Below are 144179 nucleotides of genomic sequence, written 5' to 3'. Positions count from 1 at the left end.
AACCACTGATTGTGATTGACCATGGTGGAGATAGACCAATGCTGATGCAACATCAACCATGATATTTACTCTTTGAAGAAGATTCAAGCAGTGATTGTGAGAGTATAACCACCTTTCCAGGCTGCCGTTCGACATGTACTCCATAACCAAAGCTCTAAACTCGAGGTTGGCGAAGGAGCATGTAGTTATGACTTTAACAAGATTCCTATGTCGGATCATCCGTAATGCCTCGCATTCTACATCGAAACTTTTGAGAGCCGCCTCTAATTGCAAATTCAGAACTTTCACAGCAACAATTGTCCCGTCAAAGAGTATTCCTTTGTACACAGAAGCAAAACCACCAGTTCCAATCAAGTTGCTTTCACAAAAATTGTTTGTCCCTTGACAAAGCTCTTGATATGATATCGTTTTAATCTCCGTCGCAAGCTTTGGATAAACTGAAGTTGGAATCTCCATGTTAGGCCGTCGATGTTTTCTTAACATATAAACCAATGATATCAAGATTATTATTGAAGCAATGGTAGGAACAATATATTTCAGCACAAGTTGTTTCACCCGTGATCCTTGGGAGCTTGGACTTGAGCAAGGTGGAACTTCATAAATCGGATTTCCACAAAGTGCTTTATTACCTACAAATGATTTGGCCGTGAAGTTTGCAAAAGGTCCATTGGACGGAATCTCTCCTGATAGCTTGTTGAAAGACAAGTTCAAATACTTCAGATATAAAAGTTTCTCCAGAGACTTTGGAATTGCACCAGAGAGATTATTACTCGAAAGGTTCAATGAATCCAATCCAAACAAATTTCCGAAAGATTCTGAGATGTTCCCTTGAAATGAATTTTTTGACAAGTCAAGATAACGTAGGCTTTCAAAATTTCCAATGGTGTTTGGAATATTTCCAGTAATTTGGTTTCGAGATAAATCCACGTACTCAATAACATCCGATGTTGTCATGTTGGGAGACAAATATCCACTAAGGGAATTCGATGACAAATCCAATTGTTGTAGATTTTTTATGTCCCATACATTTGATGGTATTGATGAATTCAGTCCATTAAAACTCAAGTTTAGAATTTGTAGAAGATTGAGGCTTCCAATGCAATTCGGGATGGATCCAGAGATTTTGTTATCCGCGAGAACTAAACGTCCCAAATTTCTTAGTTGACATAAGTCCTGTGGAATGAATCCTTCAATCTTGTTACCATCAAGATACAAGCTCTGCAACTTCTCCATTCCCCCTATTGTTGATGGTATCTTTCCAATCAAATTGTTTTCACCAAAATGAAAAGTGGTCAAGCCTTTCAAGGAACCAATTCCCATAGGAATATGACCCTTTATTTGGCTTTCAAATGCATAAATCATTCTAAGGGAAAGTGAAAAATTTCCAATGGAATCCGGAATGGAAATATCCAAGGGATTGTTGCTTATAGCTAGTAATTCCAAAAACCTGCAATTAGATAAAGATGAAAGGAAATTGGACTGTTGATCTCCAGGCTCCCCTGTAAGCTGATTATGAGGCACCAAAAGCCGTCGAAGGTATTTTAAGTTTCCAAGACTTTTGGGTATTGGTCCAAAGAGCAAATTCGTACCAAAATCTATCAGGGCAAGCTTGGAACAATTTGAAAGAGATGATGGGATACTACCACTAATTTTGTTCCCACCAAGAACAAGTGTTTCAAGATTAATACAAGAAATCCCAACATCTCTTGGAAGATTTCCAGACATGGAATTATTCTGGAAAGAGATTATCTGTAGAGATGACATGTTGAAAATATCATGGGGTATTTCCCCCGTGAGAAGATTCATTTCAAAATTCAAAAAACTGAGATTTTGAAGGTGCCACAAATCACTCGGAATGCTTCCTTCAATGTTGTTTTCATGAATGGCTAACCTACGTAACATGGACAAATTACTTATTGAAGAAGGTATATTACCAATCAAGTTGTTACCTCCAAGATGAAGAACTTGAAGCTTTTCCAAACTCCCAAAACTTTTTGGAATACTCCCATCAAATTTATTGTTTGGTAGGTACAAGAGCACAAGCTCTGTACAAGAATTCATTTGTGAAGGCAGCCTACCACTGAATTCGTTGTTTGAAAGATAAAGCCCTTGAAGATTCGGACAATGGCTGCAGAGATCCATTGGAAGAGTTCCTGAGATACGATTTTCTGTAAGAGCAATTATGGTTAGAGAAGATATGTTGAGGATGGCAAGAGGAAATGGACCACTGAGGCTGTTGTATTCCAAATTCAAGACCTCTAACGACGACATGTTGTTAAGGATTGATGGGATTGAGCCGGTAAGACGGTTGTTACTAAGATGTATTTCTTCAAGCATTTGACAATCATGCAAAGTTGGAGGAATTTCACCTTCCAATTGGTTGAAAGAAAGCTGGAGAATTCTCAAGCGATGTAGACGAGTGATTTCATGGGGCAGAGAACCGAAGAAGCTATTGTTGCGTAGATTAAGATAAACTAGAAAAGAGAGGTTACCAATATGAGGAGAAATGGTGCCTTGAAGACCCATAAAGCTAAGATTCAAAGCGGTAACTCTTTGCCTGCGCCGGCTGCATGAGACCCCAATCCAATCGCAGAAGTCCGTCTCGGTGGACCAGTTTCCGGCCAAGAAGACAGTTTCATTTGGGCCGGAACGGAGATTAGATTTGAAGGCGATAAGAGCCGATTGATCGGTGGAGTTGCCGGCAGATTGGGAAGCTGCCAGTTGAAGCTTGCACGAGTAGTATTGCACTAACAGAAAAGCCAAGAGCAGGAGAATGGATGGCCTTTCGATTAGCATTATGAACCTGGAAACCAGAGCAAAAGGGTCGCTCAGAATAGAAGAAAGCAAGAAAACAAAGCGCTGATCAACCACCAAGGAATTGAGCGTTCAACCGCGTTCAACCGCCAGATGGAGTAATTTGAAAGACGATGAAGTGTGTTGACTTTTCATGGAAAAGGTTGATGATATATGGGAATTGAAGCTTTGAGAAGTATTGCCAAGATAACGTACACAATTTTTTAATGCATTAACCTTGTCGCTTTCATTTTTTTTTTTGGGTATAAAAGAATACAAGCTAAGAGCATAAATTGCCGATTGGCATTATCAGTGGTGGCACTTGGGTTTCTATTTCTAATGCTTGCTTTCAAGGGACCCTCACCCTCTTTTCTTGTTAATTATGATCATCCATCTTCGCCTGCATATTTAGACCAGGCTATATATTCTTTGTTTTCATATGTCCAAGATATATTATATGAGAACAACATGTACTTTCGGTGATAAAAATGAAAATTTAGGGGGTAAAAAATAAAGAATTCAAATTCTATAGTTTTTAGTATTTAACCCTAATAATAATAATAAGTTATTGATATGATATAAAAAATATAAATATTGAAAAATTAAACTTTTTGAAAAATAGTACAGATCATTAGGGTCTTTTCTTAGATCGCCGAACGGAGTCAAAGGGACAGGACATGCAAGACTTTCATGCATGTCACCTTATTAATACGGCCATTAAGTCATTGGTATTTGGTAGGACGGTGAAAGGGGTAGGTCCCCAAGAGGTAGTTCAATCAGCTAGGACCACGTTTTATGAAGCGGAGGTCACTAGTTCGAATCTCCTTCCCCCCTCTTGTGCAGACATGTCAAAAAAAAAAAAAAAAAAAAAAAGGTAGGTTTCTTTTAAATAAATGAAAGAAAACGATGCACGAAATTAATTGACGTGAAAAAAGTAAAAATATTTGATAAGAAAAAGTGAATAACTAATAATAATATTATTATTAAAAAATTAATTTTTTCTTTTTTGTTTGAAAAAATATATATTTTTAATTTAAAAATAATAATTATATACCACGTGGCAGCTAGTGATTGGTGTTGACGTGGCATTCCGTTAAATTTTGGACCGAATTTTAACGGAAGTACCATTTCCGTCTTTATGAAAACCACAGGTATCTCCGGTGATAAAAATGAAAACTTAGAGGGAAAAAAAAAATAAAGAATTCAAACTCTATAAGGTTTTTAGTATTTAACCCTAATAATAATAATAAGTTATTGACATGATATAAAAAATATAAATATTGAAAAATAGTACGGATCATTAGGGTCTTTTCTTAGATCGTCAGACGGAGTCAGATAGACAGGACATGCAAGAGGCTTTGACTTTCATGCATGTCACCTCATTAATACGGCCATTAAGTCATTGGTACTTGGAAGGACAGGAAAAAGTTTTGGGAAAGTTATTGGGAAAAAGTGGAAAAAGTTTTGTAAAAAAGAGAAAACAGGTGAGAGAAATAATAAAAAATAAAATTTCTCTCTTGAAAAGTGCTACTACATTAAGCTTTTTTTTTTTTTGCTCTTCCAATCAAATATCCATTTTTCATTCTTTTTTTTGCTAATTCAATATAAATTTTTTTTATAAATCTAATTAGTCATTTTAAATAAAAGTACCATTTAGTTCCTCTAGGTTTCGGATGAAAGAAATTCAAGACAAGAGACAACATTGAAAAAAGCTCTTCCATCTATGCTGGCAATTTTTTTTTTTTTTTTTTGGTCTTCTTAAAATTAATTCTTATAAATTCGCTCAAAAAGTTAGTGTCAGATGTGCCAGCTCAAAAGACTAAAATATTATTAACCTACTGAATAAATCGGATTCGGCTTAATGCTGTTATCAAGCGTCGACAGTATGTATATTGTAGTCTAATCAATGGTCAAGATTGAATTTCTCAAAATCTCTCTTTATTTTCTCTCTCCTATTAAAAACTTTTAAAAGTTTAAGATTCAATCTTGACCATTGATTAAACTACAGCATAAAATAACAGCATGTAAGCCGGATCCGAATAAATCAATTGCAGAAAACAATCAAAGTGAAATTCTTATTTTTCATCTTCTTCTAAAAAATAAGTTTTAATTTTTTAATGCATTAACCTTGTCAATTTTATTTTTTATTTTTTATTTATTTATTTATTTATTGGGTATAAAAGAATACAAGCTAAAAGAGCATACATTGCCGATTGGCATTATCCGTGGTGGCACTTGGGTTTCTATTTCTAATGCTTGCTTTCAGGGGACCCTCAACCTCTTTTCTTGTTAATTATGATCATCCACCTTCGCCTGCATATTTAGATCAGGCTATATATTCTTTGTCTTCTTATGTCCAAGATATATTATATGAGAAATGTTACGTTAAAATATTTTAAAATTTTGGTTCTCAAATAATATGTCACAATTTTTCGTGATTTATTGTTTTAATAAATATAGACATAACAAAAAAATAAAAAATAAAACCTTTCGTGCCACTTAAATAGTTACGTTTGCTTAACAACATTAAACATGGGGCCAAGAATCAATGATAGTGTGTTTTATTATTCAGACGACACTATTTAAAGTCCTTTTAGCTCACACGACTCCTCATCAATGGTGTTGTTACTGTTCATACGTCACCTTATGAAAAGTGACGTTTGAATAGGGAAACATCACATTTCATGATGTGACAGTTCACTGTTCAAAACGTCACTTTTGGACATTGACATGAACCTAAAAAATTTGAAAAAACCTACATTTATCATATTATATATATAAGACCATTTTTTCTTAATTAGGAAGAAAGTGTCTTAATACATCTCTCATTGGTTAGGCCTCTTTGGAATCCTCCACAAAATAATGAATTTTCCAATCATTCAATGAAACTTGCAAGATTTGTCATTCTTTTGACTTTATAGTTAGCTAGCTAGGACACTCTCGACGCTTGATTTTGACTAATATTTTAGATTTTAAAATATGTTAAATTATGAAAATAAACATCCACAAAAAAGATTCTTAGTTATCAATTTGACTAAAAATTCACCACAAAAAACAAACAACAATCAGTAGATGAAAGTTCTTTCGTATACAGAAATTCTATCAGCTGTTCTTGCATTCTTGGAGAGACACTAGCACAGTAAAAATAACTCTTTGCTGGATTTGCTTGCAATCCTGAAAGATCAGCAAATTCCTTAGTCACTTTGTTGATGCACAGCACTGACTTCACTGTAGCCTCCAAAAAAACCAGCAAGTTATCAGCAAAAACAAATATGGGTCTTTGTAATTGTAGATGATACAAAAGGAAAAGGATCGTAGAAAGAGAAATAGAAAAACCAAAGCAATTTATACTTTATTATTTATCTCAACATTAATTACAACATACCCGTCAAATGTTTAAAGAGAAAAATTATCGTGATACAATTATAAGTGTGACGCCTTCCTTTTGGTCCGCATTCTGTGAGCACAGAACACAAGCCTGAACAATTAACACTGTATTTTGCCTTTTCTTCATCTATTCCATCACTAGTAATTTTGCTTCCTTCAATAGACCCAAAAACATAAAAACAATAAATTTCAAAGTAAAAAATTGAAGAAAAAAAAATAAAATAAAAACCAAAACCATATATGAGAAATCAATGGGATATATATCCCAACTCCCATAGCTCAAAATGTACATGCCTAGGTGCCGGCCCGACTCTTGGAGAGAACCCAAATTTGAGCGCTAAATGGCCGTCTGGTGGCTTTTTGAACTGCCAATTCCAGCATCACTTACAAGAACAAGATGATCACCATCTCTAATAAGCTCTATATCTTCAATTTCAGCTCCTTCTTTAGTTAAAACTTTGCTTGGTGAGAAGCCAAATTTTTTGGCACCAACATCAAGTAGTTCTTGAAGGGAAAGAGGCAGTAGCACAAGCTTCCCTGTAACTTCACCTTTCTCCGGGCAACTGAGTGTCACTCTAGCTGGGAAGCTGTTCAAACTCCGCACACTTGCAAAACTGCCACCAGAAGCAATAAGGTCTGTGACACCTGAATATCACAAGAGTTCAAAATTTGTCCAATTAACTTTCTGCAGAACATCAGTGCATGCAGGTGTTTTGTTGAGATTTTCACTATCACGTCATCAACAATCGTATAGCAGTCTACTAAATAGCGTTATTCTTTGAATATGTCATAAAAAGGTATAAAACAAATGTAGATCACCCTCACCAGCATTAGCAGCTGACATGACCCCAATAAGTGAATCATGAAAATTGTTAGCCCTTCGCCTTGGACGACTATCTGACCATGTCTCCTCCCGGGCAGGTGGAACGTTTTCGTGGAGATATGGAGGCATTGTTGGTTCACTCTGGTACTTCCCAAGGAATGATACAACTGGATTCTTTTTAAGTACTGGAACAGTTGGTGGTTTCTTGACCTCTTCTTGTTTGGCCTGGAATAAGTCTTTGATATCTTCATGGCCCTGGTGATCTGCCAAAGCCCTAGGTGTCCATCCTGTGACATCTGGTTTATCAATGCCAGCTCCTTGGTTCAGCAGGAACTCAACTATTTCAGTATTTCCTTCACATACTGCTGCATGAAGAGCTGTAGTCCCATTGCTCTTAGGCCGCGTCACGTCTCCACCATATTGGACAATGTTCTTGAGCAATTCTAAGTTGTTTTGCTCAACAGCAATGCATGCAAAATGACCCACATCGCCAGAAGATATCTCTGCTCCATTTTCCTTGAGACATTTAATCACGGATTCATGCCTCCCCTGTATTGCTTCCCATAAGGGAACATTTCCTTCTGAATCTGCAAAAGAAAGAGTAGTTAATGAATAAAGCAAATTGATGCAGCAAATAGGCAATGTTGTCATTCATATGAACTCAACTCAACTCAGCCTTGATTCTGAGTAATCGAGGTCGGCTAAATATGTTCTTTTTATAGTTTCTAATGGAGCCGTATTCTGCATTAATGTAAGCTAATAACATAAATACATCAAATGACAGATTGTAAAATTAACTATGTTGATTGTCTCACCTTTCCAGAAATTTTGGAACAATAAACCAATGGTGAGCCACTTTACAGTACTTGGCTATATCCTACATGCTTGCACTTGATCATCTAGCAGCAAGTTCACTTAGAGGCTGTTCAACAAACACTAAGGTATGTAAAAGGGATGGTATCTCCTAACAAGAAGGGCGTAGCTCGATGAATTTAAGGTATATAAAGGGGACAGTTGGCTACAATCTCTTATACAGCAGAACTATCAACCAGTATTGTCACTAGACTCACTACCAACCAACGGCCAAACTGGAAAGAACATGGAGGTAATGTACAAATAAAGACAAGAAGAGCCGTGGAGACAATTAGGCAGCAGAAGGAAGAAAAAGAGTACAAGAACTTCACACAACTGTATCAGGGGATTCATACTTGTCGCATACTAGAAGATACCTTTGATGTTAGGATCTGCTCCATACTCTAGAAGTAGAACTACACAATTCTCACTTCCTTTTGATGCTGCAATATGCTGTTGCAACAAAAAAGAAAAAGAAGCTCAGAGTCCCTAATTGAAATATTGTTCTTAAGAAGGAAAAAAAAAAAAAAAGTATGCCTAGAAGAAGATGATCTGCGCACCAATGCTGTCCGTCCTCCATTATCCATTTCATTTGGATCAGAACCACGCCTCAGCAACTGCTGCAACAGTTGATCATCATCTCTGGTGGTTGCAAAGCATAAACTAAGAGGCAAACACATTCTGCCCCAAGATAGCAAGTGCTCTGTATCAGTAAGAATTTCTTCCATCAGTGGGTCCCTCAAATCTTTCAAATGCTGCATCAAATGAAAAATGCAGTCTAAGAATAAGACAAATCATCCTCCACTTGAACTATGTAAGTCTCATTTACTTAAACTTATAATCTTGTTTTTGATATGCTGTGAGAAAATCTTATTTTATGGTTGTCTGTTATCATTAAAAACAAATTAGTGCAATGTTATATGTCACATGCATAGAGCACTTGCCTAATGGGAGGAAGAAGGTGTAACATCCTATCCTAAATGATATGATATTGTCTGCTTTGAGCCAAGTCCGCACAGTTTTATTATTGGGTTTACCATTTAGAGAGAGCATATTCCATATAAACACATCATCTTTTTTCACACCCAGACAATGTGAGACGTCACAATCACCCCCTCTTAGGACCCAGCGTCCTCACTAGCGACCCTCATGGGCTTGTGCATGTTCCTCCCATCTCAGGCTGGGCTATGACTTTGATACCATATGTAACACGCCGCCCTTAATAATATGATATTGTCTATTTTAGGCCAAAACCATCCAATCTTGGACAGCGCCCGTTCGCTCCCTCCCCGGTTTTATTATTGGGCTTACCCCAAAAGGCCTTATTCTACTTAGAGATAGCATATTCCCTATAAATACGTCATCTTTTTCCAGACCTATGCAATGTGGGATGTCACACAAGGTGTCTAACTCAGCCTAGTTCCTGGAACTAACATCCCACAAAGAAATCACCTTCATTTCAAATAACTCACCTTCATTTCAAAGAACGGTTTCTATAACTACTAAGTAATGAGTTTCTGCTGCAGTAAACAGATTGGCAAGGACAACTCCCTAGATCAATTTCCAGATAAACTTTCTTTATCTTTTTGAGATACCTAAAGAGATGAATAAGGTGTTCAAGCACACAAGGCTCAGTCTGAAGTACAACTTTACCAAACACAGAAGAAATTAAATGTGGATTTCTATGTATGCTCAGCTCCAATTCAATGAAGCTCTTTGAGCCTCTATATTTTATTAACACCTAGCCGAATATTATCCAATTCTCAGCTATATGACTACAGGTAGGTGATTGCAAACATAAAAACTGTTCATAAAATAAAAATAACTAAACTAGCTAGATGTACTATGTTCCATTTTAAGGTAGAAATTTCTTAAAATGGTTAAAAAAAAATGCTAAATTCTCTATAGGGGAAAAATCAATTCTATCAACAGATAAAGAAAATCTAAAGAACTGAATGGAGCCATAGTTTACAATTCAATTAAACCCCCTCTGGCCCCTCCCATCAAAAAAGTGGAAATGAAGATGATTGGTGACAAAACGTTTACAGACCTGAAGAATATTGTTCATAATTATGGTCCCATCTCCAACATTTGCCTGGACAATATTTAGAAAAGAAGTACGGTTCAAACGCAGCAGCTGACTCAATCGTTTGGTCCGGACTGTAAACAGTTGAGGCCTGTAACAGAGCATGCCTATCTCACCAACAACATCTCCTGTCTTAGCCTCACCAATAGTCTGCCGTCATCCGTTGCAAAGAACATATAAGTTCCTAAACACCCCAGAGAAGGTCAATAGTGGAAAAAAAAAATCAGAAGATTTCTATGATTATACTTGCCTCTTCTGTATTATTCTTTTTCACGATGAATTCCTGAGAGAGAGACAGGGGGACTTCAATGAAAAAGTTAACCAAAGTAGAAACAAAAGGAAAAGAAAAAAAATGGTCTGTTTCAAGAGGAATAATTACACTGTTCAAGGTATATACTCTGCGCCATAATTGAATTCATTAAATTTTAGCGACTCACCACTATTCATACACTTCAACCAGAATCCATTAAAACACACTTGCAAGGAATACATGGACCCTGAGGAAATGAAAGAAATATATCCCTTCAAATTTAACTATGTCTCATTGTCTTCCACCACCACCATTTTCTTTATTCATTTTTTCAGACTTTTAGTTTGTGTTGACCTTTACAGAATAAAAAGAAAAAGAAAAGAAAGATCTAGGAGACTTCATCTTAGGTACATTTTCTCTTTCATGTGTTTGAGTGTACATATTATGGCTATGGAAAGAAAGATGTCTCTTACATTCCCACTCAACACACACATATTTTATTTTATTTTTGGGTGTGGGAAGGATTTTAGTTCTTACCACAGCACCAGTAACCAGGATATACAAGTCTGTGGGTGCTTCATTCTGCAAAATTACATCTTCTTTGGGAGGAAAATATTCAGCCTTCATCTCTGAGACCTTCAATACAGAAATTCAAAGACATGGAAAGTCAAACAAAGCATGCAACATGTAAAGGAGACTTGCTGGTGTTTGGATATGCATACTTTCGATGCCTTGATACAAGATATTTTTTTCTTGTTAAATCTGAAGACATAAAAATATAGGGTTACTTTTACCTTCTTACTACTGTTTAATTCTTGACAGGCATTTTTTGCGTCATAAGATAACAAACAGAACTCATGTTTCTCAACCTTCAACTCTGACAAACATAGAATTCCATGAGCATTTTTCTTAATTTTATTTGCAAAACTGAAAGCCATAAAGCAATTATTTACACCTCATTTGCATCTAACAGAGGAAACACAGAGAAAGGCACCTTGATGCCCCATCCAAACACCATCAAAGATTATGAGATAAAGTTAGCAGTATTACCAGTTGGAAAAGAAAGTCATTTGATACCCCACGGAACAAGTACACGTTGTCAACAAGTGAATAGAAGAGAAAGTGTGAGATACTAGATTGAATGGCTTTAGGTAGGGAATCAAGAAACTCTTGCTGCTGCAGCCCTTCTGAATCAGTTCTGTACTTCAGACACAAATGATCAAGCATCTGCTCTTGCAGGCGAACAGGCAGGCGGTTCCTTTGTCCAAAACTCGAGGCTGCGTGAATAGTGTCTCTCTGGAGTTCCATATAAATAAGACCAAGGAAACAAACTAGATGAAAAATTCGTAAGTGCTAAAGTAATTGAAAAGGCCATAACAGTGACTTATCAATATAAGAAAAGCATACAATGTTCGGATGATTCTAAACAAACATATACAACCCTGCCTGTGTCATAATCAAGTAACAAGACATGGCAATAGGAAGTAGAAACTGCAAATAAATAAATACATAAAAAGTGGTATTTGTTTGGATTTTTTGTATTGAAGTAAGTATATTTTCATTTGTAAATCAAAGCTGGGTGCTATAGGCACAAGCTGAACAGTGGTGTATTCTAAAAAATACATCTCTGAAAGTGAAACTTCTTCAAACATCATCCAGAACCTCCTAGAAAAAATGGCAGCACACAAGGGTTGCCTAAAAGCCAGTCAAACATTATTTGAAGAGAAAAAAAAAAATTGCCACAGAAGATCATTTTAAGGCCAAACACAAGCATTAAGACAGAATCTACTCACAAATTTCCTTGTTCGACTGGTCCCATGGACAACCAAGTTTGTCATATTTCCAATTATATATGATGTTAGGCCAAGAACAAAAAGCATGTAGAAAATGTCGAATATCATCTCCTGGGTATTTGTAGCGTGCAAATCACCATAGCCAGTGGTTGTAAGAGTGGTGATGGACCAGTAAACTGAGGTCACATATCGGATTGACAAACTTTGCTCATGAAAGTTTTGCAAGATAAGTGCAATCCATGTCCTACTTGGGTTAGAATTACGTGCAGCAATAAGATAGAAGCAGCAGGCAGCACAATGAACTGCAAAGAGAGTAACCTAGAGGCAGCACAAGCCTGATAAGAATACATCACTATTGAAAAATCTCCACTCTTCAATGAAAATGAACAAATATTAGTAACAGATACTCACACATATAAGCTTTGCACATCGAACCCAAAAGTAGCTAAAGTTCCTGTCTTTTTCCAATCTGACATGATAAAAGAAAAGCGAAAAATAGAAAAGGAGAGTTTCATGAGCAAGTACAGGAAATAGAAAAACTAGAAGGAAGGTAGAGAAGAGATAGAAGAATATAAAAGAATAACATAAGATTATTTTTGGCTTGGAAAGTAGATGAAAACAAACTGGTTTCTACTATTTTTATTGTGCTGACAATATTTGAGGTTCATGCATAATATGAGATAATGAGAAATACAGAGAATATACCTTCCAAAAGCAACTACAGCCAACTAAATGCATAGATACATAATTACAAAAGAATTTGTGACTGTTCTTACTGGCCATCAAGGAATTTAATGAACTTATACCATCTTTTTAAGAAGTTGGTTCAGAATATACATAAGAAAGAAAAGGTACTAATATTAATTGCAAATGAAAAAATGTAGTCACCAATAAGATAGACTCAATACCAGCTTACTTACTGATGTAGCCAAAAATGACATAAGTATTCTGGTGACAAAAATGATTCCAGAAGAATTCAATGGTCTTGAAATATAATAAATTGGCATCATATCAATATAAATGAAAATTGTTGCAATGGATTAGGAAACTCCCCATCTTTACCTGGCAAACATTTTACTGACCCTTCGGAGACGCCATAGGCGAAGCAAATTGAAGTATCCATAAGTCTGTAGAGAAGTGGGCAATATGCTCCTAGCAAACTCAGAAGGGATTGTAGAGATAACATCAAATGCCAACCAGGTCCTGGTGTACCTCCAAGCAATCTGCTTTGGGTTGTCGATGAGGAGATAAGAAGTTTCATCGAGGTATGCAACAAAGAAAGTCAATGCAATGTCGATGGCAAAAAATCCATTGACAATATTATCGATTACAGCGAGAGGTCCCCTTGGTTTTTCTAGGAATCCAAATTCAAAGAGAGACACCCATGCCGTGTAGAAAACTAGAAATACAAGAAATGTCTCCCAGAGTCTGCAATATCAGTTAGAGCTCCATGTCTCAATCATTTTATTTCCAACAAATAACATGATTATTGAACAACAAACATAATGCAAAATAATCCATAACATATAATACGTAGTTTGACTTACAAAAAGAACCAGCAACATAGCCAGAAAAAAAATATATATATAATAATAATAATAATAATAATAATAATAATAAAAAAATACGGGTGCATAAGAGGAAAAAGTAATCAATGGTGTTTGAACAGGGATTTTCTTACAATGTGTAAGGATGATGGAGCTATAAACCTGTTCCTTTGAATGATGCAAGGATATGAGTAAATGTGAAAGTGAAGATTACAAAAGGGATTTAACTTATCATTGAAAACATTTATTATGATGTCCAGCATTAAAAAAGACAGTTGCTGACTTTTTTTGTTCTTGGCAGAGGGGGATTAATGTGCAAAGGTTATATGCCTCCACAAAAAACCCACCTCGTGATAGATTGAACCTCAAACTTCTTTTTCACAATGCAATGGAAAATATTACTTGCCAGCACAATCCGGTTATAATCTTTGAACAAAACAAGCCGCTGGGTTTATTATGGATGTGTAAAAAAAAAAAAAAAAGAATGTATTTGAATAAATGTTGCACCATTGCGATTAAATTGCCCAAAAGAACTCTTTAAGAGAGAGAAAGAGAGAGAGAGAGAGAGAGAGAGAGAGAAACTTATATCGTCATATATTCGAGAAATGCCAAACAAAAACACATTCAAACAAAACCCCAGAAGAAGAAATGGCATTTAGATCAAAAGGAGAGGAAAGGAATGAACCTGTAGCGGGGATCAAATGGGGAGAAAATGAAGGGGCGGAGCTTTACGCGGCGAGTGGTGAAAGCGGTGATACCAAGAGGAGGAAGAATGCCGGCTGTGAGGCTGTAATGGCTGCCATCGTCTCTCTGCGGTTGCTGATCCTCTGCTCCTCCTACTCCTTCCCCTCGTTGCCCGCATATCGACCCCCTAAACACCCCTCCAAGCTTCTTCCTCTGCGTCAACCTCGACATTATAACGATATTCACGCTCCCTCTCTCTCCCTATCTCCTTCCCTTCTCGATCCGTGCCATTTTGTTGCACCAAACCGACAACCGAGAAATGTGACACTCACACTCTGTCTCTCTCCCTCCCTCCCTCTCTCTCTGTCTCTCTCAATTCAGATGCCTTTTGGTTCGTTCCATCTTCTCTCTGTCTTTCCAAAAGCTGTCACATTTTCAACCGTTAATGACTCGCTTTCTTGTTACAGTTGGAATCTCTGTGACTCCCTCCATAACTCGGGTTGCCCACAAAATATTTTGTAACTTTTCCTTTTTCCTTTGGTAGCCGCTCCCTTTTAAGGTTTGTTTGGTAATGGGGATGGGGATGGGCTAAACACTGTTCATCATTATTTTTTAAAAAAATTAACATCAAAACATTCTAATTTTTTCACTTTTAATATCAAATCATTCATTTTTTATTATTATTCAAATAAAAAAATCACTACAAAATAAAACTTTTTCACTTTTCCATATCACATTTTCATTTTTTTTATACCAAACATTCTTACTTTTTTTTTTCACATCAATCTACATTAACTACAGTGTTTATGCCATCACATTTGCCAAACACCCCCTTAATTTGGGTATCCATGGCCCCTAGCAATTTTTTTTTTTTTTTTTCAATTACTAGTAATTTTTTTTTTCCGTATTAATAGCAATTACTCAAATGTGAGAGAGTCTTTATGTGGCTACCTGTTTAAGCCGGGTCAACCTACTTGAAACCTGCTTGAGCAAACGAAAATTACTGGCAATTTGAACAACAAAATTGCTAAGACCATCTATCCTTAATTGAGAGCCTTATTATGATAATAAATTGTAATTATCTATTTTAGAGTCAATATTGTATTAATCATCTTTGTTTTATTTCCAAGTAGTAGAGTTAGTGTTGTTTTAGACATCTTTGTTTTAGTAGGAGTTATCTCCAAATAGTTTATTTGTATTAAGGGTTTTTCTTGGTAGAGGCAGGAGTTCATCTCATATTCAATGTTTTAGTAATTTTCTTATTTATAGGTGTGAGTGATTAATAAAAAGTAAGCATAATTTAATCACAAATATTGTGTTTAAAAACGTCTAGGTTTCCTTTAATGAATCTAAACGGTATATATTCTCTTAAAACCTAATAATCTATCATGTTCCATGTTTGTGAAATCATTCGCTTACACTTTCCTCCCATTTCTCATTTTTAAATGGAAGAATGCTACTTGTAAAAAATCAAAGATTAGAGTTAGAGACATTGTCGCATCACTCAATTCTAGATCTAAGAAAGGCTAGCTCAATCAAGCTATTAGGTTCTCTTGATAAAACTTTATAGAGGGTAGTTTTTGTTTTTTTGTTAAAAATATATTCGAACGTAACGTAAAAATTAAAGTAGCTTTAAGTGATTTGTGTTTAAAGCTAGTTTTGTTAATTTTTTTCTTCTTTTTTTTTTTGTGCTAAAAGAACAAAACACTCCCTCAAAAAGTTTTATCAAACGAGTCAGATTAAAGTAACTTTAAATGATTTGTGTTTAAAGCTAGTTTTGTTAATATTTTTTTTCTTTTTTTTGTTTTTGCTAAAAGAACAAAAAACTCCCTCAAAAAGCTTTATCAAACGAGTCCACTGCTAAATCCCTCAGCCAAACACATATGTGCATAACTGTACAAGTCTTCAAGGAAAAGGGCCCTCTAGTTACTTTCTTTTCATACCATATAAGACAGAGCGAACCAAATCCCTTTTTATGTGTGATTTTCATGCATGATTGAGATTTTAGGAAAGTGGTTTAGGGATAAAAGGATGTGTGTATGTATTTTACCTCCTTTTATTCAGGATTTGAATTTTTCTCAAGTATCTAGCTTTGTTTGAGACTAATGCTTGGCAAAGCATAAACCTTACACCAATGCAAATTATATGATATATTTTAAACGTGAGACTTAATAGTTTGTTACCTTTAATTGCTTAGTATACACGTGTGAGTGTAAATTATTGTCTCACATTGAAAAGATGTCACCAATATCGATGGTTAATATAGCATAATTGGTCCATTGAACAGATGCAGGTTGAATAGTATTCTACTAAAAACTCATTAAGGTGTTAATCTCTCTAATAAGATCAGATATCAGAACTGATGGTGGTGTGCAGCATGTATGGTGGAGTGGTGTAGGCAAAAACAAGGGTTCTTGGAGTGGGACAAAGGTGCATGGGACAGACAAGAATCCTTTGAATAGGGGTAAAGGTGTAAGTTGAAGTAAAGGGTAAAGGTTTCTTGGCTTGGGCATAATCTAGAGTCCCCGGCATAAGGGCAACAATGTATGGCACAGGAAAACCCATATAACATACAAGTGATCCTAGAGATGACCCATGAGATTGATAAAAGCTTCTATTTGAGGAGAAGTGTAACAGTGTGCATGATGATAGACTCACACACATGGAGAAGATTATTGAGTATACACGTTATGGTAAAAAAAAAAAAATTGGATCTTACATTGGAAAGATGTCACAAATATGAGTGGCTAATGTAGTATAGTTGGCCCAAACTTATAATTAACTTAAGCTTTTGGGTTGAGTGGTATTCCAACACACAATAATATGGTCTCACTTAAAGACTCCCCACTATGTTAATCTTCTTAATATTAAAAAATAAAAAATAAATAAAAAAGTGAGGATTGGAAAACATTGTGTGATTATAAGAAGCAAGGAATGTTTGAATATGAAAGCAACACGTGTCATGCTCACCTTCCCTAGCCTGCTCTTTAATCCTCTTCCAAGCATTTAAAAAAGTACTCAAGATTGATTTTTCCCTAGTGTGAATGCATATAAATTTAACCCTTTTTGCCTTTGCATCATTCTCTCTAAAGTAAACCCAGATCCTCAAAATCTTTCATGGGCCATGCATGCAGCCTGTTGTAAAAAGGAAGTAAGCCCTAGCAGTAGTTCCAGTAGTTCAACAGGTGCACATGCATGCACGGTGCACCATGCAGCAAGCAATGCAATCAGGATGTTTCATCTTGATGATTTCCACTCAAAAATGTTCTTTCCCTTTTCATCAACTGCATATTTGGTCGCATCATCGTCTTTTGATGAACCCCAGCCAAGTGTAAGGTCCCTACTTGTAAGCGAAAGGACAGGCAGGGAAACTACACATTGGACGTTGAAAACCCGCACAAAATAAACCTAGACAGTAGAATCATATGTACTCTTTCAAGTCCGATTGAACCATAGTCTGATCCAACTTCACCGATCCACCAGGACATCAATGAAACTTAAGACGGCTAACACTAATCAGGTTAATGCATGCCAAACCTCTTGAAAATGTGCTAGAAATGTATTAGAACTGATCATAATTCAAAAGTATGAAAGCAAATAATTATAACATCTTGTGAGTGATTGAAGAGACTTTGATTTGATTTGAGAAGCTGCATAATTCACAAAAGACCAACGTAACAATCAGAAACCACCCGCTCTTGCCGACAAGCTTTTTGTTAAGCTTCTTGCTGTCGGCTCCATGGTAATAAGTAACGGCAGACATGGAAAATGAACACTCCATATGATCCATGAAAAGTTATATAAGTAGAGACATTATATGTCTTTATTCTTAGGACCTAAAAGTGTCACATTCTCCTGCATATATGCATGTGACCCTTTTCTTTTTCCTTTCCAATTTTTGCTTAGAACTTGGGAATTTGTTTACCTTTTGTCATCATAAATTACGCCAAGCATCACGTTTGTCTTTTAAAATCTTGGGGTTCCAGCATCTAATATTGCTTGTCTGAGTTCCTCGAATCTTGTCTCTCATCATATCTTTTATTCTGCTAATTTCTTCACAACCTGTAAATTTAACAGTAGAATTGTCCATGTTAAGGGTAGGATATAACTAGGGTTAACAATTTTTTACATGACTCGCAAACGTGATATAAACCCAACACAAAATTAAAGGGTTATGGTCGATGAGTTTGATCGATTTAATTAAATGCATAAGGTTAGGGTTGACCTAAATAGTCTTATACTTATATATGCCTCGACACGATCTAAACCCGACACATGACATAATGTCTAGCAAATTTTAACATGACTTGCGAACTCGACACGAACTCAATACAAAATTAGAGGGTTAGAGTTGAAGAGTTTGACCCGTTTAATTAAATAATTTTATACTCCTGCATTGACACGATCAAATTCAAAACCCAACACAGGATCACGAATTACCACCCCTAAATAAAACTGTCATAATTTTTGTAGATTGTGATATCAAAGAAGTGGTTCAATGGCTCGAAGGTAAAGCCATCTCCTATGAGTTAATTAGCTATATATTATTTAATTTAACTTAAAATAATTCATTAATAGTAATTGCACGGTTTGTTCAGGTTATTCACTTTGTTGGCACCCAATAATTTGGGCCTCACATGCTAACAAAGAAGGCCCAAATTCTTCTTTGTAATCCAAGACTTCTTTATAATTGTTGTATATAATGCCTTGATTGGAGAAAGACTTCTTTGCATGTAATTCAAATTCTTCCAAAAAAAATCCTCTCAAATAATCACTCCGCTTTAGGAGGTTAAACAGTTTTAAAATAATAGCCGGTTAGCAGTTATTGAAACTCATAACTGTACTGCAAAACCACTTTTTAGAAATTGACATTTTGGGCCTACTTTAGTGTTTTGGGCTAGCTGTTTGGCAAGGCATGTGGATTATGGTTTGTAATTTGGTTTATTTAGACACCAATGTGTACGTATGTAATCGTACCCTATTTCTATTTGATTGAATTTTATTCTAATATTATGAATGTACGTGTGTTTATCAAATATGTTCAACTATAATTAACATTGTCTCAAAGGGACAATGCTCAATATTCGAATATTGAGCATGGTCCCCAGCTCAATCAGCTGGGGACCATGCTTCATGAAGTGAAAGTTACTAGTTCGAATTCCTTCTCCCCCTCTTGTGTGGACATGTAAAAAAAAAAAAAAAAAAAAATTATAACTAACATCGTTTTTTGGTCCTTTTTGTTAAGAGAGCCTCTACTATCAGGTCTTAGTGTAAACTAGCCCTTTTACAGCATCCAATTACCATGTGACACATCATCATTTTAAGAAAAATACAAAAAATAAAAGTGAGAACAACCATACTAAAAGAAAAGAAAAAGAAAAAGAAAAAAAAAATCCTAGCGCGAGACCTAGTGACCCACGTTATGGGTCGTGGGTCACGTTTTCCGGCTACTTTTCTGTCAAACCCAATCTCAAAATTCGTTTCTAATGCCTCAAAATTTGTTTCTAATGCCTCAAAACTCGTTTTTTAATTCAAAACTAAAACCTAGAGGGAGAAGATTAACCCTTTAGAGACTCTATCATCCTAAAGGTATTCGCCGAAGAGGGCTGCCGCCTGCTATGACCCAGCCGTGGATGTGGTGGATGAATGGTGAGAGAGAAAGAGAAGAAGAGAAAGTGGGTGTTCCTATTTTATCAGGTGTAACTAGCTTATAAGTACACCTTGTATTAGATACTGCAAAACATCACTTTTGCAGATGAAGGTTTATCCTTTTGTTAATAATTTTTATTGATTATTTTGGGAGCATGACAGATTATCTGATGGCTGAACAATGGAGTTGAGCAAATGAAGCTAGATTTTGTCAAAAAAATTAATTTTCTGTTTTTATTTCCAAAAAACGTTTATGGAAAAAACAGAAACTACAATTGCCAAAAGAGAAAGAATCCTAAAAATACATCTGCAAACTCTTCATATGATTCATAATAACTAAATATAGTTATTATGAGCCACATTATCCTTCCGGCAGATGCTTCAACATAAAAGATTATGAAAAATTTGCCCCTTTCAAGATCTTTTAATTCTTTTTTTCTCCATTCTCTCTCCTCTTGCTTCTCACTCTCTCCATTTGAAAAATAATATTTAAATAAAATAGAGGCTATAGTAGAGAGTTTGTTGAAGTGTATATAGAAAAAGTAATAACTAAAATAAAAAATTTCACCTTTTCACTAGCTATTTTAATTAGTATTGTTGGATATACTCCAGTAACACTAGCTATTTTAGCTACTCAAACTATATTGTCATTGTTTTGGTAGTTTATGAGGTAAATTGTCACAATTGATAGTTTGGAGGGTAGATTGTCGTTAGGGTGGTAGTTTGAGGAGGTTTAGTGGATTTTACCCTATTTTATTTTAACTATTAAATTTTCAATACAAACTCCAATAGATTATTTATTTCACTTTCTACTCTTTAAATATTTATTTTCAAGGGAGAAAAAAATAAAAGAAGGGAGAGGGAGAGAAAGAGATCAAACCCAAAGAAAAAAATGGGCCATAAAAGGCTCAAAATAATTATATATTAGCTACAATTTTGTTTAATATATGTTATCTACTTATCTTGCCCAAAGAAAAAAATGGGCCATGACTTTGTAGAAGTCCCAAATGGAAACAAAACTCTTGGATTATGGGCCTACTTTTGGGGCCTTTCATGGCCCAATAAACTAGTCAAGCCTATTCAATTTTTGTTTTTTTCTTTTTTCTTTTTAAATTATTCTAACAAAATCCGGTTCATTTGGTAAACGATCATTCCAGAAGAAAAATCAGGGAGTAGAGAAGGGACGCACATTTCCCCATCTATCGAAGAGAGCGAGAGTGAACGAGAGGAAGCCAAAATGGCGTCGTTCCTGCAGACGTTTCTGGACCCGAAGAAGAACTGGTTCGCAGCTCAGCACATGAAATCCATGACCAGACGCCTCCGTAGATACGGTCCGCCACTTCTCCCAAACCCTAATTTTCGTCTCTCATATGTGTTTTATGTATGCTGATTTTTTGGTGTGATTTGGAATGAGAAATAGGGCTTCGATACGACGATCTGTACGACCCCTACGAAGATCTGGATATCAAGGAGGCCCTGAATCGGCTGCCCAGGGAGATTGTGGACGCGCGTAACCAGCGTCTCAAGCGCGCCATGGACCTCTCCATGAAGCACGACTACCTCCCCGAAAACCTTCAGGTTTTCCTTCATTCGATCTATTATGATGTTATTTTATTAGGTTCTATCATTTTCTGTTTGGTTGCCGAGAAAACATGCGCGAGAAGAAAATGGAACGTGTGATGTATTTTTCATTTTATATTTATAGAATTGCTTGGATTGATAATTCATGCTAGAGGTTCTCTCAGAACAAGATTACTGGTATTAAGAATTGGTTTGTTCTGAGTGAGAGAAAAGAGGATTTGGATTCAAAGGTTGGGGCCTTGGTATGGGTAAATGCGTGTGTCATACTGATCATTGTTGAGTTGCATTAGATTTTGTTTTTAGTGTTAGTCACTAGATGCAATTGTAGTAAGCGTTCGTTGATATTGCTGGGAAATGAGTCTTACGTTTCACAAAAACTTTTTTTTTTTTGCTAAATTTGCTGTTTCAGGGTTTTCTGAAAAAGCTGTCGTTTTGATGGATAAGTTACAGGCTATGTTATTGTGTTTTTTGTTGCAATTGGTGTTGGTTCTGTATTGGCCAATTTGTGTTGATATTGGCAACAGACACTTGGATATGTATAATTTCAAGTGTGATTAAACAATTCACCTTGGCACTAGGTATTAAATTAGGTCACTGAACTATTTAGTAAATTGTGTACCCATAGTCTTCACTTCTGTTTCTGGAAATACCTAAAAAGGGATAAGTATTATAAGCCGTCTGCTGAGGTTTTCAAATGTGGATCTGTATACAACATGTTTCAACTATGATCTGAATTGCCACTGCCCTTATTAGTCTTTTTACCCCTTGCAGGAAATGCAAACACCCTTCAGGAGCTACCTTCAAGAAATGCTGGCCCTTGTAAGTGGATTCTCTCAAGAAATAATGTTTATCAAATTTACGTACTTACCAATTTTGTGACCCTGTTTTGTTGGGATGATCCTTAATACCCTTATTACACAGTTTTTATTAATGCCTTGATAATGATGCTTCACATGATCTGTGCTGATAATGATGATCCTAGTGATCCATCTGATGAGATTTATTACCCTCTGTTACCTTGCTGTTAAACATAGTGCTCTGGATTCATGTTGTTACTCAATTTACATCTATATCACCAACGATATCTTTATGTTGTTCTTCCTTTATGGGAGTTTTCAATTACTTTATCATTGTTTCTTTCCAGAATAGGTAACCTATTAAGTTGGTTTTTGGTACCTACAAGTGATTAATACAATGTTATATCCTTATTATGTTGCTTATATAATCCCATACTGTGTCAGAGTATGTTAGAGATGAGTTTCATGTTGGTTTAGTCCCTGAATTTGCATGTTGGTTCCAGATTTGAAGGGATGGGTTATGGTTTATTTCCAAATAGTAATTTAAGAGAGAAACATGATTTACTATTTATTCTGATGTGCATAGCTATTCATTGCACGATTGTCTATGTCTATATTATGCTCTCTTTTTCTATGGGAAATAGAATAAGGTATGGGATGAAATATATGCTGTTAGATGGGGATAACTCATTATGATCATAGTGATGATATGGTCTTACTAATAAAGGTGGTGGACAGTATGAGATTAAAGTTTTGGTCATTACTATCTCGTCAGCTTTCTGCCAAAGTTCATGCATTTTTCAACTCAAGTATTTTGAAGTTACATGTACCGGTACATTTGGTGGTGGATCCTTAAACAAGGATACGTTGTCAAGATGGGTTCACCTATGATGAAGGGAGGTTGTAGAACATTAATGATAGTGTATCGTTAGGGGCATTTATGCCACTAGAAGATAATATTTTCCCCCCTTAAATAATGATAATCTATTGGTACACACTGTCGTCTTTCCCCTTATAATTTTGTGCCTCAAAGATGCTGACAAAGAGGACAGTGTGTACCAATACCATGATAGCTCACTTATGGCTGTACTACACTTTCGCCAAAGTATCAAATACGTTGGAAAATCAACTTGTTTGAGCACACATTAGGGAAAATGTAGAATATTCTGTGTGCATTTGGCATCTATAAATCTGTTCAGTGCGAAGTGCCTTATATCCTTTTTACCTGATATCGTCATTACTAGGCATACAAACCAGAATACTTGGGAATTGGCATCATCTTTTTATTATATCAGCATAAATTTTGTGATCAAACTTTGTCAAAATGACATAGGCTTGGTTATATGATGGTCCTGTTGGCTACCCAGGTGGTCCAGAATAACTTGCTCTGCATAAGATTTCATTTGTATGTTATGTTGTCTGCAAGATTGATTGACAATCATTAATTTTACTGTGTAAAACCCAAAAGAAATTAAAAAATTACCAAGGATAATTACTTCTCATCAACGGAAATAGTTTGGTTTAAATTTTGACCATGACATCAAACAATTCAATAAAGGATTATATAAGGTCCAAATATGTGAGCAAATGTCTTGTTGCTTACGTTTTGCAGGTGAAAAGGGAGAGGGCAGAACGTGAGGCTTTGGGAGCTTTGCCTCTCTATCAGCGTACAATTCCCTAAACAACTTCGCCTCTCATTCCATCGAAACTCGAGGGTGGCTGTGCTCGCCCCCGGGTACAACCCATAAATCTTTGTGAAATGGTGAAACTTTTACTTTTCAAAAAAAAAAACTTAAGTCTTAAACATCACTATGTAGGAATGGAGATATAGCCTGAATGAGATTATGTTGGTAGATGTGGAAAATTGTTTTCATATTAGAAGTGGAGATGGATTGTGTCTCCGTTTCAAAGTTTGATTTTCTAATTTTTGGTGTTTGAATGGTATCACTTATTGGTTCTCCTGCACAGGCAGACCCTTTTATTTCTAATAATAAAGTGCTACTTTGGACTTATTTCGTATGATTGAATGCAATAAACTTGTTACCGTCTCCTAGGCATGTTTGTTATGGGGACCGACCAAAAGAAACAGAATGGTTAGTGTTTGAAAGTTTTGCCCTAGATGCTTCTTCTTGAAGATGTTTTGTGTGTGATCTTTTTCCTTTTGTTTCTAATAATTAAGACACTTCTGTGAACGTCTTCAATTTGATGAATGCAATAAACTTGTTTAGACTGAAATATATCCCCCTGACCAAACTAGTTGATTATTTTTAAAAATTGGACCCTATTTAAAAGGAGAAATATTAAACAACTCACTAATAGATTGTAGTTTGGAGTTGGAATTTTATGAGATGGTGACTTATGAGATGGTAATATATTATTTAGATTTTTTTTTTTTTTTGAAAAAAAAAAAAAAAAAAAATTGGAAAGTGTAACATACTTTGTCTAATTGTCAACTCAAACAATGCTGGCTTGGATCAAAACAGTATTTTGCATGTCGACTATTATTTTTAAATTAAACTGTTGAGATATTACCACATTACCATTATCACTTTATTATTTATAATTTTTTATATATATAAGGATTACTACCTTTCATGTTAGTATAGAAAGATAAAAGTAAGATTAAGTAGTGATGTATAGCATTTGTCTATTTACTATAGTAAGTGATAAATAATGAAGTGATAAACCATTTAATTTAAAAATAATTGTTGAGAATTGAAGATAAAATAGCTTAAAAATTCTTAAGTATTCATATCGGACTTTTTTATGTACATGAGTAGCAACACTATACATCACACTTTTATTTTAAAGATAAATGTAAAATTGGTTCTTGTGGTTGGCCTAATTTACAAATCACTCTATGTGATTTAAAAAATAATTTATAGGTCTCTAAGGTAGGCTAAAATAACATTTTACTCACTGAACTCATTTTTCGTTAAATGATTTAACGGAAACCGTTACATTGGCACATTACACCCAATAAAAATAAGACATATATTCTTTTTTATTTATGCTTTTAAAAAATGATAAATAACCATTTCCACGTCATTTTGAAGCTCTAACACACAAAGTTAAATTACATAAACCTAATCCCTCTATATTTTCTGTGTCACCATCGTCTTCATCTTTCCCTATGATTCTTGTCGTCGTCTTCATCTTCCGATGGGTGTGATCTTCGATCTGTGAATTACTCTAAGATTTTTGAGCATCTGCGTGTTTGGATTAGTGCATTTTTTGGCAGTCTTTTTATGAAAATTCGGATTTGTTTTGGGGCATTGAAGTATCTTTAAAAATTGTTTCTGAGCATTGGAAACAATCTATTCCTCTCTCTCTGTGTCCTTTTTTTTATTTTGGAGGAGGGAAGATGAAGATGATGGCGGCAAGAATCATTGGGAAAGTTGAAGACCATGGCATGAAAACGAAGATGAATATGACGACAAGAATCGTTGGGGAAGATGAAGACGATGGCGGCACTGGGGATATAGAGGGATTGGGTTTATTTAATTTGACGTGGAGTATGTGTTAAAGCCTCAAAATGACGTGGAAAAGCTTATTTGTCTTTTTTTAAAAACATAAATAAAAAATAACAAGTGTCTTATTTTTATTGAGTGTAATGTGGCAATGTAACAGTTCCCGTTAAATCATTTAACGGAAAATGAACTCAGAGAGTAAAATGTTATTTTGGCTTACTCTAGGGACCGATAAATTATTTTTTAAACCACAAGGAGTAATTCGTAAATTAGGCCAACCACAAGAACCAATTTTGAATTTATCCCTTTATTTTATAATATTTTGATTTATTTCTTGGTAATAATAATTAGACTATCACATTAGCATTAGCACCCACTGTAAAATAAAAATATAATATCTAAGTATAAGCTAATAACATTGTTTGACGGTGACGGTGAGGTGCAATTATTCAAAGTTGTTATCAAACTCACGGCCACAAACATCTCTCTCAATTATGTGGTGCTATGTTTCCATAAATGAATGCATCTGCCAATGCCTCTGGTTGTCCAATCTATACAACCTACCAACCATGAAGTGATTGATTCATGCTTGTTTTATTTTCATTTTTTTACAAGTAGAGCAATAATTTGACGGTTTGCCTATTTACGGTATTGTTTGAGGTTAAGTTTTTTATAAACTGACGTGACAGTTTATAATTAATAAAATAAAGTTAATTGTTATTTACTGTTAATTATTATATTAATTATTAAATATCACGTCAATTTGTAAAAAAAAAAAATTATAATAAATATTGCAGTAACACAACTACACAAGCATCATTTTTCTTAAAATTGAATAACAAAATCTCATCATTAAAAAAAAAAAAAAAAGCTGGTTGTTTCCATAACTTTGTACATTTTTGTCAATGAGATTCTTGTAAGTTGGAAGGAGAAATGCAGTCCATGTAATTAGGACCTACAAGCATGAAGCTGCCAGAGGGAAAAATAAATGACTGAAAGATGGCCAGAAATTGACATGAAGCATTTTCAGCCTGTAATATCTCCATCCTGATATTGCAGACTTGAGTTGAGGATAAGCAGGCCTCGTGGAATTTTATCTACTGTTGGACATTCCATGTGAATGTGATACCATCAGCCGTGTGTGTTTAATGGAGGAGCCTTCTAGCAATTATTAACCATCCTCCTCTTTGCCTCTTGGGTAGGGCTAGCCAAAATCCGCCTTAATTTGAGCCGATCCGAGCCTCTTGGACGGCTCTCGACTCGGCTCGGCTTTGGGTCGGTGTCTATTTTTGTGAGACTGTTTTCAGCCTGTATTACATTAAACAAGAAGGAACCAAAGATTGCATTTTTGTTGAAATTTGAGATTGTGGGTCAAATTTAGAAGAAACTATATATATATATATATATATATATATATATATATATATCTGAAGTGATGGTTTGAGTTGTTAGGATGTCCATTTTTGTATGATTGAGAGAAGTAGGGTTGCATCACCATGCTAATTGAAAACAACCATCTCAACCTGCAATCTGACTGAAGATTCATTGCATATACGTGTAGTTGCTTTTCTGGAATTAAATGAGGACAGAGAATTTCAATCTCTTGTCAATCATCTTTCTCACAATTTATTTATTGTTTTTGGACATTTGGAGCAATGAGAATGGATATGAGCTTATTTTCTTTTTCTTTTTCTTTTTTCTTTTTTCTTTTTTGGACAAACTTATGCACGAGTCCTGATTCACAGCACACGGCGTGCTGTTTTCATTCACCCAACTACAAATGGATAGGGAATACCATTGGGGCATTTTTACAGCTAATCTTTGGGAGAAGAGCCGGTGTAGGGATGGAACTAGTTTGCGTTCTATGTTTTGTGTGCATAGAATGCAAGGTGGGATTATTACGCCAGTAATTGAAGACGTTTATCATTTTCAGCTTGTATTCTGTATATACAGAACGCAGAATATAAACCAAAACTATGAAGAATAATGCCAAAGTGAAATGTAAAAGGATTTATTGGTTTCTCTCATCACATAATTCGACTACTTGTGTACTTAACAATGGAATCAGTTTTTATAAATTTGGTACAATAAGATTTGTGTAAACCAAAAATATTTTGCAAATTAGAATCAAAAGTTGATAAAATTTAAATGTGGCAATTGTTGGTAGAAACACCCCACAACATGAAAATAATCAGACAGCAATAAGTCCGTTACATGACAAGCATCTGATGGCAGCCTTTCTTTTAAAGTGGTCACTCACTATTACTCTTTCCAAAAACTCTTTTTCCTCTCAACATATTTATTAGAGAAATGTTATTTTGCATTATGTAATCTTAGTTAAAAAGAAGAAGAAGAAAAAAAAAAAAAAAAAAGTCATGAGTGGATTGAGCATGTCACGTCAGTGAAATATGATGGGAGAATGACTGTAGAATGTAAAATATCATTTTTCAATTTATTAACTTGATTATCGTAATGTATCTGATCCAATAGTAATTTTAATTCATGTCTTCTTTTTAGCATTATTCTTTGCAAAAACCCGTCGCCAGTCCGATTGTCCAAAAATCGACCGTGTTGTTAAGAAGTCGGTCTAAATGATGTTCTTATCCATTCTTTTTTCTTTTTTCTTTTTTTTTTTTCCCTAACTAAGGAAATGCATGTTATAGCATGGGACAAGTCCATTTAAAGGTAGCAAGTGGGATAGATGGGTGGCCGTATTAGTCCAAGGTAACCACGTCGGTTGCCTTGTCTCTTTCCATCAAACCCATGAAAATGCCTAAACTAACTTAAACCCTCAACTGTTTCTTCACCTTCGGCCGCTTCTCAACTTGACACTTCAATCACTTTTTCTTTTTAAATTATTATTTATTATTATTTGCTTTTCAATTATTTTAATTTTCTTCCTTAAATTGATGTTTTATTTTATTTTATTGCCCTTAAGAGAATTACAACTTTTATCGTACATTTTTTATAAAGGGACATAATAATACACATGCAATATAAAAATGTAAATCGAATACATAACGGTTTACATGACATTTATCATTTATTTTTTCGATACTTAGAATTTCTGTCGCTTTTTTTTTTTTTTTTTTCTGGTATTTGAGAAGTCACAGTAGTCAACAAAGGTTTTTCTTGGATGCTCATTCCTTTGAATTTAAATTTTTGGGAAAATTATTTGAAGTGTGAAGAGGTGAGAAGGAGAAGAAAGTGTCATAATCATGGTCCATCCCATCAAATACGTCCATTTCACTTCCATACAAATCAACCCTAAAAGTGGATCTCCATCTTCTTGTGCTGAATCCCATCTGGTGTGCCATATTCATTTAACTGAGAAAAATGAACACAAAGAAGAAAACAAAAGATTATAAAAATAAATAAATAAATGGGTGGGGGCAATTCCTCTGTTTAAGTACAAATCCTACACAAATAGCACCCATCCTTCAAATTGTAGTTACTATATTTGAATGTGACAATAGTAACACATATCTGCTGAGAATTGCATATGAAGGGCCTCCTAAACAACGGTAACTGCATGCGCTCTGTCAAGAGCAATTAAATCACAGCCCGACTCAGCTTCACTAAGACATTAGGAAAACCTAAGATAACTAATAATAATCAAACTTGTGTGAGTGATTCTTTATTGCGGAGAGTCAAACTCATGCCCTAATATATGCCCAACTTATAAGGATTTCTTTGAAACTACTGAACCACAGCAACTTGGTGGTAAATCACCCATCTTCTAAAACCAAAAGAGGTGGCTTTAAAATAAATCTATTTCTTCATGAACAACCAACTCAAAACATAAAATATTTTTTTTTATAAATTTGTAGAGGTCACGCGGCCACCATTTTTATTTTTATATTTTTACAAGTATGCCTTTATATTTGTTAGTGTTTCTCAAGATAAACATGTGCATTATAGATAAAACATTTTCTCACATGTAAGCAGTAAGCACCATTAGAAAAGGCTTTTAAAAGCAATTTTTTCAATCAAAAAGTGATACTCGTTTTATAAAATGTAAACTATTACGTAAATTTGGAAGCGATTATAATAAAATTTAGGATTAAATTCACTTTACCCCTTGAAGTTTCAGGGGCTTTTTAATTCGAACTCCAATGTTTAAAAATTGGCAATGTACCCCCTAATGTTTCAAAAAATTTCATAATTTCCGTCTAATTAGATGGAAATTAGTAACGGAGGGTTTGAATTGAAAATTTAGACGAAATTTTTTTTTTAAAAAAAAAAAGCATTGGGGATAATTACGTAATTTCATCAATTTCTGTCCAATTTGACGGAAATTAATAACGGAAGGTCTGAATTGAAATTTTTTGAAATATTAGGGGATACATTACCAATTTTTAAACATTGAGATTCAAATTGAAAAACTCTCGAAATTTCATGAAGTAAAGTGAATTTAACCCTAAAATTTATAGTTTGCAATTATTTTATCATTAATCTACTGTTCTTATCCTAGTACACATGCATATACAAACAAAGCAAGAAAAAATTCCAATTAGGACAAAGGAGTAATTTGGTAGGTAGGTTGATTATAATTTTGGGCCATAGAGATCGAGACTAAAAAAAAAAAAAAAAAAAAAAAAGATACAGGCTCCTTGATATCCGGTAGAAGCTCGGTCGTCCACATGCAGCTGATGGAGGAGGATGTGGGTGAGATTGAAAGTCGGCCCGCCGGATGCAATATTTTGAAAAGAGGCTACAGACCCACATGCGTCTTCCTATGTGAAAGCGGAAAGCCCATGACCGTAGGGCTGCCCTACATGATTAGGTCGGCTAAGATTCTCAGAATCCCCATTGCCCCCTCTTGCAGCTCCTCCGAGCCATCACTGCCCCACATTCCCCGTGATATGTTTCTTGGACTTCTTTTCACTTGCAAATCTTAATAATTGTGTGTGTATATATATATATATATAAAAGATTTGTTTTTTTGATGTCCCATCAATAATCCTATGATTAGTCTTAATCGTGATTAAAGAAAAGGGAATGAATTTTATCAAACTTTGCTTGAGTTCGAAATTGGGAGCTTGATGTCTACCTTTAGCGGCTCCAAATCGAATTCATGTGATTATTTATATTTTGTTTTATTATTTTTAATTGTGTATAAAGTATCGTGTTATTTAAAAATTTTAAATAACGTAAAATATGTTCATTGTCTGGAAAATATGCACTATAAAATTTGTAAAGTTTAATATGAATAATAGAAAGTAAAATGGAGATGATCCCAATCCCAGCAGCTTAGCCGTGTATCTTTCGTATTGCCACCGAATGGTAATTTTGTTAAAATTTTTGTTTTCTTTGGTCTTTTGTTTCTATTTAAAAAAAAAAAAAAAAAAAAAAACCCCACAAAACACAAAATACTCCTAAAAATATAAAAATTATTTTCACGTTTATGTCAAGTCATAACATTTTTTAAAAAAACTTATATATATATCTTCAAAACACGTTAACAAACAAACTCTAAATATGTCAAATTGTACTATTTAAAAGATGAAAGTAAATATATAAAGAAAAGGTCGTTTGAATTTGGGATCTATTCTCTGAAAAATTTCATAATAAAATAAGAAAATAGAGATAATAGCATAATAATAAAAGCGACATAGTAATTTTACGTGATTCAGTCTATTACTTATATGCATAGATAAAGTCCTAAGACTACACTTACTCTTATTCACTTCAATGATTTTACAATACAAATGTATGATTAATAAGGATGTAGAGATAATAAAATGTATGATTAATAAAATCAAATCAAATATATTCAATTTTGATTTGATGTTATTAATTACAATCAATACTAATATATTCTCATAATATCAAATCTCACACAATATATTCTAATTGTAGCTCTGAAGTCTATCCTAATTCTCGTTTTTACTAATTAAAAAGATGAAATCAATAAAGAAATTCAAAATATCCTGTTTTTATTGATAAAAATCATAGACTTTTGTTTTTGTGCGAACAAAAAGAACTAACTCCTAGTTGTGGGATTTCCACTAACATTTCATACATGTGATTTTCATATAAGATTAATTCTTGTAAATCTTGTAAATTTTTGTGGTGACAAATCCATTTTTGTACTTTGAAAACCTACTAATCTGGTAAATGACAAACTTCAAGAGATAACTCAATTAGTTGTGAATTATATCTAATGAAACGAAAGTTACTAGTTCAAATTTTCTTTAAGATTAATTATTGTAAATCATGTAAATTTTTGTGGTGACAAATCCATTTTTCTACTTTGAAAACCTACTAATATGATAAACAGCAGTCTCCGAGAGATAGCTCAATCAGTTGTGAATTATACCTCATAAAATGAAAATTACTAGTTCGAATTTTCTTTAAGATTAATTCTTGTAAATCATGTAAATTTTGGTGGTGACAAATCCATTTTTGTATTTTGAAAACCTACTAATCTGGTAAACGACAGTTTCCGAGAAATAGCTCAATCAATTATAAACTATAACTCATGAAATAAAAGTAACTAGTTTGAACTTTCTTTCACCTCCCCATTTGCTTTCCCTTCCTTTCTCATGGGTGAAAAAAAAAAAAAAATAATAAAATAACTATTATAATAAAGTAGGAAATATGCACCGAATTTAATTGAATTGAAAAATATATTTTTTCCATAAATATATTAAAAAAAAGAAGGGAAATGAATTTTATATTATAGCTGTGCATAGGAATTAGGATGACTGCATACTGGAGTGACTCATGTCTCACCCATCTGCGCGTCTGGCTTTTTGTTCATATGCACTCACCTGACACCAGGGAATGGAGGCACCTTGGATGGAGAAATGGTATCTTCTACAAATTCTCATAAATTATTATTTTATTCTAAATATTTATGTTTATAAAAAAAAAAATTGATTTAATTATTTAATTAATAACATTTTTTCAATTATATAAATTCAGGCCGTTCCTTACCTCGAGCGATTAAAAAAATGTTACATATTAAGGTGTCGTGTTATCCATGATAATTGAATATATTTTATCTGGTTTTTAAGACTATGTTTGGCAAAAGAATAGACTTAAGAAGTGGGCTAAAACTGTAGCACATTTGATTGTTGTAAAAGAAAAAAATAATAATATTTTGTATAAAAAAGTAAAAAATTTTGTTTTGTAGTAATTTTTTTTTATTTGAATAGTAATAAAAAATGATTGATGTGATGTAAAATGTAAGAATGTTGGGTTAATTTTGAGAAGCATTTTTTGAGATTTTGGGTCTGGTTCAGCCCACTCCTTTGCCAAACACAGCCTAAGTTTTTCATTATAAATATGCTTTGAGCCAAAAACTTGCCTTTTAGTTTTATAAAGAATAATCGTCGCTTCAAAACTGAATAAGAAGCCTTTTGGGAGTAAAATTCTTTTTGACTGTCTCATTCTCTTGCCATGTTTTTAATAGGTAACATTTTCTAAGCCATTCCATTCAAGGAACGACCTGAATTTACATCATTTTAAAATCTACAATTTCTTCGAGAACTCAGTAAGTGAGACATAGCACGTGGAATATTTAATTGAAATAGATGGTGAATGAAAGAGATAATATTTGAATTCAGACTCAAATACCATGTGTTAAATCACCACTTATTTAAAAAACTTAAGATTATAAAAATTATTAATTTAATATTTTAATTGATATTCTAACATAAATATATATCAGCTACTTTATGGCAAATTTTTTCGGATGATATTTGGGACAGAAAATAAAGCTAGTTTTTATGACAAATCATTCTCTTCAAACATCCTCAGATGAAATTAGATAACTATTAAATTTCATATGGTTCAAACCTCTCCATATTAATTATAGCAGACCAAAATCCAGAGTTTTAATGAAAGAACCCCAAAGGTACGTAGGGTCAGTTGGCAGGATTGCCAACTCTAAGGAAATATCTTGTGATCGATCTTATAATATCCAGATGCTTTTATATTCACAAAAAAAATAAATAATAAAAACTAAAAATAAGACTTATAATTTGGGTAGGAGAAAATTTATTTAATTTAATATATTAAATTGACATATGTATTTAGAGTATGTAATATGGTAATTCTACTAAAAATATAGGGAAACTTCATAAAACTTTCATGAATTTTTACAGTTTTGACATGCCAAATGTCCAAAAACTCTCAATTTAGAATAGTAAACTTTGAATTTTTTATATTGTCCCCGTCCGTTACAATTTTTCGTTAAATATTGTCAAAATTTCCAAAATACTCATGTTTTCTATTATTAAAAAAAAAAAAAAAATTGCAAAGATTCTGGAGTTGCTCAAGATTTTATGAAATTTGCAAAAATATCTACGCTTAAGTTTTTGCAATTTATTATTATAACAAATGGGTATTTTGAAAATTTTGATAAGATTTAACGAAAAATCTTGACAGAGTGGGACATTGCAAAAAATTGAAAATTTGATACCCTAAATTGAGATAATTTTTTAACATTAAAGGAATATTTTCAAAACGCTAGTGCTTTTTAGAAAGTTTTCCCAAAAATATATGTCAAAATAACGCTCTAAGGACATGTGTTGATTATCTTAAGATTGAGTTTTAGAAATTTCCTTTCAACCAATTTTTTTTTTTTTTTTTAAGGTCATAATTTATATAAAGAATCTTGAATATGGACAGGTTAAATATCTCAAAAATCGTCCCCAAGAGGTAATTCAATCGGCTGAGACTAGGCCTAATGAAGTGAAAGTCACTAGTTTGAATCCTCCTCCCCACTCTATGTCAAAAAAAAAAAAAAAAAATCCCAACTATCAAAAAGATTATGAAATCTGAACAAATCATATATCACATCAAGATTATAGTTGCTTTCATCATAATTGGCTTATTTTACCTATTTAGTTAATTGACTTATCTCACACAACTCATGTATTATAAAAATTAAAATATAAAATAGGATCCAGGAAGTTTAGATCATAAGCTGCTGAGATTCTCTATATCAAGTGCACATGGGTGTGTTTCCATATATTAGAATGCTTCCAAGCCCAACAATTATAATCATCTAATTGAAAATCCCCATTTGTCACCGATTTCTTGTAGATAATTAATCTAAACACAAATATTTTAAGCTCCACGTGGCCGTCATTAATTACTATAAACTACTTAAGTAATCGATAATCACATTCTCATAATTATTGAGAAGGTTCAATCCCATATCATACATCACACCCACATGCCACACCAAAACTTTAGGCCATCTTGATTTTATTTCATTATTTCTTTCTAATAGGCAATCCCGTCTTAAGAGCGGGGAATTTGCTTCGTCTATTTTACCGTTAAGATTTTGTTTTATTGTATTTAACGTAAAATCTAATGAGAGCCAATTCTATTTTATCGCTTTCAATAAAAATTCGACACATCAAATAAAAACATCAAATACTATGGAGATGAAAACATCGTATCGTTAATTCTAATCAATCGTATAAACTTTTTCATTTGTTATAACCCAACGACTACCATCAAACCCCACACCCACTTCTAAGCCCTCGACACCGGAAGTTTCAAAACCAACAAAGACGGTATGTCCGATGGTTTTATTCATGAGTATTTTGTCTATGAGGCATTTTGTCAACGTAAGAAAAATTATTTAGTGTGAAAAGTCATTGTTTTTTGGTGTTTTAGGCTGAAGTGTCTGTTTACTATTAAAGGGTGCAAAATACCCAATTTACACCACGACCTGATTGTAATTATTCTTTAAAATAAATCTAAGATCTAGATCATAATTCCCGTCATTTTTTTTATTAATTAAAACATAAGAAAATAAATTTTTATGAGAATTTTTCTTACTATTACTAAATCACCGAAAGGCTTATTTATAAAGTAATGCTACTCTGTATACTTAATAATTACACTTATTTTTCATCGGTGGCATGTTTTAAATAAATTTTGATATAAATCGCTTAAAAAGATGTTAATTACTTAAAATACGTCACTTCAACCCATAATAAAACCCAGCAAAAGTAAACAAAACAAAAGCATGTCGTGGCCTTGCAGGTTGTGTAACAACTTACCATGTGACATTCAACAGCTTTTGTCTTCGATATACGTCCCGATCTTTTTAGTCATAGTACTAAAAATAAAAAAAATAAATAGAAAAAGAAAAAGGGCAAATTCGTCATCAGGAACCCCCCACGTGAAGATAACGACTCAAGAAATGGCAAAGTTCGATATTTCAACGCAATCCAAGACCCTTTTTGTAGGCTGTCATGCATATAAAGGAATCCTCGCCATGTTTTCCTCTCTATGTCTTCAACACCATCTCTCTCACCAAAATTTACACACAGCTTCGCCATGCGAGGGGTCGTTTTGTTGTCGGTGCTTCTGTGTGCTACCTGCCACCTCGCCTTCTCCTTCACCGACGGTAAGTCGTTTATGCATTTTCCCACGTATATATATATATATATATATATATATATATATATATATATATGATTTCTTGGGCTGTCTTGGTTTTCAAAGAAGTTGTTTGTTGAGATTTTAGAATTCAGATTACATTTTTTTTACCATTTCTGCTCCAAAATGGACTCATATAATAGAGGTTTGAAGGTTTTTAAGGCAGATTTGCAGAGTGTCCAAGCTAAAGATTTAAGCTCTTGGAAATAGGAATCTGGGTTTTCTCAGGGCTTGAGAGGTCACTTTCATGGCCAGTAATTAATCTACTGCTGCTTTTTGCCGCTGCTCATTGGTTTTTGCTGACAGCATGTACATTTTTTTGTTTCTGAATGTTCTGACATCCAAGAAAGCAATGCTTTAATGAGGGTTAATTTGTCAGTAGCCCACGTGATGGTGAATTCTTATTATTAATACCCCCACATGAATATCACTTTAAAAACCAAAGAAAAAACACCCACAAGATACCTCCCAAAAAGTAAAACAAGTCAATTTTGTCACTCTTGACGAGACTAGTTGGTGAATGGTGAGTTGGGTAAAACAAGTAAATTGAGCAATGAGTTCGTGATTTGATATAAAGTAAAATAAGTTTTAAATTTTTTATTTTAGAAAGAAAAAAGCTAGCCGTCATTCTAAGTACTATTGCATTAAACATTTCTCTTTATTTTATTAGGACAATTACTATACAAATATATTGTAGTAAACCCAACATATTTCCTTGTAAAGGCTATGCTTTGTATGTGCAGTAATCATATGATTTGTTAAATTGAATCCCATGATTTCCCATCTAACACAGGATTAGTACGCAATGGGAACTTCGAGTTTGCCCCGAAGCAATCGGACATGAACGGCACGGTGGTGATCGGGCGCTATGCCGTACCAGATTGGGAGGTCTCCGGCTTCGTAGAGTACATAAAATCCGGGCAAAAGCAAGGCGACATGCTGCTGGTGGTGCCGGAGGGAGCCTTCGCCGTCAGGCTCGGGAACGAGGCATCGATAAAGCAACGCATCAAAGTGGTCAAGGGGCTCTACTACTCCCTCACTTTCAGCGCGGCTCGCACCTGCGCTCAAGAGGAGAAGCTCAACATATCGGTGGCGCCTGATTCCGGCGTGCTGCCGATGCAGACTATGTATAGCAGCAACGGGTGGGACTCGTATGCGTGGGCTTTCCAGGCCGAGCTTGAAGTTGCCGAAATTGTTATTCATAATCCGGGTGTGGAGGAGGATCCGGCCTGCGGTCCACTCATTGATTCTGTCGCCATTAAAGCTCTCTATCCTCCTAGAGCAACCAACAGTAAGTTCTTCTACCTTAATATAAAGTTAGAACAATTAAAATAATAATAATAATAATATAAAGTTATTATTAGATAATACGAATGTAGTTAAAATATTTAATCTCTTGAATTAAATAAGTAACTTATATAGTTTTCGAGACAAACTCAACACAAATTTTACACTTACGACCCTACGTGGTTAAGAGTCTGTTTGGGATTGGATTTAAAAAATAGAACTTTTAAGTTATAAAAAAAAAAAAAAAACTTTTTTTTGGAAAAAGCTTATTTTTAAGTTTTTGTCAAATGCGTTTTGACTATTTTTAGGTTTTTTAAACCTTTAAAAGCGTTTTCAATTTTTTTTACCAAATGTATATTTTTTTTTTTGTTTTTCAAATAAACTTTTTGAGTGTTAAACACATTTTTATTTAGACCCTTCAAACGCACCATAAACATACTTTTAAAGTCTGTTTGAAATTGCGTTTAATAAATAGATTTTTTAAATAAAAAACATTTTTGAGTAAAAACTTTATTTTTAAATTTTTGTCAAAAGTGAATTTTGACTATTTTTAGACTTTCTAAACTCTTACAAATGATTTCAATTTTTTTTACCAAATGAGTTTAAAATATATATTTTTTTTGAATATTAAACGTGCTTTTAAACCTTTAAAACGCATACTTAAACATTAAACATGCCCACATAATCATGTTGCACACATAAGCCTAAATGGGTACCTATAATTGGAAGGCAACACTAGTAGAGAAAAAAAAAAAACCAAAAAAAAAAAAAAAACAATTTCCTCGACCCAAGAAGGCAGAAAAAGCCAATTTCTCCGTTGAATTTTGCAATGATTTTGGGCAACGTGGGCAACTGGGCATGCTTTGAGATCATCATGTAGGGGCTATAGGACCACCTCTTTTTCCTGTCGTTTAATTTTACCTCTTTGGAGTTAGGTAGCTGTCTTTCCCGCCAAGGTATTTGCAGTTAATGTTATTCGCCGTATTTTGTCTCTGTGGGGAGAAGGAAAAAGGTGCTCCAATTAATTAGGCATCAGGATTCGGGGCTTGGCTGACAACTTGAACATTTTAAAACGGTTGAGTTAATTAGACGCCTGGAAACATGGACCCGGATAATTTTGTCCACCTGCCTTGACAATTGGACAGGTTGTCCCAAATTTATTAGGGCAGATAAATTTTGTCAGAATTCTTTATATATACATATATATATATATATATATAGTTGAAAGGTATTTTTATTTTTTTACTTTCTAATATGATAAAAGTATCTCTAAATTTTAACTAACTGTATATTTTTAAGTTCAAATGAATTAGAGATGATCCAAATTCACCTGTTATTAATAGTCTAGATCACAAAAATTGCTGAAAATCTACTTAATGTTTTGCCGTAGATTTTATTGATGTAATAATATATATGTTTAAATGACATGATACAATGTAGACCATTAAATACAATAAAATGAAAGAAATAACTCATTTCTATTTCACTTGAAATGAGAAGAATTCTTTCATTAAATTTTAGGATACCTTAACCTAAAACAAGTCCTAGATCTCCTTAACTATGTCATGTTATAAAGCCAAAATATCCTAAATATACCATGTTATAAACCCTAAAATTTAATTCCTGATGATTTATTTAATGATTTTACATATCTAATCTATATGTTGTCGCACCATAAATATGAACAATTTATTTTTTATTTGGACAAGGATCTTTGCCGAAATTAATAAAAATGAAAGTGAAAATTTAATCACTTTAATGTGGGTTATAGAAATTTGATCATGTGCTATAATTTTTTTTTTTTTTTTTGGGACAAATTATACGAACATATCTAGTTTAAATAAACCGAATAATATTCGGTTAGTTATATTGGAAGAAAATTTTTGTCTATTTAAATAGTGAAAAATCAAAAATGCCTCATATATAATTAATTGGATTGGATATTATCTAGTTTAGTTTAAATAAACTTGAGAGAATTTTGTTCCAAATTATACTTTTGAGGTTGTAATTATATTTGAACTGAAAAGGAACCTGTTCGATATTATACTTATTTTGAGGTTGTAATTGTGCAGAGAATTTATTGAAGAATGGGGATTTCGAAGAAGGACCATATGTGCTCCCCAACACCTCTTGGGGCGTCCTTATACCACCCAACATCGAAGACGACCACTCTCCACTACCCGGCTGGATGGTCGAGTCCCTCAAAGCCGTCAAGTACATAGATTCCAACCACTTCTCCGTTCCGGAAGGAAAGCGAGCCGTTGAACTTGTCGCCGGAAAAGAAAGTGCTATTGCTCAGGTAGCCCGGACCATCCCGGGAAAAACCTACATCCTCTCTTTCGCTGTCGGGGATGCCAGCAACTCCTGCGAGGGCTCCATGATCGTCGAGGCATTCGCCGGTAGGGACACCGTCAAAGTGCCGTACGAGTCCAAGGGCAAAGGCGGATTCAAGCGCGCCGTGCTCAAGTTCGTGGCGGTTTCTCCGCGAACACGTGTCATGTTCCTCAGCACTTTTTACACCATGAGAAGTGACGACTTTTCTTCTCTCTGTGGACCGGTTCTCGATGACGTGAAGTTGTTGAGCGTTCGTAATCCACGTCGACTCATGTGAGGGCTATGAGTTATTATATATATTATATATATATACATGCAAGGTGGGTCCGGCTCGGATATATTGGATATTTGGTCATGCTATATATATATATATATATATATATATATGAGTAATTTTGTTTCTAAGGAAGCAATATTGGGTTTTTAGTGTGAGTTTTTAGAGCATAAATTTGAAAAATAATGTGAGGATGGTTTATAGTGGTATGAGTATATTGAGTGCCATGTACTCTAGCAAAATAAATTAGTAAAACGGTACTATATATACTTGAAGGAAATAGAAGTTCCACTTCACTTAAAATTCAATTTGATTTCCTAATATTATATATATTTCCGCATGGAGACTATTTTTACTTCTAAACGAGCCGCAAAACAAAATCTTGACCATATGTCCGCACTCCAACACTCCAATAGAGTTTGCAAATAACGACCCTCAAATTATTTTCTTTTTGTTTCTTTATCCCGATGCTTGGGATTCATACCAAGGATAAGCAGGGCTAGACAACATGCTTTTTTTTATTGGGGTTGTTTGCCAATTAACCCAAAAAATGCTTCATACTATTTATATCAAATTTAACTTCCAATAGTCTTACTTTTTATATCAAAGAACAATTGCTCTATGCTCTCCATATGATCCCGACAGAAAAACACATTGAACCTTTTGTTAACATAACAAGGCCTGTTGCTAATTATGATGGTAAATCCACTCATGCCACCTCATTAGATCGTGCTGCATCCTCAAAGGTTATTGCCTCGCAAGACTCCTCAAATCAAGCTATCACATATATGGTTACATGTTATGTTGGGAAACTTATGAATAAATTAAGAAAGCAATATTTGAGTAGTCAACCTCCTTGCAGCACACTCACATTAGAAAGGGAAGATCTCACACCTTGCGGTACACTCACATCAGAAAGGAAAGATCACATACCTAGCGCCACACTCACATGTCTATAAGGAAATTATTCTCGTAGAGCAAGTTTGGGACATTTTGTCAATTACTGTCTTGTATTTATTTTCTTGCTTTACTTGCACACATATATAATAGCAAATAATACCCTATGTACTGTTTGTAAATCAATCAAGCAAAGAAGTCTATTTCAATACAATATTTTCCCCTTTATTTTCATGGTATCAGAGCCATTATAAAGGCCTCAACCTAGTTTCGTTCCATGGCAAATACTTTCGGTACCTGGTCTATGTCAGCTTTTCCTCATCCTACTTTACAAGCTTGAGGGTGGGAACTACCTTACATGGTTGTCCCAATTTATGCCTTTTTGTCTCTTCGACCTGACTATTGAGGAGAGATGTGAGAGTTTTCAGAGAGACTCAGAGTTCCTCTCACTCTCAACTATTTTCAATTCTTTTTTTAATTACGTGTGTCAGAAGCTTAACTTTATCGGTGATTTCCTACGTGTTGGGTGGTGTGAAATCTTAAGGAGATCTAACTTTAATTAGATGTGAGATTGTAGTCATTTCCGGCTAAAGTGTTTAATCTTAGCAGGCTTAAATCGCTGGAGTTGACACGCCTGCCTAAAAGCACAACACCCAATCTAAGCTTAATCCAATTTCTTCTCTTAAGGAGTTAAAAAGGAGAAGGAGAAGAACTCGTCAATGCATCGGACAACACTACAAAGGTAAGAGGCTGATCTTGTCGAATAACTTGAAGAGATGAGCGCAACACAACTTCTAGACGTTAACATAATTTGGTATGAGTAATGGGTTTACTATTCAAATACAAAATCACTACAACAGTGATGAGCGCAAGAGCAAATCATCCGCATGAAAACATGCAAACGGGGCCTATGATATCATGTTGAGGTGAGAAAGACAGAAGGGGTTGAGCGGTTTTGGCTTCACATGTTGGCTTTTAAACGCGAATCCTTCAAGAGCTGGATCAGCCTGAAGGGGTAAAGTTGTTCAAGGAGTTGATACAAATATCCAAGGAGTTGTTCAAGGAGTTGCCTTTTATTATAGGGCAGTGGGGTTTTTTTAGGTTGAGATAAACAGAGAGTTTATGGAAGAGGCTGATCTTGATTTTGGGCTTGTGTTTGAATTTGATGAAACTGCAGGCCATATAGGCTATATTCTGTATCAACTCCTTGAACAACTTTACCCCAACATGGTTTTGACAGTTTGCAGTTCCATGAATCTAGCCAAAGGTAATATAAAATGCAAGCTGAGTGGATATATATAATTCAAAGACAATCAACAGCATCAGGAAGATGATGTGGGGAGTACTTGTCCATTAGCTGGGTTAGGTCTGCATTGAACTCTTTCTCAAGCTCAACCTCTTCCTCCCACTGCCTCCGCTTCAGTTCAGCCTTCTTCTCTTCTTGGACTTTAACAAGGTTATCTCTCTCTTCCACAAAAGGCTTCCATCTCCTTATCTTGGAACTTTATGTATTTTGCAATTTCGTCAGCCCAATAAGCCAAAAAATAAGAAAAATAACAAACACCACCACCTACCCAAAGCATTAATTATGCTACACTACATATACCCACTCAGCTTGCATTTTATATTACCTTTGGCTAGATTTATGTAACTGCAAACGGTCAAAATCGATCCTATTGGGGTAAAGTTGTTCAAGGAGTTGATACAGAATTTGGCCTGCAGCTTCAACAAATTCAAACTCAAGCCCAAAATCAAGATCAGTCTCTTCCATAAACTCTCTGTTTATCTCAACCTCAAAAAACCCCACTGCCTAGAATAAACCCCACTGCCCTAGGATAAAGGGCAACTCCTAAACATAAGAAGGCCTGTTGCTAATTATGATGGTAAGTCCAGTCATGCCACCTCATTAGATCGTGCTGCATCCTTAAAGGTTATTGCCTCGCAAGGCTCCTCAAATCAAGCTATCGCATGTATGGTTACATATTATGTTGGGAAACCTTATGAATAAATTAAGAAAGCAATATTTGAGTAGTCCACCTCCTTGCGGTACACTCACATTAGAAAGGGAATATCTCACACCTTGCGGTACACTCACATTAGAAAGGGAATATCTCACACCTTGCGGTACACTCACATTAGAAAGGAAAGATCCCATACCTTGCTCCACACTCACATGTCTATAAGGAAATTATTCTCGTTGAGCAAGTCTGAGACATTTTGTCAATTACTGTCCTGTATTTATTTTGTTGCTTTACTTACACGCGCGCATATGTAATAGTATATAATACCCTTTGTACTGTTTGTAAATCAATCAAGCAAAGAAGTCTATTTCAATACAATATTTTCCCCTTTATTTTCACCTTTCATATATAATATGCTCTTGATATCAACAAGAGTTTCAAATCTAGCACGAGGACAACTTTGCAACCAAACTATTGCTAGTGTCATTCACCACTCGGGTGTTAAAGTATACTAGGCCCGCAAGGGCTTGAGCTTAAGTTCAGTGTGCTCGAGCTTAGACATGTAGGCCCGTAAGGGCTCGAGCGCAGACATATACACAAGCCAGATCAGTCACTGCATTAAATCACAAAACCGATATGGAAAGATTTAAGGCATTCCACGATCTCTCATGACAGCATACAGAGAACTTCCTTACAATCAGACAACATATAATCAAATCTACTCTAGAAGGAAAGATGCACAACTATTGGATAACTTGTATTATTGCATAAAGGAAAATATGCAAGAAGGTTTGTTTGTTTGTAATATAGGAGTAACTTTACTTTAAACCCCTGAATTACCGTGCGATTTGAGGAAATCTCTTAAACTTTAAAACCTTTCAATTTAGACTGTCCATCAGATTTTAAACGTTAAAAGTGAGACAATGACGTTTATACCTCTGAATTTTTTTATAAAATTCTAAATTTACCCTTAATTCCAAATAAAAAAATAAATAAAGTTTTAAAAAAATATTAGAAATATTTTGGTCTTTTTAGGAGTAAATCAGGGAAGTTAATGGCTAAATATGACGGAGGGGTTCAAATTGATTGCAATTGAAAGTTTAGGAATCCAAATTGAGAGGTTTTAAAGTTTAGGAGACTTCTCAAATCGCGTGGTAATTTAAGGGTTTAAAGTAAAGTTATCCCTTTGTAATATAATTATTCTGGTTTGTGATTTTGCATTAGGTTTAGTTGAGCATACTTTAGGTTAAGTCTTGTATATAAATACCACAACTTTGTACTGTAATTTTTAGTCACTTTGAATATACAAGTTATCAAAGTTTTCATCGGGGATGCCAATTATCTAACCATAAATGGGTTTTAAAGTTTGACTTGGTTTGGCATGGTTCACTTAAAAACGGACCAATAGGCTTGGACGTTAACAGGTCCAGATGGGGAGGAGCCCAAACCCTCAAATAAAAAGTCCAGATGGGGGGTGGCCGAGCCACCTCAAACGGCGAGCCACCCCCAATTTTTTTTTTTGTTTTTTTCAAATTTAAAAAAAATTAAATAGATGCCACATGTCAACATCTGATTAGTCCACGTGTCAGTCTTAATGGTCAATTAACGATCAACTAATAGATATACTAAGTTGGTCCTTTATCAAAACCCCAAGAAAGTTCTGTAATAAAAATAAAACCTCAGGAGAATAAAAATAAAGTTCTTAAACTTCATGCTATTATAAAGTTCTTAAACTTCATGCTATTAGGTATTTAACCCTTTTTATTATTATATTATTTCTGGCAAAGTTCAAATGTCTGATCGGTCGGCCACACGTGATCTTCATAACTCCACGAGTCCTCAGATCTGACGGCTGAGAGAGCTGCGTCAGTTTGAAGCTAACTGGGAAAGACTAGGGCCTCTCTACCGGCTCCTCCTATATAAAACCCTCACAAATCTCTTACGCTCCTTCTCTCTCTATCTTTCGCTCTCTGCGCCACACCCTCGCTGCGAAATATGGTATGCAGCTCTCTTTCTCGCATAATCTCTCAAAAATTTTCGGTTTATTTTCTTTGATCTTCGACGTTTGTTTGGCATTTTGATTCTGATTTTTTTTGGGCGTTTGATCTTTTGGTTTTGTGTTGTAGGCTTTGCCGAACCAACAGACCGTCGATTACCCGAGCTTTAAGCTTGTGATTGTCGGCGATGGTGGAACCGGTAAGTTTTCTTTGGTGTAATGGTTCTTTCCTTCAAGATCTGTTTGGTTACTGGGAAAATTTAGGATGAAAAAAAAAGATCAGTTTATTGAATAGTGGATTTCAATTAAGCTTAGCTGCTGAGCCGTAGGTATTTTTTTGCTTTCGTTCTAGGGGTCTGTTGCCGTTTATACTCTGTTTGTTTGAAAATAGTCCCAAGAAAAAATCTTTACTGTGAAACTAAAACTTGAAGGAAAAAAAAGTGAATGATATTCTTTGGTATTTCTATTTCGTGCAGTTGGGTTGATTTGTGATAAATTAATTGCCTTTGGTTTTGTTATTATTTGGTAACTCATCATATTTGATTGTTGAAGCGGTTGGCTTCTAGTAGTGGACGTTTTGCTTATTTGGATTTCAATTGTTTGAACAATGCAGGAAAAACAACATTTGTGAAGAGGCATCTGACTGGGGAGTTTGAGAAAAAATACGAACGTAAGTCTGATGAATTTAGATTTTATCTGTTGGATTTTGATCTTTGATATCTTGTCTTTATGGTTTCCTTGGTATTAAGGAAGTAGTAAAACCTTGCGTTTAGAGCAAAGTTACTCTTGTTTGATGCTAAAAATAAAAAGGAAAAAAACTTGAACTTTGTTCTTTTGGTTTGTTAATTGGAATTGGTATCCGGGACTGATCTCATTCTTGATCTTTCAACTCATGTACAGCAACCATTGGTGTGGAAGTCCATCCTTTGGACTTTTTCACCAACTGTGGGAAAATTCGATTCTACTGCTGGGACACAGCTGGGCAAGAGAAGTTTGGTGGTCTTCGAGATGGATACTAGTGAGTGATCTGCAGAATAATTTTGGGCAATTCTTTATATCTAACTTATTATTCAAATTAAGTTGTAGCCATATCTAGCGCACCATTACCTTCTAGCTACCCCTGTTTAGTGTTTGTATGTAAATGCTTATATGCAGAGATTCACGTGTAATGGTAGTTAGACCCTTTTTGCCCTTTTGAGATTTATATATGGCAATCTGTTATGTTTTGTTTGTTTTGTTTTCGAATCAAGTATTAAGTAACTTAAGAAATTGAGGAATTGGTGTGATTTTATGAGCTTTTTTATATTTAAATGAAATTCTTGAACTTCGTGGAAACTATTATGCAGATGATTAAATGCAAACATGTTCATGCTTCTTATGTGTAGTTTTTGAACCTGTCCCCCCACTTTGTACGCTCAAATAACCACCGCCAACCCCAAATCACAATTCTTTTTTCTTAATAATTATTTGCTACTTCTTGAGGGAAGGAAGATTTAGAGGTCTGTGTTTGTAGTAAAGTTTTTTATAAACATATTATGATGGTATACTCAATTAGTTCTGAACTAATTTTAATTTTGTGGACTGGGTTAACTTCCCAGGAAAAAAATGTTGTTTTTTCCTCTTTTGTTTTTGGTGCTTGATAGATTCACTTCGGTCCATAAACTCTCAGAAATCATATATGTTTCAGTTTAATTTAGTCTCTTCAGATGATGTTTTAAAAATCATGTTCATTTTACAGCATCCATGGGCAATGTGCAATTATCATGTTTGATGTTACTGCCCGGCTGACATACAAGAACGTTCCAACATGGCACCGGGATCTTTGCAGGTCTGTTCAGAAACCCTGACTAGTCTCTTGTTAAGTTTGAGAGTTCCTTTGCTTTATTGGGTCTCATAGCTACTTCCTATGTTGTCATTTTTCAGGGTGTGTGAAAACATCCCAATTGTTCTTTGTGGAAACAAGGTTGATGTGAAGAACAGGCAGGTGAAGGCAAAGCAGGTTACTTTCCACCGGAAGAAGAATTTGCAGTACTACGAGATATCAGCTAAGAGCAATTATAACTTCGAGAAGCCTTTCTTATACCTTGCCAGGAAGCTTGCAGGGTAAAGACCCATTAATTTCTGATAGAGAAGCTTTTCCCCCTGTTACTTTTAGTGCTCTTGATAATTCTGCAGAATGCAGTTACAATCAAGTATTTACTGTGCAATGTGCTTGTTTATAGGGACGCTAATCTGCATTTCGTTGAATCTCCTGCCCTGGCTCCCCCAGAAGTGCAAATCGACTTGGCTGTGCAACAACAGTAAGCCTTCTCTTATAACTAAAATTCTCTCTCTCAACAGTTAATGTGGAGTGCTAGGTTAAAGAAGGCATGACCAAGTACTACATGGTCTGTCCTAGGTGTTATGTGAAAATCGTGCCTTTTTGAGGTGCTATCAGCAAGCGATACTCTTAATGGTGTCGATAACTGTTTCCTCTGCAAGAAACTTCTCTATACTTATAACTGTTATGTAGATGCTACTTATTCCCCTCTTCCTGTATTTTCTTGTATCAGGTTGATATAAGTACTGCCAGAATTGTGTGTTAAACTGGTTTAATAACTGCTATTCTTTTGGCATGCTGTGCTTCTGTGGTTCTGTGATGAGGGAGTTTGTTACAGCAATTATTAATTGTTGCATAATATATTAGATTCCTTTACCTCATCCATCAGGTCTCGCGAATTAAAATTGATATCAGTTTTTTTTATTTTCCTTTTTGAATTATGAATAACTTGTCAAGCCTGATGAGCTGAGTTCTTCCTTTTGAGTTTCTCCAAACTGATGGGAGAAACTCAAAAGGAAAAGGAACACTGCAATCATCAGACTTGATGATTGCGAGAAAACGAGTTTGGATTTACTGTTATGTTTTCTTAAATTCCTCTTAGAGTGGGTCGCTACTAATGCTTTCTCAATAGCACTAATTTTGTAGAATTTTGTGCTCTCTGTTCTTTCTCTTGATTTGTTGGATGTATTTTCTTATATACTCTCCTTGTGCACTTGGGTTGGCTTTCTAATAAACTCGTTTTACTTGTATATATAACCTTTGTTTTCTCTGTTGGTGATTTCCACAGGCATGAAGCTGAGCTTGTTGCTGCTGCGAGTCAGCCCCTTCCTGATGACGATGATGACGCATTTGAGTAGATTGGGGTGTTCTAGTTTTTGTCAGAGATTCTCATCAAAATATTCGAGTCCCTTGAGCCATTTTTTCCCCTAAATTGCTGGCTTTGTGCATGTTAACAAACTTAAATCTTTGGTTGTATCAACTTGTGGATGCGGAGTTGGACCATTGTTTTGCTTTTTGTTTTGGATTTTATGACATATGTGTCTGCACAGCAATGTGATATTTTTGAGTTTGGATTAATTAAGCTTATGGCCCACGTGTCCCCGGTTCACATTTTCTAGTTTGCCAACTCTTCATGGCTTGTGGTTTAAGAGTGTGGCTGCTCTTTTGTGAACGCCCTTAAAATTTGTTAGCTATGGTAATTAACTTGAAAGGTTATTCATAATACTTTCATTTTAATTAGTTGAAGTACTACCAATAACAACAAATATCAATATAAAATAAAATACTAGTAAACTATTGAGATTAAATATCTAGTTGAGAATAGACGATTTCGTCTCAATACAAATGTTATACATAAATTGCTTTCTACAATCTTTCGCTCAACATTTATGTACTTATTTCAAATAGAACTTAGTATATACAGTGAGTCTGGTTTAATTAGAAATAAGTATAGAGAGAGTACATTTTAGAAACATAATTGAGTTTTGAATAAATTATACTGGTGATCATTATCTCCGTAATTATATCACCATTATAAAACAATTAAGGCATAATTCCAATGATAACATGTTGCAATTTATGTCAAAAAACCATGTTGATGAAGTATATCATATAATATTCATAATTAATTTTTGGGTCATAACTCACCCCAATATAGTCTATTTGTGTCGTTTTTTCTCGATGATAAGGTTTGCGCATCTTAGAGTGCATCTAGTACAACTTAGGTGTCCTGAGCACGGTATATAAGTAGCTACCACTAGAGGTCTGACCGAGTTCGATCCTGAATGATCCATACCACTAGCGATGCCGTAGGACATGACCACCATATGCGTATTGTTGCATTGGTCACTCTAGTCGTTGGATCCAAGGCAACCTAACACTAAACTAAACATGGGCCATATGGTCAAGTTCATATACCAATGTGTACTTATCCAGATTCTTCACCCACATTTCTCATGGTGGTACGCCACATCAATAATATTCCAGTTAAGAACATAGCATATTTCATTGGTAAAACATCAATGCATTTGTAAATCAACCTTTAAAAGCCTTAAGGCTTACACCATACATTTTTTATGAAAGGCATGAGTATCTAAAATGCAAGTTTATAAATAAAATATTCATGCTTGATAACAAAGTATTTTGGCATTTCCATGAATGATTACTTACCTCGAACTCTCACATCCAACCTCACACATACCAAAGGGTCAACATCTCATTTTTGCAAGTCCATACTTGAATATTAGCTAAGATACTATGTAAAACCCTAATCTATGCTCTAAAACCCCAATGTGCACTTAAAACCCCTAATGTGCACATTCTGCCCTTAAAAGGTTTGATCATTCCCTGAGGGCCATTCAAATGTTCTAACCATTCAATCATTCCTTGTACAGTTGTACCATTCAAACGTTTCTTGAACAAAAACCCAAAAACTCAGAAAGGTCATATTTTTAACCTATCTAGCTCGTTCCAAAGTCCTAACAAACTTCATAACACTACCCTAAGCACAAATCAGAGCTCATGACATAATTCAAACACCAAAGTACAAATCCTTTCACCAAAAATCCAACATTTTTTCAAAGACACAAAACAATTCAAAAACATAAGGATTTACATATATATTAACACCTCAAATGGGAAGAAATTTACACTTCATCAGTAAGGACAACGAAATGGTTCATGACATCCAAAAACTCTAGCCCGGCTCATCACCTCCCTATGGCTCAAGGAGTGGTGCGACCACCTCAAGCCCCTATGGGGGTGGTCGGCCACCCTATGAGTGGGTAGGATAGTTTGACCTCCCCCACCATCCCTTTGGATGGTTGAGCACTGCTTCAAAGAATAAAAAGATGGTTAATCACTTCTTAATAGGGTAGGGTAGTTGATTGCTTTAAATGGTGGTTCTGCCACCCATTAGTATTTTTTAGGGAAAAATTCATTTTACCCCCTTGAAGTTTCAAGGGTTTTTCAATTCGAACCCTAATGTTTAAAAATTGGCAATGTACCCCCTAAATGTTTTAAAAAATTTCAATTCAGATCCTCCGTTACTAATTCCATCTAATTGGACGGAAATAATCCTACGTGCATCTCACGTGGGATTTTGATGTCCTCTATTCCAGTTTTGCCATCATTAAAAACCTATGAAATTACGTAATTACCCTCATTAAAACTTATGAAATTACGTAATTACCCTTAATTTCATAAGTTTTAATGAGGGCAAAATTGGAATAGAGAGTATCAAAATCTCACGGGAGACGCACGTGGGATGATTTCGGTTCAATTAGACGGAAATTAGTAACGAAAGATCTGAATTGAAAAATTTTTAAACATTAGGGGGGTACATTGCCAATTTTTAAACATTGGGGTTCGAATTGAAAAACCAATAAAACTTCAGGGGGTAAAGTGAATTTAACCCTATTTTTTAAGAAAAAAAATATCCAAAAAGACTTAATTCAGGTCATTCATTCAAAATGAATTGATTTAGATTTTTGAAATTGGAGGCGACTGCAATCCTTGGTTTAAATTGAAATGATAACATGTGTGCTATTAGGGACATTCAACCAATCAAATACTCAAAATTAGTGATAAACTATGAAGCAACGTTCGGTGGTGTCTAATCAAGATTCATGGGGGTATTATCAATTTTGGAAAAAAAACATTTCTTTATATCCCTTTGTGCTTCGGGTTATTTTGACTTTAAAAGTTGAGTTTTGAATCTTTTAATCTAAGAATTTTGTTAATATTCTGTCAATTTTTAAATAGAAAGTTTTCATCATTCTAATTTTTCTCTTATTTTTTCATTTTCTCTCTCAATTGACCATCCTAGTTTGAGGAGTAATGCAACACGTCTCTTTTGCGTCCCTTTAAAGACGATGTAACTCTTAAAATTATCATTGGTCTCGTAATTGATCACTATTAAATTTTGATTAAATAATAATTTTAAAAGTCACATTATTTTTTGAAGGACAGAAAAGTAACACTAGAGAAACTTGTAAAATTGGAAGAGAGGATTTGAGAGCTATGGCCAAAAATGCTCGAAATCCATGGGCAGGAAATGGTTTGCAAACGCGTGATAATACTAGAAATGGCGGTGTTAGGTGGTGTCTAATCAAGATCAGTAGATTTTGAAGTAACAAAGAGATAAGTCAAAATACACTAAAAAATAAAAATAAATAAAGATCATTTAGTTTATATTACTGGTATTTATTTTAGCTAATATATTTTTAAATTGTGAGAAATTATGTAATGACTTATATTTTTTTGTCCAGAAATGCTAGAATTTAATAAAAATTTCACATTTTATTCATAAAAGTCAAAGTGATAAGTTGCCGCATCATATTTTTAGTGAAAGGAAAAAGACAAAACAAAAAGAAGATTATGTGACATTTTGTTACATGGACTTTTATGGGCAAAATATGAAGTTTTTATTAGATTCTAGCATATTTTTTGTCATTTTGATTTTAAGATTAGTTTAAGTTTAGAGAAATACTAGAATTTAATAAAAACTCCACATTTTGCCCATAAAAGTCCATGTGGTAAGATGACACATCATATTTTTGGTGGAAGAAAAAATACAAAACAAAAAGAAGATTATGTGGCATCTTGCCACATAAACTTTTATGGGCAAAATATGAGATTTTTATTAAATTCTAGCATATCTCTTAAGTTTATTGTGAATTCGAAAACTCTATAAGCAATAAGCATTTTCGTTAAATAGATAATAGAAATTATTACCAAAATATAATTATGCTGTTCAGATTAAAAAAAAGATAGATTTTTTTTTTAAAAAAAATTATTAAGCACATCTTCCATGTGGATTAGAATTGATGAAAAAAAGCTTTTAAAAAATGGCTAAGTTTTTTTTTTTTTTTTTTTTTTTTTAATAAAAAAGGTTGGAGGGGAAGACCAATTGTGGCTATTCTACTTGAACGTGACCATAGTAGTACCAATCTGCGAGGGACTGCTCAAGAGGGACCTAGACGGCGGAAGCCGCAGGCGCACCCTTAAGACCAGCCGAACAATAACTTAACCGTCTGCCCCATCAGGGCATCAATGGAAACCGATATGGTTTATAGGCCTAGGTATTGGTCAAAACGGTCCGGTTTTGGCTCTTATTGGTTATTAACCGATAATTTTTGGTTAAACGGTTTATTAACCGATACCGAATCAATAAGAATTTTAACCGAAATTATCGGTTATAACGGTACACGATTAAACGGTTCGATTAAACTGGTTAACCGATTTAACCGTGAGCTTTATATTGATTTATTTTGTTTGGCCAAAAATGAGTTTTTTTTTTTACTTTTGAGAGCCTAAATACTTTTTGTTGGGCTAAAATAACTTATTAAAAATGAGTTGTTTTAGGGTCCAAATACTTTTTGTTGGGACCCAAAAATTTGTTTTTTAGGTTAAAAATTGAAGTTTTTTAATATTGATCCACCACAACTTTTTTTAATTTTTATTTTTATAAAATACATTTTTTCAAAGCAAATGGACTAATTAACATAATAAATGCTAATTAGATTAACAAAACTAGTTAATGAAAAATGCTTTCACCAAAGGCAAAGAAATCCCATCCAATGCCATAACTAAAAAAAAAGTCAAACCTACCAATTCCCAAATTAAGATAAGGTTACATAGGTATATATATAATCCCAAAACTACATCGTTTTTGCATCCCTACTTAACGGTTTATATCAGTTAAATGGTTAACTGATATGAAATTTCTAACCGGACCGAACCGAATCGATAAGCATACCGATATAAAAAATTTAACCGATAAGGATACCGGTATATCGGTTACGGTTAATATTGGTTTGGTCGAAACCGGTATACGGCCGGAAATCGGTAACCAGTTAACCTGCCCACCCCTAGTGGTTTATACTAATTAGACATGAAGATTCTCTATTACAAAAATTCAAACCCACACCTTAGTACTTACCTAACCACTTGAGAATTTTCTTAGGCCATTGAACCACCACCCTTGATGGTTAAAAATGGCTAAGTTAATTATTAAGTCATTCGACCTAGTTTAGTCACAACAATTGTAGTGGGTTTTCTAGATAAGGATGAGTCATGCTCTTAGCCAACCCTAGCTAAGGGGGTGACTCATAGTTGCCCCGTAATAAAGGGGGTGATCGCGAGCCACTCCCTCTAGCCCCATTGAACAAGGTGGTTGTGAGTTACCCTTTTTGTGAGGGGGTGGTCATGAGCCACCCTCTAAGTCGTGGGTGGCTAGGAGCACAATTCACTCATGGCTAGGTTTTGCAGCCTACTATCATTGTCCAGCCCAGTTAATCTTTTTCTTTTTCTTCTTCTTTTCCTTTTTTATTTTTTATTTTTTATCTAAGAGGGTCATAAGTGTTTGTTCAAACGAGGATTGGTCACATGTCAAATGCGAGAAATTTGCCACATGTCAATTAGGAGCTCGTGCAGGAAAATGGACGACTAGGATCTGATCTTGATAGACTGCTTTTGAACAATGTAATGTGCCATTCGAACAAACGTCTAAGTTGAAAGGGGTGTGGTGTAAACCCCCTCATTTAAGTCAAATAATCATTTCACACATCAACTTGAAACATAAAATAGAATACCTAGGAAAACACAGGATTAGCCAACCCATTCTTTGTCATCGACAAAAGGGGTATTGCTCTTATTATTGGATGCTGTAAATAGGGCTTTAATCCACATCTAGATAATTGCATTACAAGTACTTTCACCTATACATATGAAAAAGGGTAAAACTATAGATAATTTATCCTCATTATTGTTGTTTTTACTTGGTGCAATAGATTGATATTGACACAGTGGTTTTTACTTTTTACCCAACCGCTCTAGATTTGACCTAAAGCCTAAAGGATTGGACGAGCAAAATATTCTGTGTCCAGGACCATGCCAGATTTGAATTCTTTCTGATCTTAAAAATGTGATTCTTCAAGTAACATGGAATATTTTATGTTCTTTAGATACGTATGCTCTGGATGCTGATGAGGATGGTGAACTTTATGGGAGGAAATAATGTTTTGATGCTACACTTTTTATTTTTGTTTCGTATCACTTCATATCTTACGTGAATGAGTGCCACGTGAACTCTCGCATGACAGTTAAACGTGATAAGTATCATGTGGATTGTTTTGTGACAACTTGAATGTTAGTAGTTGGCGTGTTAAGAATACGTTACATGAATTATCACATTGGTTTATAAGGAACTTATAGTAAAAGTTATTGTATTCATAGGAGTAATTTGTACGAATTTGTTCTAACCCAGTTTATAAAATTGTCACGTGCCTCTTAGCATTAAAAATTTCTCTAACTCACTTTGGAAGAAAACTCTTATCTATTCCTAGCGGCATTCATATTTTTATAATATTTGTTCTTTATTATAATTCTATAACATTTGACTAGTTGTCAAAATATATAAATAAAAGTGAGAACCTTTCATTAATATATATATATATTCTTTATAGCCGTTGCGGAACATGTTTCTTCGTCTATGGAGTCAAGAAAAGGTGACCATCATCGACTGCCTCGTCGCATTCATACTCAATGCATGTCTTATTCACAGTCACGGTCTAATCTTTAGGTTACATTATTTCTCGTTTCACTAGTAGCTTTATTTTTATGCAATATAAAGTCTATCATGCCTTCTTTTTTTTTAAAAAAAGTATTTGTTGGATATTCCTCGCCCCTCCTTTTTTTAGTCCTTTGGTTATTTTATTGTAATGATTAATTTGCTAAGAAAAAAAAAATTATCTTATTTATCCACATTAAAGATTGAAGTAGTAGTAGCGTACAGTAGTGGACGCGTGGACGGCTGAAATTGAAGCTTAAAGTTTAAGCGGGCATTCCATCCAACGGCGTAGAAAATCGCGTCGAACAAAAGTCCAGCCTCCCTCCAATGTCCAAACCTGCTTATACGTATTATGTATTTATATATATCCTTCACCACCACCACCACTTCCACAGTGTGCTCCCTTCAAAACCCACAGCTCTTACCCAATCACCATCTCAACAATGGTGATTCTCTCTCTCTCTCTCTCTCTCTCTCTCTCTCTCTCGTTACATATGTTGTTAGCGTTTCGTTCTTGATGTGATCGTATTGTGGTGACGTTGTTTGTGTTTATAGGCCATTCCGACTCAGCAGAGTGTAGATTACCCTTCCTTCAAGCTCGTCATCGTCGGCGATGGCGGAACTGGTATGAATGCACTCTAGCTTTTATCTTTCTCTTTGTTTTGTTTGCTTGCCGGTAAAATTTGGGAATGGAAAAGGAATTTGAGGGAAAATTCTCGAATCTCATGTTTTCCGTTTGCATGTTTCTCGAGAATATAGTTCATTTTCATTTACTTCTGCAGTTTCTTGGCAACCAAACGGAGCTAATTTGAGAATCCTAGGCTTTAAGTGCTCTTTTACTTTATTTATTTATTTATTTTTCTGAATAAAGCGTTTTGATTCGGTGCAGGCAAGACTACGTTTGTTAAAAGGCACCTTACCGGAGAGTTTGAGAAGAGATATGAGCGTAGGAACTCTTTCCTTTTTTTTTTTTTTTCTCTCTCTTTCTCTTTTCTAAAATTCGCCGTTTGTGATTGTGTGCGTGTTAAAATCGACGACGATGATAATATTATGGTTTTGGAATTGTAAATGTGTCTATGTACAGCCACAATCGGCGTGGAAGTTCATCCGCTGGACTTCTTCACGAATTACGGGAAGATCAGGTTCAACTGCTGGGACACTGCCGGTCAGGAGAAGTTTGGTGGACTCCGAGATGGTTACTAGTATGTGTTTTCCATTTGCCCCTTTTACTATATTCACTTAGCGCATATAATTGTGATTAATGGGCATTTTTATTTTATTTTTTATTTTATCTATCTAGGGAAACTCTAATATATATATATATATATATATATATATATATATATATTTTAAGTGGAATTCTTAAAATCTCAACCATTATTTTTAAGTCAAATGGTTTATAGAATCATTTTATTTAAAACTGATGGTTAGGATTTAGAAAGCTCTACCATAGAGTTATCATAAGAAATCTAGAGGGTCACGTTTTCGAGTTGTTTTTGTAATGGTGTTTGTGATGTGATTCTTTAGCTTATGGTCCTGTACAGAGATTGGAATTAGTGCTTATGATTGATTCTTTGAAGTTACATTACTTTAGTTTCTAAGAGAACACTAAAAGGCATTAGTACAAAACCCAATTTCTAGTTGTTAGAATGTGATAGCTAAATTGGGTTTCATCTTGTGTTCACCAAGGGTGTCTGGGTATATGTACTTTCACAAATTTGAATTTTGATTCATTAGGACTCTGTTTTATTTGCGGCTTCTTATGGATGCAAATATATAATTAGGTTTCAACCCTTCATTCGTTCATATTTAACATTTTTGATCTGTACCATTTGATTTTCAGTATTCATGGACAATGCGCTATCATCATGTTTGATGTCACTGCTCGTTTGACATACAAAAACGTACCAACATGGCACCGTGATCTCTGCAGGTGAGTCATTGATGGTTTTTTTTTTTTAAAAAAAAAAAAAGGTTGCCATTAGTTGCAGCTCGTACTTCTACTGCCCCTTTCATTAACTACTTCCTCTCCGTATTTATCTTTTGCTATGTAAAAATGGTCTTCTAAATGGCTTCTCTGTTCCTATATTACCAGGGTCTGTGACAACATTCCCATAGTTTTGTGTGGTAACAAGATCGATGTCAAAAACAGGCAGGTCAAGGCAAAGCAGGTTACCTTTCACCGGAAGAAAAATCTTCAGTACTATGAAATTTCTGCAAAGAGCAATTACAACTTTGAGAAACCTTTCTTGTACCTTGCCAGAAAGCTAGCAGGGTAATGGTCTGGTCTATTTATCTTATTTAATTCTTTCTCTTTTGTTTTTTTCCATCATCTGCAGACTGATGTTGGAAAGAGAGTTTTAAATTTTCACTGGTAACTGCAGAAATGTTGACCTACACTTTGTTGAATCACCTGCTCTTGCTCCTCCTGAAGTTCAAATTGACATGGTTGCACAAGCAGAGTAAGTGATGGTGCCTCTTTCCCAGATTCATTTCGGCTTTCCCATTTTGATCTCTTAAGACTTTTAAACATGCTTGTTAATTCAATATAAGGAATGCACCATAAAAATAAAAAGAGACTACTGGCTGGGAGTGTGACTAAATTGTAGAAACTGCTTGGGCTTAATTCTTGGGACTTTTGATGTGAATTTTTACTCATCTAGTTTTGCAGATAACTCTTCCAAGGATATTAATAATTATACAACTAAGAAATATTGCAGCTTTGTTTACTGCTGCTGCTTTCGAGATTCCTTGGTGAACAACCTCATACTAACACAAATTATGGTGGAATTTATTTTCAGGCATGAAGCTGAGTTGCACAAAGCAGCTGCACAGCCTCTTCCTGATGAAGATGATGACTTTATTGAGTAGTGGAGGGTTCCTGTTCCTGAACTTTGCTTGCCTGTTTGCCACACTCAGGGTCTTGTAGGTTTTAGGGCAGTTTTACTTTGCAATGTTGCTACGGTTAATTTTGTACATTAAGGTTGGTTGGTTGTGGTAGGTTTAAGTTTGTAGTACATCAACTTGAAGTCCTGGTTTCGGTCATGTGGGATATCAGCCTCCACATTCAGCAACAAATACAAGAAATATTCAACTTCTCAGTTTTTTCTTTCTCTTTTTCCTTTGGCCTGTAACAAAATATATTACATGAGACGGAGATACACTTTTCCACATCAAATTCCAAGTTTGTAACATTCAAGTAGTGTAAAGAGGCTTGAACTTTCTACGAACTTCACAAGATCATTCATACTTTCTTTTTCTTTTTTGGGTTAAATGCAATTTTGGTACTTGTGGTTAGGCCCAAAATCAAACAGATCTTTCCGTTTCAAAAAGTGTTTCAAGTTGTACCTATGAATATTGAAAAAATACACTTAGTATCTTCATCCATGATCCGTCAAAAAATTTAACAGAATTACACATCAGCATGCTTAAAATGGCAACACATGTCCCGAATGCCAAATTAGAAGATTAGTTGATGTCACATTATATCATAAGTGGTACTTAGGGTTTTGCTGTCACATATGCTTAAAAAATAATAATACTAATAATGAAAAAAATAAAATAAACATTTTAAACCTAAACATAAAGCAAAATACTCATGTACCCATTTTGACTGAAATCTAGTCAACCAAATAGATCAGAATCTCCTCCTCCGCCTCCTTTGGCGTCAAAGACAAAGGTTGTAGCCTCTCGTCACTGCAAAACGGCCTGGTCAACCAAATAGATCAGAATCTCCTCCTCTGCCTCCTTTGGCGTTCAAAGACAGAGGCTGAAGCCTCTCGTCGCTGCAAAACGGCCTCTTCCCATTGTTGCCAGGGAAAATAATGTTCAAATTGATAGTCGTGCATATAATCACCAGGAGCAAAATGAAGGCCACAAAAGCCGTTACGAGTGGCCTCTGAAGCTTGCCCCATGCCTTGTCCTCTTCTCACAGGGTCTTGTACTCGCGCTTCAGCATGAACGCCTGGCAAAGCGCATCCCCGATCACCTCAATCATACCCTTTCGCCTTACCATTCTTTGTTACACCCAAACGAAGCATTATGCGTCTAGAAATACCTTTAGTTCGCCATCATCCCAAAACAACGAAGAAGAAAACAAATTTCTGGACATGAAAGTTTTTACCCAAATTACCAGAAAAACCTTCTAAATTTTTACAGTTTGATGCCTAACATTGATCAATTTCACTGCTCAAAATGCAGATTCAACGGCTTGATAGATTCAAAAAGGCTACAACACCAAAATTTTGTTTGTTTCCACTAAAAATCTGCAAAATTTTGATTCAGCGACTTTGCTCATGGGAAACAAAATCATCGATCTCTCTACCCTCCAAAATAATTGGCATATTTCTTTTGGATCTCAAGAAAAAGAGTCGCACTCTGTCACTATATTCTTCGTATTTTTCGAATCTCAACCATATTCTTCGTATGATTTCTTCGGCTTTTAGAATCGGTAATGCGGTTGTTAGTAGGAGAAGAAAATGTTGAGCTTCTTAGGTTATGGAATTCTGCTTTAGGTTTAGGTTTAAAATGTCTATTTTATTTTTCAAAATTTTATTTTATTTTTTCATTATTTCATTATTTTTTAAGCATATGTGGCAGCAAAACCCTAGGTACCACTTATATATAATGTCATGTCAGCTAAATTTGCTAATTTGGCATTGATATGTGGCATCTGGGGACAGGTGTCGCCATTTCAAGCACGATGAGGTATAGAGCTTTTGTCTGTGAGCTTTTGGCAAAAGTGTTATTACTGAAAAGTTGTTTACATGTTTGGTAACCGCATGTCTTAAGTACTTTTTTGGTGTTACTGATGTTCGGTAACAAAACTAAAAAAATGCTTTTAGTTGCAAAAATGACAATAAAAAAAATCATTACATGTCCCATCAAATATATGTCCTTTTACGTGAAATCATTACATGTTTTTCAATAAAGGCTTAAGGTTGGCAATGATTATTTATTTATTTATTTATTTATTCACTTTATACCAACGTTTTTATATAAAAATGTTTAATGTTAGCTTTCACAAGTAAAAATTATTTCGTAATGGTTTATGTAACAAAACGTCAACATTTTTATTTTTTATTTTTGTACTTATATGTAATAAAAAGTGATGTCAATCATTTTCTTTATTTCTTTTTTTAAAATTATTTAACACATTTTTTAACACCACAATACTTCAAAGTATTTAACACATAAAAAGAACAACATTCAAGGAGATCCTTACAACATTTTAAATAGTTTATAACAAAACAACATTAAAAAAATAAAAACATTAGTGGGTCATAAATAGATTAGCAATATAATCACGCTCAATGTTCATAGAATTTGGACATCTCTAATTGTTGTAAGTTTGACTCATCTTGTACTTCGTGATCGCCTATACTGTTAATAGGTAGTAAATCCTCGTCATTATCATATGGTTGGAACTCATCATCCTTTATTGCATGCTTACTAATGAAGTTATGAAGAGCTATAGACGACACCGTGATTTTCACTTGTTTATCATAAGAAAAATTCAGCATGCAATGTAATAACTTCCACTTATTTTTTTAAACTCCAAATGTTCTTTCAGTAGTACATTTAAGTGATGCATGTACATGATTAAAAATTTCATGCATACCCCTCGGTTGGCTTCCGCGACGAAAGTCTAGTAGATGATACCGCTCCCCTTTGTATGGCCCCATGTATTTATTCATGTGAGGATATCCTACGTCTACCAAGTAATATTTCCCTGCAAAAAAATATACGAATAACGGTGATAAAAAAATATTGAAAAGTATATTTTTTTCATGTATAATTCATAATTGTTATTTTTATTAAATACAAACCTCTAGGTGGGTGTAAAAATTGTAATTCTTCATTTCGAATAGCTTCCAAAAAAATACGTGTATCATGTGCGGTACCTTCTCATCCAGCCCAAACAAATGTGAAACACATACAAAAATCACAAACAACCATAACATTTTGAGTAAGATGTCTCTTTTTGACCAATATATGGTATTTGTTTTGATAGAGAAATTTTAACTGGCACATGGGTTTCATCAATGGCTCTAATACAATCTTTGAAGTATGGCCAATACCACTCATCATCACGAATTTTGCTTGGAACATCGCTAAACTCCCTATCAATATGATTAATAATGTCAATCGCCATTCTCGAAACGACCATTAAAATAATAGTAAAATGTCTACTAATTGATCGTGAATGTTGAAACATTTCTTGCACTATTATATTCTCAAACCCATGGCCTAAAGTATTCAATAACATAGCCACCAACTCTTCAACAGTTAATTTCCTAATACCTCTTAAATGATATCTTTCCTTCAACTCTTTACACAAGTAAATAAATACGTGTATTTCCATTCTGAAATTTGTTTACACTTATTAGGATTACCTTGTAAAATCTCCATAACCCACTTATAACATGTTTGAGAAAGGGTCCTACAAGACTCCTTTGCAACATATGGCATATAATAGTTCTCAATATATGGCATATAATATATATATAAAGCTTATGATGGGGGAGAAACAATAAGTTTATGTGAACTATTTAATGCTATTCTTATTGCAGAAACTTGATTCCATATATTGAATCAAGCTTCTATATTATATGCCATATATTGCAAAGGAACCTTGTAGGATATCTTTTCAAACCGGTTATAAGTGGGTTATGGAGATTTTATAAGGTAATCCTAATAGGTGCAAACAAAATTTCAGAATAGAAATACATGTATTCATTTACTTGTGTAAAGAGTTGAAGGAAAGATATCATTTAAGATGTACTAAGAAATTAACTGTTAAAGAGTTGGTGGCTATGTTATTGAATACTTTAGGCCATGGGTTTTGACATAGAATAGTGCAAGAAAGGTTTCAACATTCACGAGAAACAATTAGTAGACATTTTACTAGTGTTTTAATGGTCGTTTCGAGAATGGCGATTAACATTATTAATCCTATTGATAGGGAGTTTAAGGATGTTCCAAGCAAAATTCATGATAATAAGCGGTATTGGCCACACTTCAAAGATTGTATGGGAACCATTGATGGAGCCCATGTGCCAGTTAAAATTCCTCCATAAAAACAAATACCATATATTGGTCGAGAAGGGACTCATACTCAGAATATTATGGCTGTTTGTGATTTTCGTTTGTGTTTCACCTTTGTTTGGGCTGGATGAGAAGGTATTGCACATGATACACGTATTTTTTTGGAAGTTATTCGAAAGGAAAAATTACGATTTTCACACCTACCTAGAGGTTTGTATTTAATAAAAATAACAATTATAAATTATACATGAAAAAAAATATACTTTCAATATTTTTTATGACCATTATTCATATATTTTTTGCAGGAAAATATTACTTGGTAGATGTAGGATATCCTCACATGAAGAGATACATGGGGCCCTACAAAGGGGAGCAGTATTATCTACTAGACTTTCGTCGCGGAAGCCAACCGAGGGGTATGCATAAAATTTTTAATCATGCACATTCATCAATTAGATGTACTATTAAAAGAACATTTAGAGTTTGAAAAAAAAAAAAAAGTGAAAGTTATTACATTGCATGCCGAGTTTTCCTTATGATAAACAAGTGAAAATCATGATGGCGTCTATGACTCTTCATACCTTCATTAGGAAGCATGCAATAAAGGATATTAAGTTCCAACCATATTATGATGATGATGATTTATTACCTATTGGCAGTATAAGCAATCATAAAGCACAATATGAGTCAAGCATACAATAGTCAGAGACATCCAATGAAAATTCTATGAACATTGACCGTGATCATATTGCTAATCTACTTATTACCCGCTAATATTTTTATTTTTTTTATGTTGTTTTGTTATAAACTATTTAAAATGTTATAAGGATCTCATTGAATATTGTTCTTTTTATGTGTTAAATACTTTGAAAGATTGTGGTGTTAAAAAGTGTGTTAAATACTTTGATATGTTAAATACTTTAAATAATTAAAAAATAAAGAAAATGATTGACATCACTTTTTATTACATATAAGTACAAAAGAAAGAAAATGTTGACGTTTTGATACATAAACCATTACAAAATAATTTTTAAGGAAAAATACATTTTACCCCCCTAAACTATCCACACATTTGCACTTTGACCTCTAAAGTTTAAAAAGTGACACTTGACCCCCCAAAACTTTCAAATTGTTGCAATTCGACCATTCTGACTTTTTTTTTTCTTTCCCAAAATGCCCCATCCCAAGTTAATTTAAAAAATAAAAAATAAAAAAAATTAAGAACTATCCAGGGTGGCAAAGGTGGACTGGGGTGGCCGGCCACCCCTTAATTTTTAAAAATTTTAAATTATTATTTTTTAACTTGGGATTGGGGCATTTTAGAGAGAGAAAAAAAAAAAAAAAAGTCAGAATGGTCGAATTGCAACAATTTGAAAGTTTGGGAGTGAGTCAAGTTTCACTTTTTAAATATTAGAGGTCAAAGTGCAAATGCGTAGATAGTTCAGGAGGTAAAATATATTTTCTCCAAATTTTTACTTGTGAAAGCTAACATTAAACATTTTTATATAAAAATGTTGGTATAAAATGGAAAAAAAATAAAATAAAATGATTGCCAACCTTAGGCCTTTATTGAAAAACATGTAATGATTTTACGTAAAATGACATATATTTGGTGGGACATGTAATGATTTTTTTTCAGCCTATACTTAAAAAAATCATTACATGTCCTTTATTATCATTTTTGCAACTAAAAGCACTTTTTTAGTTTTGTAACCAAACTTCAGTAACATCAAAAAACACACTTAAAACATGCAGTTACCAAACATATAAACAGCTTTTCAATAATAACACTTTTGCCAAAAGCTCACAGGCAAAAGCTGTACATCCAAACACTATTTTTCACTGCAATCCCAAACAGGCTCTAAATAGGCTACCATAGACGATAGTTCACGAACAAGCAAGTTCTAAGGCTACAGGAGATGGGTCCGTGACGACAAAGTACAAAGGCAAGGCCATGATGGGGAGGTGTGCGCCCATACTAGTTGGTCGAGAAGCTGTGGGAAAGGCCCTTTGGACAATGCATTTTCTGTCCGTGCAAATTAGTAAATATCCTTTGGCTCAATGCTCACCCGATGGGGGAGGATATGACAGTGAGGGGCAGAAGAGATGACCGAGAGAGGCAAGGATAAGCAGAGGGAAATGAGAGGAGACAGATGGAAAAATAGGCCATGTAGCAAGTTCCGCACTCGAAGACGCGTGTGGGTAATTCTAAATACTCAACTCCTATTTCACTCTCGTACAACTAAGCTAATATAGTAGTGCTTATTCGCCCTTAAACATTTTTATTTTTATTTTTCTTTTTAATAAAAATTGATCCAATAGTTTAATGGACAGTACTACATCAACTCAGTTGTATGAGAGAGGACCCTAACAAAAACCCAACTTAAATGGTGATCAAAAAGCCACACCCCTTCCAAGCCGTCTTTGCAAGACACTGCTGTTGATCAGCTCATATATCTGTAAGACAAAATTCTATTCTCATTATCGAGTAGCACATGTTAAGTTAGGATATCAATCTCCATTACCATGCATTAGTAATGGACCAAGTGATCTCCTCTAGAGGTGCAACTGCTTCCATGTCCGCATCTTTTCCATATAAACATTTATCCAAATACTAATACTAAGTTCTTCAAGTCAGTAAAACCGCTTGGTTTTAAGAATGGTAGGAGATTCACTTACTTTCAATGTGAAATTGACTGAGTACTCAGATTCATGAAAAATTCACCTTCCATAGGATCAGCTAAACTTCTCATCATCAACACAGCCTCAGGAACTCCATCTTTTGACTTGAAGATCTTTGTGAGCATCATAATCAACCGACTGCTCCATTATGAATCAAATTTCCTGCAGAAATCCAATTCAGGACAAGTATGAACTCAATAAATCAAAGGACTTGAGCCTGAGAAATATTGCAAATCCAATTTCCATGCCACTGTTGCTAAATCTCAAGACAGTAACTAGAGATAACTTGGGACATTCTCAAAATTTACTAAAAAACTCAGTTCATTAAGTAATTTGTATGGAGAGCAGCGCTGAGTATGGGAGGATCAAGTCCCAGGAAACCTTCCACTACATGTGCAGCATTTACAGGCATTATCGAGGATGGGTTGTCTAAGTAAAAGGCTCCTAAAATCAAAGGAAGTAATGACAAACAAAAGATCCAGCATTCATCATATGCCAAGTTAAAAAACAAGAGCAGTCATATACACAGTGCTGGAATTATCTTCTTCATTAATAAGATAGTTCCAAAGGTACACCAACATAAATTAATATTGACAAGTCTACAGCCAAATTAGCACAGTTTCTAAAGCCCAGCGCCCTGCCCCCACGGACCCCAGGGACATGAAAACACATATCTTTATACAATCCATTTATCTCTGTATCATTGATGATCACAACTACAAATGCTAAATGTAGATTACTATAGGATTTGGTTGATGAAGGAACTAGCGGAAAATAATGACTAGAAAAAAAGTTTTTGCATAGTCCTGTGCAAATTTGTTACTGCAATGAACTTAACTTGATACTCGAGAAAAGAACTGTAGAGGACCAGACATGCACAAACATCCATCATATACTGTAAAAGCAACCAAATATTCTCCCCAAAACCCACTTCAGATCCCAATCCTAGAGCTGATAATAAAACTAAAAAAGCTTGACCTAAAACCAAACAAATGGCTGTAGATGGAAATTACTTCATGTCCAAAACTCCACAAATGCGACCAATTCACAGCTAAAGTGCATCCAACTAAAGAAATGAAACACAGTTGCTTCAAGTACCTAACATTAAAAGAAATAATGGATAACAAGATGAACACTCGCTAATTATGAAAGGTGAAAGCTGTAAGATCATAAAAGAGAAGCAACAACAAATCAAAAACGCAAATAGATATAACACAAATATTCCTATGCACGTCAATGCATTTGTTGTGCATTGAATAGTCACCTCCACTCCTATTTTTTTATATGCATAATTGAAATATCATTAAAAGCAAAAGTACAACTAAAGTAGACAAGTATATGAGAGAAACACCTAGATAGAAGGAGAAAAAATAATAAAAAAATCAAGAAAACTAATCTCTAAGAGCATTCCCAATGAAGGAGCCAAATGGTATTTTTATCTAAAATGACTAATCAGATTTGTAAAAAACACCCCACATTGGCTTAGCCAAAAAAAATGCAAAATGGATATTTGATTGGATTAGCCCCAAAGAAAAGCTACATGTAACAACACTTTTCAAGGGAGCTATTTTATTTTTTATTGTTTCTCACTTGTTTTTTCTTTTTCTAAAAACTTTTTCCACTTTTCAAAGGATCATTATGAGAATATTCTTTCACAATTTTTAATAAAAAAATATTTAAATGATATATAGATAAAAATATAGCTAATCGGATGTAGGAGGCCTTTAAAAATTCATTAGCTAAACTAGATAAAGTGAGTTTTGAGGAACTATTTTGCATAAAAATTTAGCTCCTCTATTGGGAATGCTCTAAAGGAGCTACAAACACAATTGTCCAAATATAAAACGAAAGGCTGAATGATTAAAAAGAAGAATTACACTCAAACAAGAGTCCAAGTTCTTCAAAGCAAAATTACTATACAACACCTGAAGACTAGGGAAAGAAACAGAGTTTTTTAGACACCAATATGACTCTCATTTGGCGAACATCCATATTATCACCAGCATGCTCAAAGGGATACAACCTCTGAAGTTCACTAGAATGGCATCTAACAAGGCAATTGAGACAAACAAACAAAAAAAAACATGTCTTCCTTCACTAATAAAGGAAACTTATGTTCACAGAATTTGGATTACAGACATTTGTAGTAAGGGCAAAAGAGTAGGTAGTTGAGTTAACCATCACTTGTAAAAGTCAGAAAACCAAAATATCTTGTGCCGAGTAATGCTACATGTCCTCCTTGTGTCCTTTAAAATTGATGTGGGTTTTAAAATTACTATTGGATTTGTGATAAATCACTATTGGATTTTGATTTAATAGTGATTTTAAAAGCTACATCATTTTTGGAGGGACACAAGGAGTACATTTTTTTAGCATTACTCATTCCATAATCAACCCTGAGTACATTCACTCAGCAGCCATAGTTCAAAAGTACTAACTTCAATTAATCACACTTCTTGAGAATGAAAAAAACCATTGGATGCTGTTTAATTTTGTATGGAACCCGTAAGTCAGACAGATAATTTTTTTAATAATATGTTTATTTTCTTATGAACTCCCCAATAATTCCATGCCATGTCTGCTCAATCAGCAGTCCCATAAATGCATTGCCATGCTATCCTATATGGGCATCCACATTACAAGCATACATATAAGTCTTTATGCCTAAGTTACAGAGTGAAACAGGCCATGTGCTACTAGTGATTAGCAGTTACACACCAAGAGAAAGTATAAAGGGGAAAGTTCCCAGAAAAGAAAGAAAGTGGTAGTAGGGTATTCCAAGGTAGCACTGAAGTTCTCTCCCAATTCTATAATATAATAGCAAGGGAACAAGCGTCAGTTACGGTAACAAAATAGGACTTGTACAAAAACAGGTCCCCAGTTAAGCAGATCATATGGATGATAGAATCATTGTGAGTAGCTTCACATCTCTCATATATTAAATATAAGAGAAAACTTCACTCACCACCCCTGATGTTTCATCATTTTTTCACTCATACCCTTTTAACTTTAAAAAGTGTCAATTTAGTATATTCATTTTTCAATTTTTTCTTTTTCCATTTCAATTCCTAACGGAGGGGTATCAAAATTCCCAAAATACCGATAATTTTTTTTAGAAAAAAATTTGCAAGTATTTAGTTGTTGATCAAGAGAATTTGTAAAAATACTCACACCCGAATCTTTTTTTTAAAAAAAATTTAATATTGTTTTTTTTTTAAATGACATTTTGGGAATTTTGACAAGATTTAACAAAAAATCCTAATGAACGGGTGAAATTGAAAAAAAAAAAAAAAAAAGATGGATATACTAAATTGACACTTTTAAGAGTTTAAGGGTATGATTGCAAAAGTGATGAAAGATCAGGGGTGGTAAGTAAAGTTTTCCCTAAATATAACATAAAATTAGGAAAATCCAAACCTCTATTTTCCAATTTTGAGGAAATACTAGGAAATTAGTTAAACAAAGGAAATTATCCAGAGTGGTAAAAGACAAACATTATGCACTAAATAAATATGCCATATAAAAGAAAACTATACTGATGTGTTCATTATCTGAAGTAGAAGTTTGATAAGGCCTTCCACATCAAGATTGTTCTTGCAGCTGTTTCAAAGATTGGGTTTTATATTGGCACCATAGGTCCATATATGTCCATGGTTCCCAGCAAACCTGAAATGAACTATATCATTGAATCAGATGAAATAATGATGCCATTCAATGGTCATCTATTTTCTTATGTAAAAAATTAGATGCAGTTCTTGCCCCATTGTTTAAGCCAAGAGAAAGGCGGCAAAACCCAACATCATCTTTAGACCTTTGGAAGCAAGACATGCAAGCCTCCAACTTTGGCCCTGGAAAAAGTAGGGGATTCATCAATAGCATTCTTGAAAGACAACTCCCAGTGCAAAATGGTGAGGGAATCAAGCCATAGTATAATTTAGATCGAACAAAAGGATTACACAGTGGAGCAAAAAAATAGCTTTCTTATTACTCCTCTGCATGCATAACAAATCAATTGATGCCATAACCTCACCAGAATGAAATAAAAGGGAATAAACATAATGAGGGGAAGGGATAAGCACAATCTCCATAGGCCAGAGGATAGAAGAAAATTTCAAACGTCAGAATTCAAATTCCATTGCCACCTAGTAAATAATTGAAGAGCTTCAATGTTCTTATAAATGCCAAATTAGTCAACCAGCCAAACATAATAAAGGCAGGACAGGCGAACATTTTATGCAAGCATAGACATATAGGGTTAGATTGCAACTTGTCATCCTCATATCCAGAACATCAGATACAGAATAATTCAAATTTTTTTCCTTATTTTTTGGGTGCAAGATTTAAAAAATCAAGGGATGCAGATAGAAAAGTCAATAAGAATTTTCTCAAAATGATATGGCAGCCAAACCTTTCCAATGATTTAAAAGAACTTCACGATCTTAGCTGAAAATAATTAAATATCATAAAATCCTCCCAAAAATGAATGAATACATATAAGGAAAAAGAAGAAAAAGGGCATAAAAGAACACTGCGATGAGCCAGAAAAATATTCATTCCTGTATACAAATTTTTGTTACATAATTTCCAAGTACAGATTGAAACGCCAAGACTGATTCTACAAAAAGCAACCATTACTCCTGCTTCTTACAATGATTTGTGAGGACATTAAAAGCCTACTATGGAATATCCTATTCTAAAGGAAAACAAATCCCTTGATTATTAGTTAACTAAGATGAAGGCCAGTTCCAACTGATTTTAGGTGCCTTATCTCCATCAAATGTTCATCATTTGAAATATTGAGTGAAATACGGAGATTTGTCAATAGAGCTTCTTGTTCCCAACTTAAGGGCCCAGAAGCATATATTGCCTCTAGAGTCCTGCAATAAGCATGCAACTCTAGTCTATGGATTTTTGCTGCTACATCCTCTTTAAGAGAAAGTGGACATTTTCCTTCCTCATCTCCACAATCATAAAAGGAATCTGCATCACTACAAAGGGTATCTGCATCTTGAGTAGGACCTGATATAATATGACCTGACAACTTAATTGGACTGTTACTAACAACACTACAACTACCAACAGAAGATGCCACGCTATCACACTCGGTAGGTTCTGAACTTCTTTCATGAAAAGACAAAACAGAATCATTCTGATTTCCCCTCTCCAATTCAAAATATCCAGTTTTTTGATTATTAGAGGAAGCAGGCATGTATTTTTCACCCAGTTTTACTCGTGGGTAAGCAACAGCATCTACCTTTTTCAACAAGGGGGATGGGGACTCTGAAATGAATCTTTGACTCTCACCCTCTTTCTCAACTGCTCTCATTTTTCTGGTATATTCTTCAATATGAGAGGAATAAGGGGACAGTCTCTTCAATGTTCTAGATGAGACAATATGAGACTCCTGAAAACAAGTATTGTCTTGGGCAGCTAAATGATCATTTCCTGTCTGCTTCTTTCTGGCTTTAATGAATTGCGGAAACTCAGAGTTCATCAGATAACAGTTCAAGCTAGATGGTTTTTTGGATTTCACAGCCTCACAACTTCCTGAACCCTGTGAACAAAAGCCAAGATAAAATTAGTCAACGTAAAGGTAAGGATAGCATAAACTGATTCAGTGACACTTTGTTTCTGAGAAAAAACAGTGTGTCAACTATGATAGGTGATATGCTTTTCAATTAGAAGTTAAAAAAATAAAAATAAAATAAAATAAAATTCAGTGACTTTTACATAGAAATTTGACATCCGACTATTAACACCCAATTAGTAAGAAAAATAAGGACTCAAGATCAAATCTAACCAGAGACCAAGTAAATGAAAAGAAAGAATAAACATTATCATTAAAGTGTAGCTAAGAAACTAAACATAATAACAAACTAAAGCAAGACAAGAAAAAAAAAAAAAAAAAAAGCCCTTACCTTTCCGATGACAACCCATTTGTCATCTTGCCAAGACTGACGCACCCGAATGTTGGATTTTTTAACTCTGAACTCCTCACAAGATCCCAGTAGCCTAACCAAACAATAATGCCCACCCAGAACCTTCAAAACCATAGCTGCTTTCCAGGAACCAACATCAAACACCTCCACAACATCTCCAACTGCCCAACTCTCCACACTTTCCACAGGAGGGCAGGGCCTAATGGTCTTCCTTGGCACTCGCTCCACAAGTGCCTCACTTCTCATGCCAAAAGGATCTTCATATACAACACTGTAAGTGTGCCCATTACCTGAGATAATCTTACCACAACGCCACTCGCCTGGAGGCACCTCTTTGTTCCGTAGTACCTCAACTGTATTCCCCTTTATGAATCTCATGATTGCTATGCTATCACAAAACCTGTAAGAACCAAGAACGTAAATGTCACAATCAGATAAAATCTCCTTGCACCCAAAATATGTTACTCCCCAACTACATTTTTTGTCCAATAACCCTTTGATATAAGCAATACACCAAAAAAGAAACAACTCCAAGTGCAGTTACACAAATGCTATATGAACTATTTAGCAGTAATTCTAAATATTGAACATATGATTTAAACATTTTTCATCACAAAAAAAGCAACCATTCAGACATATATCAGAATAACTAGATACAAAAACAAATCTTGTTTTTTTTTTTTTTGGAAAACCGGGGTATCCAAGGTTTCGGCCCCAAATAGATCCGGGGACACTGTGCAAAACACCCTGCCACACAGGTAAGAAATAACAGTCTTTTTCTACGGAGAACCAACAGTCTACCAAAACCAAATCAGATAGGAACAAAATCAAAGCAAAGATTAAATACAGAACAATCAGTTTCCAAAAACACCGACTTCATAACAAATTAACCACAGAATAATCATAAACCCCAAACATACAACAAAAGGTACTCAATCCAAAGCTCAGATAACATTCAATAAATCAAAACAAATCCATTAAGCAGAACCAAACAGATCATATGCAACTAGAAAATACACACACACACACACACAATAATTAATTAATTAATTTTTACCACAAAATAAATTAAAAATAAATAATAAATAATAAATAAAAATTTGATTTCTGAAGCGGTAACAGAACGTCAATCGCCGAAAGAAAGAAAGAAAAAATCTTAAAATTGGTACAAAAACAAATGCAGATAGGACAACAATAAACTGGTATTATGAACGAAAATCGAAACCCTAGAACTCAAAATTGAGGAGAGGACTCCCTTACCTCCCTCGATGATCGTAAGGAATTCAATCACTGAAGAATCCTGCTTTTCTTGATCGATTTCTGCTTCTCTATCTAACAGATTTGCGTTCTTTTGTGATCGTGAGTTGAAAGGGGAAATTAAAAGCTAGGGTTTGAGAGACCAAGAATGCGCATAATTAATTACTATAATAAATTGTCATGAATTTATATATTATACTTTTTTTCAGACGTGGTGATCAAGTTTAAAAAATCTCAAGCATAAAACGGACGGGTGCGTAGTGCGCACACTCTTAATGCAAAGTGTTAAAACTAACACTTTTTTTTTTGCCTTTTTTTTTTTTTTACTATTCACAATGAGGAGCTGAAATTTCTTCTAATGGTATGAATTGTACAAAGGTTCTATGAAATTTATGCGTTTGAACAAGTTTTAAACTCTTCGGACACTTATGTAAGTCACGTTCTAAGCCTCATCTTATCAGCCTATCAACCACTCAACAAGTTGCAATTTAGTTAATGGATTGTAGTCAACCTCGATTTGAGAACGATCCTATAAATTTTATTCGACCATAAAATTATTTTTCATTTTTATTGTGTTATATATCCTTATTATTATTATTATTATTATTTTGTTAGCTTACTATATTGTGAGTCATTTAAGATGTATGTGTATGGATTTCAAATATTAAATAAAGTAGTGGCTCAAGTGAGTTTTGTTAGAAATATGGGCAATTAAGAGGTATTTTGTGTTTAGCTTTTAGCTTTAAAAAAAAATTAATAATAATAATAAATCATAAATAGACTCCCTTTCTTACTTTAACTTCTCTCTCATTTAAATCTCCAATAATAAGTAGAATACGAAACTAGTTCAACTTCAATTTCTTTTTTAAAATGTTTAATATAATTCTTTAAGTGTTAATTCACTTCTAATTAAATTATATCCAATATTTTTGCCTTGAAATTTTGATGATTATGGGATATGCTTGTAATTCACTTTTGTTACAAATATAGTATACGAGTTGTTGGACAATGTGAATGGTGTGAACCTTAAAACTTGTTCTACTTCGATAATTTTCTGAATATTCCTTACTAAAATTGGTGAATAATCAAACAATAAATTATATATCTATATATTCAGCATCAATATACCAAAATCTTTGTTTTGCCCTCAATTTTATTTTTTTTAAGACATTCAAGTATCTCGTTTATATAAAACGCTTTAAGTACAACGCTAGAAAGAAACAATATCATAGATACACTAGAGAACCTCCTTCAAGAGGACATATTTATCACTAAAGAGAAAGTGCTTCCTTAGCAAGTGATTGGCCTCAAATTAAATGCATAGAACTCGATCATTTTTTTTTTTTTTTTGAAACGTCGAGAAATTCACATAGAACTCGATCATTAGTTCTATTGCACTCCTAACCTTAGGAAGAATCTTCCATATATTTTAATGATATTTAATTGAGAAAATTTGACTTAATCCCCTTAAACTGTCATCACTTTTGTAATTACCCTTCAAAGTTAAAAAACTTTCAATTTAGTATATCAAACTTCTAATTTTTTGCAATGTCACCCATTCGTTAAGTTTTTTTGGTTAAATCATGTCAACATTTTCAAAATACCCATGTATTTTATTTTTAAAAAATTGCAAAGATTCAAAACGTGAGTATTTTTGCAAATTCTTTTAAATTGTGGCCAACGCTTCAATATTTGCAATTTTTTATTTCATTTCCAAAACAAAACAAAAAAAACAAAAAAAAGAGAGAGAGAGAGAGAGAGAGAGAGAGGGTATTTTAGTAATTTTGACACTCCTCCAATACACACTAACTAAATTAAGAGTTTTTGAACTTTAGAGGATAATTGCAAAAGTAATGAAATTTCATAAGATTAAGTAATCAAGTTTCCCATATTTGAAATTTGAATTTGAAATTATGTTACTAATGAAAAGAAGGTTGGATTAGAATTACTTTAATCCAATCTATAAAACCATCTTTAATCATTTCTCATATAAATAAAGAGAAAATCTTTTATCAGGACCATTCTGATAACACCCATTTTACAGCCCTCAATCAATAACCGACACATAAGAAAAACAAAAAAAGTGCACAAAAATAAGTTTGACCAAAATACACTAGATTTTAGGGTGATAAAATCCTTAAAAGGTTAACCTTCCACTTTTAGGTTTTAGTTTTGAATCTAAAAATGAGTTTTGAGGCATTAGAAATGGGTTTTGAAGTATTAAAAACGGGTTTTAAGGCATTAGAAATGGGTTTTGGGGCATTAGAAACGGGTTTTGAGGCAGGTCACGGTCGGCGAGGTTTGAGGCGTTCACCGCCAGCCAGACCCACGGTGTGGATCTCGCCTAGGTCTTGCCGGCTACGGTTTTTTTTTTTTTCTTTGATTTGGTGTGATTGTTCTCACTTTTATTTTTGTATTTTTCTTAAATTAGTGATGTGTCATATAGTAATTTGAGGCTGCAAAAAAAGTGGCTTGATAGTAGGGGCTCTCATAAATAAATGTTATTTTAATAGAAAGAAACCCGATTTGAAAGAAAAACTGCATGCATGAAAAGAAATCCTCAAATGTTATTCTCAATTTGCATATTTTACACAAATTCTCCAATTCCCTGCTGCCAAAATATGTCCTTTTCGTCTCTTTCTCTATCTCTCCCTCTCTCTTTATCTTTCCGCCCACAAAAATTATATGAAATAAAAATTTGAGGGTAAGCGAGACGTACCCACATAGGTTGTTGGATGGAGTATCTTCACTAGGTCCTAGCAATATAATTGATAAAGTAAGATGTCGGGAAATTGATTGGTGCCCATGCCAAACTTGGCCTTTACTTTACAAATCGCATCCTCTCACATCAAACTCTCAAAATAAAAATATTAACAAATAACTAAAACACAAAAAATAAAAAAAAATTCACATTTATGTTGTATCAAACATTTTTTTAAACCAAAAACATTTACTTTCGGGCATGGGTTCGGATTTGAGAACTTGGTTCTGATTGGAATAGAGAAGTTATGGATGTGGAGAAGAAAGTGGCAGAGGTCGCATGCATATGATATATATATATATATAGGCTGAACATTGGTTAGTCCAATGAGAATGCTATTAGTTAAGGCATAATTATCTTACTAGACCCAAAAAGAAGAAGAAAAAGATAATTATAATGGATCTACATAAAGATTTATATATGGTAAAAAAAGTACAATTCAAACCTAGACTAAAGATAATATCTCACCAATCATATCTCACCAATCATATTCAAATTCAAAAGATTTTCTCGCATCAAATAAATCTCCTCAAATTAAGATACATTACGAGTCTACGACTATGATTAGGTACATCATTTGATCAAAATTTCATAATGATCAATCAAAAAGCCTAATGGTGATTTTAAAAGTCACATCATTTTTAAAGGGACACATAAATGACTTCTAATATTACTCTCTTTATTATGATGTTAGAGAAGTCTCATATCAAAACCACCTAAATGCTAGAGAGTTCCGAATTTAAAGAATAATTTAAAAGAAAAAAAAAAAAAAGAAAAAAAAAAAAGAGAAGAGTGAATCTCATATGTTAGAAACTTAAATAGATTATTAATTATTTTAGAATTCAGATTGTGTTTAATGACAATCTCAAAGACAAGCCCAATAGACAAAAACTATGTAGAGAAATGTCATTTTGTATTCTCTCGTCCTTTTTTCATCTTTTCTTTTTGAAAATCAATTGTTGGATGTGTGGACCTTCAAATCCAATGACTGATTTTCAAAAGGCAAAATTATGAAGAGGATATAGCGCCCCCCCACATCTGTCTCCCTACTCCACTCTAACACCCCAAAAATCCTGAGAAGAGAAGAAAGGAGCAAGCAAGAGACACAACTATGGCAAATGTGCATAGCTAGCTAGTAAAACCTTTATAGGTTTTGTAGTACCTATGTAACAAAGCATGTTTTAAGTTATAAAATAAACTTTCAATACAAAACCTAAATAATAGCAATTTTTTTTAAAAAAAAAAAAAGAAAAAGAAAAAGAAAATAGAAAGAAACACAAAAATGAATATGCAATAACTAAAAAACACACATCATTTAAAATAAGGATATATAATTTGTCAAAAGCAGCATTACAATACTTCAAAGTATTCAATGCATAAAAAATTAACATCCAAATAAATCCTTACAATGTTTCAAATAGTTTATAACAAACAATATTAAAAAAGAACAACATGATTCCACGTCAAGACGGTTGATTTCTATATTTCTCATTAAAAATGCTTGGCTTACAAAATATTTTACAAAAAAAAAAAAAAAACTCTTACAATGATGTGGCACAACATAATTGAATTTCTCCAATTTTGGATTTATCTCCTTCTCAATCATGTCATGCCACATCACTTTGTAAAATATTTTGTAAGCCTAACATTCATCTTTTTCATTCACTTAATGAAGTCAATTTGCAACCATGACTCCTTAATAATTACAAACATCTCTCTATGTGATCTCTAAAGGAATACCTCGGTCACAAACCTAAGAAGGCCAATGTCATTTTTTCTCTCGACAATCCCCCAAACATCCATAACATTTTCAATACTACATATAGGTTTATCATAACTCTTAGATATCACTGAACTCTTACTTTCTATTACATCACAAATACAACTTGTGCTAGAGTTCGCTCGAAAAATAAATGAGTCAAACTTGAGCAAATTATCTAGTTCGATAATAAGCATAAACTCAGCTCATGTTCGAAATAAATTTAAATAATGGAACTTAAACATTCAATACTTGACTCGACCCAGCTCGTAATCAAGCCCTACTAAATAACATTACTTTAATCGAAACTTTTGTGCTTCCATCTTACATTATCTCTATGTTTCAACAGAGACATTACGTTTCACATATTTTTAATAAATGACAAAAAACTCTCATCCAAAAAATCTATAAACCAATAGCTACTTCCTACTTCTCACGAATGACAAACAATATCTATCATCTGTCATAATCCAAAACAATAAGCACAAGCCGGACTGAAGCCACCACAAGAAGATGAAGATTGGGACACAAGATTTCAGCTTCAAAGAAACTTTCACGTCCTCAATGAAGTTGAAAGAACCTTATTCAAGACAGTAGGGTAATAGAAACTCCTACCATCCTGTACCTCCCAAGGCTCCCATAGCCTTTCCATAGAGAATTGGGTGGACAATATCTCACTCAATCATTGATTACACAAATGCGTTATTCCAGTAAGCATAGCTTATTCCAAAATCTACAGAGCAAATTGAACACCCATAACAATCCATGTGAAGCTCCTTTAGATCTCCTATTATAGCAGAACACTGAAGATGGAATCCAACAGACAACAATAGGCCAGAGGTTTAGACATTTTGAGCTTCACAAAAACTTCCATGTCCACACAAGAGAAAACTGATCCGATACTTGATGCATTGGAACTGATTTTGGCATTCTTGGAGAGAAGAACAGTATTAATGGCAAAAGATTGAGAAATTATTTACAAGAATGCAAGTGCGATAGCCAACTTAATACAAATAACTATAGTATGGTCAGTGATCTGAACATCTCGGATACGGAAAATCAAAGCTAAAGGCAAGTTATTGGGGAATTAAATTGAGAAAATGGCATACTCCGAAACAATAAATAAAGCCTATGATCGAGTGCTGAAGTTTAAAGACCACAATAATCAAATCCTAACCTTCATCAAGATGTAAAAACATTTTTTTTTTTTTTTTGATAAGATCACCAAGATGTAAAAACTTAAACTACTTTTTTCATGTTAAAGGATAAGAGTCACTTAAGAAGGGGGAAAAAAAAAAAAAAGGCATCCTTCAAAGGAATAGAGTATGAAAAGATTGCATAAAAAGTCATGTGAGAGGAAGCAGATCACCAAGATGAAAAACCTTTATAAGATAGAACACACCCACACACACAATATTCAATTGACAATCACTCAACTTCAACCTACAGCCAATCACTCTACACACCTGGAAATCAGGTAGCTTAAACAAACGTTAGCAATTTGGGTAGTTAAGAATATTCTCAGGGTGCGCACTGAAAACTAAGATTGGAGTCAAACTTCAAACAATCCACAAATATAGACCAAACCATAACACCTTGTAATTCATACCAAAAAAAAAAAAAACTGCAATTTGACTTATTGACTCTTACCTCAAAAGAATGCAGAGGTGCAGCAAATACTTTTGAGTAAATTTGGACATCTTTTGCTTTATGTTCTAGTAAGCCAGAGAGTGATGATGATCCTTGGCCTAGTCAACGAAAGAAAATACATACTTTAATCATCCACAAAGTTATCAGAGTAATGAATTAAAAACAGTCATGTGAAGCCAATGTGGACCTTACCTTCCCAGCTTGATGGTGAAGAATATAACATAATTGCAGGCCACGATATATTTCTCCTTTGAACGACCAAGCAAAAGCTTGAAAGCAACTTGAAACAATGACCGTCCCAGTTATTTACGCTTGCAAGGCTCCAGCAAGAGTACTTACTCCCTTGGCCTTCCCATTTACAAGAATATCATAAGTAGCCTCATCAGGTACAAGACCTCTGTCAAGCATCTCATCATGTAGTCTAAACGCTTCTTGCAGATTCCCCTCCTTAAAGTGTCCAGCAATCAAGGTATTATAAATAAGAACACTAGGAGTCATGCCATTCTTATCCATCTCTTCCAAAATCGTGCGTGCATTTTCTAGCTGTCCCTTGTTACAAAGGCCATTTATCAGAACGGTATATGCAATGATGTCAGGCACAATACCCTTGGAAAGCATATCCGAGTAAAGATCTGATGCAAAGAGTAATTTACCCTCTTTTAGCAGTCCATCTATCAATGTAGTGTAAGTTTGCAAATCACAAGGAATCCCCTCATTTATCATTTTCTTGTGCAAGTCAAGGGCTGCTTCCATGTTATTTAGATTCCTGAATCCGCTAATCATACTATTGTACACAACTGTATTTGGAGACAAACCTTCTTCAAGGAGTTCAGAAAACAGTTCATGTGCACTTTCCATGTCTCGCCTTTTGCAAAATCCATCAATCAGAGCACTATATGCCTTAACATCCAATTCAAGACCCTTATTGATCATCTCATTCCGCATTTTCAGAGCAAGACCAATATTATTGCTTTTGCAAAATCCATTAATCAAACTAGTGTAAGTTACAACATTGGGGGAAATTCCACTTTCACACATCTCTCTATAAACAGCCAATGCAGGATTTATGGCACCCTCCTTGACATATCCATCTATAATGCTATTGTAAGTCAAACAGATGGGAACAAAACCCTTCTCAACAAAGCTCTTCAACTTATCCCTTGCCTCAGTTGTGCGGCCAACTTTGCACAAGCCATTGATAATAGTGTTAAATGTGAAGTCTGTGGGAACCATATTTACATCCAACATTTGGTTAAACAAATCTAAGGCACACTCAGTGTCACCTTTTTTGAAATACCCATCCATCAAAATTGAATACGTGATCACATTAGGTTTTAAGCCCTTCTCTACCATCTCCAGAAATAATGTATTTGCAACATCCGTATTCCCTTCTCTGCAGTGACCAAGTATCAAGTTGTTGTATGAAACTACACTAGGTACCACACCCTTGCTAATCATCTTTACCCATAGACTTTGAGCCTCATTTACCTTGCCTTCTTCACAGAGCCATGAAAAAAAGCTATTATATGTGAAAACATTAGCAATACCACATTCAACTGCCTCATCAAACAACCTGTACGCATTTTCCAGCATCCCAGATTTCAAGAATCCACGTAACAAGGAATTAAGGTTAAAGACACTAGGCTGAATACCGTTGTCTTTCATTTGGGTGTAAAGCTCATAGGCCTTTTCCATGCTCCCATGCTTACAACACCATTCAATCAGGACTGAGTATGAAACCTTGTTTGGTGAAAGCCCATCCTCACCAATCTTATTGAACAAATCCAAAGCACTATTCAGATTGCCTTGCACGCAATACCCCTTAATCAAACTCGTTGCCACAACCAAATTCATTGGCTTCCCACAACTCACCATTTCATCTTTAAGCCTCAATGCCTCTACAATATTCCCCTGCTTCACACAAGCCCCAATAACACAAGTATAAGTACCCTCTGAAGGAACCGATCCCATTTCTCTCATCTCCTTCAACAACCCCGAAGCCAAAATCCAATTGGGTTTCTTACAAACAGCCTGAATAACAATACTGTATGCCGCTGCATCAAGTTCCACCCCTCTATCTTTCGCCTCTCTAAAGTATTCCTCCGCCTCCTCAGCCTTCCCTTCCTTCAAAAATGCACGCATCATCACATGCACCGTATAGCAATCTCCACTAATTCCTTTCAATACTATCTTATCATGCAAATCTCGCATTTCACCAAACATGTTTCTCCTAACCAATGCTGTCAAAAGAATATTCACAAATGATATCCAAGGAATTATATCACTCTCTATCATTCTATTACAACAAAGTACAGCATCTTCGGTTCTATTAACTCTAACATAACTGTTCAACAAATAATTAAAAACCCGCGAATCTAACACAAAGCCAAACCTTTTGGCGCATTCTGCTAAGTGATCAACAAAAACACCCGGCGCCGGACCCGAATCGCCCGAGACACAGTGATTAAGCAAATTTTGAGCAAGTTTATGAGTCTGAGGAAAGCCCACCAAAATGTGAAGCACAACACAGAAGACATCCACGCTTTTAACAAAGCCTCGCTTTCTCTCGGCCCATTTGAAGTACTTCAAAGCCGATTTTGGCTCGCTCTTGTGGCTCAGAAGAGTGTTTATCACATCGGTTTGAGTCAAAACCGAGCTTTGAGAAATTGGTGCGGCGAAGTCAGCGTGTTTGGGCTCTGGGGAAAATGGGGCGACAGTAAATTCATGGTCTGAAGTGGGTCTCGTGGAAAAGTTGGATTCTGAAGTGATTTTCTCGGGACAATTGGTGTTTGGATTCGGATTCTCTGAAAATGGAGGTTCTGGGATGGGCGGTTCGTTGGGAAATTGTGGTTGTGAGCAGAGAGATTTAGGGTTTAAGAAAGAGCGGAGAAGACATGTAGAGGTTGGAGAAGAAGTGAGTGAAGATCTCATCGTGTGAGTGGGTTTGGTCAGAGAAGAATACGAGCCGCCAAAACCCTAGAATGTTAAATCTTAAAACCCCTTTATCGTCTTCAACGGTGCGTCGTTAAACTGGAAGAGGGGCAAGGATAGGGGTGTCAACCCGGTCCGGTTTCCCGGTTTTTGGCCTAAAACCGGAACCGGAACCGGGGTACCCCGGTTCTCAATTTTGAGAAACCGGAACCGGGACCCCGGTTAACCGGGGTCCCGGTTACCGGCCGGTTCCGGTATTACCCGGTCCGGTAACCGGTTTTTTTAAAAAATTGATTTTTGGGCTTATTTTAGGTATTGGGCCTAAAATAAGCCAATTTTTTTTCATAAGTTGGCCCATTTTTTTAAAAATCTATTAGTTTCTTTGTCTAAATTAAAGGGGCTTTGTTGTGATTATTCCAAATAATTAAAAAATAAACCTTAAAAAGTCCAAAAATCCTAAAAAATCATTATTTTTGCCTATTTGGGCCTTAGAAATAAAAATTTAATTTTTTAAAATACCCTAAACCTAAACCTAAGTGTAAAAAATATTAATATATATATAATATATATATATTAATATATAAATATAATAATATATAAATATTATTAAATAAAATGGAAACCCGGTTCCGGTATTCCCGGTAAAAACCGGGTACCAAAAACCGGTACCGGAACCGGGGTACCCGGTTTTTAGATTTTTCAAACCGGAACCGGGACCGGGACCCCGGTTTCCCTAAGCTTCCTAGCTTTCCCGGCTTCCTCGCTCCCACTTGCCCGTTCCCCGGGTAATTTTGACAATTCTAGGCAAGGATCTCCAGCCTTCCCTCGCCATATGGTTGAAGCTCAGATTGGCCGCTTTGGCCTCATGCTTTTCGTGAATATGTTTTATCGCTTTTGATTATGCTTTCTTTTTTTTTTTTTTAAATCCAAATTTATGGGATTTTATCGATTAAAAGATCAATGCAAAGATAAAATCCCTACCGAAGAGAAGAAAGCTCTGCAAAAATTATAACTACATGCTATGAAGTTACAAAATCATAGATACAAATTAAAAAAAAAAAAAAGAGGAGGAGGATAAGAGCAAGGAGTAGAAAGGGAACGGGAGAACTCCTTCCTCCTCTCAAAACTGTTATCCTGCTCTGTTGTCCAATTCTATTTGCTCTTTTACCAAAAAAATAATAATAATAATAATAAAAATAAATAAATGTTTTTACCTTTCTTTATATTTCGTATTTGATTTTTTCACCCATATTTTTAATTTCAATTAAAAAAAAAAAAAATCATGCAGGAAACAAAATTTTACAGGTTAGAGATAGAGGTTTTGTTTCATTGATTTTGGCATTAAGGTTTTGTAAATTCATTTTGAGATTCAGCCTAATCAATGCTTTCTTTTTGAGACGAGATTGAAGCTTGATGAAGCTCGTTCCAAGAGCAATCCATAATGATCCTGCCTAGGAGTGAAACTCAAGTTTATTCTTACTGTCTCCATTGAAGCTAATTTCATAAGGCAGTCACTCTACCACAGAATTTGTAAATCACAATTAATATCATCATTGCCTTCGTACACTCCTATATTATTATTATTATTATTATTATTATTTTCAAGGTACTTTGCCCTTTTCAACATAAAACATTGCAAGTCTTGTTCAAATGTCTTGTGCCACATTTGAACGGGCAAATACAAAGTTGACAAAGATTTTTAAAATTAGGTTGCCCAAATTTTACCAAAATTCAAACAACTTAAGAGAGAAAGAGCTAAGAGTCCATCAGTTTCAGACAACTTAGGATGCATGACCAACCTGTTTGGGACAAGTGAGCCCTGCTGCTTCCTCTCTTAAATTACCCAATTTCACTAAAATTTGAATATAATTTCGATGATTAATAGAAGAACAGTATTCTGAGATGTGTTGCGCTTTTCAGAATTATACTTTGAGAATTAAGAATCTCTAGCAATTTGCTGCACATATCAAGTGCCCCTATAGGATTCACTTGCCCAAACAGGTAGGGGCATAAACCAACCTGTTATAATTAATAACCAACCACTAACCGATAACAGGCTAACCGGTCAAATGCTTTTAAAAGCGGTTGGAAATAACCGGACCGATAATAATAACCAGTAATAGAGTATATATATATATATATATATATATATATAACTTCGTTTACTTTACTTTTTTTTTTTTCTTTAATCACCATAACAAAGCCTAACTTATTGGGCCAAAAAAGTTGTAGTTGTTTTTTAAAAATGACCAAAAAGGACTAAATTAAGCTCAAAATGTATGTCAAATACCCAAAATACCCAATTTTTTAAAGACCCGGTTACCGGTATGGATAACCGGCTATCAATTGGTAACTGGATAACCAATAGCCGGTTACCAGTTCCAATTTTTAAAATTGACCAACTGGTTATCCCGGTTCCGGTTAGCGATTTTAGCCAATACCCGCTAACCGGAATAGAGTTTAAACCCCTACAAACAAGTGGGCATGCTACCTAAGATTTGTTTGGATAAGTAAGTTACATGTACTAGCAAAATTGCTAAAAATCTCTATCGTCCTTCCACATCATTTAATAGAATCACTTGATCACTATAGCATTTTAAACGCGTGCATTTGCAACCTGTCAACATTTGTTTGTCTTGGAACACCGGCAAATTGGCAATATCATGAATGATTAGTAGACTTTTGAGCCTCCTAGTCATTGAGAGAGGAGAGATTGGATAAAAGTTAGGGTGATACCTAGGTCCTAATAATTCAAAACTTATGGCAATATTTAATTATCAAGTTGATCTCATCACAAGGCTAGAAATTAGATATGGGTATATGCACCATTGGAAGGAAAAATCTGCATGATTTGAACAGATGGCTCTGCAAATAAATATCGGAGTACGGGAGCAACCACTGCTATACTTAAACTGTTACCCAGCAATGCATACCTGCAGCAAAAACGACTGAATCATTTAACATATTATCTTAAGACCATCGTCTACAATAATCGGTTTGAAGATGATAGTTAAATTTTGCAGATATAGCAGAATAAAGCATATAGAAGAAGCCGATTCATCAGCGGTAAACTAAGATTCAATTTCCATTTTTTCCACCAAAAAAAAAAAAACTGTATAAATATTATATATAGACATACCGTTGTCGAAGGCTTATGTGCTGCGGGAAGTGAAAGTCTTCCGGAAAAGAATGTAGATTAGCAACCTAATTTTGGGGGCAGGGGAAAACCTCTTTCACAATTAGGAAAAGTAAAATTGGAAGGAAAAAAAAAAGGGAGAATAAAGAGATTGAGCAGAATGCACATACCTCCCTAGGAGTAAAAAATCTAAGGCACTGCTCCTTCAATGAAGATGATTTGCCTTTCTTCTTTGGCTGCATGTCCACCAATTTATATAAGTCATGGCTACGAAAAACCATAGCAAGATACTATTCAAAAGACACCAGCAGTCAAAAAAGAAAAAGAAAAGGAGCAAGTATCAAGAGGTACGAATTTTCTTGCACAAACTAAATAGATCAAGATGTAACATAATTATTCAGAGTTTTGTCAGGTACACCAGAATTTGACACAAAGTGTCATGTCAAATATCCAACCCAATATTTTGAAACCCAAGCAGGATGTTGATCCATAAAATGACTGTAAACTAGCACAGACAGGTGAAAATAACTAAAATTAATAATATCATTAATTATCATCCTTCTCAGTGTTTAGAACGATATGGACAGCAAGTCTTTGTCTTCTTTAGCTTTAAAAGCGATTGAGTTTCTTTTTTTTTTTTCTTTTTGGGCATGCATCATCCAATTAGCTCAACTTGGAGTCCCATGTGGTTCTGTACCTATCCACAAGTTCAATGAAATCATACCTGGACAGTAGCCAAAAGTGAGCCAGTCCCCTTCACATACCGATAATAACTTTTAGTAAAACAACAGCAACGCTTTGAATCAGGATATACAATATCTAAAGTCTTTTAAGGATATCTTTAGAGAGAATGAAAGAGAGAGATGGTCAATATAAATAATGACATAGTAAATAGGAGAAGGCAATAATGACAAGGAAAAGAAATTAAGGATACCCATAGCGCTTCCCCACCGCTCTATCAAGCTTAATGGAACAAGGTACTGGTTTAAAGAAATATCATTACGACCATTCGCATTATCATTTTTCTCCAGAGCTCCATAAGCATCTATAGGAACAATGGTGGTGTCCAGCAAACCAGATTCAGTATCCATTTGGTCACTATGATTCTTGAATTCAAGAAATTTCTCTACTGGCTCACATGACTGGAGCAATTCGTCACAGCTCTCTTGTGATTGATCATGTTCAATGGCCACAGTGTTATCATCATGCCCAAACAATGGGCTTGGGGACCAAAGTAGCCTGTTATTGAGGAGTTGATTTTGAAAAGATGAAGGTTTCCTTTTTGCCTGTCAAGTAAAACAAATATGGGTCACACAAATAGACTCAAAGACTCTTGAAAAGAGGAATAACACTGAGTTCCCAAATCCTGGATAACTAAATATCTTATATAAGAAATAATAAAAAAAAGAAAAAAACATAATTATCTATAAACATGATTATTCAACCATCAAAGGTGAAATCGAAGCCTCTATAGTCCCACTGAATAAAGATATCAACCCCATTACCACCCATATCCAACAAGATCACCTTTACAGAATATGTGGAAAGGTGCCTTTACCTCAGTTTTTAAGTGAAAATTTGCCTGGCCAAAGACTATCTAAGTCCAATTCATAAAATTTGCACAAATCTACTTTCTGAAAAGAAAAAAAGTTCAACAGAAAATCAATAACTATACAAATTTCTATCCAAAAGTGTATTATCACAGGTCCATTATATGACTAACAATCAGTCAACGTGGAACTCAATTTGGTTCAAAACTGATTAAGGGTCATTACCCAGTGTTGGTCGCACCTAAATGAGGTCCTAGTAGGGGTGGATTGGACACGATCTTCCCCTTTAGCATTTTTTGCACAAAGTAGTCACTCTCAAGACTTGTATCTTACATGTGAACTTGGAAGCCCAAGACCATCACAACACCAAACAATGGCCCCCAATTTGATTCAAAATTGATGGTTTTAAAAATAGATAATTCCAAAAATAGTTTGGCAAATCATATACCGACCTCAAATTTATCTTGTTGAGTGAAGCAGAACTAAATTAATAATTCTATGTTGTCAAAATCTGATTAATAATTTTAAACGGAATCCTTTAAACTTTCTGAGCTGATTTCTTAAGAATCAAAACCAGCTGATTTCTTAAGAATCAAAACCCTAATGAATTCGTCAGTTCCACAGCTTAGGACACTTTTAAAAAAGCCAGGTGAAAAGAATAACAAATGAAAATAAAAAGCTCTAATTAATAAAATCCTAGCTAAGAGAGAGAGAGAGAACCAGGCAAAAATAACGTGGCCTGGAATATGGGATGCCAAATTGTAAAGGGCTCAATATGAACTCCTGTACAACAAAGTTTGTTTTTGCCAATATATCAATCATTTTCGTGTGTGTATCAGATGTCTGCAACCAAAGAGAAAAAAAAAGGACAAAACAAGTAAGCAAAAAGATTTACTTGAGCAGAAAAGGACAGATATCTGCAACCACGAGAAGAAATTAAAATTCAAGCATTGAGCAAAATATTAAGAACAAACCTCAAATCCAACGACATTTTCCACAAATAACATACTTGGAGGCTGTGACGTATGTGGTATAAGTTCAAGAATCTTGAGAAAAGACAATGCCCTAGCATCACCGGAGTGCTTCTGGAGACCTAGTCATAAGATATCTTGTGAAACTATTGACCAATTAACAAAATAATCCATAAAGCAAGAAGCATTAACGGCTCACCTTGCCGAGTGTAAGGTTGGCAGGGAGGAGAAAGAAGCCACGCATGAGCCCCATAGCTGTCGAGATCAGCAGCTGTCAGGCTCTGAATATTACCCTATGCCGACCAACATATTTAGGACAAGACAAAGTTTGTGACTATAGAGAATTCTTTGACACAATAAGTAAAAAAGCCAAACACAAACAATTTGAAGCCTAAAGGAAATCCTGGTTTTTTTAGCAGCTCAAAGCACAAGTATAAACCTGCTGAAAATGACTAGTACGAAGTTACCCTTTTCTGGAATACACAATTTTCTATCGATTAACTAGTAAAATCCATTTTCTTGGATGATTAAAAGCCTAACACCACATATTTAAAACTGGGAAGTGATGAACTATCAAATTTTAACCATGACAATGTGTAATCAAGTGAAAAACTACATGAACTTCAATGAAGCATTAGACAGTATAATAATCATTATGAACATTCTAGCAAAAAGTTCAGCAGCACAAGATTGCATTTATCAATTGGGAGCACAGAGTTGCACCCCACAATCCTACTTCTGAAAGCAAAACAAGCAGTATATAGCAGTTTAAGCAAAAACCTGATGGGGACGGTGACCAAAGTTGTGCTCGTAAACATCGTTGGCTTTGTCATTTATATCGAAGGCTTCCACTACTTTCGCATTCACGCCCGCCTTCATCAGCGAGTACCTCTAACCAAACCATAAAACAAGAATCAATCCATTCAACACACAAAGAAGAAGAAGAAGAAGAAGAAGAAGAAAATTTTAGGGTTTTGGAAGCGTAATACCATGCCACCAATGCCACTGTAGAATTCGAGGACTCTCCATGGCTCCTCTTGTGGTTTCTGAGAACCCTCCGCCATGGGATCGAATTGTCCTCTCCAGTTGCTTCTTTTTCACCAAGACCGCCCAAATCCTTGAAGTTATGTAATGGGCTAAACTATTGTTGCGCCGTTTTGTATACATTCTCTGAATATTCACTGTCGTTCTCTACAAACGACGCCGGTTGTTCGATTTTTTTTTTTAATTCTTCTTCGTCATTTTTTTTTTTGCTTTAATGGAGAAATCATAAACGACCATGCGTTGAATGATTACCGAGCTTTCCCACAGGCTTGTTGTGCCTAAAATTGCCGATATAAACTCAAAACTGGTAATGGGATTTAATATTTATGTCCAAATCATAATTTAGAGAATAAACTTACAAGCTTCAATCTAAAACCATCTTAAACTAGCATCCATCCGTTGAATTACATAAGATGGGAACTATGGGTATGTTTATGTTTGTTAAGAGTTTTTGAAAAGGAAAAAATTGAGATGTATTTGTTCTGTGGAGATTCACATTTGAAAAGTATATTTGTGGAATCCAATCCACCAAGAAAATTTGTTTGATAAGCTGAAGAGTGTTTGTGAAACCACAAATTTAAGATTTGCTTTCATAAAAATAAACAAAAATAAAAATGTATGGGTGGTCAGGCGACCATCTGTTCTCTCTGGTTGGGGTGGCCACACAACCACCTCTTTCTTCTAATTTTTTTTTTATTAGTAATAAGTCAATATCTACAATTGAGAACATAAGCACGTGTCTTCAAAATACTCTTGGAGAAATGTATGAAAAGTTTTCTTAAACGTGTTTTATATTTTGATTTTGAAATGTATTTTGTGAAAATGTTTTTCAATTTTTAAAAGGATAGAAAGCAAGGGTGAGCAAAAACTCAACCCCCTCCAACTTTTGAACCCCTCCCCCCCTCCAACTTTTGAACCGTGCACAAGCCGGCTTTCATCAAAAGAATCTCGGATGTTCAATATCATTTTGGATTTCTAAATGAAGTTGGGTCAGAAATCGAAAATGGGTATAAAATCTCGAATAAATCCAACATGAACTTTAAAATGTATTTTAAAAAAAATAGTGAAACGACATTATTTTGTACATAAATTTTGAAATCAACTAAGACCGTAACAACGTCGTTTTGATGTGCCTATTTATTCATCTCAATTCATCTCATTGAGGCTTCGGCCGAAATGATTCGAAATCCTACCACAACCCCCTTATTCTTTATTTTTTTTGTTCCTTCTTTACCCCATCTCCATCACCTTTAGGTTCCAAACCCTATTCATGCGTCTAAAGATGAATTTGAAGAACTGTCTTCCAAGATGAAGAGTTGTCCGCCGTCTTCTCCTTCGAAGACGAGGTTCGCCTTTGAAGGCGAAGACCTCTTCTTCATCTCGAAGAATATATATATATATATATTGCAATTTAGAAAGAAAAAAAGAAAAAAAAAAATCCATAAAAGCACACTACAAGACAGAAACCTCCTATACTTTTGCTTGAAGATTTTCCGACTCCGACAAAAGCAAAAGGCGAAAAGGATGTTTCCGACTCCAACAAAATTGGTGCACACCCCTCAATAAAAGAGTTCTGAAAAGAGTCTATCAAACATACGTTGTCACAACATCAAAACCTGCCGAATGCTAACCCCACAAGACAGTTGCAAATCCCTACTCATACAGATGCTAGATTTCATAAAAATGTAGTCTAGGCAGTTAACCTAATTAACTGCCAGTTTGCTTTAGGGCTTGTTTCCTTCCCCTACATCTTCTAAGAAATCACACATAGCAAAAGAAAAATGGTAATGTGCTGATTACAACCAACCTTTACCATCAAAATTGGGGGCTGGACCTCATATTACAAAGATAGAGATTGCTAGTGAACATAAAGGGAAATAATAAGATATAAATTTTGAGATGTTTGAAGTTAATATGGCAGAGAAGAACAATCAGCTATCTCAAGAGTATTTGGAAAGAATAATGCTTTAGTGGCTGAGACTACACCATTTCCTTGTTGTTTGCCTCAGTCAAATCAATGGACAAAACACCCTGAAAAGAGCAAAATATCATCCAATCTAGGGACACAGATTTTGTTGCTTCCCAGAACTGATTTAGACATGTTGTATGCAATTTTCTTCACTGGTTTCCCTGTGAGTAAGCTCCAAGGCTTTTCCTTCAAATCTCAAGGTAAGACCTGCATAACTGATCCAAAAATGAGATTAGTTAATTCCAGTTTCTAAACCTGGCTTACAAACCCAGAAGCACAACAACTACAAAAAAGAGGTAAAATAAGATATAAAAAACTAAAGATGAAAAGAAAATAAACTAACAAATAAAAATAAAATAAAAAATCCTATAAATAATGAGATGCTCAGACCTTCTCACTCCATTCCAAGAAATAATGAAACACAAAAAAGCTTCATCCAGAGTTCTTTTTGCAATTGTAGATTATAAGAGCCTTTAGTTGGAGGCAGTAAGTCATCAAAGAGCTATAAGGTTTACACTCAATGGTGCCCAAATGATGACTAGTACAGGGAGCAGGTGATCTTGCAGCTAGGCCTCTGACATGCAACCCCCACTGCATCCAGTAGCCATCTACTATGTCAATGTGCAAAGATTACTTCTTTGACATCTAACAATGATGGGAACTTGCAAGTTGCAAGTAAAAAAAATATTTTTAACATCCAATATAGTGTTAGCTAATATAAATCAGTTATAACTAATTTTTTAACAAATAGTTTTCTACTTTAGGCTCTTCTTGGCAACTTCTGTTTTAATTTTGTTTGACTGCATTAGTATACTTGCACTAATATTAGTTCACAAAATTACTAGCTGCTCTCAAAAGGATGAGGATAAACAATATATTGCAATATCATTAGCAATGATCAATAGTGAAAATTATATATTAGATATACTGAATCTGTGCAGTCCTTCACCTTGGTTTGGCTCAAGTGGTGAAGGACTTGGACTTTGGTGGCATAACCATTAGGTTTAAGACTCGAATCACTTTGGGTGCAAACAACTCCTTGGACCCAAATCCCTGGCGAAAGCCAAATTTCACCAACCTATGTGGTGGGAGTGTGTTACATAGGTCCAGGGTTTATCCTTCACGGGTAGGTACACGAACCCTGCCTTAGAGGGTTCCCCACCGTCAAAAGAGTCATGGAAACTAAAAATATGAAAACAACCATATGCAATCATCCAACAAAAATAAGAGTTAAAGAAGGCATTTAATTCTACTACCGTCTTTTTTTTCTTTTTTTTTTTTTTCTGTCTTCAAATCTTCTATCATTTTTTTCTCTACAAATACACCACATAAAGCATAATGGAATCATCTTCCAAGCAGCTTCACTCAAAGGGCAATCAAACTTCCCTCTCCAACAAGCAAAGAGATCTCTCAGTTGACAAGCCATGACCCACACCAAGCTGAACAATCCAAAGAAAGTTTTCCATAACGTACTAGCTAACTCGCAAAGGAGTAAAAGATGGTCGACAATTTATCTACTCTTCTTACACAAACAACACCAATCAAACACAATGATACGCCGCTTCCTTAAGTTATCCCAAGTGAGGATCTTACCTAAAGCGGCCATCCAAGCGAAGCCCCTCTCAAAGGGGCCTTATTCCGCCAAATACACCTCCAAGGAAAAGGGGGTGCTGTCGTGGGGAATTAAGACATTATAGAAGGAGTTAACCTCAAATTGCCCTCTCTTGGAGGGGATTCAGTAAAGCTTGTCTACACCATCTTGTCTCGAACTAATGAAGTACAGCTGATCGAAGAACGAAGTAAAGAATTCCAACTCCCAATCATGCGCTGCTCTAAAAAAATTAATGTTCCACTAAGAAGAGCCAATAGAGAACTGGAGATAATCTGCCACGGAAGCATCCCTAAGGTAGACAATGCTAAACAACTCCGGATACGCTCCCTTCAAGGGCAGCACCCCACACCATACGTCATGCCAAAAACTAACCTTTGAGTCGTCTCCCACCTCAAATCTAGTAAAACTAGAAAATTCCTCCCAACCCCTCCTAATGAATTTCCATAGTCCCACCCCATACTACCCATTGACTCCATTAGAGCATCACCCGCCCCACTAACTACCATATTTAAGGTCCACCACCAATTTCAACATGGCCTATCTCTTAATCCTACCCCCTTTAAACAAGTACAACCGCTTCCAACCAGCCAATTGACGTTCAATCTTCTTAATAATGCCATCTCAAATAGATTTGACTTTAAACGACGCACCCAAAGGAAGACCTATTCAAAACATAAGAACAAACATCGTAAAATACGAAGGTGATTTGGATCGGCCCCACAAAAAAATAAAGTATCATTCGCAAACAAGAGATAAGTATTAGAATATAAATTAAATGATTAAATTCATATTTTCCTATAAGCTTAGCTCTTGGGATAAAAGGTGATTGAACATAATATCAGATTCAGAGGTCATGAGTTTAAACCCTTACTCCACAATTCACCCCTAATTTCAATTAAATATTCCACGTGTTGGGCCTCACTTATTAAAAGGGAGTTTGAACCCATATGTGAGGGGGAATGTTAGAATATAAATTAGATGATTAAATTCATTCATTTCTATGAGCTTAGCTTTTGGGATAAGTGGTGATTAACCAGAGAGATATCAATCCCACCATCATTTCTAGTCCCCACGGAAAATCCAGACAACAATCCCTCACTCACTGCAACAAAGATCATCTTACTCAACGCCTCCATAACAATAGCAAACATCTTACTCCCTGTCTCAAGCCACAAGAACTATTACAAAAACCAAAGCGAGTGTCATTCACCAAGACAAAAACGCACCAAGGAAATACAGTGAGCAATCCAAGTACACCCATCCCCCAAACCCCCCCGCCCCCAAAAAAAAAAAAAAGGCTCTTCCTTAGCATGTACCAGTACAACATAAAATCCCAATTGACGTGATCATAAGATTTTTCTATATCCAATTTGCAAAGAACACTCGACTTCCCCGATCTAATTCTACTATCAAGGCATTCATTAGCAATGTGAACAGGACCCTGAATAAATGCATTCCAAGACTTGGAGAAAACCTTCTCCAAAACCATTTCCAGCTTGTTAACTAGAACCTTGGCTATGATTTTGTAAATGCCACTCATTAGACTACTCAAATGAAAATCCTGAGATCAGTAGCCATTGGAAACTTTGGAAGGAGTGTTTAGACTCCTTTCAAACTTGCCTCTAGCATGGAAGCCAAGAAAGACCTTCATAATATCTTCCTCTAAAACATCCCAACAAGCTTGGAAGAAAGCCAAAGAGAAGCCGTCAGGACCTGGGACCTTATCACTGTTCATAGCTTTCACAACCTCCCCTTTCTCAAATGCTCTCTCCAACCAATTGGCATCAACCTCACCAATGGAATCAAAAGAAAGGCCATCCAACTTAGATTGCCAATTGAACTTCTCAGAAAACAAGTTATTCTAACATTGCACAATGTATTCATTGATTTCACTCTAGTTGGTAGAGATTGAACCATCCACAAGCAAGGATTCAATGGAGTTATTTCTTCTATTAGAACTGGCCATTCGGTGAAAAAACATCCGTGCACTTGTCACCCTCCCTTAACCACAAGGCCCTAGATTTATGTCTCCAACTCACCTCCTCCATGAGAGTGGACCTCTCCAAATCACTTATGACTTTCGCCTTCCTCGCTGTCTCCTCGTCACAAAGCTTTTAAACAAATTTGGCTACTTATACTATACTTAAAAAAATTAAAATAATACAATAGTAATTACTTTGAACACAAAAATAGTATTTTTTTTAAAAACAAAATAGTTCAAGTCAAACTGAATATGTGTTATAACCAGTGTTGTTAGAAGCTCAAGGTGCACTTGAGTGCAAAGGCCTTATGGAACTAAGTGCAAAGTACAAGCATGCACCTGACTGATGTAAAGCACGCATCTTTTTAATGTAGTATATACCTGTTTCCAAGAAAACTATTTATAATATTAGATCAGAAAAGTTAGAAAATAATCAAAATATGATTTATTTAGCTTATTAGCTCAAATATATGCAGAATTTAGGTCCCAAAGGTTGAATCCTATGTAGGCTATTTAAGTCCTGTTTGCATTTCGTTTTTTAAAACAGTTTTCAGGAAAAGGAATTTGCATTTTGATTTCTGAAAACTGGTTTTCTGGACCCAGTTCCCAGAAAATTAACTGAAACTGGAAACATATTTTAGATGTTTTCAAAACCTAAAAAATGGATTTCGCTTGAAAACATGGGGAAACCAGTCTGGATCGAAATGCACTTCCTGTTTTTCGCACACAGAATCAGTTGTTCTCTCAATAGTTGCCAACCACTTTGTCATGTTTCAAAACAACTCAAAACCTTTTTATTTATTTATTTATTTATTGTTATTTTTTTTATTTTTTCCTCAGAAATTGCATTTCAAAAGCAGCAAAATTGAAAGCATATCCAAACAAGCCCTTCATTTCTTAAAATATCCATAAACACATATGAATAAAATCATAAATGCACAGCAAAGTACAAACAAACCAAATAAAATTTAAACATAACAGCAGATACCATTATCTCGTACTCTAAGAAGTTTTTTTCATGTGCATTATGAAATATACCCAACTATAGTAGAAAGGTCAATTCAAGCAGACGATTTTACAAAACATACCCAGAAAAGTGCAGGCACATAATGGGAGTATCTCTAGTCAATGGTCATTTTCAATTGGTTGCTGACAAGTCATTATTTTTAACATTAAAAACAACAACAACATCAACAACAAAAGTGTTTTTATGCTTCTGGTGCATCTACAAAAAAACACGTGCCTTTTACACTTTTAATGCGCTTTATTGAGTGCACTTCAATTGAAGATCAAGAAATGTTTTTAACTTGGTGATTTGTGCTTTAAGCAAGCCTAGGCACAATTTTAACAACACTGGTTGTAACCAACTCATGCACGTCAGTCATACAAATCAACAAACTCGACACCCTCCCCAGAACCTATAAACAGTGTCATAGTCAATTTAAAATCTGACTTCCAAGTACACAAAAACTTGCTTCAAATAGTAGCAGTTCCATTTGCTTTGGATATGCATAACTGAAATTACATGCAACTCAATTCTCACCACAAAAGGCAAACACTGAAAAAAGGCTATTTCACATAGGCATCAAATATATATAATCAACATTTTGATAAAAGCAACCAGACAGTTCCGTTTGTTCTCTACTCATATTTGCCCAGTTGAAGATGAAGCATACTTTAGATAAAATTGTAATAAGCTAAAGCTAAAGGTATAATAACCCAGCTACATTATTGGATACAAATCATCTCAACAGAAAGGAGGGAGTAAAAAAAAAAATTAGAGACAACTTAAGACCTACATCAAGAGTGGGCATTAGTAACAAGCTTAACAAGAATATAGGACCACATTCAGAACCTAGCATGAACATATAATAGAAACAAAGAAAGGTTATGATAAAATAGTACCTCAATTTTCAGTCTGTTCACCAATAATCCCTGCAAGAGCACAACCCGTCTTTGAAATGGTGGAATCTCTTGGCATCTCGTATAATGAGTTCTCTGCCAACGAGCTTTGAGATGATCTTCAGAGCAGTGTGGCAATCACCACAAACACGAAGATTCTTGATTATCCTAATAGGAGATCTAGCAGGACTATTAAGAAGACCATCAGCAATAGCAAGTCTCTCACTATGAGCAAGAAGAGCGTCCTCCTTGGATTCCTGGTCTATGTCATGCAACACAAATCTAGTATCTGGTATATAACCAGTCTCTTTCATCTGTGCCCTCAAAGCCCTAAGTTCCGTATAGAGCCTATCAGTGCCAGGATGAGATCTATCTCCTGCCCGATATTCATGGACTCGGCTCCTAACTTCTAAAAGATTTTGACTTGCTAGTTTCTTTTTCTCTTTCTGTTTTGCAAGGTCTGAAGGTTTCACAGGTAGAAGGCCGCCCTTCGATTGCTCATTCAAACGTGAGGGGTCCAGTTGCTCAACAAGCTCAGCACAACGATCACCAAGCTCCATGTGCCCATGAACTCTGCAGAGATTCATCAAGGTTTCCCATACATCAACACTTGGTTCCAATGGCATCTTTTCAATGAATTCAAAAGCTTCATCCAGATACCCTGTACCACCTAGCATGTCTACCACACTAACATAGTGATTCATGGATGGGGCAATGCTATAATCCTTGCTCATCGATTCAAAGTGCAACATTCCTTCATTAATGTCTCCCAAAACACCACAAGCAGAGAAAACCCCAATAAACATTTGACCATCAGGTTTCAGTCCTGTTTCCTTAAACTTAGTGAACAGATCAATGGCGTCCTCCCCAAGACCATTCTTAGCAAGCCACGTTATCATAGCATCCCAAGATGTCAAATTCCGCTTCGGCATTGTGTCAAACACTGTGAACGCATCATCCATAGAACCACATTTCCAATACATCTCTATGATTGCATTATAGGTACTCACTTGGAGAGGGGACTGTGATCTTAAGATGTGTTCGTGAACAGATTTTGCCTCCTGTATAGATTGAGCCTCACCACATGCCTTCATTAACTGTAAATATCGGGGCAAATTCACAGGAATACACTGCTTCTCTAACAACCCCAAAACTTCCACAGCTTCCTTCACTTTCCCCTCTTTGCAAAAGACATCTAGCTCCTCAAGAGTTCCAACATCTGGGTGACTGTCAGATATCTCAGCCGATTCCCCCTCAGGTGTTGGATGACTCGGTGATTGAGAACTCCCTGTCATATTATGAAAAGCATTAGAGTTTGGCGGATATTGTCCAACTTGTAGGTTCTGATGATATTGTCCATCACTTGGGCTCTGCTGACACCCACTTTGGACTTGCTGCTTCAGTCCAACATTCCCTAAGTTACGGTCATACGGGGTTTGCTGAGCTTGCCCAAAATTTTGCATGTAGTTCCCAATTAGGCTTCCATGAGATTCTGAAAGGCCTTGGGAATTAAACCCATAAGGATTCTGCCTCACTTCTCCAGGCCCCTCCTGGTAAGACCCATATGAATTTTGTATATTTCTATTTCTCCCATAGAATCCATTCATACTATGTTGTAAATTCATTGTACTCTGCGCGTTAACTCCATTATAGTTCTGCGAGAACTCTCCATTGTTATACCCATGATGCCCACTAAAATTTCCATTTTGCTGAACTTGGTTGCTCTGCATTTCATTTATTGTGCTTTCCCTATAAACTTCACTATTATTCTGATGAAACCCACTTGAATTCTGCTCGAACCCTCTCAAATTATTTGCATAAAACCCACTTGGGTTCTGCAGCGCCTTTCCACTATTTTGACCATTATTCCCACTAAAGTTTCCCCCTTCTTCAACTGGGCTGCTCTGATATCTACTGCTAGAGCTTTGCCTATAAGCCCCACCAGAATTCTGATCATATTCGTTTGAATTTTGCCGAAACTCACCATAATTTTGCCCAGAAAACCCACTAAAACTTCCAGTTTGCCCAACTGGGTTCTCCACAAAATCATTTGTTGCGTTTTCCCTACAAGTCCCAGCGGGATTTGAGCCACACTGAACCTCCACTGAGCTTCCACCAATAGAACCAGTTGATTTCTGGTGAAAAGCTCTAGGATTTTGGCTCTCACTGTAATACCCACTAGGGTTTTGCTGATATTCTAAAGAATTATCTACGTAATATCCATTAGCGTTTTGAAAATCTGATCTTTCAGCGGCAGTGCTGAGATTTCTCAGCAAAGTGAGCGTTTTGATTGAATATGATGAGTTGTGTGAAGAACATACCTTGGATAGTGCTACGAGAAAGTTGTTTGTGAGAATCGTAGCTCTCTTTGAGGACATTTCTGGCCCAGACCCTTCTAGTGCTACAAGCGAGTTCCCAGAACAGAATTTCAAAGAGAGAAAAGCAGAGACCGGAAAGTGTGTTAATGGAGGAGCTGAACCCTGAATCCCTGATCTTCGAACGTTAAACCCTATTGGGCTACAAATGTACAGGGCCCCCTCGTTGGCATATGAGAAATGGGACTTTGGGCTTTTCTTTGTTTCAGATGTAATTACCTGAAAAGGTAATTTAGGATGGGTGTGTATGTTCTTGTCTCTTGTCTTGTTTCAAACTTAGCCCGTCATAAGCCCACTTGGGCTTAGAGCGCTTGCAGCCCAAACTAGCCTAGGAAAGTGAATCCATTGGTCTAAAAAAAAAATATTAGTGAAAAGGCGATCACAGTTAGCGATTATTTGCTAAAATCGCTAACCGTAACCGCCTAGGCGGTTAATAAAATACATTAACCGCCTAAACGGTTAACCGGCGGTTAGCGATTAATAATCCTAATAATCACTTTTTAAAATAAACAAATTAAAACAATTAAAACAAATAAAACAAAAAACAACATTGTTTCTAAATATCTATATATATTTAAACATAAAAACAACGTCGTTTCATGTATTTTTTTTAATATTTTTATAGGCAATTAACGATTTTTCCTAACTGCATTTAAAAGCGGTTAGTGGTTAGTTGCCCACCTTTTCACCCCTAAGAAAAATACACTTGCAAAAAAACCATAGCTCTACCACGTGGAAACCCCAATGGCGAGAGGGAAAACTCTCCTAACATAGGGTCCTCTTTGGCAAATTATTTTGCCCTTTCGTACAGTTTTCACAACTTTTCTCCAAGAAAAAAATAACATCAAAATATATATATATATATATATATATATATATATATATATATTTTCACTTTTTATATCACATCATTTACTTTTTTTATTATTATTCAAATAATATATATATATTGTAACGCCCCGTGAAAATCAATAAACTGGTAATTGACTTTATGGTTCGTCTTCCAGTTACATCCTTCACGGGACAAGACTCATGGATCATTATCTCTCATAAACGAGAGAATATAGCGAAAGACTTTAACTACAAGAATAGAAAGCAATAACTAAACATCACAAGCACAACCACCAGAGTAAAGATAAAGCATCATATTATAAATAGGTCATCAAATATATGGTCAAAAACCGATCATCAAAATATTACAACCCCAAATTATTGTCTTAAAATAATATAATAAGATTAATGCTTAATCTTAAGTAGTGCAAGTATGATCACTATATCTATCATCTTTGCCCAGATGGTCCCTCTATCGTCCCACATGGACTTCAGCCATACCGAGTCCATGTTTTCAAAAATGACCCGAATCATGTCCTAAGCAACCACCATGATTTGGTTTGAAGGCATCCTCCTCTACACTAGCTAAATCGCGCAATTTTACATAAAAGAGAAAAATAAAAAGGAGTAAGTACAAAGACTTAGTGAGAGATAATGCACACAATACCCATGTCATTTAGTGATGAACTCCATTTGATAAAGTATGCAACATTTTAGATACGATAGTTATCCGTGAATGCAATATGAATATAGTACATGCTTATAGTATGAAAAACAATGATTAGGGCTAGGTATCGGTCATATCGGTCCGGTTAATGGGCTTACCGGTCGGTAACCGATAAGCTATCGGTTAACCAAATCCTAATCGATTACTGACCGATAAGAAATGTTACCGAAAATTATCGGTCATATTAGTAATCGATTAATCTGTCGGTTAAATCGATTTTTTGTGGGCTTTTAATTGGTTGCTAATTGGGCCAAAAATTAATTATTTTGGAGGCCCAAATACGATTTGTTGAGCTAAAGCCTAAAATAGCTTATTAAAAATTAGTTATTTTGGAGTATATTTTTGGCTAAAATAGCTTATTGATTATTGAAGTTTTTTTTATTTTTTTATTTTTTATTTTATATTGATCCACTACAATATAAAATAAAAATCAAATGAATAAACTGCCAAATGCACGTAATGCTTTAAGAGAACATTTTTTTTTTTTTTTTAGTTAAGAAAATAAGCACAAATAGTCAAAATAAGAGAGACTAAAAAATAAAAATCACAAATATGCTCAATAGTCAATAATTATACAGTACTCTAGTCGTGCAATAGAAATATAATTACCAAATAAAACCAACATCCTAAACAAGCTTCCTCTTCCGGAACTTATTGTAACTTACAACGTACAAACTTATTTTCATCTCAATTTAAACAAACCTAAAATACCAATTAATGAATAATGCTTTCACAAAAGGCAAAGAAATCACATCCAATGCCTTCATTAAAGCAGCAAATAGCCAAACACCAACACCAATCAGGCAATCTCAAATCAACAAAACTAAAATATATATATATCAAACCTACCCAAACCCAAATTAAAATTCATCCAAGAATAATAAACAAAGTATCAACCAAGTAAAGTCAGTAAGTCACTTAGTAAAAAGAAAATAAGTTTAACCCACATAAAGGGCAACACCGATTACACAAATATCAAAAGTAGAAAGAAAACATAAAGATAGTAATCAATATGGATAAACATAAACACGGTTACATAATAATTTCCAATTCCATGATCCACCTCAAACATGGATTATCTTCAATTCCTTAAATTTGCTTCCTTCAATAGACAAAACATAAACATGGTGAATCGCTATTAGTGATTAATATTAAAGAGTAAGAAATAAATATCAAGTTAGAAAAAAAAAATATATATATATATATATAATGCAAAAAACTTACCAAATACTTTAAACAAAACATCACCCCGCAAAGTTCATCCATCAAACCTTTAATCCGTATCAAATGTGAGGGAATTAGACAAAATTTTTACCACAACGAAATTTTTAAAGGATTAGTAAAAAATAAAAATAATTTAATCAAATAATTAGAACAATGAACAAATTTGAAATTAACAAATATTACCCGACTCAAGCTTGTAGCTTTCTTCATCTTCAATATCAGGCAAGAGTGGCTCACCATACTCAAAATTGGGAGAAGATCTCAACCAATTCTGACAACAAATAAGAGCTTCCACTATTTTTGGAGCCAAAGAACCCCGAAAAGGATCTATGATGCAACCTCCGGTGCTAAACGCCGACTCAGAAGCAACAGAGGTAAGTGGAATTGCAAGGACATCCCATGCTATCTCGGCGAGAACCGAAAACTTTGACTTATTTACCCTCCACCACATTAAGATATCAAAGGTCTTACTTGGTGACTTGACCTCTTCCGTACAATATTGCTCTATCTCTGTCTGACACATCATCACATTTTTAGACGCCTGAAATAAATGGTAAATAGCTAAAGCATCTTTCTTATTAGCACCCACACCTTCGGAACTTGTACCCACATCCACACCCTCATTTGAAACCCTAGTCCCACTTCCTTCAACATTCTTAGCATGTTGATAAAACTGGTCTAAGACATTCTTTAAGTTGACAATAATTCTTGTTGCTTTTGGTGTACCCACATTTGTTTGCAACCAAAATTCCAAGACGGATATCTTATAACGTGGATCAAGCACATCAGCAAGAAAAAAAAGGGTTAATAGCCTCAAAACCTCCCCAATACTTATCATATTTCTCTTTCATACTTGTTGCCATGTTACTCAACGAATAATCATCACTTTTACAATACTTCGTCAAACAATGATAAACATTTTGGAGTGTTTCAAAAAATAAGTTGGAAGTTGAGTACGAGGAACCCAACATCCTTATTGTCCCCTCATAAAACACACGCAAAAATTTAACAAAGTGTCGAATCTTCTTCCAATTATCTTTAGTCGGAGTCCCCAACTCATCATCATTCAAATAGTTGAAAAAATTCGAATCTTCATCTAACATAAGATCAAATGCCCTTTCATACTTTTGTGTTACCTCCAACATGTTATAAGTAGAGTTCCATCTAGTGGAAACATCAAGTTTCAATGAAAATTTACACCCAAGTTGCTTCCTTTCTACACAAGACTTAAAGATGGCCAATCTTTGGGGGGATCCTTTCACATACTTCACCATATTTCGGATCCTTTCAATTGAATCATGTACGTCCTTCGTACCTGCTTGCACAATTAAATTTAGAACATGCGCACAACACCTTACATGGACAAACTCATGGCAACAAATAACATTTGCATTTGACATATTTCTTTTTTTAAACTTAGTAATTGCCTTGTCATTAGCACTTGCATTGTCAAGTGTTATCACCAACAAATTTTTAATCCCCCATTCTACCAAACATTGCTCTATTTCCTTGGTAATCGTTATTGCCTTGTGATCCGACACTTGGCGAAATGCCAATATTCTTTTGTGATATTTTCAAGAAGGATCAATGAAATGTCCACTTACAACCATGTAATTCATATTTTGAATCGAAGTCTAAGTGTCAGTGGTCAAACAAATCCTTTGACCAGCTATTAACAACTTTTTTTTTATTAGGTCATTTTTGGTCATAAACAACTTAACACAATCCTTCATCACTATATAGCGAGAAGGAAGCGTATATCGAGGCTCAAAAACCCTAAATATTTTCTTAATACCCTTCTTCTCCACAACTGAAAATGGAAATTCATCAACAATGATCATTTCAGAAAGTGTCTCCCTAATAAGTTGTTCAGAATACTTAGCAATAATTAGGTTATTACCACTAGCACCACTGCTCTGATTCTCTCCGGCCACAAAAGTGAACTTAGACTGAGAGCTATCTTCTCTTGCTTTTAAGCTCTTGTACTTTTCACAATTTCTAAAATGGTACAACATGTTAGAGGTGCCATTTCTTGTAGGATGACATTTATACTAACTTCCACAGTAGTTACAATTTGCAGTAGGAAAATTTTCAGAACTACTATTATCTTTAGTAAAATGGTCCCATACTGAAGATCTTTTCATTCTTAATCTTTTTTTACCAGGGATTGGTGGTCGTCCACCACGACTAAGAGATGTTCCCATAGAACCAGCACATCTAATCCCTTGGGTATCTGTTTCAAATTCATCAGATTCATCATCATATGTTTCTAATTCTTCATCATCTATGGGACAAGAAGAAGTAGCTGATATAGGTGCATATGCATTCATCTAAACTACAATAAAAATAAAAATAGTTTGTATTCAATATTTTTAAAACTCATACAATGTGAAAAATTACTTATTAAAAAAACACAGTATATGAAAAGTTCAAAAAACTAGATGGGAATCAGATTCAGACCCATTTTGTGAATTGATGTTTTCGAATAGAACTATTGGAAGCATAATGCATCTCTAATATTATTAGTATCAATGATGTATTAGAAGCATATAAGAGTATAAGCTCCAAAGAGTACTGCAGTAGCAAGTGAAAAGTGAAACTCTAACTAGCAATATATAATTACTAGAATAAGGTCAAATTGAAAACAGACCAAGGCCATATATAACTTAATTTCTCCCAACAACAACCACTAGATTTGAAGCTCCAAAATTTTATGATAAATCAACAACAGTCATGGGAAAAGCTACCAACAAACAACAATAATATTAGATCTTTCAATTTACAAGATTCATTTTCACTCGATTGAAAATCTGAAAAATAAGATCTTGAAATGCATAGGAAGGTGTTGATGTAAATCCTTAGAAATGGGAAACGAATCATCATGAGAAACAAGAATTCAACCAGCCACTTCATTCATGAAACAAGAAAAAAACAATTAACCCAGAAAATTACCTGGGCTGCGATACGACTCTGCGAGAGAAGAGCGACGGTGCAGGTGTGCGATGGTGCGAGTGAGTGTGCGATGGTGCGAGAGATCGACGGTGCAGGTGCTGCAGAGGGACTCGAGGGAGAGGACGGAGATGCGGTGCTGCTGCGGGCTTGCGGCGCTTCTGCTGCGACGCGAGACCTTCTTGTGGCGCTTATGCTGCGGGATCGACGGAGGGAGACCTGCTGGCTGCTGTAGTGCTGCTTGCTAGTTTGGGAAAAGCAAGAAAAGTGAAAACCTAAGATAGGTTTGTTACTTCTCTATAGACAGTATAGTGAAACCAACGACGTTGTTTTGGTTTCAATAATAAATATAAAATTATAAAAAATTCAAAATTAAAAAACTTATCGGTCATATCGGTTTTTCGATAACAAATTATTAACCGACCGATAAGCTTATCGGTATAAAATTTTTAACCGATTACTAACCGATAACTATCAGTTACGGTTATTATCGGTTATGTTAAATTCGGTAATCGGTTGGTAATCGATAAGCGGTTAATCTGCCCACCCCTAACAATGATAATTCAACAATATGGTCTACTCGAGATATTACCCATTCTTAGCGGGGTTAGCACTGTCCCAATGGACTTGTAATACAATATCGGTGCCCCAACCATTGTACACTACCGTACATAACACTAGCAGCCTGACCGAGTCTGACCTCGAGTGGTCCACGCTACTAATGATGTACATCCCATAGTGACCGTCCGTTAAGGCTGCATCGGTCACGAAACAACCATTGGATCCAAGGCACATATAACAACACACACATTTGACCATAAAGTTAACATGTATAGTAAGTCCATAGCGGTTATCCCACACATACCGGTGTACCATGTTATACGATGCAATTAATCTTGTCCGTATTTTACATGCATGTTTTTACAAATCTAAGTGTCATTATCTTGTTAAGTAGCACATTTTCACAAATAATAAAGTTCATGGTGCAGCAAAGTGTATATCATGAGAGTTGTAAATATGTATGTTTTGGTATACAAAATAGTCGTGCAATGCGGAAAAATAAATGGCAAGCATTATGTGAGTTAAAACTCACATGGGTCGAACAACCTCTTCGAGTACTCCTCTGAATGATGTGAGTTCTCCAAATCTGTGAAAAACCTACTATTAGTCCTAAGTTCAACTAAAACGACCCTAAGACTCAAAATAGGGGTAGTAGAACGTCGGGCTGAGATGACGTTCTCTGGAATGTCTTTGAGCGAGTGCTCGTCCCCTAAGGGCAAGTACCTAGATATAACCACTAAGCTATTATAAATCAAGAAGTTAGCTTAATAACCTAACAAAACACAAAGAGAGTGCAGTGGTTACCTCAACAAGTAAGCTCTCCAAGAGCACCTCATTCCTCTCAACAAAATACTCACAACCTTACACACACTCAAGAATTAAAGCAACATAGTTTCCCTAAGGCTTCAAAGGCTGAAATGGGGGTTTTAAGGCATTGGGGGATGGGTTTAAATAGAGGGAAAAAGTTGAAGGCACTATAAAAAATTTCTGAAAAGTTGCGAGGGCTCATGTACTATAGTGTCGAGTGCTCGTGTACTGTTTATCCAAGGGTTTTTGAATTGTAGGTGGCATGCGCGGGCAAAAACCAGCGGTCAACAAAAAGTCAATGAGTGCTCGGCCTGGTCCTCACACAAGCGTTCATGTACTGTTGCCAGGCGAGCGCTCGTGTGGTCCCCCACGCGAGCGTTCGTCTATTGTAGCTCCGAAGAAATTCAAAATTTTCAAAAATGTCCCTCTAGGTGTCCTTAGTGTCCTAAAGTCCAATTAACGCTTTAATCAAGCTATCTTAAGCCTAATTAGCAGTTAGTGCTTGGAAAAAAGTTAAAACCGTTAACCGTAACTGCCTAGGTGGTTGGTGATTTTTCTTAATCGCCTTCAAAAGCGATTAATGGTTAGTGCGATTGGCGGGCCTTTTCTATAATACCCCGACAAACACACTAGTTTTAAAAGACAAATAATTTACTACAAGCGACAAAACATTTTTCTAAAACAAGGTTTTATAAGCCCAAAAACCTAAACCCCTAATGAGTAACCCCAATCCGTTGAGTTATTTTAAACAAAACCCGAGACATTCACTTCCTGATCGAACGTATGCTAGGGGTAGGGCTGGCAATTTAACCCATGACCCGTGAACCTGACACGAACCCGACACGTAATTTTAGGGTTAGGATTGAGGCTAAATGGGTTCAGGTCATAAACTGGTCACCCGTATATATATATACACCGAAGTAGCTCACTAACCCTAAAGTCCTAAACCATCACTTTGCGCCGCTCACCAGTCTCACTGTCTCTCATAGCCTCACCCAGTCAGTCACCTTCACGCTGAGTTCACTCACCCTCACCTCACGGCTCACGCCTCCAGCCCCTCACTGCTTCGATATGTCACTCTCTCTCAGTCTCTCTCTCAGTCTCTTAACTCTCTTCGTTAGTCTCTCCCTCTCTCTTGGTTCGAGGCGCTACCACTTCGACACTACCTCTGTCCATAGCTCCTTCTTCGTCGATCGCTCTGTCTCTCTTGGTTCGCGGTGCAGCGTCGCTACAGCTACCACTACCTCTAGCCGTCAGGTATCTTCTTTCCTTTTATTTGTTTTAGTGATGAGATTTCTTCATTTCCAGGCTCTCCCATTCATTTTAAAGCAACACCAATCTATAATTGGTTTTCCCACTATTGAAATTTCTGCAACAGAACATAATTTCAGCCTTGATTATAAGTTTACATGATCTTATTTTCTGATTCATTATTAATGTGTATTTGTTGAATTAGGGAATTGCAAGTCCGTATTGATAGCCTTACAATTGGTATATTTACTACTAATTGCAGGAGTTTATATAGTTTCCCTATTTTGAAAAATTTACAACACTTTTTACCGCTTTTTTATGAACTTAATATTTGGACATAGCAAAAGCTAGACTTATCATATTTTAAGGTTTTCTTTTGTGACTCTGAAATACAGTGTCCATGGATTTGTGGATTCGCTAAGTTTAACATCCATAGTTTTGGAGCTTTGTTTTGGGTATTTCGGTTCTTGACCGAATGGGTTGGTGTTTTGTTTTTGGGTACTCTGTTTGTGACATCCTGTAAATTTTATAGATTTAAAATAGAGTTATAAAGCATCTTTGTATATATTAAATGCTTTTATAAGTGCTATTAATATTTTATATATATATATATATATGTGGGAGTATATAGTTATGTATATAAATCTATATGAATATACAAGAGGATCCACCAAAGTAGGACTTAAGAGGTTTTTTTTTTAGCCAATTAAAGTCTCCTAGAATCTAGGAGGAATTTATTTATTATTTTGTCCCAAACTCAACGTAGGCCTTGCAACAACAATAACCAAAAAAGAAAAAAGAAAAAAGAAAAAGAAAAGAGAGAGCTTTAAATTCTTTTATTATTTAAAGCCTTATTGCCTTCTTGGCTTCTAAGAAAAGAACAAGACCAACGTGTCTTTATCCCTTCAATTCCTTGAAAATTGTATCTCATGCATAGCCAATCAGGTATTTTGAAGCCACGTAGTAGACAACTGTCCTTCGGCATGGATTTCACCATATCTCTCTCAACACTTGTCTTTTAGCTTGAATTTTTAATATATCTCTCTCTTAACTCTCTTTGGTTATTGTATAAATACCCCAAAAGCTTTCATCATTTCCTCACGTCCACACTGTAAAGAAGCACAAACACGAGGATTGTTTCAAGACTTTCTTTCAATCTCACTCTTAGCACAGCAACGGTAAGGAATTGCTGCTCTCTTTCTCTGTTATCATTTTGTCTTCTTGAAAAGAGATCGAGGATGTGTTTATTATTTGCTTCTTATGGGTATTTCTTTTAGGATTCCTATACGGGTAGTTGTTTAGGAATTTGTAAAAAAGCTTAAACGACTCTTGTTGTTGAAGTGTTAGTTCTATAAATTTTATAAAGATTATATATATGCAATATTTTGTTTAGTCAGATTTTTATATATGTTCACATAAGTTAGTGTATATATGTAGTGATTTTGTGATTAGATTTTATACATCACATAAAAAATAAATAAATAAAAAATTATAGATGTGCAAGACTTATAGGATAATTGAATAGCGCCAGATATATATATATAGTCACGTAAGGTTTTTTTGTGTATATAAATATATATGCAGCATTATTAGGGATTGGAAATTGGATATCACATAAGGACTATATATATAGATATCTATGCAATATTTTTTGGATAGGATTTTATATGTTTACACGAAGGGTCCGTACATATATATATATATAAGAATAATTTCTTAAATCAATTTATAAGCTGTAGTTTGGCCTGTTTTAATCTCAGAATATCACAAAGTAGTTATCTATGATATATGTGTAGATATATTATAGTTATGTAGTAGGTTGATTTTAGGGGTACACGTTATATATATATATATGGGTATTTTATTTAAAATTTTAGACTAAAATTTTAAAATACTCCTCTAAGTTCACCTTTTCAATTTATTTAGGTAGAAGGATGACTCGACTCAACCCAATATCAAATCCAGGTAAGGGGACACAACACCAAAAACCCCAACAGATTTTATTATAAATATTTTGAAAAATGTTAGGGATTTTATACTGTTCCTTAGAGAGTACCCAAAAAGAAAGTTGATTTCTTGTTTTTAGGTACTCTGTTTCAAAGGTTGTTTCCTTTGGATTTTTAAAACGTAGGGCTTCAAATGAAGTAAAGCTTTTGGGTGTCATTTTATTGAATTCGGGAGAAGAGCTACAAATAATGACAATGAATTACTAATAGTATTCAAAGCATTTTGAGGATATTTTTCTAGAAACTCTTAGTTAAGATATATATCTAGCGGGGACTAATTTATTAATGATGATGTATGTAGATGAGTAACAAAATACATGCGGAAGATATTATGGAAGACATATTTGAAGATGATGTGGTTGAATTAAATCCAACACAATAGCCTTCTGAAAGTCATTGCACTTGTAAGAAGGTGACCAAAACGTGTAGGAGGACCTCAATGGTTTGGAAGTATTTTGATCCCGTTAATGTGGAAGGTGATGATACGTTACAGGCAAAATGCAAGGCATGTGGCATTACATACAAGACTCCAGGCAAATATGGAACTAGAAATATGACTGGACACATAAAAACTTGCGAAAGGAAAGACACACCTGATGTTGGGCAGATGCTCTTATCTGGAAGTCAGGGAGGTATGTTAGTAGTTTCTTTTAAGTTTGATTCTAAAAGATTTAGAGAATTGGTTGTTGCATCGATTATTAAGCATGATTTACCTTTTCGATATGTTGAATATGAGGGTGTAAGAGAATCAAAGAAGTACTTGCATAATGGTGTGCAACTTATATCTAAAAACACTGTTAAGGCTGATGTATGCAAGTAAAAAAAAAGGTTAATGCTATGTTGAATTGTTGTCGTGGGAGGATTTCTTTAACATATGATTTGTGGACTTCTTGACAACTGATGGGTATATATGTGTCACTGCACATTATGTTGACGCAAATTGTGTCTTACAAAAAAGGGTGTTGAACTTTTCATTCATGGCCCCACCATATAATGGAATATTTGTGTGAAAAGATGCATACTATGATACAATAGTGGAGGATTGAGACCAAGCTTTTCTCTATCACATTAGATAATGCTTCATCCAATGATATTTTTGTTGGGTTATTGAAAGATCAATTGAACATTAAGAAAGCCCCTGTTTGTTCTGGTGAGTTCTTTCACCTCCGTTGTTGTGCACATATTCTTAATTTGATAGTACAAGATGGTTTGAAAGTGATTGATGGTGCTCTCCAAAAAATACGTGATTGTGTTAAGTATGTTAAAGGATCACAAGTGAGGAAACAAAGGTTTACTCAGCCTGTGAATCAAATGTCAATAAATAGTAAAATGTGGCTAAAACAAAATGTGTCAACTAGATGGAATTCCACATATCTTATGCTTGTGAGTGTCATTCATTATCGACTTGGTTTTAGTTATTTAGAGATGACTGAGCCATGCTTTAAGCATTGTCCTACTTCACCTGAATGGGAAAAGATGGAAAATATTAGCAATATCTTGTGTAGCTTTTACAATGCTACATGTGAATTTTCTGGTAAAAAATATCCCACAGCCAACTTATACTTTCATGTGGTTTAGAGTATTTATATGTCCTTAAAGGTAGAAAATGAGAGTGAAGATGAGTATAAACGATTAATGGCAACTAAAATGCTCTCAAAATTTGAGAAATATTGATCAAAGTTCAGGTCAGTGTTAGCCATAACAGTTATTTTGGATCCTCGTTACAAGCTTCACTTTGTAAATTTCTGCTATACGAAAATTTATAGAGTGGATGACTCTAGTCAGTTTAAGCATGTTCGTGATAAATTATTCTCTTTTTATGGAATATAGTGGTTCTCTTACAACTTCACCTACAAGCACCACAACTGCTCTAAAACATGTTGATCGCAAAGCAGTTGCCAAGCCTAACAAAAAGATAACAGTAAAATTATATGTTTATTTAGTGATTTATGTGATATTGTTAGTATACAATATATATACTCTTAACCACTTAGTAAATTATATATATTGGCTTTTATTTTTACTTTTTACTTTAGGTTTACACGTTTAGACTTTAGGGTTCACACAACTTCCTCCTCTTTCTTCACTCTTCACTTCCGCCTCTCTCTGACTCTCTCTCTCTCTCTCGCTCCGTCGCTCGTCTAGACTTCTTCACTCCACTAGCGACCGCTCTCTTCTTCACTCCAGCCGAGCAGTTTCAATTGAGCAATAAGGGGTTTTACTTTTTAGGTTTATATTTGCTTTTGAGTTTTGATTTAGGGTGTTTATATTTGTTTGGTTGATCAAAAAGTGCAGGAAATTTGATGGAAAATTTTAGGGTTTAAGTATTGGGTGATGAGATCATGGGGTAAATAATGGGTGAATCTGATTGTTCACTTTAGCTTTGATTTTGGATTGATCATTCTCGGAATTAGATTCAAAGATTACCCTTTTGCTTTTAAACAAAATTGTGTTTTGTTAGCTGTGTGTATATATCTCTGTAACTTTATTTGAGATCTCTTATGTTGATTTGTGGGTAATATTTGACTACGTGCAATTTCTCATTTTGGTTCCTATTTTGATTTCATAGCTTCATATTGATTTTAATTTGGATCTGATTGTTTGATTTGTCCTCTTCTTTTTTCTAGTTGTTTATACTGTTTATTTGTCTATTTGTCTTTTTATGTTTTGAAAGTGTTATGTTTGATTATATATTGCTATCTTACCATCTTGTTTCTAGTTAGATTTCATGTGGTTTCTGAATCTCCTTTTTGTCCATGTCATTTTATCCATGTTTTAATGGATTTCTGCTGTGTTAGAGCTGTTGAATGCTCTAGTACACAAGTTTGAGAATAAAATCAGGGTAAATGATGTTAATCCTACCTGAAGGGATTTATTTAATTTGATTAAGGTCTAAATCATGTGAAATTATTTGAGCTACATATATATCCAATGCATCTATCAAACTGATTAGAAAATGCATCAATTGAACTCAAATTTTTCAATCTGATTAAAAACGTTTGTAATCTACAAGTATTCAATATTTGAATGGAACTCCAATTTTTCAATTTAGACTTGAGCATTCAAGAATTTGGCTTTAGACTTTTGGTTTTTTGTTTTTTTGGACATATCCGCACATGGAAGGAAAATGATTTAAATTAGTAACTTTAATATTTATATTTATTGTTCACTTTAGCATATAGCATCAAAACACTCTTAATAGATGGAGGAGACAAATAGTCTGAGTATGCAATTGTAAGGTGACAATTCTGGAACCAATCCAAATTTCTCTACAAATTTCTTGCAATCACAAACGAACCTATCCACAAAATCATCTGTGAATCAGTCTGTTGTATGGGATCACTTCAAAAAAGTAGAACCAGTTAATAAGAAAAACCCTAAGGCAATGTGCAATTATTGCAATACGGTGTTAGTGTGTCACTGGAAAAATGGTGATTCAGGCATGATGACCCACCTTAACTTTAATTGTCCGACCGCTCCACTCAGAAAAATCGAATATGCCCAAAGGTCAAATTCTGTTGCAAATGCCACTTATGACTGCAATAGAAGGCAGTCAAGGCCAAAAAAAAAAAAAAAAAAAGAAGGCAGTCAAGGCACTGGTACCAACCAACTAGGAGTAGAATTTGTGAAGTATGATTCGAGTAATGTAAGAAATTTGGTTGTGCGGTATTTCATCAAAGAGGAGTTGCCTTTTAGGCATGTGGAGAATGATGGGTTTAGAGAATTGAATAATGGAGTTGAACCAATGTTCAAATTACCAGGTTGCAATACTCTACGAAAAGGTTGCATGAAAGTATATGAGGAAGAAATACTTAAGTTGAAATTTTTTTTGAGTGGTAAAAAGGTTTGCATAACTACTGATATATGGACATCTCTTCAAAATTTGAACTACATGGTTGTTATCGCTAGCTTCATAGATTATGATTGGATAATGCATAAAAAAATAATCAAATTTGGCATTATTTCAAGTCATATAGGTGACGATATTGGAAGAATGTTGGAGAATACATTGATGGAGTGGGGATTGATAGTTTGTTCACTATTACAGTTGATAATGCTTCAAATAATGATACGATGATCAAGTATATGAAAAGGAGGTTGAAAGACAAGCCTTATATTGTTTTGGGATGGGAATTTCTTCACGTGCGGTGTGTCGCTCATATTTTAAATCTTGCTGTAAATGAAGGGTTGAAAGGATTGGGTGATTGTGTTTCTAATATAAGGAATGCAGTGAAATTTGTGAGGTTCTCACCAGCGAGGATGTCAAAGTTTAAATCATGTATAGAGCCGAAAAAGATTACTTATACGAAGATGATATGTCTAGCTGTTCAAACAAGATGGAATTCTACGTACTTAATGTTGAGCTCCACTGAGAAATACGAAAATGCTTTTGCCCTACTTGGGGAGGATGAGAGTAATCATTTTGTTGCTCTTAGCTCTATTAAGTGGGAAAATACTAGGGTAATTGTGAAATTTTTGAAATCTTTTTATGATGCCACATTGAAGTTCTCTAATGTCACAGCCAACTCATATTTCATTCAATTTTGTATTATTCAAAATACCTTGAATGATAGGATTCTTAGTAATAATCCTATCCTTAGTTCAGTGAGTTGTGATATGAAAACTAAGTATGATAAGTATTTGGGAGACTACGGATAAGATTAATATAATGCTGTATGTGACTTTTGTTTTTTACCCACGTTCCGAGATGAAGACGTTGGTATTTTGGTTGAGAAGATGCAATGATATTGAGTGGGCGAAAAATATCGAGGAGAGTGTGAAATGCCTCTTGCACCGTTTGTGGGAGCAATACCATTTGTTTCATGGGGGGACCGAATGGTATTTCCGACACCGACAAGTCGGTTTAGTGTCAGTCGGGATAAGTCAATTTGGGGTAGGCCGAGATTTTGTATTGGGGCTATTGACCTATCCATTTTGAGCCTAATTGGGACTAATTTTGTTAATTTTATCAGGGTTTAGGCACAGTTTAAACTTTAACTGATGGGCTTCAAATTTTGTTAAATTTCTGAATAAAAATTAGGCCTCTGGCAAGTTTTAGATAAGAAAACAAAACTTTCAATTTTTTTTGTGATAAGTAAAAACAATTCTTTCAACTTTCAAGTTTCAATTATAAAGTTTATTAATCAACGATTCAAATCAATGACCCCTAAATAAAAACGATTTTTCCCATTTATCAAGGATTTGTTAATATTTCAAAAGAGTCTAAATCTCAAATATCATAAATCTCAATGATCTCATAAATCATAAGTAAACAGACATGAACATAATAAGTAAAAAAATTGTCAATGAGTCAATACTCAATTAGTATAACAAGCAAACATAGACATAATTTTTTTTTAAAGTAACAAGTTGTAACGCCCAAGATAATTATTAAGTTTATTATTAATAACCCCATACTAATCTAAATTAATTAATGTGATAAATTGCACATGAGATAATTTAGAATAATAAATATAATAATAATAATATTTGTGAGATAATAATATAATAACAATATTATTTAACGATGATATATTTATGTAATATAAGTTTTAAGTGATAAAGAGATTAACTAATAATAATGTTAGTGTGACAATTGATCAATAAATAAAATGGGTTAACAGTATTAGGATAATAATTCCTAGTGTGGTAAATAATGATATGTATGGGTAAATTGTAGTTGAAATAAATGGTAGGGGTGAAATATAAAATTAAGAAAGATGAATTAAAGGTAGTGGAAGTAAATCTTGCAATTCTAAATCGTTTGGGCTTTAAAATAAAAAGAGAATCTTATCTCATGCCACATGTCAGGCTGTCATTGGCCATTGGAGATACCTTATCTCCTTAGTTTTTTTTAAAAGAAAAATGCAAAAAGGCAAGCCTTTTTGGTGGGTCCCACGTGCACCCCCCCCAAATCCTCTCTTTCTCCTTTCTTTCTTTTCTCCCTCACCCCATCTCACGCACCCCCCCCCCTTTCTCTCATTCTCCGTTTGTCTCACTCTTTATCCTTCCACACACACTCACATACGGCCTAGAGAGAGAGAGAGAGAGAGAGGTGATGCTGCCCGTGAGAAAGAAAGAAGAAGGAGAAGAAGAAGAAAAAAAAAATGAAAGTAACGAATTTTTAGGGGGTTTTGGCCATGGGTGCTTGTGAGGTAAAAGCTTTAGTCTTTTCTTGTAATTTTCATTATGCTTGTGAGATTATAAGCTAGAAATTGTGTGGATTTGTGGGGCTTTGATTTGGGTCCAAAAATTAGGGTTCTTAAATGAAATTTTGTTATATTGTTAAAATCTTTAGTTTCTCTTTAAAGTTTTGTTCTACCTATTGGATATCAAGCTTGAAATCATAATGATTTGGAGGATTTTTAATTAGGTCCGAAAATTGGGAAAATTTGATAAGAAACCTAATTCCTAAAAATTAATGTAGGGCTTTTATGTGTAGTAGATTGCTATGCATGATTTAAGCTCCGGGTTGTTAAATTAATGGGTTGAAACTCCAATTTTACTTTTTGGTAAAATATGGGCATAAACCCTAATTTTATATAGTTTGAATTAATTTGGGGCTTTTGATATGTGAACACTAAGAATGTTGTTTGAATGGATTAATTACATTTAAAGTGTTAATTAATCCTAGGTTTTTATGGGATTCCATGGAAATTGATACCTATGGGGTTTAGGCTCTAATATGACATTGTAAGTGTTTATGAGTATTATAAATTAGAGTAAACGACAATGGGAATGGATATATAAATGTTACGTAGATAAGGTAGTAAATAAGTATTTAATGTGATAAGTAGTAAGTAGATAAGTAAATGTGTTTAATGGTCTAACAAAGATAATGAATTCCAATAGTAAACATGTTGATAAGCATAGAGTATGATAATGTTATAGATTAAAATGAATAAATGAGCATTAGAGAATAATAATTATAGGGTTAAGTGTAATGCCTAACTTAGAGTCTATGTGTATGCCTCTAGAGTTAGTGATTATATATATATAGAATAGTTTAATTCAACAAAGTTATTAAGTTATTAGATAATTAATGCATTAGCTTATATATATGTATTAAATGTAAGTAAAGGATTTTAAGGGCTTTACTTGAATAGATTTGGGATGATCTATGGAGCGTGATACTTGTAGTGCTCAAGTATCTTTATAGAGTATGAGTTGTTAAGCTAAGAATAGAGCTTAATTATGTGTTTATGTTGTAAATGCTTAGGTGCATTGCGGTTGAGTCAAGAATCCACCGAATGGTACTTAAGCGAACAAGGTAAGTATTTTACTTACTGGGCAAAAAGATAGTATGTTTTAAAGTATAAAAGATGTTTTGGATGAATGATTGATATAAGGTGTTTTATGATTATATGACTATTGATGATGTTCTATGAGATGTGTTGGATGAATGTTATGTAATGTTTCTATGAGCTTTTTATGGATTTACAAGATAATGTGATGATTATGTTATGAGCATTTTGATGGTTCATATAGTTTATGTCATAATTCTATGATTTTATGATATGAGTAATGATAGCGTATGAGTTCAAGGATTTATTGACATAAGCATGAACATGGCATGAGCAATTAAACGGAAACGGGGTTCAACTCCGGTAGTAATGACAAGTCTCCTACCCATAGAGCTAGCCCATGCATAACGGAAACCGGGTTCAACTCCAGTAGTGATGAAAAGTCTCCTACTGTTGAGATGGCCCATGCATAACGAGAAACAGGGTGACGGCTACCTGTAGTGATGACAAGTCTCCTACCGCAGGGCTAGCCTCATATGTAAAAGAGAAACGGGGTGACGGCTCCCGGTAGTGATGAAAAGTCTCCTACCGCAGGGTTTGCCTCATATGTATAAGAGAAATAGGGTGACGGCTCCCGGTAGTGATGACAAGTCTCCTACCGCATGGCTGGCCTCATAATGGAAAAAGACACAAGATGATGAACATAAGCATAAGCATGCATAACATATGATTGTATGAAAATGATGATAAAGGCACAGTAACTCGACCTTACTTTGTAGATGGCCCAAGTAGCGGCAAGCAAAGTAAGGTTAGGGACAAATGATGTTTAAGAAAAGGTAACTGGCTTTACTTTGTAGATGGCACAAGTAGCGGCAAGCAAAGTAAAGTTAGGGACAAATGATGTTAAAGGAAAAGTAACTGGTCTTACTTTGTAGATGGCACAAGTAGCGGCAAGCAAAGTAAGAACGGTTCTTGTTTTGTAGATGGCACAAGTAGGGGCAAGCAAAACAAGGATTGGCCTTACTCTGTAAATGGCACAAGTAGGGGCAAGTAGAGTAAGGACAGGGACAAACGATGTTAAAGGAAAGGTAACTGGTCTTACTTTGTAGATGACACAAGTAGCGACAAGCAAAGTAAGAACGGTCCTTATTTTATAGATGACACAAGTAGGGGCAAGCAAAACAAGGATTAACCTTACTCTGTAGATGGCATAAGTAGAGGCAAACAGAGTAAGGACATGAACAAATGGTACATAGAGAAACAAGAATGACAATGATGAACATGAGTTTGCATGGCATATGAATGTTATGATAATGATGATGATATATAATGCTTGCATTGTTGCATATGATGATTTTTATGCTAGACGTATCGGTATGCGTACGAGACGGGAGATATAACCGTGCGTATGTATATCGTTATGGATAGACGATGCATGGTGACTTTCCATATGTATTATTGCTAAGCTATATAATTTGTAAGTATGCATAAAGTTAGATGGGTTAGTATGCGCATGTTCCGAGAGCGGAAGATCAGGCTTACGTATACTTTCACAACTGATTTAGTATGTTTTCAAATGATGATTCTTTTTGAAAGCCTAGTGAGTTTTATACTGCTGAGCGTCTCTATTTTATGGAGACGTCGGGCTCATGAAATCTACCTGCATCATGGGTGGTGGTGATTCCCATAGTGTAGATGATGTTGTTGATGCAGGTACATGGACCATAGATGATGATCCAGTGGCTATGCATCTGGGTTACCACGGTGCCTGAGGCTTGGACACATTGGGTGTTTATTTTGTTGGACTAGTTGATAGCCCTCTTTTGTAGAGCATTCATATATATGCTTAGACTTTGTTATTTTGTATATGGCTCATGTCGCATGTGACACTTTTGTATAGCCATTCTTTTGTATGTAAGCTTTAATCACTTAGATGTATTAATCAGCTCTAATGTGTTATGTTATTTATATTTCGCTGCAAAGATATGAACTCTGATGAATCATTGATGATGCATGTAGCTTTGTGTTACATATGATATTGTTAATCAGGTTAATGCATGGGTTCATGGCATACTGCGGTATTGCCATGCCACTGTGACAATCCGCTTTGTTGTGGGTAATGGTTTTTTTAAAAAAGAAAAAAAAAATTAGTCACGTTTTAATCAAGCGAGTCGTCACACAAGTAAACATAGATATAAATTATGTTACATAATAAGCAAACATAGTAAATTAACAACTATGAAATAAATTAACAAAAAGAAATAAATTAACAACTATGAAATAAATTAACAACATAACCCATTCAAAACGAAACCATCAATCTAACATTATAAAACAAACAAGTATAGTAGAAAAAACTACCAATAGGAAAACATCAACCAATCAAACAAACATACATACATACTTAGTTACATAAACAAACGTACATACAAACATCAATATGAAGAGTTCAAAACATAAATTCATAAACAACAAAGTAGTCTAAACTCTAAAGTTAAACAACACATAAACTAGTGACACAAAATAAACTCAAAACACTAGTCTTTTGACTCTTCTCAAACACTAGTAATCCCAAGACTCCCAATCTAGCAAGTCAGCAACTGCAATACAGTAAGACAGCAGCTATGTCACCTTCAATAACAAAAAAAAAAAAAATGAAGCAATATAGAGTATTAGAGTTAATAACCAAGTAAAAAAGTAAATAACCAGTTAGGTAATCCAACTAAAGAAGTCAATAAAACCAACCAAAAAACATCACTAGAGAAAGTACACCCCATAAGTCTAAAGCCCATTGGGCCTCCTCAACGTTAATTGTGTTCAACATAATTTCTACCACAAGAAAATTTTCAAATAATTAGAAAAATGGAAACAATTAAATTATTCAATCAAAGAACCAATTAAGTAAATTTGAAATCATATTGTAGTAAGTAGTTTAATACCTAAATCCAACTTGTAGCTATCGCCATCATCAACCTTTGACAAGTATGACTCACGCAAACTAATGGAAGAAGATCTCAACCAATTTTGAGTGCATGCAAGTGCCTCTACTATTTTTGGAGCCAAAGAACTCTAAATGGATCAAGCACATGACCTTCGATGCTAAATGTCGATTCCGAGGCAACTGTGGTAATTGGAATGGCCAACACATTCTGCGCTATCTTGGTGAGAATTGAAAACTTTGTCGAATTAACTTTCCACCAATTCAAAATATCAAAGTTTGCACTTGGTGATTCTACATCCTCCAAACAATATTGTTTTATCTCGGATTTACAATCCATCAAATTTCTTGATGCCCGGAATGAATGAAACTCACTCAAAAAAGGATCGTCATCTAGGCACACGACTGATGTTGAACAACGACACTGACGACCTTGTACCTCATCAACATTTACCGTACGAACATATTGGTCAAATAAATGATTTATGTCATCCTTCAATGTTTCTACAAGATTATTCCTCACCTCATGCGAAAGGTTCTTCCGACACCAATAATCAAAAGCAACCATCTTGTACCGAGGATCAAGAACAACCGCCACAAATAACAACCGGTTTATTTTCTCAAAGTTCCCCCAATATTTGTCATATTTTACTTTCATCTTACTAGCCATACCACTCATCAAAGGATCGGGACTTTGAGCAGATTCTAGCACATTCTTACGAATAGTACAAAGTTGTTGAAAAAATAAGTTTGAAGTTGAATACAATGTATCAGAAATTTTAATGGTGACATCATAAAATACTTTCAAAAATTTGACAAAGTGATGAACATTATCCCAAACGCCCTTTTGTACTTCCCTGCTACCCCCAACATGGAATAGGTTGAGTTCCATCTAGTTGAAACATCAAGAACCAAGAAGGATTGAGAAGTAATCTTTTGTCTATCTGCACAAGACTTAAACTTTTATAGTCTTTGGGGGGAGGACTTCACATGCCTAACCAAATATCGGATCCTCCTAATTAAGTCATGAGCATTCTTTAAACCCCTTTGCACAATTAGATTAAGAACATGGGCACTACATCTCACGTGCAAAAACTCATTAAAAGAAATAATTTATTCATCTAACATTATTCGTTGTTTCAACCAATCCAATGCCTTATCATTAGCAGTGGCATTGTCAACTGTAATTGTCAAAATCTTACTAATGCCCCATTCCACTAAACACTCCTTTAATACCCTCCCAATTGTGACTCCCTTATGATATGACACTTGACAGAATGGCAATAATCTTTTATGCAATTTCCATTTCTGGTCAATAAAATGTGCAATGACACACATATAATTCATATTTTGAATAGAAGTCCATGTGTTAGTGGTCATGCAAACCCTTTGATTAGTTGTCAAAAACATATGCTTCAAATCACTCTGAGTCTTTAAATGCATCTTGACACAATCCTTCATCATTGTATAGCAAGAAGGAGGGTTGAAGCGAGGCTCAACAACCCTCATAAACTTCTTAAGCCTGTTTCCATCCACAAACATAAAAGGCAACTCATCCTTAATAACCATTTCAGTAAGCGCATGCCTTATTTTTTTTCTCATCATACTTTGCAATCATCAATGTATTACCCTCTCCATTCTTAGCGTCAAAGGTAAATTTGGTATGGCTCTTATCTTGTCTAACCTTAAGGCTCTTATACTTTGGGCAATTACCGACATGGTAAGGCATGGAGGAGGTCCCATTAACTTTAGGGTGACACTTGTAACTAGTCCCATAATAATAACAATGGGTCATAGGCTCATCTTAGGAAGAAGTTTCATCCCTCGTGAAATGATCCCATGCTACAGATGGTTTGGAAACAGTTTTGGGTTTCTTAGATTTTGGTGGACGACCCCCACTAGCACATCCTATAAAACCAGCATCCTTTACACTACTTCTATGAACATCCCCAGTCCTATGTTCTACATCAACTTCCATTGAGTTAAGTATGAGAAGCACCACCTAATGTAGTCGGTGAAGGTACTATAACATCATCAACAACAATAACAGGTAAAGCCTTTGTAGCAGGAGCAAGAGCAGGTGAAGACTTCGCAGTAGTAGAAGGAGCAACAATAGCAGGTGATGACTTCATAGCAGTAGAAGGAGCAGCAGCAGCAAGTGATGAATTCTTAGCAGCAGTTGAATCCATCTGTCATTTGTTTTTTTTAATCAAAATAAATACATTAATAAACTAAAAGCAAAAGCATCTCCAATATGTAACATCAAAATATTTGTAACATCAAAGCATCTCCAAAAGCATTTTTTAATCATTATGTAACAATTTCTGCCAATATGTAACATCAAAATATTTGTTCAAACTAAAAGCAAAAGCATCTCCCAAACACAATAACAAACAAAGTTCAAGAATTCAACATATTTAATTGCTAGTTTTTCACGGTAGTCCAAAATTGATAACAAATATAGGCCAGTCTACAACAATTAAACCCTAACAGTTTCATCTCCAAGACTCCAACCATATGAAACAATTATAAATCTAGGGCCTAGAATAAACAGTTTCAAATCCTGCTTTTATATCAATCAGAAAGTAGAGCTCTGTGGCTGTATAAGAAAATCCAATTTTTTGACATCATTCCTCAAATCAAAAAACCAAAAGCAACTCAGATCACAGATTCAACAACTAAACAATATGGTTATATTTATTATTCAACAAACAAGTATGTAATCGCAACTCGCAAGTATGTAATACCTCGTTTCGGTTGGTAGCAGACGATCGTCACCGTAGGATGTAATATCCGACGTCTCTGAGAATCCGAGTGCCACGGGTCCACGAGTACGACCTTTGACGTTGTTTTGCCATATCAAAACGATGTCGTTTTGAAAGTCGGTAGAAGTCGGTAATATCGGTTTGGTGTCGGTCGAAAACTGACTTCCTCAAAACCTATACCGCCTACCGAACCGACAAAGTCAGAATAACAACATCTGTTTCGCCTACCGTCCATCGTATTCTCGGTTACGGTCAGCACACGGCCGGTACGCGGCACGCGTTTGATCTGCCAAGGCCTAGGGGGGATGGGTTATCTAACTTTGATGTAGGTATAAGAAGTTCAACGGTTACTTCTTTAAATGTTGATGGTGAAGACTCGAAGGATCAAAAGTTGCATTATATGAGGATGTTCTCCCGACACCATGTGGAAGAGAACGACTTGAAGTATAGGTTGGAGGTGGATTGATATTTGATGGATCGGTGTGGAGCAATAACCCAATATTTTAATATCTTACTTTGGTGGAAGGTTAATGCACCCAAAGTAAGAAATAGCCCGTGATGAATTGTTCATTCCTATTTCCACTGTTGCGTTTGAGTCTGCCTTCAGCAATGGAAGACGTATATTAGATCCCTTTAGGAGTTTATTATCTCCATTCATAGTTGAGGCCTTGATTTGCATACAAGACTGGTTAAAGAACTGCCCAAATAACAATGAGGAGTTGTGGAAGTTTATGGAAATGAAAAGCTATGATGAACATGTTAAATGGTTATAAATTCAATACTTTTTATTATTTACTATGTTTTCATAGTTTGGCATTTTATGTACTATAATATTAAAATATCATGATTTTAATATTAACCATTCTTAACTCTATTTGTTGTTTTATCCACAGGAGTTAGCTAGAAGATTTCTAAAGCTCGTGTGACATGCTGGATGATTTCTGAAGCTCGTGTAATATTGTTGTTGTAATATGTTTATGAACTATTTTTATTGTAAGGGGTATTTCTTTGGGAAAACTTCACTAAGGACCCCCAAACTTCCATCCGTTTTGAAATACCCTCCCTGAACTTCAAAATCTCTCAATTTAGTCCCATGAACTTTCAATTGCTCTTAATTTGTATCATTCCGTTAATTTTAGCCGTTAAAAATTAAAAAAATACCAAAATATCCTTGATTTTTGTTTTTTTAAACATAAAAAAACGTTTTAGAAGTTGAAATTTTATATAAAAGTCAAGGGTATAAACATCATGTGATGTTTAAAATCTGACGGAGGGGTCCAAATTGAAAGCAATTGAAAGTTCAGAGGACTAAATTGAGAGATTTTGAAGTTCAAAGGGGGTATTTCAAAACAGGTGAAAGTTTTGGGGTCCTTAGTGAAGTTTTTCCTATTTCTTTTTGTTGGTAGTTAATTTAAATACTTGTTTTTTCTTCTTCTTTTTTTTTTGGTGGGGGTTGAATTGTTGTAGTAAGGGGGTATTTCTTGTAGTTGTTGGTTTGTTTAAATAATTGTTTTTATTTTTTTTCTTTAGGTTTGTAGTTGTGAGGAGATATCTCTTTTTGTTGTTGGTTTGTTTATATATATGATGTATTAGGTAAGCTTTTAAAATGATTTTTAGGGCATTTAAAAAAATTAGATTTTTATTTTGGGAAAATATATTATAAGTCCCCGAGTCAACGCACCAAAATTAAATTCTCCCCAAGTTTTTTTTTTTTTTTTTCGAAAATTTACTCACTAGGTCTATCAATATACCAAGAAAATTCCTACCGTCAAAATTTTTTAACTGCCGTTAGATTGGTTGAAACATATCGTTTTAATGAAGGCCATATCAATCTAATTTTTTGATCCAACGTGTCCATTGTTGACACGTAAGATCAAAACTAACCTGAGTTTTGGCTGACTTGGGGGTTTTATTGTTTAAACCCGAAAATTGTGAAGTCTTCCTCAATTCAAACATTCCTCGACACACCCACAGAAACACATCGACGCACCCACCGGCGCGACAAAACCCACTGGCCACCAATCAGAATGGTGTCCAAAGACGGCCATAACCGGCGTGTATTTGCAGTTCACCGACGTAGACGAACTAGGGTTCCAGCTAATTCGCAGGTAATTTTCTATAATTTTTTGTTTGTTGTGTTGAATGGCTATTGTTTGGATTAATCGCCGAAGAGGGGAAGACTATTTTATGGGTATGTTGTTGCTGGGTTGAGAACGAAAAAACAGATTTGTTTTGGTACTGAGTTTTGATTTTGGCTATAGTTTGTGGTTAGTTGGGCTACTTTGTGATGACCGAATGATGTTTCACTGTTATTAGATGGTCGATTTTGTGTTAGCCGATTGGAGGAGGTTTTCTATTGATGGAATTTTTGGATTTAGGATGGGTTTTTCTTGAGATATATGAACATCTACATTTTACAAGCACATAACTTATAATTGCTTTTCATTTTTAAACTCATGCTAGTGAGAATTTAGTAAACAAATTGTGAAGGTGGATTGTCTTTCTCTCATCTCTTTATTCTCTGTTCTCATACAGGTTGTGATTATTGTGGAATATAAGCATTTAGCACCATGTTTTTGTCAGGTACGAATTTGAAAGTTTTAGGTGTCGGAAAAGTATGAATTTGTTACAGCTTTTAATGCCATGCACTCCTTTTGCAAGTGACAAAGCAACGTAATGAGGATCTTCAAATGCAACTTCATCCTAGCCCATAAACTCCTCACAGCCACATGAATACCCCAGATTTGATGTTAGCAAGATCAAGAAGCAAAAGAGGGGCTTTGTATCAATATTTTGATACAAGCAAGACTAACCCAGCTCATAGGCTCCTCATAGCCACAGACTCCTCAACCTTGATTTTTTTGTAGTGCAAGCAATTTGACATTTGTTTGTAAGCTTAATGGAGATTTTTTGTGGTGCTCACAATTTGACATTTTTTAGTAATGCTTAATGGAGATTAGCAGTTACAATGTATTGGAGGGGGCCATAATGTCCTGCCATGTGTTTTATATGTTCTTTATCCTTGTAAAGGGAGGATGCCATAATGTCCTGCCATTGTTGAACATAATCCTGCTATTTTGAAAATTTAGCACACTAAAATAGGAAAGAGAATTTGGACAGTATAAATTACATACATTGTTTACATAAAATACCGAAATACATAAATTACATAAATTTGTTTACATAAATTATTTCCATAAATTACATAATGTGTTTACAGGACAATTCTTTCGGCAATTTCCATGTCTTCCATAAGAAGAGAACCAAACACTGTGCATGTGTTTTTCCACTCCTAATGGTTTGCAAGCCACTTTGATCCCACTTCAACCTGAAAAACTGCATTTGATCCCACTTCAACCTGGAAAACACACCCAAGAAAGTATCAAAAATAGTAATTTACCATCGACCCTTTTGCAGTTCCAGTTTCAATAGAACTTACACAGTCACACACTATGAAGCATTTCAACATTCCATGCAATAAATATCAAAGAAAAACCTTCACCCCATTTGGCCAAGACAGAATAAAGCAACCAAAAAAAAAAAAAATCTCTCCCACATTATTTCAAACACCAAACTTGTATCAACAAGGGTTATGTAGGCAAAACAAATATTCATGAGTATATCCATGAAATAAAAACAAAATTCAATGCAAAAGCAAAAACTGAAGGTTTTCCACAAATTCTCGAACAGAAAATAGAAAAAAAAAAATAATAATAACAAATAAAAAACCAAGCTCTTCTCAGCAAACCAACAGCAAAAAAATTAACCCAAGATTTTTGTTATGTTGTAGAAAAAATAACTAACCAAAAAAAATGGTATGAGAACAGTAAAACCATGAAAAAATCCCATTTCAAAATTCCACTTACAAAATCAGTTGCAAAAAAGGGATCTTGACAAAACAAGCCTCTAAGCTGGTGTCATGGGTGGTGTTCGGCCGACTAGTTCTTGGATGGTGGGCGTTAGAGGTGAAAAGGCGGTTGCAGTTAGCGGTTAATAGCTAAAACCGTTAACCGCAACCGCCTAGGCGATTAGTAAATTTTACTAACCACCTCCGCTAACCACTATGCAGTTAACGGCCCGGTTAGTGGTTAACCGCATCCGGATAATCGCTTTTTTACTAACCGCTTTTTTTGGGCCGGTTTTTGACTCACTTTTGCTCACTTTAAACAATTTCTTTTTTTCATTTTCATGACCATTTTAGCATTAAAAATTGCTATATGCCAAAATCATTGTTGGTGACCTTCTACGAATCTACACAACATATAATACAAATAAAATTACAACAATTCTTGTAAATCATCACTTCACTTGTAGTCTTGTACACAACATACAAATAAATATTATAATAAAACTATATATATTTATATATAGCGGTTTGTGGTTAGTAAAGCGGTTAGCGGTTCTAGATTTTCACCCCTAGTAGGCGTTGTCGGTGGCGGTCCGCTGGCGGCGTTCAGTGAGCGACGTCACCGGATTTCAAGACGTATCCGTGGGTGGGCGTTGCCAATTTCAAGTTGTATCCGACCTAGTACCAAAACAAATCTTTTTTTTTTTTTTTTTTTTTTCATTTCCAACCCAAATCACAACCCGACAACAACATACCCACAAAATAATCTCCCTTCCTCGGCCATTAATCCAAACAACAGCCATCCAACACAACCCACAAAAAAATTATAGAAAATTTCCTTTGGATTAACCAGAACCCCAGTTTGTCTGCATCAATGAACTGCAAATACATGCCGGTTATGGCCGTCTTTGGATGCAGGTCTGATTGGTGGCTGGTGAGTTCTGTCACGCCGAAGGGTGCGTCGGTAAGTTTCCGTTGGTGCATCAGGAAAGCGTGGGTTTCGTCGGGGAAGACTTCACGATTTGGGGGTTTAAACAATAAAACCCCCAATACAACCAAAACTCAATGTTTTGGCTGGTGCCAAAACGGTGAGTTTTGATCCTACGTGTCAACATGGGATACGTAGGATAAAAAAATTAGACTGATGAGGCCTTCATGAAAACTTTGCGTTTCAACCAATCTAACGGCAATTAAAAAATTTTGACGGTAAGAATTTTCTTGGTATTTCGATTGACCTAGGGAGTAAATTTTCGGAAAAAAAAAAACTTACTGAGAATTTAATTTGGTGCGTTGATTTAGGGACTTATAATATATTTACATGTTTATTTTTAAGGCCCATATAAGCAAAAACATTGATTTTTTAGGATTTTTGGGCTTTTTCAGGTTTTTTTTTTTTAATTATAATTTGGAACAATCACAACAAAGCCAGTTTATTGGGACAAAAAGACTAATAATTAAAAAAAAAAAAAAAAAATGGGTCAACTGTATGCAAAAAATGGGCTTATTTTAGGCCACATACCTAAAATAAGCCAAAAATACAATTTTTTTTAAAAAACCAGTTACCTGGTCCGGATAGCTGGGTACAAATCGAAACCAGCCGATTAACTGGGAACCGGTTACCTAGTTTTGGTCTCTCAAAATCAATAACCAGGGTACCCCGATTTTGGCCAATAACCAGAAACCGGGACCGGGTTTACACCCCTAATCTTAATTCACAAAAGAGTCAATTAGAGTCTTATTTGAAAGAACTTAGGCTTGATAGCAATGTATATCTTGACATTCTTGAATTTTGGAAAGTACATAAATTACGCTATCCTTTAGTAGCTGCGATGGCTCGTGATATTTTGAATATTCCTGTTTTTACTATTGCCTTAGAATCCACTTTTAGTGTTGGTGGGCGTGTGATTGATCAATATAAGAGTTCACTCAAATCTAATATTGTTGAGGCACTAGTTTGCACTAGGGATTGGTGATATGGAGAGCAAGGTAATATTAGTTATTTGCAAATTTAATTCATTCATCAACTTGTATTATTTTTTTTTCACTACACTATTAGAACACTAATTATTGATTTATGTTTTGATATAATATACACAGAGATGAAGTTTGATGAGCCAGAAGAAGTTACTTTGACAACGGAAATCAGTAGGAATGACGATCCAAAATCACATGGAGTTATTTCTATTAATATTCCTTAACAGGAGCATGTAATTCATTTAGTTTTAACTTTGGTTTTAACATTATTGTATCTACCCTTGTAACTTTGTAAGCTTTGCCCTTGATGGTTTGGTTATTGTTTTAGAGGATTTTGTTTATGGAAGTATGTAGAGGAAAGACTGCCACATTGTATTTGTTACTTTGTTGGCTAAGATTTTGCTATTTTGGTTAGGATAAAGTTAAAAACTAAAATAAATTTACATTCGGGTCGCGTCGGGTTGGAACCTATTAGCTTCTAAACATGTCGTGTCGAGTCAACCCGACACGACACGTTTATTTAAACGGGTTACAAGTGTCATGTCGTGTTACCCGTTTAGAAAACGTGTCGTGTTCAGGTTTGGGTGTTCGACAGGTTTAGCTAAACATGTCGTGTTCAGGTTGGGCTTAAATGGGTCGTGTCGTAAATGGGTTGGACAAGAACACGACTCGCGAACACGTTTTGCCAGCCCTAGCTAGGGGGACCACCCAAACGTTTGCCCTTAACCTAAGTACGGGCATTTGCTTGGGGAACCACCACGAGCGTTCGTTGACTAGTCTTTGAGCCACTAGGTAATACACAAACGTACGCCTGAACCATTTGATCTATTGTGTAATAGTAACCGAACATTCGCTGACACTCTGAAAAGTAGTTTTAACCCATTCTCCACATTTTTAGAAGAGAGCACACCCTAAGCCCCTATATAAACCCATCCCTTCGACCCTCAGCCCCTCCTCATACCATAAAGCCCTAACCCTAAAGTGAGGAGTGAATTTGAAGGAGAAGGAGGAAGCCTTGGTGGAGTTTTGCCATCATCAAGGTATTTTCTTGTCCATTTCCTTACCCTTCATGATTGTTCTTACTACTTTCTTCGTATTACAAGTGTTAAAGATGCATTGACAAATTATTGTACACATTTTCTTACAAAACCAAGAATGATTTTGAAGAAGCTTTAGACTCGCCTTTTGATTTCTTTAAGTTTGCATGTTAGGATGTTTTGTACTTTGCATGTGTCCATTAAGAGCCTAAGATGAGATGGACCACCCTAAAAGCATAGAACCATGTTTGGAGCTTATGGCCGAGAGTTTATACTCTCTGGCCAAACGTACACCCACAGGCCTAAGCGTTCGCCCAGAGAGGATGACACACCTTCAGAGACCCGAATGTGCAAGCTTAGGGTTTCGACGGCCCCTTTTTGTTAGATATAACTAATTCTGTCATTCAAAGAGTTTGATAGTACTGCATATAACGATGTCATATTTCATTATAGCAGGAATTTGTGATATCGGAGGACTCGAGCGAGTGCACGAGTAAACACTTACGACTGTTTCCCTTAAAAAAGTGCAATATGTCAGCTCACTAAGCACACGTATGATATGAGCATGCTTATATTTGTGTACAACTTCGTAACTGCCTTAATAACTGGTTGATAAGATGCATCGTATGACATGGTACATCGATGCGTACGATATAATGGCCATAAGTTTAATATATAAACTTGATTATATAGTTAAACGTGTGTATGAATGTGATATAAGGGCCTTGGATCCAATGATTATTTCGTGACCCGTGAAGCCTTAATTGGCGGGTCACTCAGGACGTACATCATTAGTAGCGTGGGCCACCCGAGGTCAGACTCGGTAGGGTTGCTAATATTATGGATGGTAGCGTACAATGGCTGAGGCACGAGCATTATATTACAGGTCCCTCAACAGTGTCAACACTATTGAGAAGGAGTAATATATCGGGTAGACTATATATGACAGTTATGACGTATTTAAAGCATTAGTTTCTTGCATTAAAACACTTAGGCGATTGCCGCTGAGAATACACCATTTTTCCTTCAACAAAGAGATATTTTTACGGTGTATTAACAGAGACAACCCTCTTTTAAATCCTTTGTCAAACTGCACGTTTATTTATGCTCAATAATAACTAGGTCATGTCATACTAAACTGTGAGGTTTACTTACTAAGTCGTTAGACTTATGTAGTTATTACATCTTGTAGGAAACCTCTTCCTAAGAAAAGAGGAATGACAAGATTGCCACTACATAATTGCTTAAGATAGAGATCTTCATATTGTTACTAGGTTTGATCAGATTATTATTTTTATTAGTTGATCCACGTCTATGTTTTGAGAATAATATATCATAAATGCTTCCTTTATGGTTATTAGATTTCTTAGATTTATTTCACCTTCATATGCATTAACTCTAATGATACTTATAGGGGCGGTTCCCCAATTAGGTATACTGGGGTAATTGCTAGTAACCTTACCAAACTGGTCAATGCCAAATTTGGGGGTGTTACATTTTAACCCCTACATTTATCATAAATCATAAACAAAGAACTTTTAATAGAATATAATTTACATTAAAGACTATGATATAAACTATAGTATGCAAACTTTGCCTACATAAGCCCTTTTTCTACCTTCACCTTGCGAATTGCTATGATCTTTTTTATTGATAACTTATTAAACCGTTTTAAAGTTGAAAAAGTAGGGCTGCTCAAACGGGTCAGTTATAACCGACCCGCTAATCGCTAACCGCCTAGGGCGATTGCGATTAGCGGTTATAACTATTAACCACCTTTATATATATATATATATACAAAACGGCGTCGTTTTGGTGGGAGATAAGATGAAACCATAGGGTTTCATCTTATTCTCCTTTGAAACCTTATTCTCCTTCAGTCCTTCTCTTCCATGGTGCTAGCGCTTAGCAGACTCCTTCTCTACCTCTTAGACTCATTCTCTCATTCCACGGCGCCAGCAGACAGAAGTTCCACAGCTCCAGCGGTCCAGCCTCCCACTTCTCCTTTTCTCATTCCACGTTCGCCCACCAGCCACCAAGTACCGAACTACTCGACTATTGATCTTTCTTCGAATACTTATTAGTCTTATTTTCCTTCTTTGCCTCTCAATCTCGACTCTCACTATCTCTGTCCATCTCTGTCTCAGTGTATCTCACTCATCTCACACCGTCTTTTACCAGCCACTAGGTACCAATTATTTTCAATAAGACCTATGAATTTGCCCTGGATTATATGTTTGGTTTATGAATGATGCTTGTTAGTTGTTACTACTTAAATTTTTGGATTATATTTTTGGATTTTGTCATTTTGATATCAGTCGGCTATTTGTCATTTTGTCATTCTGATATTTTTGGATTATATCAATCGGCTATGAATGATGCTTGTTACTACTTAAAAGTTGATATTTTTGATATCAGTCGGCTATTTGTCATTTTGTCATTCTGATATGTTTGGATTTCATGGGTTTTGATATTCTGTTCATTGTTGAATATTCTTGGATTTTATGGGCTTTTATATTATGTTCATTGAATATTCTTGGATTTTATGGGTTTTGATATTTTGTTCATTGCTGAATATTCTTGATTTATTTTATTTTGCATGCATGTAGTTAAATATATTTTACCATTTACTTAATAACAAATGGAAGATACTGTGAGTGGTACATTGGGCAGTTCTGGTGCTAGTGGGACTCCGGTAGCCATGAGTATCCCTTTATCTGAGTTGAGGACAATCTCGGAACACTTTCCTCCATCAATACAGAACATACTAAAGCCAAAAGACCACACGTTAATCAGTCTGTTGTATGGGAGTACTTTAAAAAACTGGAACCAGTTGATAAGGAAAACCCTAAAGCTATGTGCAAACACTGCAATAGATTGATAGTGTGTCACCATAAAAGACAAGGCACTTCAGTCATGATGACCCACCTTACCTCTAGCTGCCAAAACTCTCCACTGAAAAAATCAAATATTGGCAAAAATCAAACCTTGTTGTAAATGTCATTTAATAAGAGGATGGATGGTAATCAAGGCATAGGTGCCCCCCAACTTGGATGTGTGAAGTATGATGCGAACTATGCAAGGCGTTTGCTTTGTAGGTATTTAATGTTATGTGAGTTGCCTTTTAGTTATGTGGATCATGAGGGGTTTAAATTATTTAGTACAGGATTGGAGCCTAGGTTCAAAGTGTCAGGTCATATGAGTGTGCAAAGAGATTGCTTAAAATTATATAAGGAAGAGAAAATTCGGTTGAAGGGTTTGTTGCGCAATCAAAGGGTTTGTCTCACTACCTATACTTGGACATCCATTCAAAATTTGAATTACATGTGTATTACTGCCCATTTTATAGATTGAGATTGGATATTGCATAAGAAAATCCTTAAGTTTTGCCTTGTTTCCGATCATAAGGGTGAGACCATTGGAAATATGTTGGAGAGTGCATTTTTAGAGTGGGGGCTCGGTAGTATTTTCACAATTACAGTTGATAATGCTGCTCCTAATGATGTGGGTGTTGAATTTATGAGAAAGAGAATAAAAGATAAGGAGGTTATTGTTTTGAAGGGTGAGTTTCTTCACATGAGGTGTGCTACCCATATTTTGAACCTTGTAGTAAAAGAAGGTTTGACAGAGTTACAGAGCTCTATTTCTACAATTAGGAATGTAGTTAAACATGTGAGGTCTTCACCGGCGAGAATGACAAATTTTAAAGCTTGTATACAACGGGAAAGTATTCAATGTGATAAAAAGGTGTGTCTAGATGTTGATACTAAGTGGAACTCAACATACTTGATGTTGAGCATTGCTGAAAAGTACCAAAAAACATTTGAATTATTGGGGGAGGAAGATAAACAGTTTGTTGTTCCTGGATTTATTGATTGGGAAAATGCTAGGTTGTGAAATATTTGAAAATTTTTTATGATGCCACATTCAACATGTCTGGTTCAAATTATGTTACATCGAGTTTATATTTCATGCAACTTTGTATTATTCAAGATGTCTTGAATGATACATATCTTGAATATGATCCAATTTTGAGTGCCATGGCTATTAGTATGCAAAAGAAGTATGACAAGTATTTGGGAAACTTGAAGAAGATCAACTTGATGTTATATATTGCTTTTGTTGTTGACCCACGCTACAAGATGAAGGTTTTGGTGTTTTGGTTGAACCGATGCTATGAGCCAACGTGGGCGAAAGCAATTGAGGAAAATGTGAAAGGCCTTTTGAATCGTTTGATTGAGCAATATAGAAAGTTTAGTGGGATTGAGACGTCTACTTTGGAGTTGGACTCACGAAGTTTTGATGATACTTCCTTAAATGCTGTTGATGGATCAAAAAGTGTTATGGACAAATTTAATCATGTTTCCTCCCAACACCTTGTACAATCGAATGATTTGGAATGCAAGTCGGATGTGTATAGGTATTTGTTGGATGGGTGTGAGTCAACAACAAAGGATTTTGATCTTTTAACTTGGTGAAAGATTAATGCACACAAATATCCTATTCTTGCAGAAGTAGCTCGTGATGTATTGGCCATGCCCATTCCCACTGTTGCCTTTGAGTCCGCATTTAGCATTGGAGGACGTGTATTGGATCCATTTAGGAGTTCATTGTCTCGGCTTACCGTTGAGGCCTTGATTTGCACACAAAATTGGATAAGGAACACTCCAATAAACATTGGGGAGCTGTAGGAATTTGTGGAAAGCTATGAACATGATGAGCAAGAGTAAGAAGGTAAAGTATTTGACACCTACTTTTCAATTAACTAAAGCTTCTTCTATTGTCTAATTATTTTTCAATTAACTTACTTTTCATATCCCATGATTTCATTGATTTGTAGGGTGTTGTCACTGCTGTGCTATGCCTCCAACTTGGTTTCTTTGGCTCACAATCTGTGCTGGACAGTGGAGAGATTTGGGTCATTTGAGATTTTATTTGTTTTACATATTTTTGGTTGTATCCAGGCAAGCTTTGCCTCAATTTGGTTTGTAATACATATTATTTGTTTTGTTTTTGGGCATTTAGCTGAGCTATGCCTCCATTTGGAATCTTGGATTATCTTTTTAATTTTTTCACTTGTATTTGGATTAATGGATTTGGGCTATTTATGAATATTTTGTGAAATATATAATTTAGTATGTGATGTTTAGGGCTAAAAATATTGGCCGGCTCAAAAACAGGTTTTTTTTTTTTTTTTCTTCATCATTTTCGGCTTTAAACCTTTAAAAGAAGCCCAAAAATAGCCAATTAAAAGCTCAAAACACAATAAAAAAAGCTTAAAAGCCCAAACAAAAAAATGCGATTATAACCGTCCGGTTATTAGATAAAACAACCGCTAACTGGCGGTTATAAAATAACCATTAACTGCCTAGGTGGTTGCGGTTATTGAAAACTAATAACTGCTAAGGCGTTTAGCAGTTGCGATTATTGATAATAACTGCCGGTTATAACCAGTTGAGCAGCCCTAAGAAACAGTAATTTTGTAAGTTCACAATTTAGTAAGTAAGTCGCTCTTTTTGAAATCTCAAATTCAAATGGACATTTTTTTTTGTTTTTGTTTTTGGTAACAAAATTCAAATGGACTTGCATGCAAGATAAAATTAGAGAAAGAAAAGCAGAGAAAAGAAAATCATATCAAATCCAGCCCAGGGACATGGTCGTCATTTGGGGTTACCCTTGCCCTGAGAGCCTCGAAGACCAGGGACAGTCCAGTAACTTCGGGGTCCACTAGAAGCAGCTAGGCGTCTGATATAAATACAACAAAGGGCTAGGTTTTTTCTCTTACCGAGCTCTCACTCTCTCTCTCCCTCTCTCGCTTGCCAATCTCGTCGTCACATTTCTGTGGTTCTGCGTCTCTAAGGTGCTTTCTAGGGTTGCTCTGCATTTTTTTTTTGTCTTCGATCTCTACTATTCTATTCAATTTTTTTCCTATTTCTAAGCTCGTAACTTTGATCCGAAACCTCTAATATTTTTTCCAGCATGCCTTGCTTTTTTTTTTTTTTGAAGAATAATATTATTGAATTTGTGCATATTTATATGCTTTAATCAGTAGGAGAATTTTGACAGTGTAATCTAAGTTTGATTTGATGCTGTATTTATAATTCTCTTCAATTGCATCCGTTTATGTTAGGGTTTGTGAGGATTTCAGCTAGGGTTTAAGGTTTGCAGCTTGGTAAAGCATGTATTGTAAATACATTTTAAGATGATTTCCTTTATTGTGTATATGCATTTGAAGGGTTAGTGGTTTTGTTGTGTTTTCACTTACGAGTTTATTAATTGATTGCTGGGTATAGTTGTAAAGGTTAGGTTTGGATCTTTGTCACTCTTAAACCTAAAAGAATGAAGAACCGCTTAATTTTTTTTTATTCTTATTTTTTTTCATTTTTCTGAAGGAGTAGCTTAACATGTATATTTGGTGGCTGATTTGTTTGCTATTGCTCGGATAATGGGTTCTGGGTTTTCCTTGCTGCATGAAGCTATGAAAAATTCCATGTTTATTTCCGAGCAGATGAGTTCTGGTTGAAATTTTTATGTGATCCATTTTGGGGAAGTTTATATTCTTTGCTTGTTAAATTCATGAATTTATCAGTTGTTTCGAGTTTTAAATTAAGACTTCATGTTGATTGATATAATACCTAGGTTCTCTTTTTATTTTATCTTTGTTTTTTCCCTTCCTATTATACATATGAGTACTGGTCTCATGTGAATTTGGTCACTTTAAGAAATTGAATTGATTAAAGTTCGGTGAATTAGGTGAATGTGGGTGCAGCACTACTGTTAGTTAGTTTAGACTCTCTTATCTGGATTGAATTATTTTTATTTGTTCTTTTATATTTACTAATATGATTATACCCACTTTTACATCCAATATGTCTCTAGTGTTGAAATCTTGAAGCAAAATAGTACTATAAGGGTGGCTTCTAAGTTGATTAATTGTTTATTTTGCCTTCTACTTTTAGATTGAATTACAGTTTCTCTAGACATAGAGAGTTTGATAAAAATTTAATTGTAACATGATAACAACTTGAAACGTGTTATGGTCTCACAGATTATCTCTGACAATGGTGCTCTTGACCCCTTCTTTTTGGGATGTGTACTTGACATATCCTTATCCATCCGTGTATGTGTCACACAGTGCTGCATGTTATTACATATTTGTGTCTCGTGTATTGGAGAGCTTATTTTGTTAACGTTTGGTCTCATTAATTAACAGTTCAAGAGGTCCTATTAGTATTTTTGCCTGTCTACTAATATGGTTTGGCAGAGATTGCTAACATATGTAAAATTTTATTCCATCAGATAAATGGTTATGCAGGCTGAATTTCAATACTGAAAAATGAAGAAAATGGCAAAGAAGAAGAGCCCTTTGGTTTTTATGGATGTGTCTGTTGATGGAGATCCGGCTGAAAGGATGGTTTTTGAGGTATTATTATGTTTGAATCTGTAAGCTAAATGTCAGTTGCATATTAATCTGTGTTCTGCAGTACTTGTTGTTTGCTTCTGTAGCTGATGGAAGAGTGAATAATTTATTTACTGGTCATCTTTGGCCTTATACAGCTTTTCCCTGATGTTGCTCCTAAGACTGCAGAAAATTTTCGAGCACTTTGTACAGGTAATATTACATTCATGTTTAGTTATTAAATTTTGTTACTTTATCACCCCTCTAATGGGACCTTGTCTTATTTATTATCTATTTGTTGTTAATGTGGCACCATAATTATTTGATTTCCACAATGTTTGTCATGTATTTTCTCCTTGTCATGAAAATTGTTGCGAAGACACACATCTACAGCTTCTTATGTTTGTCTTTGATAATTTACTCTCTCGTTTGCTCTTGCCCTTTTTTTTGTGGGGGGGTGGGATTAAGTTTTTTTCATTGTGGTAGTTTTTTTGTTTCTTTAATCCTTCTTAACATTTTCAGGAGAAAAGGGGATTGGTCCTAAAACAGGAAGACCACTGCACTACAAGGGATCTTTTTTCCACCGCATCATCAAAGGTTTCTTTGCGCAGGTATGTTATTTGTTTTTTTTTGCTTTTGATATTTATTCTCTAGATTAATTGTGATTTTGCTTCTGTGCTAAGTTTCTGGTTGAGCATGACTTAGAGGTGGTCTGTCTTTTAGTCAGTTACCCTTGTTTATGCTGTAGGATACAGGGCTGATGGTCACGACTGCTTTTCTTGTGATATAGTTTTAAGGTTGTACTTACTAAGTTGTCCATCCTCAAAGTTTTACTAAACTTAACCATGCCCGGCCCACATTTGTACAGTATTTCTGGTATCTAGAGGATTAATAGTTGGTGTTTATTTTGCAGGGTGGCGATTTTGTTAGACGAGATGGTATGTATCACTTCTGAAGCCATTTCCTTGTCTCATTCTGTATAATGTTTTGAGGGGTGCAATCCATGGTAAAAATTGTATCCATTGTTTGAACTGTTTGTGTATGATTCTGAGATCTTGGATTTGTATATCTTGTTCCCTAGTCAAGGAAATCACCTTTATATGTATGTTAAAAAGTAATTCTAAAATAAGTGGATGTTGATTTGTTGATGAAATGAAGGAGTTATGAGCCAAACTCACTAGTCATTTTGACTGTTCCTCCTCATTCACTTATGGATTGAGCCTCATAAGGGATTGGTAGTTTTGGAACAGTTCTTCGTTATGGATGATTATCAACCATGGTATCCATAGTGTTGCTTCTTCTGCAAATCTTAATTTCGTTTAGCTTCACATTGTTGATGAATCTGATCAACTCGACTCTTTTCCTTGCTCCTGGCTTCAAGCTGATGTTTGGTTCTCCTTGCTGAACTGGTTTGATTATGGAATATTTTGATAGACTTTGTGCTGATTCAATAGATCTTATTACAAATGCTATCGGACATGATGCATAATCTGAGAATGAAATGGACTCATTTGGACTTATAGCTTTGATCGTCTTCTGTATTAATTTCTTAGGAAGTGAGTGAAAATTATGTTTTAGTGTCTATATTCTTACTAATCTGTAATGTAAGCAAATAAATGCAATATTTGGTAATACTCTCCATCTTTGTACAGAAAATTGATAAAAGAATGTGAAATGATAGGTAAAACTTATGCAGTTCATATTCTGTAGTTGTTAATATGCATCCTTTTTCTATTGGAATTTAAATTTTAGTTTGCTCTTTTTTCCTAGGTACCAGTGGGGAAAGCATATATGGGGAAGAGTTTCCAGGTTAGATTATTATACTCATCTTTTCCTATCTCAAACCTCATTCTAAGTCCAAAATTGTGGAATGAATTGTTTGATAAGTGGAGAATTTGAAAGAACAATTTATACTTTTGATATTTATGTGGTGCTCTTGATAATGATATGAATTATGGATTGTAGTTCCATTCAAAAATTGGATATCCAAATGTGTGACCTGTTTATAAATTTAATTTTCTGTTGAGTGGGGCCTTTGATAATGCATATTTACTTATCAAAAAAAAATTTTCTGTTAAGTGGGGCCTCATTATGGCCAATCATTTAGTGGCAAATTATAAATCAAATGTCGTGTTTACTTTATTGAATTCAACACTTCATGGAGATAATTAGTAATGCAGACACACTAATCAGGTTTAATTTTTCACTGCTACCCTTACACTTGTTTAGTGAGTGAACACATAATTTACTCATGGAAGGAGATTAGCTTTTACATATTTTTAATTTCTGAACCCCCAACCAAATTAAAAAGGCTCAGCATTTCTGAAAACTACGATGCCACTCTGCATTATTATGAGTGAGAATTGGCACTTCAATGAATGAAGCTCCATATTTTCTTTTTGAGATGTTGTCAGTTCTTTATTTTGTACAATGCCGCAAGTAGTTAATATGTGATGCACAAATAATTTGTGCAATGTGGTATTTTTTGTTTCACTATGTCTTGTATTGGACAAAGGTACTGCTTACTTGTTTTGCATGTCTATTTTGACGTGAAGATTGATGAAGCTCTCTTATACATTATACATGTTTGTTCTTTGTCTTTAATATATTTATGATGCAAGTGTCATGATTCTTGGTCTTATGATTATGTTGAGTAGCAATTGTTTGGTATGTTGTTTCAGATGAGTCACCCAGCCTAAAGCATGATGGACCCGGTCTTTTATCAATGGCAATTTCTGATCGAGATGCTCTAGGTTCTCATTTCCTTATCACCTTTCAGGCAGATCATCATCTTGACAGGTTCGTTTAACTACTTTGCTGTTGGCTTGGTCGCTAGGTTTAAATTTGAAATTTCTTTTCATCCTGTAATTTCTAGTATGTACAATCTGGTGTTTTCAATAGCCTGTTTAGGATTTGTCATCGTATTGACAGGAAGCATGTTGTCTTTGGGAAGCTTGTTCATGGACATGAAGTACTGAGGAAAATTGAAGACGCAGGTGATGAAGATGGGAGTCCAACTGTGACAGTTAAAATTATCAATTGTGGTGAATTTAATGAGAGTAAGAATCACTGAGCTACAGCATCTAATGTTTACTTACAAGAGTCTTAATGGAATACTCGCTCTGTTTCAAATTGTGAGTCCCTTCTCCTGAAAGAAAAGTGATAAATGGTCGAGATTATTCCTCAAGAGCCAAAAAAATTGTTAGTTTGTTTGTAAAACAGTTTGAATTTTTCCTTCAAAAGGGTTATTTAAGAACTAAAAAGTATTTATATTTTAACTTTTCAAGTGGTGCAGACTTTCAGACATCCCCAAAAAGGAAAAATGAGACTCTCAATTTGGGGCAGAGGGGTTATTATCGATTAAACTTTCTGAAGTTGTTTAATGGATAGCCCTAAATTTTGTAGTGTTCTATGGAATACTTCTTCTATTCTGAATGCTTATCTGACCTAGTTTCATGAGAAATTCTCTTTTATATGTGTTACAGCCTTTTGCTTGTTCTATATGCAGGCAAGAAAAAAGCAAATAAATTGAAAATAGGAAAAGATGCATCTTCTGATGCAAATAATCATGAAGCACGACGGAAGGGAAAGCAAAAGAAATCATCTCGAGATAAAAGAAAAAGGAGAAGAAGATACTATTCATCTGAGTCAGATAGTTCCTCAGATTCTGAGTTGGAATCGTCTGAATCTGATAGTGATTCTGACACGTATTTGTCATCGTCATCTTACACTAGTTCTTCAAGTGATGACAGGCGTAAGAAGAGAAAGAGATCTAAAAGAGACAAATATAGACGGGGAAAAAGAAGTGATAAGCGCCGTGAGAGAAGGCGAAAGAAGCGTGATAAAAGATCCAAGCGCAAAGCTAAAAGGTTGTGTGCATTGTATCCATTAATGTAAAACATATGTATTATTTGTCCATGATTCAATTCTAGTTGTACATGTGCTCGTCTCGTAAATTTTTAGTCTTGTGTTTAGTTTGCTAATTTGAATAGGTTAACTGAAAATAATCTCTCAGATCTTATGGCTTTAAGTTATTTGGTTTACTAGTTAGTGCGTTCTAGCTCAATTGTCATTTCCTTCCCCCCATAAGAATTGGTTGGAGGGTGACGTTGAGACTCACTGCATGCATGTGTAGGTTACCAATAGAAAGTTGTCATTTGGTTTTATGATTAAGTCCTCTATCGGGAGAGACACATATGAGTAAGATGAATTCATACATGCATTTCATGTAGGCAGCAAAGATGCATCTTACTTTTCTGTAGCATAGCATGCTTTTTTTAGCTTATTGAAAGTATCCCCGGCACCCTTATATGCTATATGTTGAATGGACAGGCAACATGCCTATGCACAATGAATATGGCTCATAGTGGCATACATGTCATAAGTCTGATATCTCCTTTCTACTATTTGTGTGTCTAGTATTGATAGGCCAATTATCTTGTGTAGCTGTGTTCTTTTTAGTTCTCTGTAGGGTGTACTTTTTTTTTTTGCCCTTTCTGTTTTGGCGGAGGGGGGAGGTTTGTAGTTGGGGAGAGTTTGATATAAACTAATTTGTGTTTATGCATATTGTATTATAATAAATCTCTTTGTTATTACTTATGTGGGGTGAGGGATGGAGTACACATTGTGGAGCTGGGGAGTAGGGGGATCTTGTTTTCTGGAGTAACATAGAAGTTTGTGGTTGCCATATGTATAACAAATGTGCTTCCCTTTGTGCACGAACATGATTATGTGCATTTTTAAACCAAGTATTGGATACCATGTTTGTGTTTAACATCTTCTGATGAACGCTATGCTGAATTCTGCCTTTCTGTTCTGTAGAGCGTCAGATGATACTACGGATACCAAGAGTGGGAATGAAAGTGAAAGCAGCTCTGACAGTGATGGCCTTGATGATCTTGAAAAAGATCAGAAGCGAAAAGATCGTTCTCAGAAGACTGGTAATGTTTGATGTCATTGTATCACCAGCTTCTCAATATATCTGCATTCTAGTAGATCCATCCAAATAATTGATCTCTACTCTCTTTGCTGATTGGTGTTCTTTATCATGATGTGCTTGAATTTAATGGTGTTACGAAAATAAAATTAATGCCATTATTTCTTTTAAAACTTGTTTTTATTTTCTTGGAAAAGGTGGGGTGGGGGGTGAAGGTTGTGGTAACACTTTAATCAAATGGAGCTCTATATACTACTAACCAAAAGTATGGTCATTTTCGTTCTTTATGCTAAATTGCGTCCTCCTGTTAAGACTGCCTGATTTGGCACTGTATGTATAAACCTTCTGTCTGCCTATTGCTATTTTATAGGATATCATTTGGCACTAACGAAAATGAATTTGGAAGCAAACATTGCACTTCCTAGATTTTGTTAAACTGCATAACTAGATTTTCTTGTGGCAAGTCCATGTGTAGTATGGAATTTGTTCTCTGTACATATTCTCCTTTTGTGGATACATGGAATCCTTCTGGAGATAACTGCTACATTTACCACAATATGAAATCTGTCTAACTTTTGATATCTTTATATACCCTCTTTGTCACTTTTGTATTTTCGTCCATCTTTGTGATTTCAACTTTTTGGGGGGAATGTCATTGCTTTCTGCAACTAAAAGACCTTTACTAACTTCCCCTTTTTATTATTTGTTCTTTTCTTTTCTTCTAAAAAGAATTAAAGTCATACAATTTTGTGGATTGATGTTGGAAAGTGGATGTCGATTGACAACCCAACAGTGAACAAAAAGGGATGGAGAAGTATGTTTTTGCGTGTAGTTGTTGTTGGACGGTTGGTAAATAGGTGGTTTCCTCCAGTTTAATAATGTACGAGATTTCATTTTCCCTTTTTCTGTTTTGTTGTGATGGGACAACCCATCTCTCTCTCTCTCTCTCTCTCTCTCTCTCTCTTTCAATCTATATATATATATATATATATATATATATATATATATAGATTGAAAGAGAGATTGAAAGAGAGAGAGAGAGAGAGAGAAGTGTTACACATCCTAAATTTTCTTCCAAAAAATGAGTTTCCAAATGATGTGTTACCATCTCATGAGATTTATTATTTTGGGAAGTGTGTCACCAACTCATAAGATGGTGACACATTATTTGGGAACTAACTTTTGGGAATAAAATTTGGAATGCGTAGCATTTCTCACACACATATTCTTCCAATGCTATAAACAACAGTAGGATCCAATTGTGTTTGGGAATCTAGTCATTTGAATTTTACAGGTCTTTAATGTTGCTGAAAAAAAAGTGAGATATATGATATAACATTCTATGAGGGGGATATTTGTATTTCTCTCTTTTCAAGTTGTGTACTCTTTTTCCTCACCTTTTGATCATGTTTTTTGTTGCTTTTTTGCAGCTGTGGAACAGCCTCCCTTGGTTGTCACGAAAGAACTTCCTTCCACCCGTCGTAAAAAACGGGAGGAAGAGTCCCCGAAGGAGAATGGAGAGCAGAGAAGCAATGGAGTTGAAGCAGATGCTAATTCTGACAGAAGCGGCGATAGACAACCTGACATAGTAGATGATCACCCAGGCAAATCTAGGTCTACTTTCCATTCTTGTCACACCTCAGTTATTCTTTATGCTTATCGATTGTTCAAGATCCGGTATTTTATTCAAAGTTGATGAGCAGGAGCAGAAGCATAAGTCCTAAGAGGACCATGAGTAAGAGTATGACTATTAGTCCCAGGAGTCTGAGCAAGAGCCCAAGTGTTAGTCCAAAACGGAGATTGAGCAGAAGTCCAAATCGTAGTAGAAGCCCCTCTCCTGCCCCACAGAGGAGTATCAGCAGAAGTCCTGCTAGAAGTCCTCTTAGAAGTGATAGCAGTAAGAGCCCAGTTAGAAGTGTCAGCCGAAGTCCAGCAAGGGGCAGGAAAGGAAGAAGTATCAGTGCGAGCCCAGTGGGTGCTCGGTCTCGAAGAAGTGTTAGTGAGAGCCCAATAAGGTCCCCATTGCGAAGAACCCGGAGCAGGAGTCCACCAAGAACCTTATCAAGAAAATCAATTAGCCGAAGCCCTATTAGAGTTTCTAGAAGAAGCATAAGTGGAAGCCCTGTCAGATCTCCAAGAAGCGCCAGCAGAAGCTCAGGTAGGGCCCCTTCAAGGAGGATTAGCCGAAGTCCTATTCGGGCACCAATTCGGAATAATCGTCGTAGTTATTCAAGGAGCCCTAGCCCTGCACGAAGAGCTAGGTCACCTCCTGACCGAGCGAGGAGTTTGTCAAGAAGTGTTTCTCCAGATGGGTCTCCCAAGCGAATCAGAAGGGGGCGTGGTTTTAGTCAGCGGTACTCTTATGCACGGCGATACAGAACCCCATCTGCATCTCCTGTGAGGTCTTATCGATATGGTGGTAGAAATGACCGTGACAGGTAAGTGGCACCTAGTTGTGGATTCTTTGACCTTTCAAATTATAAATCATGTACAAATGAATGATTGTGCTTGCCTGCTTTCCTAGGTATTCAAGTTACAGAAGGTATTCCCCTAGGCGTTACCGAAGCCCACCAAGAGTAAGAAGTCCTCCAAGGTTTGTGGTTCTATAGTTGCAACTTTTATCTCACAGATACTAGTCTACTTTTGAAATATTATTACTTGAATAAAGCCTGCAAGTTCACCATTTATGATGAGGAATTTATTTTTGTTGGTTAATTAGGTTGGATTCCATAAAAACAAAGCTCTTCCTTTATCTCAATCTCATTCCCATGCTTAGAAATGATCCACTTCCGTGATTTTTTGGGTATTCTTGTTATCTTTAACTGTATGGTTATATGACACACCTGTTTGCAGATATAGAAGCAGAAGAAGTAGGACACGATCTGTATCACGGAGCCCACCCTACCGTGGTCGGCGTTACAGCCGTTCACCAGTTGAGGCATATAGATCTCGTGTTTCTCCACGGGCTGAGCGAAGATCACTTTCTAGGAGCAGGAGCCCATCAGAATCTAGGTCCTCCTTGGACTCTCAATCTCCTAAGCGGGTAAGCAAAGACAAGTCAAGGTCACCATCCGGAAGCTCAGATGGGAAGAAGGGCCTGGTTTCTTATGGAGATGGATCTCCTGACTCGGGCCAAAGGTGAAAATCATAGCAGTGATGGTGTTCTCAAGTAGCTCGTGAGGTGGTGGTATCAATAGAAGTAGTGATGGTGTTGTCTTTAATGTGGACTGGAGAGGCTTGCGCATTTTAGGACCTGGAACTTGTTTAACATATTGCTAGAGATTGTAGTTGCTGGTTAAATGCTTATTATAGCTTTGATGCTTTCATTTAGAATTGTCATTGCTGGGATATTTTTGACGATGTTTGTCAACTTGAGAATGATATATAGAACTCTTCATCATTCAGGTAATTACATGGCTATTGCACACATATTATAGATTATGAATTGAATGGTTGTTTAAAGCCAAGCCCGGTCATGACCTAGTTATAATATTAAACAAATTCTTAACCTTTTACAGACAAGCTAGAGACCAGGGAATTTCAAGTATTGAGGAAATTAGTAAAGGAAGCATTTATTAGTCCCAAAAAATTTCAAGATCAATTTGCTAATAACCAACATAAATTTTCCTTTATTTGGTTGATAGTATACCAAAATTAACGTTAAAAATATTTTTAGATGTTCAGTTTTGACTGAAAAACTTTATTTTTTGTTTTTAAATTCACATCAATATTTTTTTTAATTTTTTTTTTTTCCTTCTCATTTATGCTTTACATAAATTTAATAGTAAATTTATTCATTTGTTTCGGAGATTATTAAAAAAATATTTAAAATTAAAATAATTTTTATTATTATTTTATTTTTTAGAGAAACCGGCTAAAAGCGAAAACCTGGCTAACAGTGCATGCCATTGTAAACACCACCAAAACCAAAAGTCATTAGCTAACTTAAAGCTTTCCAAAAAACATAAAAGTCAAATCCACAATAGTCGCGAAACAACCATATTAATCCGTTCGCCCAAACCATTAGTAGATTCACATGCTTTGTTTGATATTTATAGGACGTTTGTGCCCTATAAATATCTTATTTAAGACATGTTTCTACTTTATCGATTTTGCGTGGAAGCTAATGTTTGCATCTTTCTTTGAAAAGTTTAGAGCTAATTATTACTGTTAGGACAAATTGCTAAATGTAAGTGCAAGCTTTCTCGCTCGTAAAGCGATTAAGAATATGTTTGAAAAATAAAATTTTTAAGTTAAAAAATATTTTTATCAAAAGTTTTATTTGTAAATTTTTGCCAAAAGTGTATTTTGGCTATTTTTATGTTTTTTTGACATTTAAAAACGTTTTTTTTTTTT

The 144179-nt window shown here is 35.0% G+C and overlaps 9 protein-coding genes and 1 long non-coding RNA gene across 17 annotated transcripts; 4 read left to right on the top strand and 6 right to left on the bottom strand.

Annotated features, from left to right (window-relative positions):
• Nucleotides 1–6120: 6120 nt before the first annotated feature.
• On the bottom strand, nt 6121–14687 carry LOC132189722 (potassium channel AKT1-like). The gene is made up of 12 exons (XM_059604500.1): nt 14217–14687; nt 13047–13412; nt 12396–12453; nt 11985–12302; nt 11242–11487; nt 10729–10827; nt 10192–10224; nt 9906–10091; nt 8416–8610; nt 8233–8308; nt 7006–7590; nt 6121–6825 (listed from the first exon to the last, which is right to left on the bottom strand). Exons 1-12 carry the CDS (start codon nt 14444–14446, stop codon nt 6518–6520), a joined length of 2700 nt encoding a protein of 899 aa, XP_059460483.1. The 5' UTR covers nt 14447–14687; the 3' UTR covers nt 6121–6517.
• Nucleotides 14688–21007: 6320 nt separating this feature from the next.
• LOC132190526 (cytochrome b-c1 complex subunit 7-2, mitochondrial) lies at nt 21008–24254 on the top strand. Its single transcript, XM_059605545.1, has 4 exons — nt 21008–21195; nt 21285–21442; nt 22217–22264; nt 23855–24254. The coding sequence occupies exons 1-4, from the start codon at nt 21102–21104 to the stop codon at nt 23921–23923; spliced, it is 369 nt and encodes a 122-aa protein (XP_059461528.1). The 5' UTR covers nt 21008–21101; the 3' UTR covers nt 23924–24254.
• Nucleotides 24255–35976: 11722 nt separating this feature from the next.
• On the top strand, nt 35977–40325 carry LOC132189476 (protein DUF642 L-GALACTONO-1,4-LACTONE-RESPONSIVE GENE 2-like). The gene is made up of 3 exons (XM_059604222.1): nt 35977–36090; nt 36916–37413; nt 39482–40325. The coding sequence occupies exons 1-3, from the start codon at nt 36021–36023 to the stop codon at nt 40018–40020; spliced, it is 1107 nt and encodes a 368-aa protein (XP_059460205.1). The 5' UTR covers nt 35977–36020; the 3' UTR covers nt 40021–40325.
• Nucleotides 40326–44763: 4438 nt separating this feature from the next.
• Nucleotides 44764–57862, top strand: LOC132190729 (uncharacterized). Its single transcript, XM_059605781.1, has 16 exons — nt 44764–44873; nt 45002–45071; nt 45485–45541; nt 45772–45889; nt 46610–46699; nt 46795–46974; nt 47094–47171; nt 47979–48044; nt 55054–55207; nt 55317–55386; nt 55651–55707; nt 55846–55963; nt 56605–56694; nt 56857–57036; nt 57146–57223; nt 57563–57862. Exons 1-16 carry the CDS (start codon nt 44871–44873, stop codon nt 57630–57632), a joined length of 1479 nt encoding a protein of 492 aa, XP_059461764.1. The 5' UTR covers nt 44764–44870; the 3' UTR covers nt 57633–57862.
• Nucleotides 57863–64266: 6404 nt separating this feature from the next.
• LOC132189351 (uncharacterized) lies at nt 64267–67722 on the bottom strand. Its single transcript, XR_009441041.1, has 2 exons — nt 65504–67722; nt 64267–64652 (listed from the first exon to the last, which is right to left on the bottom strand). It is a non-coding gene; the product is annotated as an uncharacterized LOC132189351 (long non-coding RNA).
• Nucleotides 67723–68031: 309 nt separating this feature from the next.
• LOC132189350 (uncharacterized) lies at nt 68032–71879 on the bottom strand. 2 transcript variants are annotated; one of them, XM_059604057.1, is made up of 5 exons: nt 71690–71879; nt 70409–70829; nt 69745–70044; nt 68302–68338; nt 68032–68156 (listed from the first exon to the last, which is right to left on the bottom strand). In XM_059604057.1, the coding sequence occupies exons 2-5, from the start codon at nt 70805–70807 to the stop codon at nt 68110–68112; spliced, it is 783 nt and encodes a 260-aa protein (XP_059460040.1). In that variant the 5' UTR covers nt 70808–70829; nt 71690–71879; the 3' UTR covers nt 68032–68109. The 2 variants fall into 2 exon arrangements, with proteins under 2 accessions (XP_059460040.1, XP_059460039.1); XM_059604056.1 differs by lacking the exons at nt 68032–68156; nt 68302–68338 and having other exon boundaries at nt 68516–70044; nt 71690–71877.
• A 4594-nt stretch (nt 71880–76473) lies between these two features.
• Nucleotides 76474–80890, bottom strand: LOC132190247 (pentatricopeptide repeat-containing protein At3g54980, mitochondrial-like). Of its 2 annotated transcripts, none has more exons than XM_059605179.1 (3): nt 78049–80890; nt 77857–77954; nt 76474–77137 (listed from the first exon to the last, which is right to left on the bottom strand). In XM_059605179.1, the coding sequence occupies exon 1, from the start codon at nt 80785–80787 to the stop codon at nt 78163–78165; it is 2625 nt and encodes an 874-aa protein (XP_059461162.1). In that variant the 5' UTR covers nt 80788–80890; the 3' UTR covers nt 76474–77137; nt 77857–77954; nt 78049–78162. The 2 variants fall into 2 exon arrangements, with proteins under 2 accessions (XP_059461162.1, XP_059461163.1); XM_059605180.1 differs by having other exon boundaries at nt 76474–77123.
• Nucleotides 80891–83394: 2504 nt separating this feature from the next.
• On the bottom strand, nt 83395–87560 carry LOC132189189 (tRNA (cytosine(38)-C(5))-methyltransferase 2). 4 transcript variants are annotated; one of them, XM_059603783.1, is made up of 10 exons: nt 87434–87560; nt 87225–87335; nt 86644–86737; nt 86448–86566; nt 86194–86316; nt 84858–85209; nt 84648–84742; nt 84094–84159; nt 83927–83991; nt 83395–83720 (listed from the first exon to the last, which is right to left on the bottom strand). In XM_059603783.1, the coding sequence occupies exons 1-10, from the start codon at nt 87506–87508 to the stop codon at nt 83594–83596; spliced, it is 1227 nt and encodes a 408-aa protein (XP_059459766.1). In that variant the 5' UTR covers nt 87509–87560; the 3' UTR covers nt 83395–83593. The 4 variants fall into 4 exon arrangements, with proteins under 4 accessions (XP_059459766.1, XP_059459767.1, XP_059459768.1 ...); XM_059603784.1 differs by having other exon boundaries at nt 86644–86699; nt 87434–87525; XM_059603785.1 differs by lacking the exon at nt 87434–87560 and having other exon boundaries at nt 86448–86558; nt 87225–87314.
• A 1790-nt stretch (nt 87561–89350) lies between these two features.
• LOC132189187 (pentatricopeptide repeat-containing protein At4g32450, mitochondrial) lies at nt 89351–97480 on the bottom strand. The gene is made up of 2 exons (XM_059603782.1): nt 94956–97480; nt 89351–89672 (listed from the first exon to the last, which is right to left on the bottom strand). Exon 1 carries the CDS (start codon nt 97328–97330, stop codon nt 94973–94975), a length of 2358 nt encoding a protein of 785 aa, XP_059459765.1. The 5' UTR covers nt 97331–97480; the 3' UTR covers nt 89351–89672; nt 94956–94972.
• A 35784-nt stretch (nt 97481–133264) lies between these two features.
• On the top strand, nt 133265–143232 carry LOC132189182 (peptidyl-prolyl cis-trans isomerase CYP95). 3 transcript variants are annotated; one of them, XM_059603777.1, is made up of 14 exons: nt 133265–133348; nt 134788–134911; nt 135046–135100; nt 135410–135498; nt 135801–135825; nt 136658–136696; nt 137569–137686; nt 137819–137946; nt 138396–138756; nt 139709–139827; nt 141254–141437; nt 141533–142261; nt 142348–142416; nt 142677–143232. In XM_059603777.1, exons 2-14 carry the CDS (start codon nt 134825–134827, stop codon nt 142963–142965), a joined length of 2292 nt encoding a protein of 763 aa, XP_059459760.1. In that variant the 5' UTR covers nt 133265–133348; nt 134788–134824; the 3' UTR covers nt 142966–143232. The 3 variants fall into 3 exon arrangements, with proteins under 3 accessions (XP_059459760.1, XP_059459758.1, XP_059459759.1); XM_059603775.1 differs by having other exon boundaries at nt 141527–142261; XM_059603776.1 differs by having other exon boundaries at nt 133282–133348; nt 134804–134911; nt 141527–142261.
• The last annotated feature ends 947 nt before the right edge of the window (nt 143233–144179 follow it).

The sequence above is a fragment of the Corylus avellana genome, chromosome ca8 (assembly GCF_901000735.1).
Source record: "Corylus avellana chromosome ca8, CavTom2PMs-1.0".
NCBI classification, from domain to species: Eukaryota; Viridiplantae; Streptophyta; class Magnoliopsida; order Fagales; family Betulaceae; genus Corylus; species Corylus avellana.
This window is presented reverse-complemented; position numbering and strand designations above follow the sequence as displayed.

Excerpts from the sequence above, each read along its gene's own strand:
- LOC132189182 (XM_059603775.1), top strand. The coding sequence starts at position 134,825 with ATGAAGAAAATGGCAAAGAAGAAGAGCCCTTTGGTTTTTATGGATGTG. Across the intron at positions 134,912-135,045 it reads CTGAAAGGATGGTTTTTGAG|CTTTTCCCTGATGTTGCTCC; the intron begins GTATTATTATGT and ends GGCCTTATACAG. Across the intron at positions 142,417-142,676 it reads AGAGTAAGAAGTCCTCCAAG|ATATAGAAGCAGAAGAAGTA; the intron begins GTTTGTGGTTCT and ends ACCTGTTTGCAG.
- LOC132189476 (XM_059604222.1), top strand. The coding sequence starts at position 36,021 with ATGCGAGGGGTCGTTTTGTTGTCGGTGCTTCTGTGTGCTACCTGCCAC. Across the intron at positions 36,091-36,915 it reads CGCCTTCTCCTTCACCGACG|GATTAGTACGCAATGGGAAC; the intron begins GTAAGTCGTTTA and ends CATCTAACACAG. Across the intron at positions 37,414-39,481 it reads TCCTCCTAGAGCAACCAACA|AGAATTTATTGAAGAATGGG; the intron begins GTAAGTTCTTCT and ends GTAATTGTGCAG.
- LOC132189189 (XM_059603783.1), bottom strand. The coding sequence starts at position 87,508 with ATGGCGGAGGGTTCTCAGAAACCACAAGAGGAGCCATGGAGAGTCCTC. Across the intron at positions 86,317-86,447 it reads AAAATGTCGTTGGATTTGAG|ACATCTGATACACACACGAA; the intron begins GTTTGTTCTTAA and ends CTTTGGTTGCAG. Across the intron at positions 83,721-83,926 it reads CACATAAGCCTTCGACAACG|GTATGCATTGCTGGGTAACA; the intron begins GTATGTCTATAT and ends TTTTTGCTGCAG.
- LOC132189350 (XM_059604056.1), bottom strand. The coding sequence starts at position 70,807 with ATGAGATTCATAAAGGGGAATACAGTTGAGGTACTACGGAACAAAGAG. Across the intron at positions 70,045-70,408 it reads AATGGGTTGTCATCGGAAAG|GGTTCAGGAAGTTGTGAGGC; the intron begins GTAAGGGCTTTT and ends TTTTGTTCACAG.
- LOC132190247 (XM_059605179.1), bottom strand. The coding sequence starts at position 80,787 with ATGAGATCTTCACTCACTTCTTCTCCAACCTCTACATGTCTTCTCCGC.
- LOC132189187 (XM_059603782.1), bottom strand. The coding sequence starts at position 97,330 with ATGTCCTCAAAGAGAGCTACGATTCTCACAAACAACTTTCTCGTAGCA.
- LOC132190729 (XM_059605781.1), top strand. Across the intron at positions 55,208-55,316 it reads CAATCACCATCTCAACAATG|GCCATTCCGACTCAGCAGAG; the intron begins GTGATTCTCTCT and ends TTGTGTTTATAG. Across the intron at positions 55,964-56,604 it reads GGACTCCGAGATGGTTACTA|TATTCATGGACAATGCGCTA; the intron begins GTATGTGTTTTC and ends TTTGATTTTCAG.
- LOC132189722 (XM_059604500.1), bottom strand. The coding sequence starts at position 14,446 with ATGTCGAGGTTGACGCAGAGGAAGAAGCTTGGAGGGGTGTTTAGGGGG. Across the intron at positions 12,303-12,395 it reads GATGTGCAAAGCTTATATGT|GTTACTCTCTTTGCAGTTCA; the intron begins GTGAGTATCTGT and ends TGCTGCCTCTAG. Across the intron at positions 10,828-11,241 it reads ATGACTTTCTTTTCCAACTG|GTCTCAGAGATGAAGGCTGA; the intron begins GTAATACTGCTA and ends TCTGTATTGAAG.
- LOC132190526 (XM_059605545.1), top strand. The coding sequence starts at position 21,102 with ATGGCGTCGTTCCTGCAGACGTTTCTGGACCCGAAGAAGAACTGGTTC. Across the intron at positions 21,196-21,284 it reads CAGACGCCTCCGTAGATACG|GGCTTCGATACGACGATCTG; the intron begins GTCCGCCACTTC and ends AATGAGAAATAG. Across the intron at positions 22,265-23,854 it reads TTCAAGAAATGCTGGCCCTT|GTGAAAAGGGAGAGGGCAGA; the intron begins GTAAGTGGATTC and ends TACGTTTTGCAG.